This window comes from Chiloscyllium punctatum, chromosome 4, assembly GCF_047496795.1.
Source record: "Chiloscyllium punctatum isolate Juve2018m chromosome 4, sChiPun1.3, whole genome shotgun sequence".
Classification (NCBI taxonomy): Eukaryota; Metazoa; Chordata; class Chondrichthyes; order Orectolobiformes; family Hemiscylliidae; genus Chiloscyllium; species Chiloscyllium punctatum.
The window spans coordinates 109,721,200-109,865,378 of NC_092742.1; positions in this window are offsets into that span (position 1 = coordinate 109,721,200).

Here is a 144,179-nt window from a genome sequence, read left to right on the forward strand (position 1 = left end):
AAACCCAGCCATCATCCAAACCCCGGCCAACACCAGGCCCTCACCTTGTCACCGGCCAACACCGTCCCCTCACCCCAACCCCGGCTAAATCTGCCCCCTTGCCCCATTACTGACAAACACTGCAAACTCGCCCCAAACCCAACCATCACTGCCCCATCACCCGAACCCCAGCCAACACCAGCCCCTCGCCCCGTCACCGGCCAACACCGTCCCCACACCCCAACCTCGGCGAAAACTGTCCACTTGCCCCATTACTGACAAACACCGCAGACTCGCCCCAACCCAAGCCATCACTGCCCCATTGCCCCAACCCTGGTCAACACTGCCCCTTGCCCCATTACCGGCCTACACTGCAAACTCGCCCCAACCCCACGTATCACTGCCCCATCGCCTCAACACCGGCCAACACCACCCCTTCACCCCAACCCTGGCCAACACTGCTACCTCACTGCAACATTATCCATCACCGAACCACGCCCCAACACCGGCCAACACCACCCTCTCCCCCAAAACCGGCCATCACCGACATTCGCCCCATCCCCGGCCAACACCGCACCCTCACCCCAAACCAGACACCACTGCCCCCTCGCCCCAACCCCGCGAAGCACGGCCCCCACGCCCTCAACCCCGCCCAACATTGCCCCTTGCCCCAACCCCAGACATCACCGCATTTTTGAACCAATGCAGGCCAACACCACGCTGTTTCCTCAACCCTAGCCAACACTGCCCCCTTGCCCCAAAACCAGCCAACACCGCCCACTCTCCCCAAACCCGGCTAACACTGCCACATCGCCCCAACCCTGACGGTCTCCACCTCTCACCCCAGTCCCACCCATGACCACGCTTCACCCCAACTCTGGCCAACACCACACCCTCGCCCATCCCAGGCCAATACCGCCCCTCGCCCCAACCCCAGCAATCACCTCCCCAACACACCAATCCCAGCCAACACCATCCCCTCGCCGAAATCCGGCCAACACTGCCCATCGCCCCAACCCCGGCCTAAAATGGCCCCTCGCCCCAACTCCGGCCATCACCACCCCCTCAACCCAATCCCAGCTAACACCGCTCCTCACCCCAACCCCGACCAACACCTCACAGTCGCATCAACCACAGTCATTACTGCACCCTCAAACCAACTCCAGCCATCACCGCCCACTCTCCTCAACCCCGGTTATCACTGCGCACTCGCCCCAACACCGGCCAACACCGCCCTCTTGCCCCAACCCTGCCAACACTGACCCCTTGCCCCAACCCCGGCCATCAGCGCCATCTTCCCCCAACTCCGACAACACTGCACCCTCCCCCCACCCCAGCCAACACCACACCCTTGCCCCCACCTCTTCCATCACTGCCCACTCGCCCCAACCCTGGCCAACACCTCCCCCTCGCCCCAACCCCAGCCATCACTGCCACCTCGTCGCAACACAGACATCAACACAACTTGCCCCAACCCCGGCCAACACCACCCCCTCGCCCCATTACCGGCCAACACCATCTCCTCGTCCCAAACCTTGGCCAAAACTGCCACCTTGTCCCATCACTGACTAACACCGCAACCTCGCCCCAACCCCAGCCAACAACACCCCCTCGCCACAACCCCGTCCGTCACTGCCCTCTCAAACCCAACCCCAGCCATCACTGCCTCTCCCCCAAACATGGCCAACAATGCTACCTCGCACCAAACTCAGCCATCACTGCCCCCTCACCTCAACCTCGGCCAACACTGGCACTGGCCCCAACCCCGGCCAACACTACCCCCCCCGCCCCAATCACGGCCATCTTCACCCCCTCGCCCCACCCACAGCCATCACTGCACCCTCGTCCCAACCCTGGATTTAACTGCCCCCTCACCCCAACCCTGGCCAACACCGCCCCTCACCCCAACCCCGGGCAACCCCGCCCCTCTCCACAACCCCATCCATCACTGCCGACTGTCCCCATCCCCGCCCAACATTGATCCCTCGCCCCCAACTTCAACCAACACCGCCCCCACACCCCATCCCCAGCCATCACCGACCCTCGCCCCAACCCTGGCGAACACCTCCCATTGGCTCCAACCACGGCCAAAACAACCCCCTCGGCCCAATCCCGGCAATCACCGCCCTCACATCGCAACCCTCGCCATCACTGCCCCCTCCCACAACCCTGGCCATCACTGCCCCCTCACCCCATCCCCGGCCAACACCACCCCTCATTCCAAACCTGGCCATCACCGTCACTGCGCCCCAACCCCGGCCAACACCGCCCCCTCTCCCCAAATCCGGCCATCACCACCACCTAGTCCCAACTCCAGCCAACATTCGCCCCTCACCCCAACCCCAGCCAACAGCACCCTTTCGCCGCAACCCCAGCCAACACTGCCCCCTCGCCCCAATGCCGGCCATCACTGTCCCTTTGCCCCATCCCCGGCCATCACCGACCATTGCCCCAACCCCAGCCAACACCTCCCACTAGCCCCAACCCCGGCCAACGCAGCCCCCTCGCCGCAACAATGGCTAACACTGTCCCCTCGCCCCAACCGCAGCAATCACCGTGTTCTCACCCCAGCCCCGGCTATCACTGCCCCCTTGCCCCAACACCGGCCATCACCACTCCCTCACCCCAACCCTGGCCATCACCACCCCCTCAACACAATCCCAGCCAACACCGCTCCTCACCCCAACCCCGGCCAAAACCTCACACTCACATCAACCCCAGTCATTACTGCCCCCTCGCCCCAACTCCGGCCATCACTGCCCACTTGCCCCAAACCCGGTTATCACTGCCCACTCGCCCCAACCCCGGTCAACACCGCCCTCTTGCCCTACCACTGCCAATAGTGACCCCCGCCCCAACCCCGGCCATCAGCGCCATCTTCCCCCCACCCCAGCCAACACCGCTCCCCTCGCCCCCCACCCCTTCCATCACTGCCCCATCGCCCCAACCCCGCACATCACCGACCCTCACCCCAACCCCTGCCAACACCGCCCCTTGCCCCAAAGCAGGCCACCACCGCCCCCTCGCCCCAACCTGGGCCATCACCAGCCCCTCGCCCCAACCTTGCCCAAAACCACCCACACGCCCCAGCCCGGGCCAACAGTGCTCCCTCCCCCTATCCACAGCCATCTCAGCCCCCTCGCCCCAACCCTAGGAAGCACCGCCCCATCGCACCAACCCCTGCCAACACTGCACCCTCTCCCCAGCCCCAGCCATCACTGCCCCCTCACTGCATCCCCGGCCAAAACCAACCACTCGCCCCAAACCTGGCCATCATTGCCCCCTCGACACATCCATAGCCAACACCGCCCAGTTGCCCCTACTCTCACCAACACTGCCCCCTCGCCCCATCCCCGACCATCACCGCCTCCTCGCCCCAACCCCAGCCAACACCACCCCTCGCCCCAACCCCGGCGAATACCGCTCTCTCATCCCAACTCTGGCCATCACAGACCCCTCACCTGACCTCCGGCCATCACAGCCCCTGCCCCCAACCCTGGCCAACACCACCACTCGCCGCAACCCAGCCAATACTGCCCCAACCCCAGCCAACACTGCCCCAAACCCAGCCAACACCACCCCTCACCCCAACCCCGGCGAATACCGCTCTCTCGCCCCAACTCTGGCCATTGCAGACCCCTCACTTGACCTCTGGCCATCACAGCCCTTGCCCCCAATCCTGGCCAACACCACCCCTCGCCGCAACCAAGCCACTACTGCCCCAACCCCAGCCACCACCACACCCTCGTCCCAACACCGGCCAACTCTGACCTCTCACCCCAACCTCGCCATCACCAGCCATCGCCCCAACCTTGGCCAACACCAACCCTCACCTACACCTCGGCAATCACCACCCCTTCAACACAACCCCAGCCAACACTGCCCCTCGTCCCAACCCTGGCCAACACCGCAACCTCGCCCCAATCCCGGCCAACACCCCACCCTCACCACAACCCCGGCCAACACTGCCCCCTCGCTCCAACCTCGGCCATCTCTGCCCCCTCGCCCCAACCTTAGCCAACACCGACCACTCGACCCAGCCCCAGTCATAACTTCCCCCTTGCCCTATCCCCGCCCAACACGGCCCCCTCACCCCGAACCAGACCACCACTGCCCCCTCTCCCCAACCCTGGACATTACCACTCGTCAACCCAACCCCGGCCATCATCTGCCTCTCACCCCAACCCCAACCAACAACAACCCCTTGCCCCAACACCAAACAACACTGCCCTCTCACTCCATCCCTGGCCAACACCCCCCCTCGCCACAACACCAGCAAACACAGCACCCTCTGCACATCCACAGCCATCACCACCCCCTCGCCTCATCCCCGACCATCATCGTCCCTTACCCCAGCACCAGTCAACACAACCCCCTCGCCCTAACCCCAGCCATCACAGCCCCATCGCCCCAACCACGGCCAACACCACACCCTTGCCCAACACTGGCCGTCACTGACCCCTCGCCCGAACCCCGGCCATCACCGCCCCCTCGCTCCAACCCCAGCCAACACTGTGCCCGTCCCCATCCCCAGTTAACACCGTCCCCTCACCCCATCCCCGGACAACACCTCACCCACGCCCCAACCCCGGCCAACACCGCCCCCTGGCCCAACCCCGGCCAACACAGACTGTTGCCCCAACCCCGACCAACACTGCTCCCTCGCCCCAACCCCAGCCAACACCATACCCTCACCCCAAACCCAGCCAACGCTGCGCCCCCTCCCATTCCCAGCTAACACCACACCCTTGCCCCAACACTGGCTAACACTTCCCCCATGCCCCAACCACGGCCAACACTGCCCCTCGCTCAAACCCCAGTCAACACCGCCCCCTGCCAATGCCCGGCCAACTTGGCAGTCGCCGCGCATCTCCATAGACCACCACCCATCCCTGACCTCGTTCTCGCTAGCCCTGGCCTCGCCTTTCTCTCTCTCGCCCTCTCTCTCTCGCTCTCTCGCTGGCTCTCTCTCTCTCTACCCCTCTCGCCGCCTCACTCTCGCCCTCCTCTCTCTCTTGCCCTCTCTCTCTGGCCACTCTCTCTCGCCCCCTCAATTTCACTCGCTCTCTCTCTCTCCCTGTCTCTCTTGCTCTCTCTTTCCTCGCCCTCTCTCTCTCACTATGTCTAACACACTCTCTCTCTCCCACACCCTCTCTCTCACACCCTATCTCTCGCGCCCTCACTTTCGCGCCTTCCCTCTCGCCCCCTCTAGCTCGACCCCACTCTCTCGCAATCTCTCGCCTCTCTCTCTCTCGCACGCCTCTCTCTCCCCGTCTCTCTCTCTCGCCCTCTCTCTCTTTCTCTCGCCCTCTCTCTCTCCCCTCTCTCTCTTGCCCCCTCTCTCTATCTCTCACGCCCTCTCCCTATCTCGCCCTCTCTCTCTCTCTCTCTCTCGCCCTTCTCTCTCTCTCCCTCTCGCCGCCTCTGCTTCACCCTCCTCTCTGTCTCTCGCCCCTCTTTCTCTGTCTCGCCCCCCTCTCGCCCCTCTTTCTCTGTCTCGCCCCACTCTCGCCCCTCTCTCTCTCTCTCTCGCCCCTCTCTCTATTTGTCTCGCCCTCTCTTACTCTCACCCACTCTCTCTCGCTCTTCTCTTTCTCTCGCCAACCCTCTCTCTCTCCCTCTCGCCGCCTCTCTCTCACCCTCCTCTCTCTCACCCACTCTCTCTCTCTCACACCCTCTCTCACCACCTCCATTTCGCCTCTTCTCTCACACCCCTCTCTCTCTTGTCCCCTCTCTCACTCTCCCCGTCTCTCTCGCTCTCTCATCACTTTCTGTCGCGCCCTCCCTCTCGTGCCCTCTCTCGCTCTCTCGCTGTCTCTCGCTCGCCCTCTCTCTCTCTCTCTCTCTCTCTCTTTCTCTCTCTCTCTCACCCTCTCTTTCTCTCTCTAGCGCCCACTCTCTTTCCCCCTCTCTCTTGGTCTCTCTTCATGCCCCCTCTCTCTCTGGCATCCTTTCTCTCTTGTCCCCATCTCTCTCTTGCCCCCTCACTTTCTCTCTTTCTCTCAACCCCTCTCTTTCGCCCACTTCTCTTGCCCCCTCTTCTCTTGCTCTCTCTCTCTCTCTTGCCCCTCTCTTTGTCACGCCTCTCTCTCTCGTGCCCTCTCTCTCTCACCCATTTGCTCTCTCTCGCTCGCCCTCTATATCTCGACCTCTTTTTCTCTCTCTCCCTCACCCTCTCTGTATCTCTCTCACACCACTCTCTCACGCACTCCCCTCTCTCTCGCAACCCTCTCTCTCCACCTCCCTCTTGCCCCCCCTTCATGCCCCCTCTCTCTCTCTCTGGCGCCCTCTGTCTCTCGCCCCCTCTCTCTTTCTATCGTCCATGCTCTCTCTCTCTCTCACCCCCTCTCACTTGACCCTCACTCTCACCCCCTCTATCTCTCTGGCACTCTCTCTATCTGTCGCCCCCTCACTCTCTCTCACTCTCTCTCTCTTGACACCTCTCTCTCGCTATCCCTCTCTCTCGCCCCTCTCTATCTCCCTCGCACCTTCTCTCTCTCGCCCCCTGCTTCTCTCGCCACCGTCTCTCTTTGTCTCACCCTTCTCTCTCTCTATCTCGCCAGCCCTCTCTCTTTCCCTCTCGCCACCTATCTCTCGCCCTTCTCTCTCTCGTGCCCTCTCCCTCTGTCTCTCGCCCTCTCTATCTCGCACTCGCTCACTCTCGCCCCACTCTCTCGCTCGACCCCCTCTCTTTCCCCCCTCTCTCTCTCCCCCTCTCTCTCGCCCCGTCTCTTTCTCTCTCTTGCCCTCTCTCACTCGCGGCCCCCTCTCTCGCCCTCTCTCTCTCGTCCCTCTTTCCCTCTCTCCCCCGTCTGTCTCTCTCTCTCTCGCCCCCTCTCTCTCTCTCTTGCCTCCTCTCTCTCTTGCCCCCTCTCTCTTGCCCCTCTCTCTCTCACCCCCACTATCTCGCCTCTCTCTCTCTCTCTCTCGCCAATCTCTCTTTCTCCCGACCCCTCTCTCTCTCTCTCTCGCCACTTCTCTCTCGGCCCCTCCCTTTTGCTCATTCTCTCTCGTCCCCTCTCTCTGTCGCCCCCTTTATCTCTCTTCCCTGTCTCTCTCGTGATCTCTCTGTCTCGCCCCTCTCTCTCTTTCTCTCGCCCTCTCTCTGTCTCTCTCCCCTCGGTCTCTCGCCCCCTCTCTCTCTCTCTCTCTCTCGCCCTCTCTCCTCTCTCGCCCTCTCTCTCTCTCGCCGCCTGTCTCTCGCCTTTTCTCGCGCCACTCTCTCTTTCTCGCCCCCACTCTCTCACCCCCTGTCTCTCCTTCTCTCGCCCTCCCTCTCTTTTGCCCCCTCTCTCTCTCGCCCCTCTCTGTCTTTCTCTCCCCTCTCTCTATTGCCCCCTCTCTCCATCTCTCGCCCTATCTGTCTCTCACGCCCCCTGTCTCTCTCTAGCCCCACTCTCTCTTTCTCGCCCCCACTCTCTTACCTCCTCACTATCTCGCCCTTCTCTCTCTTTCTCTCGCCCCGTCCCCTGTCACTCTCTCTCGCTATTTTTCTCTCACCCCTCTGTCTATCTCCCGCCCTCTCTCTCTTTCGCCCCTCCCTCTCACACTCGTTCACTCTCGCCCCTCTGTCTGACTCATTCCCCTCTCTCGGCGCCCCTCTCTCCCCTCTCTCTCGCCCCGTCTCTCTCTCTCTCACACACTCTCTCTCTCACGCCCCCCCTCGCCCCTCTCTCTCTTGCCCCTCTCTCCCTCTCGCCCCCTGTCTCTCTTTCTCGACCCCCCCTCTTTCTCTTGCCCTCCCTCTCTCTCTCCCCATCTCTCTGTCTCGCCCCTCTCTCTCTCTTGCCCCCTCTCTCTCGCCCCTCTCTCTCACCTCCCTCTCCCTCTCCCAACTCTCTCTCTCGCCCCTCTCTCTCTTTCTCTCGATCCCTCCCGTCTCTCTCACTCGATCCCTCCCGTCTCTCTATCTCTCTCGCCCCCTCTCTCTCGCCGCTTTTCTCTTGTCCACTCCCTTTCATCCATTCTCTCTCGTCCCCTCTCTCTCTCTCCGGCTCTATCTCTTTCCCCGTCTCTCTCACTCCCTCTTTCACCCCCTCTCTCTTTTTCTCTCATCCTCTCTCTCTTGCCCCCCCTCTCTCTTTTTCTTTCGCCCCCCTCCCTCTCTCTCTTTTTCTCACTCCCTCTCTCTATCTCTCGCCGTCTCTCTCTCTCGCCGCCTCTATCTTGCCCTCTCTTGCGCCACTCTCTCCCCCTATAACCCGACTCTCTTAAATGCCCCCAAACCCTCTCGCCCCCTCTCTCTCTCGCCGGTCCTCTCTCTCTCCCTCTCGCCGCCTCTCTCTTGCCTCCCTCTCTCTCTTGCCCCTCTCTCTATTTCTCTCATCCCCTCCCCCTCTCTCTCTCGCCCGCTCTCTCTCTCCCCCTCTCTCTATCTCGCCCATTCTCTCTCGCCACCTCCGTTTTGCCCCTTCTCTCTCGCCCTCTCTCCCTCTCCCCGGCTCTCTCGTTCTTTCTCTTTCGCCCCCTCTTTCTCTTGCTCCCTCTCTCTCTTTCTCTCTTCCACTCTCTCTCGCGCCCTCTCTCACGCCTCTCTCCCTTCTCCCTCTCCCTCCCTCTGGTCCTCTCTCTAATGTCCCGTCTCTATCCCCCACTCTCTCTCTCGCCCTTCTCTCTCTCTCTCTCTCTCGCCGGCCCGCTCTCGCTCTCTCACGCCCCTTCTCTCTCGCCCTCTCCCTTTCGCCCCTTCTCTCTTGCCCCCTCTCTCCCCCCATCTCTCTCGCTCTCTCTCTAACCCTCTCTCTCTCGCCACCTCGCTCTCTCTTGCCCCTCTCTCCTTCTCTTTCTCTCTAGCACCCCCTCTCTCTCACCCCCTCTCTCTCACCCCTTCTCCCTCGCCCACTCTCTCTCTCTCACCCCGTCCCTTTCGACCCTTCTATCTTGCCCCCTCTCTCTCCCCTGTCTCTCTTGCTCTCTCACTCTATTTCGACCCCTCTCTCTCTCGGCCCCACTCTCTCTCTCGCCCCTCTCTCCCTCTCGCCCCCTGTATCTCTTTCTCGCCCCCCTCTCTTTCTCTCACCCTCCCTCTCTCCGTCCACATCTCTCTCTCTCGCCCCTCTCTCTCTTGCTCTCTCTCTCTCTCTCACCTCTCTCTCTCGCCCACTCTCTCTTTCTCTCGATCCCTCCCATCTCTCTCTCTCTCCCGCCCTCTCTATCTCTCTCGCGCCCTCTCTCTCGCCCCTTTTCTCTCGTCCCCCTCCCTTTCATCCATTCTCTCTCTCTCCCCCTCTATCTCAGCCCCCTCTCTCTTTTTCTCTCATCCTCTCTTTCTTGCCCCCTCTCTCTCTTGACCCCTCTCTCTTTTTCTCTCGCCCCCTCTCCCTCTCTCTCTCTTTCTCGCCCCGACTCTCTTACCCCCTCACTCTCTCGCCCTTCTCTCTCTCTTTCTCTCGCCCCGTCCCCTGTCACTCTCTCTCGCCCTCTTTCTCTCACCCCTCTCTCTGTCTCCCGCCCTCACTCTCTTTCGCCCCTCTCTCTCACACTCGTTCACTCTTGCCCCTCTTCTCTGGCTCGATCCCCTCTCTCGCCCTCCTCTCTCCCCTCTCCCTCGCCCCGTCTCTCTCTCTCTCTCTCTCTCACACTCTCTCTCTCGCGTCCCCCCTCGCCCCTTTCTCTCTTGCCCCTCTCTCCCTCTCGCCCCCTGTCTCTCTTTCTCGCCCCCCTCTCTTTCTCTCGCCCTCCCTCTCTCTCTCCCCATCTCTCTCTCTCGCCCCTCTCTCTCTCTTGCCCCCTCTCTCTCGCCCCTCTCTCTCACCTCCCTCTCCCTCTCCCACCTCTCTCTCTCGCCCCTCTCTCTCTTTCTCTCGATCACTCCCGTCTCTCTCACTCTCGCCCCTCTCTATCTCTCTTGCCCCCTCTCTCTCGCCGCTTTTCTCTTGTCCACTCCCTGTCATCCATTCTCTCTCGTCCCCTCTCTCTCTCCCCCTCTATCTCCTTCCCCGTTTCTCTCACTCCCTCTTTCACACCTCTCTCTCTTTTTCCCTCATCCTCTCTCTCTTGCTCCCTCTCTCTCTTATCCCCCCCTCTCTCTCTTTTTCTCTCGCCCCCTCTCCCTCTCTCTCTCTTTCTCGGTCCCTCTCTCTATCTCTCGCCGTCTCTCTCTCTCACCGCCTCTCTCTTGCCCTCTCTCGCGCCACTCTCTCTCCCTATAGCCCGACTCTCTTAAATGCCCCCCACCCTCTCGCCCCCTCTCTCTCTCGCCGGTCCTCTCTCTCTCCCTCTCGCTGCCTCTCTCTTGCCTCCCTCTCTCTCTTGCCCCTCTCTCTATTTCTCTCATCCCCTCCCCCTCTCTCTCTCGCCCGCTCTCTCTCTCCCCCTCTCTCTATCTCGCCCATTCTCTCTCGCCACCTCCGTTTTGCCCCTTCTCTCTCGCCCTCTCTCCCTCTCCCCGGCTCTCTCGTTCTTTCTCTTTCGCCCCCTCTTTCTCTTGCTCCCTCTCTCTCTTTCTCTCTGCCACTCTCACTCGTGCCCTCTCTCTCTATCGCCCTTCTCCCTCTCCCTCCCTCTGGTCCTCTCTCTAACGTCCCGTCTCTTTCCCCCACTCTCTCTCTCGCCCTTCTCTCTCTCTCTCTCTCTCACTCTCTCTCGCCGGCCCGCTCTCGCTCTCTCACGCCCCTTCTCTCTCGCCCTCTTCCTTTCGCCCCTTCTCTCTTGCCCCCCTCTCTCCCCCATTTCTCTCGCTCTCTCTCTAACCCTCTCTCTCTCGCCACCTCGCTCTCTCTTGCCCCCCTCTCCTTCTCTTTCTCTTTCTCTCTAGCACCCCCCTCTCTCTCACCCCCTCTCTCTCACCCCTTCTCCCTCGCCCACTCTCTCTCTCTCACCCCGTCCCTTTCGACCCTTCTATCTTGCCCCCTCTCTCTCCCCCTGTCTCTCTTGCTATCTCACTCTCTTTCGACCCCTCTCTCGCTCGGCCCCACTCTCTCTCTCGCCCCCTCTTTCTCATTCTCTATAGCCCCTCTCTGTCTATCCCATCTCTCGACCGCGCTCTCTCTCTCTCGCCAATCTCTCTCTCTCCCCTTCTCTCTCGACCCCCCCTTTCGCCCCACTCTCTCGCATCCACTCTCTCTCCCCGTCTCTCTCGCTCTTTCTTTCTCTCACCCCTAACTCTCTCGCTCTCTCTCTCGCCCCCCTCTCTCTCTCCCCCACTCTCTCTCACGCCATCTCTCTTGCCCACTCTTTCTCACCCTCATCCACTCGACCCCTCTCTCTCGCCCTTTTCAATCTCTCTCGCCCCGTCTCTCTCTCTCTCTCTCACCCCCTCTCTCTCTCGCCCCCTCTCTCTCACACTCTCTCTCTCCCTGTCTCTCTCTCTCACCCCATCTCTCTTTCTCTCGCCCTTTCTCTCCCCCCCTCTCTCTCTTGCCCCCTTTCTCTCTCGCCCGCCTTCTCTTTCGCCCTCCTTTCTCTCTATCGTCCTACTCACACTCTCTCTTTCTCTGAGCCCTTCCCCTCTCGCTCTCTCGCCCTCTATCTGTCATTCCCTCTCTCTCGCACTCGCCCTCTCTCTCTCGCCCCTCTCTCTCTCTCGCCCCTCTCTCTCTCTCCCCGTCTCTACCTCCCTCTCTCTTTCTCTCGCCCTCTCTCTCTCTCTCCATTCCTCTCTCTCACCCCTCTCTCTCTATCGCCCATCTCTCTACCTCTCGCCCCCTCTCTTTATCATGTGCGCATTCTCTCTCGCCCTTCTCTCTCTCTCTCGCCGGCCTTCTCTCTATCCCTCTCACTGCCTCTCTCTCTCCCTCGTCTCTCTCTCTCACACCATTCTCTCTCTCTCTTTCTCTTGACCCCTCCACCTCACTCTCTCTCTCGCCAGCCCCTCTGTCTCCCTCTCACCGCCTTTCTTTCACCCTCCTCTCTTTCTAGCTCCTCTCTCTCTCGCCCTTCTCTCTCTCTCTCTTTCTCTCGCCACCTCTCCTCTCTCCTTCTCGCCCCTCTCTCTCACGCCCCCTCACTCTCTCTCTTCCCTTTCTCTCGCTCTCTGTATCGATCTCTCGCTGTCTCACCCCCTCTCTCTTTCTCTCGCCATCTCGCTCTCTCGCCCCCGCTCTCTCTCTCACCCCCACTCTCTCTGGCCCCCTCTCACTCTCGCTCGTCCCCTCCCTCTCTCAACCCTCACCTCTTTCTCTCTCTCTCTCTCGCCTTCTCTCTCTCTCGCCGGCCCTCCCAGTCTCCCTCTCACTGCCTCTCTCTCGCCCCTCTCTCTCACCCCTTCTCTCTGACCCCCTCTCTCTCGCGCCCTCGCTTTCGCGCCTTCCCTCTCGCCCCCTCTAGCTCAACCTGTCTCTCTCGTACCCTCTCTCTCACTCTCTGCCCCTTCTCTCATGTGCCCCTCTCTCTCTCCCCGTCTCTCTCTCGCCCCCCTCTCTCTTTCTCTCGCCCTCTCTCTTTCCCCCTCTCTCTCCCCTCTCTCTCTCACCCCCTCTCTCAATTTAGCCCCCCTCTCTATCTCTCACCCCCTCTCTCTATCTCTTACCCTCTCTCTCTCTCTCTCTCGCCCTTCTCTCACTCTCTCTCTCGCCGGCCCACTCTCTCTCTCTCCCTCTCGCCGCCTATCTCTCACCCTCCTCTCTCTCTCACCCCTTTTTCTCTCTCTCATGCCCATCTCTCTCTCTCTTCCCCTCTCTCTCTCGCACCCTGTTTCTCTCTCGGCCCCTCTCTCTCTCTCGCCCCCCTCTCGCCCCCTCTCTCTCTCTCACCCTTCTCTCTCTCTCTCTCTCTTGCTGGCCCTCTCTCTCACCTTCTCACCGCCTCTCTCTCGCCCTCCTCTCTCTCGCCCCTCTCTCTCTCCTTCTCTCGCACACTCCCCCTCTCTCTCTCATCGTCTCTCTCTGTCTCGACCGTCTCTCTCTCTTGCTCCCTCCCTCTTGCCCCCTCCATTTCGCCCCTTCTCTCTTGTCCCCTCTCTCTCTCGCCCCCCTCTCTCTCTCGCCCCCATTTCTCTTTCTCTCATCCTCTCTCACTCGCCCACCTCTCTCTCTCACGTCTCTCTCTCTTTCTCTCGCCCACCGTTCACTCTCACCCCTCGCTCTCTCACCCACTCTCTCTCTCTCGCCCCCTCTCTATTCCAACCCCATCACTCTTGACACTTGCATTCTCGCCCCCTCTCTCAGTCGGCCCAACTCTCTCGACCCATCTCTCTACCCCTCTCCCCTGTCTCTCTCGCACCCCCTCTAACTCGCGCCCCAATCTCTCTCTTTTACGCCCCTCTCTCTCTCGTGCCCCTCTCTCTTTCACGCCTCTCTCTCTCTCATGCCCTCTCTCTCTGGCTCTCTCTCACCCTCTCTCTCATTCTCTCTTTCTGTCACTGCTCTCTCTCTCGCCCTCTCTCTCTCTCTCTCTCGCTCTCTCTCAGCCTTTCGCTCTCTCGCCCTCTCTCTCTCGCGCCACTCTCTCTCATGCCCCACTCTCTCTCTCTTGCCCCATTTCTCTCTCACGCCACTTTCTCTCTATCACTCCCTTCTCTCTCTCATGCCCCCTCTCTCTCACTTGCCCTCTCTCTCTATCTCGACCTCTCATTCTCTCTCCCTCACCCCCTCTCTCTCTCTCGCGTGCCCTCTCTGTCTCCCTCTCTATTCCCACCCCCTTCACAATTGCCTCTCTCTCGCCTCCTCTCACTCTCGCTGCCACTCTCTCGACGCCTCTCTCTCCCCCTCGCCCCCTCTCTCTCTTTCGCATCCCCTCTAAATCACGCCCCATCATCTCTCTCTTGCACCCCTCTCTCTCTCGCGCCCCTCTCTCCGTTCTGCCTCTTTCTCTGTCGCGCCTCTTTCTCTTTCGCCCATTCTCTCACTTGCTCGCCCTGTCTCTCTCGACCTCTCTTTTTCTCTCTCTCTCGCTCTCTCTCTCTCTCTCTCACTCCCCCCTCTCTCTCTCGCCCCTCTCTCACTCTCGACCCTCATTCTCACTCCCCCTGTCTCTCTCTCTCTCACCCCCTCTCTCTTGACCCCTCTCTCTCGCTTTCCTCGCCCCCTCCCTCTCTCACCGCCTCCCTCTATCTCTCGCCCTCTCTCTCTGTCTCCCTTCTCTCTCTCTCTCTTGCCAGTCCTCTCTCTCTCTCTCTTGCCCTCTCTCTCGCTCGCCCCCTCTCTCTCGTCCCCTCTCTCTTGCACCCTCCCTTTCGCCCCCTCTCTCTCCCCGTCTCTCTCCCCGTCTCTCTCGCTCTCTCTTTCTCTCACCCCTCTCTCTCACACTCTCTCTCGCCCTCTCTCTCTCTCGCCCCTCTCTCTCTCTCTCACCCACTCTCGCTCGTGCCCTCCCTCTCGCGCCTTCCCTCTCGACTCATCTCACTCCCCCTCTCTCTCTCGCCCCCCCTCTCTCTCGCCCCCTCTCTATGTTGCCCCTCTCTATTTCACCCTCTCTCTCTCCCTGTCTCTTTCTCTCACCCTCGCCCTCTCTCTCTACCCCCTCTCTCTCTCAGCCCCTCTTTCTCACCCCCTCTCTCTATCATCTTCTTCCTTCTCTCGCCCGACTCACTCGCTCTTTCGCCCCCTCTCTCTTTCTATCGCTCCCTCTCGCTTTTTCCACCTTCTCTCTCGCCCTCTCTCTCCCTCTCACGCACTCTCTCGCGCCCTCCCTCTCGTGCCCATCCCTGTCGCCCCCTCTTGCTCGACCCTCTCTCTCGACCCCTCTCTCTGTCGCCCCTCTCTCTCTCTTTCGCCCCTCTCTCTCTCCCCGTCTCAATCTCTCGCCCCCTCTATCTCTTTCTCTCGCCCTCTCTCTCTCTCCATCCCTCTCTCTCTCTCAACCCCTGTCTATCTCACCCCCCTCTCTCTCTATCTCCCGTCTCTCTATCTCTCACCCTCTCTCTTTATCTCTCGCTCTCTCTCTCGCCCTTCTCTCTCTCTCGCCAGCCTTCTCTCGATTCCCTCTCACGGCCTCTTTCTCGCCCTCGTCTCTCTCTCTCTCTCTCCCCTTTATCTATCTCTCGCCCTTCTCTCTCTTTTTCTCTCGCCACCTCCCCCCTCTCTCTCTCGCCCCCACTCTCTCTCTCCCCTCTCTCTCTTCCCTGTCTCTCTCGATCTCTCACCCCCCTCTTTCTCTTGCCCTCTCACTCTCTCGCACCCACTCTCTCTCGCCCCCACTCTCTCTGGCCCCCTATCATTCTCGCTCAGCCCCTCTCTCTCTTTCGCCCCCCCACTCCCTCTCTCTCTCTCTCGCCCTTCTCTCTCTCTCTCACCAGCCCTTGCGCTCTCCCTCTCACTGCCTCGCTCTCGCCCCCTCTCTCTCGCCCCTTCTCACTCGCCCCCCCGCTTTCGCCCCTTCACTCTCACACCCTCTCTCTCACCCTCCTTCCTCTCGCGGCCTCTCTCTCGCTCCCTCTCTCCAGCCCTCTCTCTCCGCCTATCTCTTGCCCCGTCTCTCTCTCTCTCCTCTCTCTCTCGTGCCCCTCTCTCTATCGCCCCTCTCTCTCTTCCCCCGTCTCTCTCTCTTGTTCCCTCTCACTCTTTTTCGCTCGCCCTCTCACTGTCCCCTCTCTCTCATCCTGTCTGCTCTCACCCTCTCTCTCTCTCGCCCTACTCTCTCTCTCTCGCCAGCCCTCTCTCTCTCTATATCCCTCTCGCAGCCTCTCTCTCGCCCTCCTCTCTCTCATGCTCTCTCTTTCTCTCGCCCCTACCCCTTCCTCCCTCTCTCGCCCTCTCTCTCTCTCGCCCCCTCTCTCTATCGCCCCCTCTCTCTCGGCCCCTCCCTTTCGCTCTCTCTCTCTTGCTCCTCTCTCTCTCCCCGTCTCTCTCGCTCTCTCTTTCCTCGCCCACTCTCTCTCTCGCTCTGTCTTACCCACTCTCTCTCGCCCACACCCTCTCTCTCACACCCTCTCTCTCGCGCCCTCGCTTTCGCGCCTTCCCTCTCGCCCCCCTCTACCTCGACCCTTCTCTCTCGCACCCTCTCTCTCTCTCTCGCCCCTATCTCTCGCGCCACTCTCTCTCTTCCTGTCTCTCTCTCTCGCGCCTCCTCTCTCCATCTCTCGCCCTATGTTTCTCTCGTCGCCTCTCTCTCGCCCTCTCTCTCTCTGTCACGCCCCTCTCTCTCTGTAGGCCCCCCTCCTTTTCATCCACCACTCTCTAGCCCCTCTCTCTCTCACCCTTCTCTCTCTCTTTCTTTTGCCCTCTCTCTCTCTCTAGCCCCCTCTCCTTTTCTTCCCCACTCTCTCGCCCCTTCTCTCTCACACTTCTCTCTCTCTTTCTTTCGCCCCCCTCTCTCTCTCTCTCGCCCTCTCTCTCTCTCTCTCGCCCCCCTCTCTCTCACCCCCTCTCTCACTTTCTCTCGCCCTCGCTTTCTCTCTTCCCATATATATCTATCTTTCGCCCCCTCTCTTTCTTGCCCCCTTTCTCTCTCTCTCGCTCCTCTCTCTCTCACCCCTCTCTTTCTCGCCCCTCTCTCTTTCTCGCCCCTCTCTCTCTTTCTGTCAAACTCTCCCCCTCTCTCTCACTCTCGCCCTCTCTCTCTCGTCCCCTCTCTCTTGCGCCTCTCTCTATCGCCCCTCTCTCTCCCCCATCTCTCTCTCCCTCTCCCTCTCACTGTTTTTCTCTCGCCCTCTCACTGTCCCCTCTCTCTCTTGTCCTGTCTTCTCTCTCTCTCTCGCCCGACTCTCTCTCTCTCGCCAGCTCTCTCTCTCTCTCTCGCTCCCTCTCGCAGCCTCACTCTCGCCCTCCTCTCTCTCTCGCTCTCTCTCTTTCTCATTCCCTCTCTCTGTCGCCCCCTCTCTCACCCCCTCCCTTTTGCTCCCTCTCTCGCTCCTCTCTCTCCCCGTCTCTCTCGCTCTCTCTTTCCTCGCCCACTCTCTCTCTCGCTCTGTCTTACCCACTCTCACTCGCCCACACCCTCTCTCTCACGCCCTCTCTCTCGCGCCCTCGCTTTCGCGCCTTCCCTCTCGCCCCCCTCTACCTCGACCCTTCTGTCTCGCACCCTCTCTCTCTCGCCCCCTATCTCTCACGCCACTCTCTCTCTTCCTGTCTCTCTCTCTCTCTCTCGCCCCTCTCTCTCTCTCTATCTCTCGCCCTCTCTGTCTCTCTCACCCTTCTCTCTCTCGCCAGCCCACTCTCTCTCTCCGGCTCACTGCCTCGCTCTCACCCTCCTCTCTCTCTCACCATTCTTTCTCTCTCTTGGTCCCTATCTCTCTCTCGCCCAACCCCACTTTCCCCTCCACTCTCTCTCTCTCGCCGGCCCTCTCTCGCTCTCTCTCGCCCCCTCTCTCTCTTGCCCCCTTTCTCTCTCTCGCTCCTCTCTCTCTCTCTCGCCCCGTCTCTCTTGCCCCTTCTCTCTTGCCCCCTCTCTTTTGAACATTCTCTCTCATCCCATCTCTCTTGACCCTCGATCTCTCCCCCCTGAATCTGTCTCTCTAGCCCCCTCTCTCTCTCGCCCCTCTCTCTCTCTTTCTCTCGCCCCATCCCCCCCTCTCTCGAACCTCTCTCCATCTCTCGCCCTCTCTCTCTCTCACTGCCTCTCTCTCGCACTCTCTCTCTCTCGCGCCCCTCTCTCTCTCTAGCCCCACTCTCTGTTTCTCGCCCCCCACTCTCTCATCCCCTCTTTCTCGCCCTTATCTCTCTCGCTCTCGCCGGTCAGCTTTCTCTCCCTCTCACCACCTCTCTCTTGCCCTCTCTCTCTCGCCCCTCTCTCTCTCTTTCTCTCACCCCCTCCCCTGTCTTTCTTGCTCTCTCTCTCTCTCGCGCCCCCTCTCTCTCTTGACCCCCCTCGCCCCCTCTCTCTCACTCTCGCCCTTCTCTCTCTCTCTGTCTCTCTCTCTCTCTCTCGCCCCTCTCTCTCTCTCTCGACCTGCTCTCTCTCTTTCTCTCGCCACCTCTCTGTCTCTCGTCCCTTATCTCTCGCCCCCTGCCTTTCGCCCCTCCTATCTCTCGCCACCTCTCTCTCTCGCCACCCCTCTCTCTCCTCCTGTCTCTCTCGGTCTCTCTCTCGGCCCCTCTCTTTCTCTCGCCCCTTCTCGGTCGCCCACTCCCTTTAACCCCTTCTCTCTAGCCCCCCTCTCTCTCTCTCACCCCCTCTTTCTCGCCCCTTCTATGACGCCCCCTCCCTTTATTTCCTACTCTCTCGCCCCCTCTCGGTCTCCCCCTCTTTCTCTATCCCCCTGTCTCTCACGCTCGGTCTCTCTCGCCTCCTTTCTCTCTTTCTCTCTCGACCCCTCTCTCGCGCCCTCTCTCTGTCTCGCCACCACTCTCTCTCACCCTCTCCCTCTCTCTCTCGCCCCCTCTCTCTAGCTCGCCCTTCTCTCTCTTTCTCTCTCTCTCACGCCGGCCCTTGCACTCTCCCTCTCGCTACCGATCTTTCGCACCCCTCTCTCTCTCACACACCACCGTCTCTCTCTCCCTCTCTCTCTCGCTCCCTCTCACATTCTCTCGCCCCCTCTCTGTCTCTCACCTCTCTCTCTCTCGTACTTCTCTTTCGCACCGTCCCTCTCGCCCCCCTCTCTCGCTGGCTCCCTGTCTCTCCCCTCTCTCTCGCCCCCTCTCTCTCTTTCTCTTGCCCTCTCTCTCTCTCGCACCCCTCTCTCTCTTGGTCCCCGCTCACTCGCACACTCTCTCTCTCACCCCCCTCTCTCCACCCTTTCCCTATCTCTTGACCCCTCTCTCTCTCGCAGCCCCCTCGCCCCTACCTTTCTCACACTTCTCTCTCTCACTCTCGCTGGCCCTCTCTCTCCCTCTCGCCGCCTCTCTCTCGCCCCCTCTCTCTCTTGCCCTCACTCTCTCGCCCCTCTCTCTCGCCCCTCTCTCTCACTCTGTCTCTACACCTCTCTCTTTCACCCACCTCTCTCTCCCCCTCTCTCTCGCCCCCTCTCTCTCGCTCCCATCTCTCTCTCTCGCCCCCTCTCTCTCGCCCACTCTCTCTCTCTCCCCCTCTCTCTCGCCCCTCTCTCCCTTTCACCCCCACTCTTTCACCCCTCTCTCTCGCCCTTTCTCTCTCTCTCGCCCCCTCTGTCTTTCTCAAACCCCCTACCTCTCTCTCTTTTTTTCTCGCCCCCCCTCTCTCTCTCTCCCCCTCTCTCTCCTCTCTCTCACTCTCCCCCTGTCTCTCACACTCTCGCCCCCTCTCTCTCTTGCACCCCCCTCTCTCACCCTCTCTCTCTCTCTCTCTCTCTTGCCCTTCTCTCTCTCTCTCTCTGTCTCTTTCTCTCGCGGGCCCTCTCTTTTTCCCTCTCACCGCCCCTCTCTCATCCGCTCTATCTCACCCTCTCTCGCCCCACTCTCTCTCTCTCTCTCTCTCACCCCCTCTCTCTCTGGCCCATTCTCTCTCACCCCCTCCCTTTCGCCCCTTCTCTCTCGCTCCCTCTTTCTCGACGCCTCTCTCATTCGCCCCTCTGTCTCTGCCCTGTCTCTCTCGCTCTCTGTCTCGCCCCCTCTCTCTCTCTCGCCCTCATCCCTCTCTCTCTCTCTCGCCCTCTCTCTCTCTCTCGCCCCCCTCTCTCTCGCCACCCCTCTCTCTCCCTCTCTCTCTCGTCCCCCTCTCTCTCTCCCCCTGTTTCTCTTGCTCTCTCTCTCACGCCTCTTCTCATTCTCGCCCTATCCCTTTCTCTCTCACCCCCACTCTCTCTCTCACATCATCTCTCTCTCGCCCTCTCTCTCTCTCGCATCCCTTCTCTCTCTCCCTCTCTCTCTCGCTCCCTCATTCTCTCGCCCCATCTCTCTGTCTCTCTGTCGACCCCTCTCTCTCTCCCCTCTCTCTCTGTCTCTCGCCCCCTCTCTCTCACCCCCTCTCTCTCACCCCCCTCTCTCGCCCCTCTCTCTCTCTCTATTTCTCTAACCCCTCTCTCTCCCACTCTTTCTCTCGCCCCGTTACTCTCTCACGCCCCTCTCTCCCCTGTCTCTGTTGCCCTCTCTCTCCTTCGCCCCCTCTCTCTCGCCTCGCTCTCTCTTTCTCTCACCCTCTCTCTCTCGCTCCCTCTCTCTCTCGCCCCGTCTATCTCTCTCTCTCGCCCCCTCTCTGTCGCTCCCTCTCTCTATCTCTCGCCCTCTCTCTCTCTCGCCGCCTCTCTCTCGCCCTCTCTCTCCCGCACGCGCCCCTCTCTCTCTCTCGCTCCCCTCTCTCACCCCTCTATCTCTCGCCCTTCTCTCTTTCTCTGACTCGCCCCCCTCTCTGTCTCGCCCACTCTCTCTCGCCCACTCGCTCTCTCACCCTCTCTCTCTTTTGCACCCCCCACGTCCCCTCTCTCTCTCACCCTGCTCTCTCTTTCTACCGCCCCTCTCTGTCTATCTCTCGCCGTCTCTCTCTATCTCTCGCCCCTCTCTCTCTCTCTTTTGCCCTTCTGCTCGCTCTCTCGTTCCCTCTCTCTCTTTTGCACCGCCTCTCTCGTCCCCCTCTCTCTCTCCCTTCTCTCTCTCTGTCTCGCCCCCTCTCTCTCTAGCCCCCTCTCTCTCTTTCTCTCGCCCCCTCTCTCCATCGCCACCTCTCTCTGTCTCGCCGCCTGTCTCTCGCCCTCTCTCTCTCTCTCTCGCGCCCCCTCTCTCTCTCTAGCCCCTTTCTCTCTGTAACCCCTTTCTCTCAGTCTCTCGCCCCCTCTCTCTTTCTCTCGCCCTCTCTCTCTGTCTCTCGCCCCTTCTCTCTCGGCCCCTCCCTTTCGCCACCTCTCTCTCTCTCTTGCCCCCTCACGCTCTTTCTCGCCTCTTCTCTCTCTTTCTCTCTAGCCCCCCTTTCTCTCGCCGCCTCTGTCTCTCTCGTCCCTTTTCTCTGTCTCACTCCCCTCTGTGTTGGCCTCTCTCTCACTCTCGCCCTTCTCTCTGTTTGTCGCCCCCCTCTTTCTCTCTTTCGCACCCCTCGCTCCCTCTCTCACTCTCTCACCCCCTCTCTCTCATCCCCTCTCTCTCGCCCTTCTTTCTCGCGCCCTCCCTCTCGCCCCCTCTCGCTCGCCCCCTCTCTCTCGCCCCTCTCTCTCTCTCTTTCGCCCAGTCTCTCTCTTGCCCCAGCTTCCCTCGCTTCTCCTCTCATTCACACGCCCTTCTCTGTCTCTCTCTCTCTCGCCGGCCCGCGCTCTCTCTTTGTCCCCCTTTCTCTCTCTCACACACCCCCTCTCTCGCTCTCTCTCACCCTCCCTCTCTCTCTCTCTCAACCCCTCTCTCTCTCTCTCTCTCTGTTTTTCTCTCGCCGGCCCCCTTTCTCTCTCTGTCTCTCACAACCCTATCTCTCCCTCCCTCTCTCGTTCCCTCTCTCACTCTCTCACCCCCACTCTCCCTCGCCCCCTCTTTCTCTCGTCCTTCTCTATCGTACCCTCTCTCACTCTTGCCCCTCATTCGTTCTCTCTCGCCCCTATCTGTCTCTCTCACACACTCTCTCTCGCCACCATATCCCTATCTCGCCCCCTCTCTCTCGCCCCCCTCACTCTCTTGCTCTCAACCCCTCTCTCTCTCTCGCCCACGTTCTCGCTCACCACCTCTCTCTCTCCTGACACCTCCCTCTCTCTCTCGCCGCTCTATCTCTCTATCTCCCTCTCGCTCCCTCTCGCTCGCCCCCCTCCCTGTCTTGCCCCCTCCCTTTCACCCTCCCATCTCTCTCGCTCCTCTCTCTCTCGCCCCCTCTCTGTCTCTCGCCCTCTCTCTATCTCGCCCCTCTCTCTGTCCCGCCCCTCTCTCTTTCTCTCTCTCACCCTTCTCTCTGTCTCGCCCCCTCTCTTCCACTCTGGCCCACCCCCCCTCACCCGTCCCCTCTCTCACTCTCTCTCTCCCTCTCTTGTACCCACTCTCTCTCTCTCGCCCCTCTCTCTCGCCTTCTCTCTCGCCCCCTCTATAGCCCACCCTCTCTCTTGGCCCCCTCTCTCTCTCGCTCACTCTTTCTCTCTCTAGCCCCCTCTATCCCTCTCTGGCTCGCCACCCTTGTCCTCACCACCCTTCTCTGGCCCGCCCCCCGGCCCACCCCCTCCTTCTCCCACCCACCTCGCTCTCTCTCTCCCCCTCTCTTCCCGCCCTCCCTCTCACTCCCTCTCTCTTCCTCCCTCGCCCCCTCTCTAATTCCTCTCTCCCCACCTCCCACTGTTTCTCTTTGATTGAATCTCTCTTCCCCCTCCATCCCTCCCTCTTTGTCTGATGTACTGTCTCTCTGGTTCTTCCCTTTCTCCGAGCTGGTGAGAGACGAAGTGTGTGCAGAAAGAGAGAGGGAGAGAAATGAGGAGAAAGAGTGGGGGAGAGGAAATAGCGAGGCCAGGTTAGAGTGGGGGGTGGTCAGAGGGAGTTAAACCCTGCTCCTGAGCTCAGGGCGCAGTGCCCTCCCCTTCCCTGAGGACCAGGACTTGGGGCTGAGTCTGCCTCTCTCCAGCTCAGCTTCTCCAACACTAAAGACCACACAACAACATTTTTCACTCTGCTGCTCGGCACGCTTTAATGAACATTTTTATTGTTTACAAATGGAAGTGATGGATACATTCAGTGGGATGGTGCCTTTTCTCACTGGCCCCAGAGTTTTGAGAAACATTGAACTGTTTCCCTGTAACTCCCTGTGGGATAAGGATGGACAAACCAGCGCTACCCTCAGTCTGTTACCACAGCGACAGGCTGCTCCATCGCTGAAACACTGAACTCAAATGAGAAAATCCCGGATGGATTGATTAATGAGGGAATTTGGTGGATGGATGGATTTGGGTGAAGGGATATTTCAGCACATTCTTCAGCTGCTGCCTGAACTTAGTCTGAGTCACGGCATAAATCGCGGTGTTTGTGCAGCAACTGAGGAGCTGCAGCATGAAGCCCAATTCCTGCACAAAGGGATGGAGAGTCACAGCGGTATCCACAATCAACCACATCCGCCTCCATATAGAATACAACATTAACGTTGACCATAACAGGATGAAATTGGCCGAGATCATAAACAGTAAAATGATGGATTTTTTTCGGTTTCTCATTTCTGTGTCAGACTGAGTGTCCCCATTGGTGTGAGCGCGGAGTCTCCTGCGGGCTCTGCTGGTCACTAAAATGTGCCTGACGGTGAGAACATTGAGCAGCAGAATCAGGAGAAATGGGACACACGGGGTTAGAATGTGGTGGAGGAACTCGATTGTGACCCAGACACTGGAGAATTGAACAGCGCCTGTTACATCACAAAACCAGGGGACGTTAGCCAGGAAATACCGAGCCGAGAACATAAAATACCAGGAAATGTTCTTTAAACAGCTCAGCACAGTCCCTGCTCCCAGAACCACAGCCGCCGTTTTCTCACTGCAATATTTACTTTTCAGCTTCTGGCAACAAATGGCCACAAACCGATCAAAGGTGAAAGTGACAGTGAACCAGACAGAGCAGTCAGTGGCTGCATAAAGCAGGACGGCGTGGATATTACACACGGGGACGGAGTCACTCAGGAAATAAAACTGTTCCGAATAAACAATGGGAATGTGTCTCAGTATCAAGTCGAGGATAATGACCAGGAGATCTGCCACTGCCATGGCCCCCAGGTAACGTCTGACACATGGAGACAATCCACAATCTTTATAAAGCAGGACGTAGATGGTCACTACGTTAACTGTGAGGAAGGAAAACAAACCCATTATCCATCAGCCTGGAGGCAAAGGTACCCGTTTGATCGGGGACCCAGTGAGATTTTCAAATGTGTGCCTGTATTCAGGGATTTATTAAAATAATTGGAGCTGGAATAACAAATGGAAAGGTCTGAATTACTGACAAAAATGTGACATAAACCAACAAGAAACCCTCCCTCCCCAAACACACAGAGACACATCCATAAGGACAGATGGTTTCTAGAACATTCCCACACACTCAATCACGCGAGTGCAGACACAGGTCACTCCTTCCCAGGTCCTAATACAGAGGCTGGAAACGTTGCTGTCCTGAAGGATTCTCTCCCAGTTTCCTGAAGACAAACGGAGTTTGGGAATTCCTGTATTTTGGTTTAAATTGTGGTCGATCCTGTATCGGGAAGAAATGTAAACGCACGGAAAACGTATTCACCCATTTAGCTGCCTGAGGGGCCTTCGGAAAAGTGTCTCCTTCTCCCTGAAACGGAATCCCTTCCCTCGGGATCTTACCATTTGTTCAATTCACTGATGTCCGGCCGGTCACAAACAATATCAGGTATAGAACTTTCCAGGGAATGTCAGTTACAGAATGTCAGTGATAGATATTCCGGGATTGTCAGTTATAGAATATCAGGGACAGAACGTTCCCGGGAATGTCAGTTATAGAATGTTGGGGATAGAGCGTTCTCGGGATGTACGTTGTAGAATGTTGGGTCAGAAGGTTCTGGGGAATGTACGTTATAGAGTTTTGATGACAGAACGTTCCGGGGAGTGTCAGTTATAGAATAGTGGGGACAGAACGTTTCGGAGAGTGTCAGTTATGGAATGGTGTGGACAGAACGTTCTGGGTAACTCTTTCAGCTGTCCATCACCTTTCCCCTCTATCCACCCCATCAACATGCTGTATACTGTGCACAGAGTACATGTCTGTCCAGCACCGGGAGCAGCACAGACCACATCATTGCATTATCCATAAGCCTCAACCAAATATTCTGACCAGCACAGAGACCTGTCCAGTTTTCACCCGTGAATTAATCTGTAAACCAGCAGCAGTTACCCTCCCAGCATGTCGGACTGTGTACACCACCCCGGTGCATTGATCTATAAACCAGCAGCAGTTACCCTCCCTGCATGTAGAGCTGCGTACACCATTTCAGTGCATTGATCTGTAAACCAGGAGCAGTTACCCTCCCAGCATGTCGGACTGTGTACACCACCCCGGTGCATTGATCTATAAACCAGGAGCAGTTACACTCCAAGCATAGAGAGCGTTGTACACTATCTCAGTGCATTGATCTGTAAACCAGGAGCAGTTACCCTCCCAGTATGTAGGATGTTTACACCACCCCAGTGCGTTGATCGGTAACCCAAGAGCAGTTACCCACCCAGCATGTAGGACTGTGTACATTACTCCAGTGCATTAATGTGTAAACCAGGAGCAGTTACGCTCTCCCACATGAAGGACTGCGTGCACCACGCCAGTGCATTGATTTGTAAAGGAGGAGCAGTTACTCTCCCAGCATGTAGGACTGTGTACATCATTCCAGTGCATTGACCTGTAAACCAGGAGCAGTTACCCTCCCAGCATGTAGGACTGCGTACCCCACCGCAGTGCATTTCTCAGTAACACTGTGTTATATCCCTGCCAGCGTGGGGAAACTTGCAGCCCATGCTGGAAGTGACAGAATGTGCAGATCCTATTCTTTTACACCTCCATATCCCCATTGTGCCCTGACAAGGGGGTGCTATGGGTGTGAACATCACTGCCAGAGAGAGATGTCCGAGCGAATCAGTTTAAATATCACCACAGGGGAGGGGTTTAATGTCTCAACAGAAACTCGGAGACTATGAGGCAGAGACTATGAGGATATTAGATTAGATTAGATTAGATTAGATTAGATTACTTACAGTGTGGAAACAGGCCCTTCGGCCCAACAAGTCCACACCGCCCCACCGAAGCATAACCCACCCATACCCCTACATCTACATCTACCCCTTACCTAACACTACTGGCAATTTAGCATGGCCAATTCACCTGACCTGCACATCTTTGGACTGTGGGAGGAAACCGGAGCACCCGGAGGAAACCCAGGCAGACACGGGGAGAACGTGCAAACTCCACACAGTCAGTCGCCTGAGGCGGGAATTGAACCCGGGTCTCCGGCGCTGTGAGGCAGCAGTGCTAACCACTGTGCCACCGTGCCGCCCACTGCCACCGTGCCGCCCAGGTTTCAGAATGCTGAAATGTAGACACTTCGATAGCATCCTGTAACATGAGCCAGTGTTTCCAGGAAAGATGGGAAAAAGGTATATGGATGTGAGGTCAGGTGAGCATTTGAGCTGCATCTTTGTAACTGGAAGTGGTTTCAACAGGATCTATGACTCATTGGGCAGATTCTAACAATAATTTATCTTTCTTTGATTTTCCTTGAGTGTGACAGAGGGATTATCTGCCCAATGCTGAGCTAGTTTCCTGGTGCCATCTTATCGAACTCACCTCATTAACTACCCACCGAACTCCATGATGTCCTGCTCATTCAATACCAGCCCGATTCTTCTACCCATCATGGCTGGAGTAACTCACCATCGCACGGATGCCCTTGGATATTCTGTGATCCCTGGCACTGGTGCTGTTTTTAAAAGGCCAATGGGCACATATTTGGGGTTTCTCCATTAGGAGCTGCATTCCACAGTTTACCACGAGCATGGCAGACAAAGGGAAATTACACCACGGTTTGTCGACGGGGCACAGAGCTCCTGGTAGATGGGCTAGTACAGAGGGTGGCCATTCTCTTCCCAGAGGGTCCCACACCACCAGACCCACCGAGCATGGTCTGATATTACCACCCAGCTCAGTGCAGTATCTGCGACCTGAGGAAATGCCCAGCAATACAGGACAAGCATCAATAACCTTCCCCGCTCTTTCAGGATAAGGGTCACAGTATTCTCTCTGATCCCTCACACTCACTGTATATCTGTTATAGCACCGACCCCGAACAAGGCTCATGCTCCACCACTCTCACTGCTGCATGCAGCACCTTCTCTCTGTCTCTCTGCCTCTGTCTCTCTCTGTCTCACTCTCTCGCTCTCTCTCAACCTCCATTTTACCCGCCTCCACGAATAACACTGCATGGATACAACACTGTGGACTGACTCCCTCCAGACCCCTCACCATGAACCTGACCCCAACCTATACCAGGTGAAACAGCCTCGAATGGGACAGAAAGGGCCAAGCCGGGTGGTGGAGTGCCCGATATCCGTTCCCTCATCCCCCCTCCCCCCGCCATTTGGGGATGACTCTGGTAGTAGCCGGAGAGGACCGGGATGCTTCGCATGGAGATTCTGAAATATCCACATCCCACCAACCGAGTTAGGAGCAATATTCAGTGAAGGGCAATTCTCACTTTAGGCCCACTGGACGTTCCGTTTCCCCCCAGTGCAACTTAGAAGCCGTGGCCCTGATGCCATCTCCCTTTTGTGCCGAGCTGGTATAAATGGAATCCACAAGGTCTTGGTGTGCAGGAAGGTGGGCTCACAAAACATCATCATCACTAACTCCCAGGAAGGGAGTACGGGGGCTCCCTCCAACACCTCCCCCTGTAAAAAGATCAGATACTGAAACTAATCTGTGATAGTTACTGCTCTCCCCACCTGTCCTGATATCTTCAATAATCTGTGCTCAGATACACCTAGGGCCCTCTGCTCCTACAGTCCCTTTATAATGGCACAGCCTGTTTTAAACTGTCCTTCATTGTCTTTCCAACCAAAGTGCTCTGCATTGATCCCCTTCTGCCATAAACCTGAACACTACACCTACGTGTCACTGTCCTGTTAGAGTTCCACACTGTCCTCCAAAGACTTCAGAGTTCTTCCAGGTTTGGTGCCATCTACAAACATCGTGATTGTTATAGTGTCACGGTCCCCATGAAACAACTGAAATCCTGCCATACCCACGAGTGTGAGCAAGTGAAATACTGCTATATTCCTGCAGACAGAGTTGAATAATGACAAGCTGTCAATGGACCAACAAAAATCCTGACACACATGAGACAGACTAGATGAAATATTGACAAACCACAGAGCAAGAAAAATCCGGATAGGTTTCACTTATCTATATTCCTCAGGGTGTAATGTGATGAAGTTGAAAGCGTGGACTGTACCTTTAAGAGAGAGTGAATGCTGTTCTGAACTGAGAGCTGACAAGCTCCTGTTATATGAGAGGTTGGCAAACCCTGAAACAGTATATTGCGATAGAGCTGAAGTCGGGTAATAAGCAGTTCAGAGAAAGAGTTGTGAATAGTTGATGTCAAAGTTCACTTGCAGAGTGAAAAAAATAAATTGATGCTTTTATTTAAACAGTGGAATTTGACAGATCTGTCACTCACATTTTAACACTTTACGAGGCGAATTGAGCATTTCTTTATGTTTCATTTAAGTTACCAAATGAGCTTCACGTCGTGTCCTAACAATTGCTGTATGTGTATCTGTATGTCTCTGTGTGGGGCAAGTCTGCAGTCTCTGTGGTGCTTAAAGTGATACAATGCCTCCCTCTGCTGGTTCCACACACCGCTGCACAGGCATTGGCAGAGGGTGAAAACCAACAGGGATACGTTCAGAGAGGGGGAGGGAGAGGGCAGCTGCTCACAGCACCATCCAAACTGATGTCTTATCCATGTACTGATCTAAATGTCCTTTAAACGTTGTAACTGTACCTGCTTTCACTACTTCCTCTGGAAGTTCACTCCACACACAAGCCAGAACCTGTCTAAAATATTTACCTCTAATGACTTTTGTAAATCATTTTCTCACACCTTAAAATATCCCTCAGTTTTGAATCCTCAAGTCTAGGGAAAAGACATCAGCCCTTCAGCTTATCTCTACCCCTCATTATTTTATAAACCCCTGTAAAGTTACACGTTAATCTCATCTTCTCCAGTGAAAAATGTCCCAGCCTACCCAGCCTCTCCTTTTCGCTCACTCCCTCATTTCCCAGCAACAACCAGGTAAATCTCTTCTGAACCTTCTCCAGCTTAATAATATCAAGGTCAACAATATCAAAGTGAATAGTCAAGGTATTTTCTAAGGGTACGGGGAGTCCAAAACCAGAGGGCATAGGTTTAAGGTGAGAGGGGAAACATTTAAAAATGACCTAATGGGCAGTTGTTTCACCCAGAGGGTGGTGCGCCTATGGAATGAGCGGGCAGGGTGACCAGACAGGACACAGTTTTCCAGAAGAGGTCTCACCAATATCCTGTACAACCTCAACATGACGTCCCAATTCCGATACTCAAAGGTCTGACCTTTGAAGACAAGTTTCCCAAACACTTTCTTAACTGCACGATCTATATGAGATGTACATTTTAAAGAATTATACCTGACGGCTTTGGTCTCCGTAATAGAGCACTGCCAAAACCTCTACTTTTAGTTGTATAGGTCCTGCTCTTGTTTGATTTACCAAATCCTATACCTCGCATTAATCCAAACTAAACTTCATCTGCCACCCCTCAGTTAAGTGTGTGATATTACTGCCACCTCACGCTTCCACTTCAACTTTAAAATGCCCCTCCCCCTCTCCAGGAGGCCTGCACACTCCGGCCTTGATTTTCACAAAATCCCTGAACTTGGTTTACCTTGTGTGGTTAGGGGCAGGAGGGACTGATTGCTGACACAGTCAATGGGGAGGAGAGGTTGGACATTAATCAGCGTCATGGTATCATTTCATAGTTTTCGGAAGAGGGCAGTCGCATGTTAGAGATGGGTAATACTGATCGGTGGTTTGGGGCAGAAATTATGCTCTTTCTCTGTCTTTGGTGTTCAGTAATAAATATCCATTTGAGACCCTTCATTGGGGCAGAGTGTGTCTGCAGGATTTCTTTCCGTAAATTGCAGACTACAGATAATAGTAATTAAAGATGTTTATAGTTAACTTCGATGGCACAACACGTACACTCAACATCCTGCAGTTGAGACAAATATCTTGCATTTGTTTAACAATACAAAGTGTTTTGTGTAGTTCAGTAATGGTAACCTGATTAGAATAAATCCACACTGAGCTGAAAGTGGGCACTAAAATATGACCCAAAATCTGGGTATGGTAGTGTAGTGGGTAGTGTCCCTGTCTCTGAGCCAGAGCTCTGGATTTGCTTCCAATTCCTGAACTTGTGTGGTAGTGTTCCTAGCTGTGGACTAGAAGGCCTGGATTCAAGTCCTGTCTGTTGCAGAGGTATGTCACAGCATGTCAGAACAGGCTGATGAACAAACACACAGGAGAATACTGTCACAGCTTTATGGGTATTGCCGAGTGGAGCTAGTGTCCCTACCTCAGGGCACAAAGGTCTAGGTGTAAATCCCACAGAAGTGTCTCAGGATAACCTTAACAAACTGAGGAAAATGGATTTAGAATTGTGACTTGGTGGAGAAGAAAGAGGTGTCAGTATTGCAATTCAGAATTTAGGCCCAGGATGACTGAAAGTACAGTCGTTCAGTTTGACTGGAGTCACATTTCGCAGCAGTCGAGGTTTATAAAATCAGAATGGTCATGGATAGGGTGAGTAGTCAGGGTTTTTCCCCGGGTTAGGGGCGTCCAAAACTAGAGGGCACTGGTTAAAAGTGAGAGGGGAAAGGTTTTCTAAGGGGTACCATTTCACACGGACGGTGGTGTGTGTATGGAATGAAATCAGGGGATGTAGTGGAGGCTGGTACAACTACAACATGTAAAAGGCATCGGGATGCTGACGGACCTGACGAGCTTTTCCAGCAATTTCTGTATTTGTTTAAAAAATCATTCATTTTGACACAGGTATTCTGAATACATTAAACATTTTATGTTTTTAATGATGCGGAGACATATAAGCATATCTTCAAATCGAAAAAGAACAATTTCTGCTGAGGGTATGTCTCTGTATATGACAGCAGCAATGATGCACCTACATGGAACAGGGAATATGATGGAGACATAGTTTGGATAATGTACAAGGAGACCTCACATGGCCCAGTTTGGGAGAGGATGACATTATTGTGTGATTCAGCTCAGAGAAGGAGAAAATGTAATATTCCCGAGAAGGAACGGCCTATTGTACTCTCTCTCCTTCATTGCTCTTCATCACAGCAATGTGTGCGAGCTAAAAAAAACCGCAATAGTCATCGTTACCATTCTTATTTTTATAGAATCCCTACAGTGTGGAAACAGACACTTCGGCCCCACAAGTCCATACCAACCTTTCCAAGATTAACCTACCCAGGCCCGTTCCCTTGCATTTACCACTGACTAATGCACCTAACCTAGAAACCCCTGAACACTATGGACAATTTAGCATGACCAATCCACCTAACATGCACAGCTTTGGACTGTGGGCGGAAAGTGGAGCACCCATGAGAAGCTCACCCAGACAAGGGAAGAATGTGCAAACTTCACACAGATAGTGTGGAGGCTCAAATTAAACTCAAGTCCCTGGTACTGTGAGGCAGCACTGCTAACCACTGAGCCACTGTGCTACCCTTTGGGTGATCCCTGACCAGAATTCATTGGAATCTCCTCACTGCCAACTCAAACTGTTCCAGGATGGAATCCCATTGCTAGCATCTTGTGTGAGTACAATATCTTCAGAAGCAGAATCACATTTTGGACAATCTCTCAATTTTTCCTTTTGTCATTAGTTGCACGAATATCCGGACCAAGTTCTTTCAACTTGAATTTGCAGGTATTTTCTTTATTGTGTGTGTGTGTGTGTGTGTGTGTGTGTGTGTGTGTGTGTGTGTGTGTGTGTGTGTGTGTGTGTGTGTGTGTGTGTGTGTGTGTGTGTGTGTGTGTGTGTGATTTAAGAAAGGGAAATATCGATTCAATATTTGCAATATCCAAACAGTTTGCCATTCATGTTTCCAACATTGTTTGAGTAACATTGCTCTGGTTCATAAAGATGACATTTCCTAAAACTGATCCTGACCCAATCTGAGACAGATATCATCGGCCATATCACCAACCTGATTACATTTAACATTTGTTGTGAGCAGTGGAGGAGTGGGACTAGAAAAGGTAACAGTGACCCAAAAAGCCGGGGAACTATAGTCCTGTGAGTCTGATGTCAGTGATGGGTAAGTTGTTAGAGGGTATTCTGAGGGAGGGGATTTACACACATTTGGGAAGGCAAGGGCTGATCGGGCTAGTCAACGTGGTTTTCTGCATGGGAAATCACGTCTCATTAATATGATTGAGTTGTATGAAGAGGTGTAAAAGAAGATTGATGAAGGCAGTTTGGTTGGCATTGTCTATATGGAATTCAGCAAGATGTTCATGACATTCCGACTGGTGCAAGTTTCGGTGACATGGGATACAGAGGAAGCTAGTCACAATTGGCTTGAAGGAAGAGGGGTATTTTTCAGACTGGAGGCGTGTGAGCAGCAGTGTGCTGTAAGGATCAGTACTGAGTTCATTGCAGTTCATCATTTATGTAAAGGATTTAGATGTGAATATCTGGACCATAGTTAGTAAGTTTACAGATTACATCAGAAAGGTGGTGTAGTAGATTATCTCAGAGGACAACGAGACCACAATTAGATGGGACAAAGAGGCAAAGAGTTACATATGAAGTTTAATTTAGATAAATACGAGGTTTTGCACTTTCAGAAGTCAAATAGTGCAGAAATTATACACTTGATTTTAAGGTCCTGGGGAGTGTTGTGGTACAAAGGGACCTGGGGATACAGGTGCATATTTCTTGAAAGTTGATTCGCAGGGAGACAGTGTGGGACAGAACACATTTGGCAAATTTGCCTTATCAGTCGGAGCATTCAGTATAGGAGTTGGGGTGGCATGTTGCATCCGTGCAGGAAATTGGTGAGGCCACTTTAAGAAGACTGTGTACAACTCGGTTGTCTGCAGAAAACATGGACATGGTTGTTCCAGGACTGGAGGTTTGAGCTTCAGGGAGAGGGTGATCAGGTTGTGGTACTTCCCCCCTGGAGTGGTAAGGGCTGAGGTAAGACATTATAGAGGTTTATAAAACCATCAGGGGCATGGATATTCTGAACAGCCACGTTCTGCTCCTCACGATGGCGGGGTCCAGAACAATAGGCCATAGATTGTAGGCGAAAGGGCGAATGATTTAGAAGGGACCTGAAGGTAAATGTTTTGCACACAGAGTGGTGAGTGTACAGAAAGTGCAGTCAGAGGAAGTGCTGAGGGAGGTTAGATTCGCACATTTAAAAAGTATCTGTAAGAGGAGGGATATTGGCCAAATGCTGGCAAATGGGACTGGATCTGATTTGATATCTGATCGGAGTGAGCATATTGGGCTAATGGGTCTTTTTCCGTTCTGCATGACTCTCTAATTCTACTAGAGGGATAAACAAAAAATTCTGAAAGGACCTTTCAATTCGGAATTCTCTTCACTGGAAGTTTATTGTGTCTCTATGCTCACATTGATTGAAAGCTGCATTAGTTAAATATTTGACAGAGAATTGAGTCACGCATAATGGGATGCAGACAGGAAAGTGGGGCTGAGACCACAACCTGATCAGCCACAATCCAAGTGCCAGGTGGAGAAGGCTCAAAGAAGCTAATGACCCACTCCTGTTACTCAGTGCCATGTTCCTGTGCTCCATTCAGCCCCTCAAATCAGCTGGACAGGAACAGTGGGAGGTTACTTATTTCTATAACCAGTTGCACAGAAACAGTGGAGACCATTTGGCCCTTCAAAGCAATCCCACACGCTTTGAAGTGATTTGGGAAACGTAATTGGAAAACCCAGGCTGGGTATGAAAGAGGTCCCTCATCTCTCTTTACAGAGCTTCCCCTCTCTGCAACTTGTGCTTCATTTTTTGGTCATGTTGTAGACCCAAATTCACTGTGAATACAGCCCCCATACCTCACCCAGCGATGGCTCACAAAATCCTCTGCTCTCACTGACTGCAATATACAATAACAGAACATCCATGAAAATAACACCCACTAACTTTCCAATAACAGAATGTGAGAACATCAGATACAGGGGCAGGTCGTTCACTCCCCAAGCCTGCCTTACACTTCACTAAGATAATGACTGATCTGCTCTTGGTCTCAATTCCTTTTTCAATTCTTCATTGCCCTCATCTCTCTGACAGATCAATATCCATCTATCTCCTCTTCAAATGCTTTCAGTCATCTAGCACCCCAAACACTCTTGAGAAGAGAAATCCTGACATTCAATACCACCTGTTGATAAAAAAGAAACACTTGCTGCTCCAATACCATGGCCTATTGATATGAACAAAGGTTCAGTTAAAAAAATGACTGGCCCTGATATCAAGGCAGTGTTTGGCTTCTGTTGGCATCAAGGAGCTTATAAAAACTGGACTTAATGGGAATCAGTAAACGCTGCAGTGTTTGGATTCAAACATGGCACAAAGGAAGATGTTCATCATTTCAGTCCAGGATCACCTCTGTGAGAGATCCTCATGGTAGCTTCCACTTAACAAACATCTTCAGCTGCTTCATCAATGTCTCCCCGCCCCCACCCTCCCCACCATAATATCAGAAGTGTGGATAGTCACTGGAGATTCCACAATGTTCAGAACATTTTGTACCCCCGTCAGCTCCTGTCCATGAGCAGCAAGACCCAGACTCCATTGAGGATTGTGCTGTTAAAGTATCAGTAACATTCATGTAACAGCACTGCACATTGCCACAGTAAAATAAGAGTTCATTCAGCACACTACGCTGGTTTCACAGCAATATGAGGAAGTCATTTAGCCCATTGACTCTATCGGAGAAGAACAGCGACAGCCCATTCAGTGTCTGCAGCCTACTTCTAAGGAAGAGAAGGAGTATAGTGTGATGGGCCACACCAGAGCCCCTCGAAAATATTTGAAGGCAGGACCCTAGATTCTAATGCTTTCTTATTTTAAAGGAAATGTAAAGTGTCTGTTCCAGATGCAATGTGACTGGTCAAACTACTCTGTGTTAAGAAAAATACCATTTATTTAAAAACAAAAGATAAAATGAAACCAAAGAAAGACGAATTTAGAATAACGTAATTGTATTGGCCAAGTTAACAGAATAACAGATGTGGGAACTATTACTAATGAACTGTTCCAGTACAGGAACATCCCATAAACACAGCTTTTGGCAGAAAGGAATATTCAGACACAGATTGTCACAAGCATTTCTCCAATACAGGACATAAAAACAGCACCAAGAGAAAATTCAGAAAGAGTAGCAGCCAGGAGACAGTCACTGAAGCTTTCATCTCTGTGGAGTCCCCAATAGTTTCTCATGTTGCTCAGAAACCAAAACCCAAAGTTCCTAATCTGTGAGAGCTTGGCACACCAATTCAGGGTGCATTAAAATTTACCCAAGGCCTCCCTCACTGTTTACTCAAGTGGTCTTAACTAGCCAGCTTGGGAACGATCATTTAGTCTCTCTCTTAAAAGAAACCAGATCAAAATAACCTCTTAAAGCTGCAGCAGCATCACACTTGTTAGTACATCGACCTGTCAAACAGGAGCAGGGGTAACCAGTCAGGCCCTTGGTCCTGTCCAGTTGGAATGGAAGAAGTCATTCAACCCCGTGAGTCACTTACACAGCAATAGGATGAGGACATTCAGCCCCTTGAGTAAGTTACACAGGGCAAGAGGAGGCCATTCAGCCAGTTAAGCCACTTATACAGCAACAGTAGGAGGCCATTCCCAACTCAATGCAGTTACACAGGGGCAGAATGAGGTAATTGATGCTGATCCTGATGAATGGCTTGTGCCCGAAACGTCGATTCTTCTGCTGTGCTTTTCAGCAAACCACTGTCTACTCTGATCGGCAGTCCTCACTGTCTCTTAATTGATGCTCTAACATGATGACCAAGTGGAGCAGAGGCTGCACAGACAGACTGCTCCACGTTGTGCCTCGTGGCTCCGTCACTCATGATGCAGAAGTGGGACTTTAACATAGTTTTCTAGTGGTGAGCAGGGAAGCCATATGTCTTGTGTGATGTCTCAAGAAGGCATCTTTCATTTCCGATAAGCCAGCCTGGTGTTCTCTATGTAGGGCGGAAGCTGGTGGAAATGGCTACCTGTTTCAGATGGAAGGTATAGTGGCTGCTGTTGGGGACTGTGAACAACATAACATTAAGTATGGGTTCACACGGCGACTTCACATCAATGTGGGGACAGTTAATTAAGACATATAAACTATTAGGAAAGTCACGTTAGACTGGTGAATGGACTCTCTAAGTTCAAATAATGATGATATTATTCATGTTGACCTTGTCTAGTGCACGTCCTGTGCATTGTAACCTGTATGCCTTACTCTGTCCAAGCCTATTTCCACTCTTTGATCTGCATGACCATCCTTACTATGGTCTACCTCGACTGCACATAAATAAAGTGGTTCCCTGTACTGAGGTACACGTGACAATAAATCAAACCAATCAATCTTGAGTAAAGCATGGAATTTCTCTCCCTGTCAATGTCTCTTTTGGAAATAAGAGATCGCTGCCACTCCTCGTGTTTCAGCATCGCTATTTCTTCGTCTCACATAGCTCTATCGATTAAACACTCAGGTTCTTTACTCTACCCTTATGTTGCCCTCACCGGTGTCTGTGGTAAGGAGATAATTCCTTACAAATGAGATCAAACTGTAGAGAGTGCCCCAAATGCTCTCTCAGCAAGGATCTACAACAGCAGGAAGATGGCTTTCCTTATGTACTCGAATCATCATACAATGAAGGACAGCATACCCTTGTCTGCACCCGTTCCTTACACAGTGTTTGATTCGGAGCAGTCAGCATAGACTTGTGAGTGGGAGATCATGCTTCCCAAATTTCTTAGAGTCCTTTGAAGATGTGACCAGGAAGTTTGATGAGGGCAGAGTGATAGACGTAGTCTCTATGGATTTCAGTAAGACCTTTGATAAGGTTCCACACGTCAGGCTGCTTGGAAAGTTATATCGCGTGGAATGCTGGGGGAACTGGTTAATAGGATACACAGTAGGCTTGATGGGAGAAAACAAAGGGTATAGTGGAAGGGTGCTTGTCAGACTGGAGGCTTGGTCCATTGCTGTATGTTATCTATGATTTGGTTGAGAATGAACAATGTATGATTAGTGAGTTTGCAGATGACACTAAAGTAATTGGGAGCATGATCAGTGTGGAAGATTATCAGAAATTGCAGTACGACCTTAAGCAGGTGGGGCAGTGGGCCGAGAAATGGCAAATGAAATTTATAATAGAAGCGTGACGTCTTGCATTTTGGAACTCAAATCAAGGTAAGAGTTTCTCGTGAATGGGAGGGTCTTAAGGGGTGCAGTGGGCAGAGACACCTTGGTGTTCAGGTGTCACGGTTCTCTGAGAGTGGAGTCACAGGTAGACAGGGCAGTGAAGAAGGCTTTTGGCACATTGGCCTTCATCAGGCAGGATGTTGAGTATAGAAGTTGGGAACTTATGTTGCAATTACACGGGACTTTGGTAAGGCCGCACTTGGAGTATTGTTCTCAATTTTGTGACCTTGTTATAGGGTGGATGATATTAAATTAGAAAGAGTGCAGAAGACATTTACAAAGACGTTGCCAGGACCCAATGGTCTGAGTAATAGGGAGAGTTTGGACAACCTACGACCTTTCCTTTAGTGTGTAGGAGACTGAGGGGGTCCTTATAGAGCTGTATAAGATCATGAGAGGTATGGATATGGTGAATGCTCTCAGTGTTTATCAAGGTGTAGAGAACCGAGGATTAGATGGGATCAGTTTAAGGTTAAAGGGGAAGGAATAAAACGGAACCTGAGGGGCCACTTCTTTACACAGAGGCTGGTAAGCGGATTAGCTGCCAGCCGATGTGTTTGAGGGGGTACATTAACGATATACCAAAAGCGTTTGGATAAATATGTGGATAGGAAAGGACTGGAAGAATATGGGCCAATTGCTGGGAAATGGGGTTAATGTGGATCGACATTTACAAGGTAGAGTTGAACCCTACTGTTAATTAAAACCTAACACCCAGAGAAGCTAGCCTCACCTTGTCATCTGTTAAAATATGAGTGACACAGATCTTCTACAATCCACTATTTAAACAAAAATTAACAATTTAGTTTCTTAACTTTAATAGTGAATATTAAACAACAACTATTCACAAATACAAGCTCCTCTTTCCTTAGCTGCTTACAATCTGACTCCAACTCTGTAAACATATGCTGTTCCAACAATCCACATATTAAACATTACAATCTCAAGACCACACAGCCTCTATCTTCCCCGCTGATTTCACTCTTTCAGCTGCTGATCTCCCTGGGTCTTTTTTTATTGCAAGTAGGTTTACATGAACATGTGTCTTTGATAGAGAGTGTTTGAGATGGTCATTTAGCACTCCTACTCTGCAGCAGTTGCTCTGCTGTTGGATGGCAGTAACTCTCCCGACAGTGTACAAACTGCTGTTTTTTTTATACACCCCATGATAAAATAATTCTCATAATTTGAATGCTTTCCAGGTGTCCAAACAACAATATTGAAATTCTGTTGGCGTCTGGTATCCTGAGCGTTATTTAAACTCTTTGGTTGCATTTGAATGGCTGTTAAAACAGCAACCAAAATTCAGGTATCCATTTCCCAGCTCATGGCGACATGTGGAACAGCCTGACCTTTAGCTGGCATCTGTGGCTTTAATTTCTATTCAGCAAAACCCGTTCTGTCTTAAAGTGCCCATACATGTTTTTGGCTTCATAACATCTCCCCGCTTCAGAAAATAAAATGAACCAGCAGAATGAAAAGATGCCTACATTTCTTTTCCTCTAATTCTTAACCGTAATTCTCGGTTATATCATTCATATTAATTCTGCACACCAATACGACACTGGAATAAGTCAAATTAAGGCTTGCACCTTAATAGATCAGGGATCAGCATTCTGGCAGGCAGGTTTTCTGCTGCAACACCGCTACATTTAAACTAAGTAGCGGAGGGGACGCGACAAGCTGGATGTTTAAAAAGGAAATCGAAGGGGTAGTTAGAACAAGAGAAGTCAAGAAAGACAACTGTATCAAGGAGGCAGAAAACTGGAAAAGGCATCATGCTGTAAAGTTGAGTGAAGTAAGGGTTGAGGGGATGGGTGAGAGCAGTAACAAATTAAAAATTCTATATATGAATGCACGAAGCATTAGACACAAGGTGGATGAGCTTGAGGCTCTTTTGGAAATTGGCAGATTCGATATTGTGGGGATAACTGAGACGTGGCTTCATGGGGACAGGGCCTGGGAAATGAATATTCAAGGCTACACGTGCTATCGTAAGGACAGACTGACGGGCAGAGGGGGTGGGGTGGCCTTGTTGGTAAGGGAGGATATTCAGTCCCTTGCGCGGGGGGACCTAGAGTCAGGGGATGTAGAGTCAGTGTGGATAGAGCTTCGAAACACTCAGGGTAAAAAGACCCTCATGGGAGTCATCTACAGGCCCCCAAACAGTAGTCTGGATGTCGGATGTAAGTTAAATCAGGAGCTGAAATTGGCTTGTCACAAAGATGTTACTACAGTTGTTATGGGGGATTTTAACCTGCAGGTAGACTGGGAGAATCAGGATGGTATCGGGCCTTAAGAAAGAGACTTTGTGGAGTGCCTCAGAGATGGATTTTTAGAGCAGCTGGTGCTGGAGCCGACCAGGGATAAGGCGATTCTGGATCTGGTATTGTGTAACGAGCCAGAATTGGTCAGTGACCTCGAAGTGAAGGAGCCATTGGGAAGTAGTGACCATAATACAATAAGCTTCAATCTGCAATTTGAGAGGGAATGGGTACAATCGGAAGTGACAATATTTCAGTTGAATAAAGGGAAATATGGAGCTATGAGGGAGCAACTGGCCAAAGTTCAATGGTGCAATGGAGGAACAATGGCGGATATTTCTGTGTATAATGCAGAAGTTGCAGGATCAGTTCATTCCTAAAAGGAGGAAAGATCCCAGGAGGAGACATGGGCGGCCGTGGCTGACGAGGGAAGTAAAGAAACATTTAAAGTTAAATGAGAAAAAGTATAACTTAGCGAAGATAAGTGGGAAAACTGAGGACTGGGAAGCTTTTAAAGAACAACAGAGGATTAGTAAGAAGGAAATACGCAGAGAAAAAATGAGGTACGAAGGTAAACTGCCCAAGAATATAAAGGAGGATAGTAAAAGCTTTTTTAGGTATGTCCAAGGCAAAAAAATGGTTAGGACAAAAATTGGGCCCTTGAAGACAGAAACAGGGGAATATATTACTGGGAACAAAGAAATGGCAGAGGAATTAAATGGGTACTTGAGATCTGTGTTCACTGGGGAAGACACAAGCAATCTCCCTGAGGTAACAGTGGCTGAAGGACCTGAACTTAAGGGAATTTATATTTGCGAGGATTTGGTGTTCGAGAGACTGTTAGGTCTGAAGGTTGATAAGTCTCCGGGACCTGATGGCCTGCATCCCAGGGTACTAAAGGAGGTGGCTCGGGAAATCGTGGATGCGCTGGTGATTATTTTCCAGACTTCAATAGAATCGGGGTCGGTTCCTGAGGATTGGAGGGAGGCTAATGTTGTGCCACTTTTTAAGAAGGGTGGGCGGGAGAAAGCAGGAAATTATAGACCAGTTAGTCTGACCTCAGTGGTGGGAAAGATGCTGGAGTCTATTATAAAGGATGAAATTACGGCACATCTGGATAATAGTAACAGGATAGGACAGAGTCAGCATGGATTTATGAAGGGGAAATCATGCTTGACTAATCTTCTTGAATTTTTTGAGGATGTAACTCGGAAGATGGACGAGGGAGATCCAGTGGATGTAGTGTACCTGGACTTTCAGAAAGCTTTTGATAAAGTCCCACACAAGAGGTTAGTGAGTAAAATTAGGGCGCACGGTATTGGGGGCAAAGTACTAGATTGGATCGAAAATTGGTTGGCTAATAGGAAACAAAGGGTAGTGATTAACGGCTCCATTTCGGAATAGCAGGCAGTGACCAGTGGGGTACCGCAGGGATCCGTGCTGGGACCGCAGCTTTTTACAATATATGTAAATGATATAGAAGATGGTATTAGCAATAACATTAGCAAATTTGCTGATGATACAAAGCTGAGTGGTAGGGTGAAATGTGATGAGGATGTTAGGAGATTACAGGGTGACCTGGACAAGTTGGGTGAGTGGGCAGATGCATGGCAGATGCAGTTTAATGTGGATAAATGTATGGTTATCCACTTTGGTGGCAAGAACAGGAAGGCAGATTACTACCTCAATGGTATCAAATTAGGTAAAGGGGTTGTTCAGAGAGATCTGGGTGTTCTTGTCCACCAGTCAATGAAGGCAAGCATGCAGGTACAGCAGGTCGTGAAGAAGGCTAATAGTATGCTGGCCTTCATAACAAGAGGGATTGAGTATAGAAGCAAAGAGGTGCTTCTGCAGCTGTACAGGGCCCTGGTGAGACCACACCTGGAGTACTGTGTACAGTTCTGGTCTCCAAATTTGAGGAAAGACATTCTGGCTATTGAGGGAGTGCAGCGTAGGTTCACGAGGTCAATTCCTGGAATGGCAGGATTGCCTTACACGGAAAGACTGACGCGACTGGGCTTGTATACCCTTGAGTTTCGAAGACTGAGAGGGGATCTGATTGAAACGTATACGATTATGAAAGGATTGGACACTCTGGCAGGAGGAAACATATTTCCGCTGATGGGGGAGTGCCGAACCAGAGGACACAACTTAAAAATACGGGGTAGACCATTTAGGACAGAGATGAGGAGAAACTACTTCACCCAGAGAGTGGTGGCTGTGTGGAATGCTCTGCCCCAGAGGGCAGTGGAGGCCCAGTCTCTGGATTCATTTAAGAAAGAATTGGATAGAGCTCTTAAAGATAGTGGAGTCAAGGGTTATGGAGATAAGGCTGGAACAGGATACTGATTGGGAATGATCAGCCATGATCATATTGAATGGCGGTGCAGGCTCGAAGGGCTGAATCGCCTACTCCTGCATCTATTGTCTATTGTCTATTGTCTCTTGTCTAAATCTTTTCTCCAGTTTTTCCTTTAAATCCTCGAAAAAAACATCTGCTTTCACATTGTAGGAGCCACAACATGTACATTTTGTGAGTTTAAAGTCGGTAAGGTAAGACTCCAATGAAATAGTCTCATATTCTGGTCTTTAAATATTCGAAAAATGCGAGAGATTTGTCGTTGTCAACAACCATCTCCGACAATTTGTTTGTCGTTTAAACATTAAAATATTGTCAGGCCAGTACGAAACTTAATCATTCTTTTCAATAATGAAGATTTTGTATTTTCTTCTGGTGGATATTGAGATTTTTCGACAAGTAGCTAATTGTCTATTCAATTCCACCATTATCTTTCTGCATCAATACATCTCTGATCCCTATATTCCGAGAATCAAACACAGTTTTCAAAGTGTTTCAAAATATTTGGTGTAGCTAAAACTGGTGCGGCGATTAATCCTGCTTTAAAATTCTCAAAAGCCTCCTGGAATTCTTCCGTCCACCATAATTCTGTGTTCTTCATTAATAAGTCCAACAGTGTTGTCAATACGCTGCTGAAGTATGCAACAAAATTCCGATAGAATCCACTCACTTCCAAAAACCGAAGCTCCTCTTTCTTCGAGGATGGTCGTAGAAGTTACTCAAAGCCATTCGTTTGTGTTCCATGGGGTCAATCATCCTTGTCCAATGTAATGTCCCAAGAACATCATCTCTGCCTTCGCAAATTTTGTTTTCTTTAAGTTTACTACCAAGTTTGCTTCTTGTAATCGTTCAACGTGCTCTGCCAACTGCAACATGTGAGCTTTCAATCACTTGCTAAAGATCACTACGTCATACAGATAAGCTGCACAATTTGTTCAACTTGCCACAACTCCATTCCTGAGTCTTAAATGTGCCTGGTGCATCATTCATCCATATGAAATACTCGATAAACCTTTTTTTGTCATCTCCAGTATCTTTACTAGATAGTGTAACTGACTCCACGTTTTTTTTAATTTGAAAGGGGCCACTAAACCAGGCTTTGAACGGATTTCCTACCATTGGTGCCAATACTAATACGTCATCCCCACGGGAAATCTTCAAAGTTTCAGACTTTTTAACTGCCACCTGCTTCACTCTATGTTGTGCTCTTCAGACACTGTTCAGATACTCACCTACTCCATCTACTCTCTCCTTTACCTCACACACATAATCTACGTGTGAGATTTCCGACTTTGGTCCTGTCAAGTTGGATTTAATTAATTTCAAAGGACCTCTCACTTTATGTAGGAATATTAACTCAAAGGAAGTAAAGTGAGTAGAATTATTTGGGGCATCTCTAATGGCAAACAATTGAATGGGACACCTTTATCCCAATCTTTCGTGTAATCCTAACAGTACGCTGTTAACATGGTCTTCATTGGCTGATGCTAACATTTCAAGGCTCCCACGGATTCAGGATGGGACGCACTTGATTTGAAGTGCTGTATATCTTAGAATCCATGACTTCCTTAAACAGCTGAGCAGTAAAATGTAACTCTTGGTCTGACTGAAACTCACTGGGCAGTCCACAGCGAGTAAAGAAAGCTGCCAATCCCTCCACCTCCCTTGTTGCCTTAACATTCCGTAATGGAATTGCCTCTTGAAATCTGGTAGACACATCCATTATGGTCAGCAAATATTGGTTTCAACTTTTATTTTAGAAAGGGGAGCTACACAATTAATCATAACCCACGTGAAAAGTTCTTCGAATGCAGGAGTTGGCAACAAAGGTGCTGGTTTTATTACTGCCTGTGACTTAACTACCATTTGGCTTGTATGTCTCGTACAACAAAACTTAACCACGTCCTTGTGTATTCCAGGCCACGAGAAATGCTTCTCTATCTTAGCCTGAGCCTTCTGTACACCTAGGTGACCGCGTGAAGTTAGTTTATGAGCTACCGGTAGCACCCTTGCACGCTACGTCTAACACAATCTGGTGCACTTTTCCTTCTGCAGTAACCTATCAGGGTCTCTATTTTAATATTATGATTCTATCTTTCAGTTAATAACGTTCGACAATATATTCTGATTCCTTTTCTGTGTGTGTGCATGTGTATGAATGTGTGTGTATGTGTGTGTATATATCCGTTGTAAATCCATTAGCCTTTTTGGACTAAACACCTCTCCCTGATCCTCTGCTTGTTCATGTTTTTTTCTGCACCGTTATATCAAACAGGATGTCAGTTCACTGAGCATCAATTCATTTGTCTTTTTCATTCGTTTTTCCTTCCTGCTGTAACTTATGACAGTGGGATCTTGTTACTATGCAGTCTGGAAAAATTCCTGGGTAATTATCTTTTAACTCACCAATTCCCTAGTCTTCCTTTGGCTTCTTCACCACAAGGCGTGCCTCTCCCACCTCACCTCCTGTTAAATCGTTCCCAAGAACAAACTGTATTCCTGTAACTGACACTCTGTTACTCACTGTCACTGTTACTTCCCTAATCTTGATTTGGCACTGCATCCTGATGCTACACAAGGGAATGCTTAATTTCTGTCTCCATTCCACAAATTATCATTCTTGAGTAACATGCCAGAAAGAGTGAAAATACTTTCACCTCTTACTATTAGAGGGTGAGAGAAAGTGAGGGCTGCAGATGCTGTAGATGAGAGTTGAAAAGTGTGGGGCTGGAAAAGCACAGCACGTCGGCAGCATCCGAGGGGCAGAAGCGTTGACGTTTCCGGCATAAATCCTTCATTAGGAAAGTTGGGGGTAAGGGAGGGGGAAGGGGGTTGAGAAATAAATGAGATGGTTGGGTGGAGCTGGGTTGAAGGTAGCTTGAAAGGCGATAGGTAGATGCAGGTGGTTAGTAATGGTGATAATTCGGACAAGAAGGTGATAGGACACCTATTGGTGGTAGGACAGCTGGAACCCTCACACTGTACAGCATCAACGTTGACTTCACCAAATTCCGAATCTCCCGTCCACCAACCTCTCCCAAACTGCCCTCACTGGTCATCTTCCTTCCCACCTATCGACTCCACCCTCCCCTCTGATATGTCACTATCACTCCCACCTACATCTTCTTATTACCTTCCCAGTGACCTTCCCACCAGCCCAGCTACTACCCTTGTATTTATCTTTCAGTCCCCTTGTACCCCCACCACATTCCTGGCGATGGGTTTATGCCTGATATTCGATTGTCCTGCTGTTCAGATGCTGCCTGATCTGGTGTGCTATTCCGGCGCCTCAACTATTAGCGACTAACCAGATCCCGTATCTAGTAAAATTATAACTTATTGACCTTCTCCCCCTGTTCTTTCTGAGTATACTTGATATACAGAGGCGAATTCTTTAGAGAGACAGGCACTGATCTCCTTCCCCTGCCTCGGCTGTGCACTCTCCTGCAGCTCCTCGGCTCCACTTGGGGTCTCCTTTACCAGTTTCACTAATGCCACTGGACTTAGCCTCTTCTTCCACATCTTTCCCCAAAGTACCTTCATTCTATGCCCAGCACTGTGTGTCCCAGGTTACTGGAGTAAAACCACAATTTTTACAGTGCCCTTCTTAAACCATCGGCACTGTAATTTTTTTTGTTCCACTCCCTTATAGTGAGAACACCTGAGGCCTTTCACCACCTTTCAACCCCCATGGACTTCCTTTTTCAACTGTGGTTAACTATTGTGCGCTACTGTTCGCTTTGTAGTGTGTGATCTTCCCTTCTCCCAATTTCTATCCATCACAGCATGAAAATCCTGCCAGAAGCTAAATATCATCTCATACCCCAATGCATATTTACCTGTCATTTCTGCTGCGCTTCTAACTTCTTAAATTTTCTGTACATTCACATGAATTCTTAGCATCTCTTGAAGTGAGTCTTTTAACTTCTCCATCAGATTAATCTCCCTTCAAGCCTCACTGGTTTTATCCATTTTTAAGGCCAGCACCCACCTATCAAAATGACTTTGGTTAATTCTTTCAAACTCAGTATAAGTCTGACCTGGTTCCGTCTCTATTTTTCTGAACTTCTGTCTATATGCTTCTAGTACCAATTCATAACCAATCAAAATAGCCAATTTGACATTTTGATAATCTCTTGACCTCTCATCTGATAGCGCTGCACATGCCTCACCAGCTGTGCCCAACAGCGTAGTTTGAACTAGCATTACCCGCAAGGTCACTGGACACGTCATCTGCCGAACCACTTTTTCAAATGAAATAAAAAAGGTTTTGACATTTTTCTCAACGAAATATGGCAACATATTAACATAGCTGTATACATCCCTACATTCTCCCTTTATCTCCATCCTGTTAATTTAACTTTTTGTCTAATTCCTAACTTCTGGATTTGTTTTTCCTCTCTTTCTCTTTCCCCTCTCTCTCTGTTTCCATCCCTGTATTTATCTTCTAACTCCAGTTGCCACATTTGCAATTTAATTTTTTTCTAACTCTACTGCAGTTGCCTATTTCTCTGATACATCAAAGTGCTTGACCAACTCATTACAACTTCAGCTTTCCTTTATTCCCTGGTTAAACCAAATTCCAACCTATTTGCTAATTCTAAAAATTGTCCTCCTTCTGCCTTTCTAAACTTCCTTGGAAAATTTGGATATCTCTTTAGTAATGTTAAAAGCCATTTCACTCACTTTTAATATAACCAACTACAAGTAAACAAAATTAAACGAGTTTTCCCACTGGTTTTATTTGAAGTTCAAAATCACTAATTGCAATGAGTTGGAATTTGCTAAGACCGTTTGTACCCCAAATCTGTTCAAATCTGTCCAAATCCCATACAGCAAGGCCCCAAAATGTTATGACATCAATTTCGAATCCCTCTGTTAATTAAAACTACACACCCAGAAAAAATCACCACACATCATAATCTGTTAAAACGTGAGCGACAGAGAACTGCTAAATTCCACTAATAAACGAAAAATAACAATTTATATGTCTGCAGGTTAGCTTGCTGAGCTTGAAGGTTTGTTTTCAGAAGTTTCGTTACCATGACTAGGTAATATCATCAATGAGAGTCTCCGCTGAAGCTCTGGTGGTATATTCTGCCTCTCTATTTACAGGTCTTAGTTTCTGAAGGTGGGTGATGTCATTTCCGGTTATTTGAACAAGAGAATGTGGACAGGGTCTAAATTACTGCGTTTATTGATGGACCTCTGGTTAGAATGCCATTCCTCTGAGAAGGTCCTTGCGTGTCTGAGCATGTGTGTGTGCTTTGTCCCAGTCAAAGTGGTGCTCTTCTTTGTCTGCATGTATGCAATATAGTGATAGTGGGTTATGTCTTTTGTGGCCAATTGGCGTTCGTGTATCCCCGTAACACGACAACAGGATTATTTCAATGGTGGAAAAATGATTTTATATACACTGTTTAATCAATGTATGTGTGCAGATAAATAGCATTTTTCACATGGGCATAACACATTGTAAAGGAACAACAGAGGCACAGTTAACGAAACATGATGGATATGATGTATAAAATTTATGAAACATTATAACATGATTTGATACTCTCAACGTTCCCTCCTTTTCTGGAATTCTCTACTCTAATCTCTCATTCTTACCAGAATGTGATCTCCAAATTCTTGATTCCAATGTCCCAACTTATTTCAGTTAATCCCCTTTCTACCGGGAATTACATAAATTGGCCTGTTAAGTTCTTTCCAAGCTAGTGTCTGTCATATTATTGGAGATAAATATTCTGGCTTTAGACACAGCAGTTGAACGTGTTACTCTGTTGTACATGCATTGTACAAAGGACCACAGCACACAGGAATTGCCAAAACATTGGGGATGTTCATCTACTTCTTTCGATGATCTGCATTTTTTATTTTGCACATTTCCTCATCTATATCCTCTCTCTTTCTGTCTTTGTTGCTAATAAAGAAATCTACGCGTTATTCTTCACGTCCCTTCGCTCAAAACTCCTTTCGCTTTATATCTATTTCTATCTTCTTGATGTAATGTGATTATAACTGCGTAATGTAACTACAAATACTTGCGGGAGGATCTGACCAGTGTTAATCGGAAGGGGAGCCGAGCAAGGAAGACCATGGAGCAGCAAAGACAGGAATTTCTGGGATAATTCGGTGGATATCAGAAATTCATCCCAAAGAAGATGAAATATAGTCATGGGAGGAGAAAGCGGCCATGAGTGATAAGGTATCAAACCAAAAGAGGAAACATTCAATGTGATGAAGATGATTTGAAATCCAGACAATTCATTGGCTCTGAAACTACATATGGCTGGCATCACTGACACTACAGAGCTCTTAATCAGGGTCAGGGAGAGAAACAGAGGGAAACACATCCACTTTAAACACAGAAGATGGCATTACTCAAGGAAGAAAAAGATTCAGATGAATTAAACAATTGAATTAAAATCTGTTAATCGGTTTTGCAGGATGTGTCAGATTGGAAGCATGACCCAGGGAGAGACCTTCAGCAGAGTGAGAGTATGAAAATGGAAGTGTTTCCACATTAGAAACCTGAGTAGGTCACTGAGTACATGGCTGATGGGTGACTGGGTCTCGATGTGAACTAAGGGACAGACAGCAGAATTGCATTTCAGATAGTGCAGCTCAAAACTGCGTATTTATGTACTGCTGTAGACCACAACAGCAGGTGAAGCAGAACAGCATTCAACCACAATCTGTAACATTTTGCCTAGGATAATCTCCTCAGTCCGCCATTACCATCAACACGATCAATGGCTGTGACGAGTGTGGGTGAACATGTCAGCGTCAGAACCACGTAAACCTAAACCTGATGCTAATACATTAAAGTTACCACACTTGACCAACAGATCTGATCGAAGCTCCGCACTCCTGCCACATTCAGTTATAAATGGTGATGGACGATTAAACAAATGACTGGAGGAAAGGGATGCACAAATATCCCCATCCTAAGTAATCGAACAGTCTGCACATCAGTGTAAAAGACCAGGATGATGTATCTGCACCATCCTCAGCCAGAAGTGTGGATGATCCACCTCAACTGCGCCATAATGCCCATAAAGTCAGTTTTGCCAGTCTTCAACCAATTCGATTTACTGCTCGTGACGTGAAGAAACAGCTGAACACAGTAGATACGACAAAAGCAATGGGCCCTGACCCCATTCCTGCAATAGGACTGAAGACTTGTGCTGCATAACAAGCCCTGGGGAAGCTGTTTCATTCAAGCTCCAAATCTGACATCTCCCTCGTAATGTGGAAATTTACTCAGCTCTGTCCAATCCCCTCAGAGGAGAATAATTACAATCTGACCAATTACCACTTTTTCAGTCCCATCACGACAGTCAAATTGGTGGGAGATATTTTTGACGGAGCTGTGAAGCAGCACAGAAATAACCTGCTCAGTGAGATTTCCGAAATGTCCCCATGTTGAGATGGTGCTGTTGTGGAAATGTCACTGGATTACTAATCCAGACAAGACTAATACTTTGGAAAGGGCGTCAGTAATAGTGCCCTTGAAGCCAATGTCGTTTGTACACACCAATTTCTTTGCCCAATGCACTTTCAGGAAGTGAATCTTCATGCTTTCCTGTCTGGCCTAAACGTGACTGCAGACACACAGACATGTGATAAACGTTTCAATGGTCCCTAAATCGGCCAAGCAAGAAAATCTATTGCACAGAAACACCAGGAATGAGTAGGCCATACAACACATTGAGCCTTCCTCATTGTGGTTCATGTTCAAACATCTCCACAATGCACTTGTCCCACACAATGAATATATCCGTTTATGTTATGAACCTTGGGAAGCTATAAAATAGGAACTGCAGTCATCCCTTTTGTCCATCGAGTTTGCTACCAAGTTCAATATAATATTGGTTGGCCCATTGTTTTCACACCGTTCTCCTGCTGTCCCACCATCCCTTTACAGTCTCTAAATCCATATTTATATTCATTGTGTTGACATCCAGGTTCCAGTATATTTCCCCAGGTTCACCAGTCTCTGAGTGCGACATTTATTGTCATCTAAATGCAGATGGCCTGTCTGTACCTAACACTGTGGCCCCTTGTTTTAGATGCCACAGCCTGAGGAATTATTATCCCTGCTTCCAATCTGTCTCACATTCTCAGAGTTCTATATATCTCACTGAGGTCTCCACCTATTTTCCTAAACCCAATGGAATACAGGCCCAGTCACCCCCAAACACTGCTCCCACAACAAGTCTGTCATCCTAGACATTGGTCTGGTCATCTTTCACTGCTCTCCCTCAATGTCAGGTTTGTCCTTTGGTAGGTACAGAGAGCAAAACTGCCCACAATACTGCACAATGTTCGAGATGGGGTCTCACCAGGCCCTGTACAGCTGCAGTAAGACACCCTTACTCCTGGACTCAATCCCCCTGAAATGAAGGTCAACACACCATTTATCTTCCCAACTGCTTTCTTTCCTTCAATATTCCTTTCAGTGACTGGTGTACAAGGAGATCCAGATCATGTGCAATGTTCGAGCTCCCAACTTGGTGGGTCTATGTACACTGGTCAGCGTGCTAATTCCATTCCCAGTATTGACTTCTGTGTTCAGACCTCACTGCACTGTAGGAACCTCGGAGCGCTGCACAGTAGGAAACAACAAAAAGGAGCATACATCCCTTTGTAGATCAACATGTCTCAAACAATCCTTTTTCAAATGATAGGCTTCCAGTCTATTGTTCCCACAAAAGGGCACACCGTCACCTCTACCCACTTTGCTCTCCGTCTGCCACGTATTTGCCCATTCACTACACTTGTCTTAGTCAACTTCAAGCTTTTTTGCAACCTCCTCAGCCACTCACAATCCAACATCCTTTAGTGCTGTCAGCAGGTTGGGATATATTGTATTGGATTCCTGCAACCAAATGTTTAATGGAAACTGTGAACAGCTGAGGCCTGAGCACCGATCCCTATGATAACTAGGCAACCTTCCTCTGTTAAGTTTAAAAATATATATTTATTTCCTGAATCTGGGTGTGACTGGCTGGGCCAGCATTTATTGCCGGTCCCTAGTTGCCTTTGAGACGGTGGCAGTGAACTACCTTGTTTAACCGTTGCAGTCCACTGTGGATTCAGTGATAGTAACGCCATTGAATGCCAAGGGACAGTGTTTAGATTGTATTTTAGTGATGATGGTCAGGGTCTGGCATTTGTGTGGCCTGAATATTACTTGCCACTTGTCAGCCTGGATACTGTCTAGATCTTGTCGCATTTGGATATGGACTGCTTCAGTATCTGAGGAGCCACAAATGTCGCTGAGCATTGTGCAATCATTGATGAACATCCCCAGTTCTGACCATAAAATGGAGGGAAGATCATTGATAAAGCAACGCTGAAGATGCTTGGGCCTAGGCCCCTGCCTGAGGGACTCCTACAGATTTGTCCTGGAGCTTAGGTGACTGACATTAATCAACCATTACTATCTTCCTACGTGTCAGGCATGATTCTAGCCAGCGGGGTGTTTGCCCCTGATACCAATTGGTTCCAGTTTTACTAAGGTGTCTTAATGCCACACTTGGTCGAAGGCAGCCTTTTTTTAAAGGGCTGTCACTCTCACCCCACCTCTGGAATTCAGCTCTTTTGTTCATTTTTGAACCAAGGTAATGTGATCAGGAGCTGAATGACCCTGGTGGAGCCCAAACTGAGCCTCATTGACCAGGTTCTTGCTGAGCAGATGCTGCTTAAAAGCACTGACACCTTCCACCACTTTACTGATGGGTTGATAATTGGCCGGATTGGATTTGTTCTGCATTTTATTGATAGGAGATACTTGGGTAATTTTCCACGTAATCGGGGAAATGTCTTTGTAACGATATTGGAAAAACTTAGTTCGGGCAGTGGCAAGTTGGACAGCACAAGTTTTCAGTACTATAGCCAGAATTTTGCCAGCATGTGTACCCTTTGGAGTATCCAGTGTCTCCAACACAATCTGTATATCGCGTTGACTTATTCAAATTGGCTGATGACTGGTAACTGAATCGCTGCGGACCACTCGAGGAGGCCGAGACGGATCATCCAATCAGCACTTCTTACTGAAGAGTTTTGCGAATGCATCAGCTTTATCTTTTGCACTGAAGTGCTGGCCTCTTCCATCTTTAAGGATGGGGATATTTATGGAATCTCTTCCTCCAATGATTTGTTTAATTGTCCATAACTATTCTCAACTAGAAGTGGAAGGACTGTAGAGTTTAGATCTGAACTGTTGCTTGTGGGAATCACTTAGCTCTGTCTATCACTTACTGCTTATGATGTTTGGCACACACGTTGTCTTGGTTGGTGGCTTCACCAGGCTGACACCTCATTTTCAGGTATGCCTGGTGCTGTTCCTGCCCTCCTACACACTCCATTGAAACAAGGTTGATCCTCTTGCTTGATGGTAGTTGTTGTGAGGGAGATCTACCAGGCCATGAGGGTGTGCTGGAGCGCAATTCTGCTGCTATTGCTGACCCACAGCACCTTATGGAAACCTAGACTTCAGAAGCTAGATGGGTTTGAAGGCTTTCTTATTTAGCACGGTGATAGTGCCACTCAAAATGTTGGATGTTACTCTCAATGTGAAGGTGGGACTTTGTCTCCACAATGATTATGTGGTGGCAACTCTTACCGATACCGTCATGGATAGATACTTCTGCAACTAGCAGATTAGTAAGGATGTGGTCATATATGTATTTTCCTCTTGTTGGCTCCTTCATCACCTGCCTTAGACTCATTCTAGCAGTTATATCCTTTAGGACCCGGCCAGCTCAATCAATAATGCTGCAGGTGAGCTACTCTTGGTGGTGGACATTAAAACCCCGACCCAGAATACATTTTGCGCCCTTGCCACCCTCAGTGCTTCCTCCAACTGTTGATCAGCATGGAGGAGTACTGATTCATCAGTTGGGAGTGGCTAGTACATGGTAATTAGCAGGAGGTTTCCTTTCCCATATGTAAACTAACGCCATGAGACATTATGGAATACAGAATCACTGTGAGGATTCGCAGAGCAATTGCCTTTCAATGGTATCCCACTGTGCCACCACTTCTGCTGTGTCTGTCCTGCTGGTGAGACAGGAGATAGCTGGGGAAGTTGATGGGGTGTCTGGGACATGGTCATACTCACAGAATCGTACCTTTCATACAATGTCAGGCTGATGCTTGACGAGTCTGTTTATACATTCTGGCCATATATTCGCCCCAATCCACTAAGATTTAATTTTGTAAACTGGGCTTGGAGCTTTACGAATATTTTTCTGAAAATGCAAATGTTTTACATCCATTGCTTCTGTTTCATTTGTCTCTCAGTCTGCTTCTCAAACATAATTCCCATTTCATAAATCTTTGTTAGTTTTGTCTATGACCATTACTTTCACTCCCAATATTTTCTCCAAAACCATGTACTTACTATGTTCTATGTTCCACGGACTAAGACCATAAGAGATAAAACATAAGACCATAAGACATAGGAGTTTAAGTAAGGCCATTTGGCCCATCGATTCCACTCCGTCATTCGATCATGGCTGCTGGGCACTTCAACTCCACCTACATCATTTTCCACATCAGACTGCGTTTTGCTAGTATTGTTAGAAAGTTCTGTGAAGACAGAACTGAGGTAGTGGCTTCATAGTTCTGCCATTTCCCTGTTCCCCATTCTCCATTCTCTGATTTCAGATTGTAAGGAAGCTGCAATTGTTTTCTCATACTTCTGACATTGGCATAATTTGACAAGCTATTACAGTTTACTCTCATAACCCTTTTGAATATACTCTTCAGAAACTCATCAATTCCTGCCATAGGCTGCTCAATGAATGACCTTGCACAGCCATACACTCACAGGAGTATATATTCTGTACCGTCAGAATTACAGCACGATCTACAGTAGTCCAAATTTCCTACACCAGGCCCATAGCCTGGAATGTTATGACACTTCCAATTGCTCGTCCAAGCACTTTGTAATGGCTGTGAGGATACCCATGATAACTCCTATCAGGAATTAAATTTCTGACCCCAACACCCTCTGGGTGAAAGAAAACTATCTTTTAGTCCTCACTAAACCTCAAACCCTTCACTTCAAAAGTGTGCTCCCTTGTTCTTGGCCCTCGGACTAAAATGAACAGCTGCTGTATATCCACCCTCTCCATTTCCCTCATCATCCTGCCTTCTGAATCACATCCCCCCTCATGCTCCTCTGCTCCAACCTGAACAACCCGAGCTTATCCAGCCTCTCTCCATAGTTGATATGCTCCATCCCAGAGAACATCCTGGTGAATCTCCTCAGCACACCCTCCAGTATTATCACGTCCTTGCTGTAATGTGGCTTCCAGAATTACACACAGTACTCCATATTGACCTCATCAAAGCCTTGTGCAACCCTTATAATCTACGCCCCAATTAATAGTTGCTTCACCCAAGGTCCACTTCTTAACTAACGTATTACCCTGTTCAGTCACATTCAGGGATGTGTGGAGAAGTACCCTCTGAGCTTCCTAGCATGCTGCCATTCACTGAGTCCTCCCCGTGTGGTTCCTTCTTCCAAAGTGGAGCACCTCATATTTATTAGGTTTGCATTTCATCTGCCATTGATCTGCCCATCTGACCAATCTAGGTGTATCTTTCTATAACATAAGACTTTCCTCCACACATCCAACCAACCAGGCAAACACAAAGTTACTTATCACAAACCCCACCCCCTTCACCCACCACCCTATATTCACATCTGCACCATTTATGAATACCACAAACAATAAGGGAAACAACATTGATCCCTGTGGTACACCAGGGGACACTGGTCTCCAATCACACAAACAGCCTTCTCCCACCACCCTCTGTCTCCTGTCACTGAGATAATGTTCGTTGTAACTTATCAAATTATCCTCCATATTGTGAGATTTTACTTTACTTTTCAATTTCCCATGTGGAGCTTTGTCAAAGGCTTTATTGCAAAACTAATTAAGCGACCTCTTCAAACTAATTCACATTCGGTAGGAGTGACGTCCCTCTGATAAAGTTATGATTATTATCCCTGATCAGGTCTTGCCTTTCTGATTGTGGTTCAATTTTCTTCTTCCCTATTTTCTCTAGTAGATTCCCTAACAGTGATCTAATACTTGCTTATCTATACTTCCCGGTCTATCTCTTCTATCCTTACTATAAAGTGGAATCGCATTAGCTGTTGTCCAATCCTCTGGCAATTCCCCTATGATCAGATTCTAATTAAATGTTTCAGTCCGAACCTTTCCTCCCTTGTCTCCCACAACAGCCTTTGATACAATTCATTCAGACCTGGCAATCATTCCAATTTTCTACCAGCCAAAGCCTCAAATTCCTGTTCGCATTTTACATCAATCTGTTCAAGAGCTTCCCCGTCCAAATCGAATTCTGTACCTGCCTCCTCCTTCTCCCAAGTACAACAGATGTGAAGCTCTCATGTCACAATCTCTCAATGTTCTCCAGCTTCACACACATATTGCCCTCGAGGTTTCTAATTGACACGAACTGTTCACTGATTATTCTGTGCTACTTGTTTTCCATGTAGAATATCATGGGATTCTCCCTAATCTCGCCGGCTTGCAGTTCTCCATGCCCCTGTCTTATTCAGTCCCCTCTATGTTTCTAAGTTTCTAAGATTAACTACGATTAGGTCTCATTATTTGAAATTCGAGATCACAGGCTGAGTTTCCCAATCAGACAATCTTGCCATTTTAGGTATTAATCTGGAGAATGCCTTTTGCATTTCCACTGTACTCAGTATATTCTTTCTTAGATGGAGACTGCACAACATTACACAATACTCTCAGTTTTTTCTTGGCAAACGACATCTTATATATTCCAATTAAATTCACATTACTGTAAACCTAATTTTTACTTTCCGTTCGCACAATACTTTCTGCTTTAACTTTTCTCATGATATTAGTGTGTGAGTTCTTTAAAAAACGCTCCTGAATATCCAACTATACGTTATCCATTGGTTCCTCATTGCTAATGTCGACAAGAATTATCTTCAAACCATTCCAAAAAAATGTTTGCGACTTATGCTTTTCCTTTCATCGATGCATTATCATGCTCCCCAGTTTTTCCATTACCTTCTATATATCTAGTCGCATGTTCTTTGTAATCGAGTCCAACAGACACCCGACTGCGGATGACAAGTTACTGGTCTGTAGTTCATCACTCTCCATCTTCATCCTTACTTCAACAGGCGGATCATATTTATAACCGTCCCTTATCCCGATTGGCTACCTCCCTTTCGGGAATGTGTCGGAAAATAATGTGAAAATCCGAAATGCAGCCAATATGACTATTGCTGCTTCCACTGAAATGTTTGTATGAAGTAAATCTGATCTGTCAGATTTATCAACACTCAATCCAGCTGTCTTTTCCAATATTACCTCATCACAGATATGAATGATCATAGACTTTACTTACACAAGTCCATTGGTCACTTTGTATTTCTGGGAGAATTTCTGGATATAATTCTTCCATGAAGACAGGCACAAAAAGACTTTTTTTTCCCCCTGTAACGTCTCTGTTCTCTACAATAAATTATCCTGTCTGCACACTCACTGTTCCACATTTGATCTTGTTTTTATTGTTGTTTCATGCATTGGTAGAAGCTTTTTAGCAGGTTTACGTTTTTTTTTGTTGGCATGCTTTTTCTCTTTTTGAATTTTATTCTGTTACTTTGTCCTCCTTTGCTGGGTCCTACATTACTCTGAATCCACTGGCTTACTACAATACTTGGCATTTTTCTAAGCGACTTCATTTGATCTAATAGGTAAATGGGAGGGAGAGGGGATTGTGGAAGTGGTAGTTCGGAGAGGAGGGTCGAGTGGATAGTTGGAAAGGAAGATGGACATACAGGAAGATTCAAGAGGGCAGTGCCGAGTTGGAAGATTGGACTGGGATAAGGTGGGAGGAGGGGAAATGGGGAAACCGTTGAAATCCACATTGATCTGCTATGGTTGGAGGGTCCTATGGCAGATGATGAAGCGTACTTCCTCCTTGCGTCAGGTGGTTAGGGTTTGGCGATGGAGGAGGCCCAGTACCTGCATGTCTTTGGTGGAGTGGTAGGGGAAGTTAAATTGTTCAGCCACAAGGTGAAGTTGGTCTGTGTGACTGTCCAAGAGTGTGTCTCTGAAACGATCCACAAATTGATATCCTGTCTCGGCGATGTTGAGGAGACCACATCGGTTTGGATGGATGCAGAAGATGAAGCGTTCTGTCTCCCTTCATCACCTATTACTTCCAACCCCTCCTTCATCGACCTATCACATTCCTGGCTACGTTCCCCCGCCACACCCCCCTCCCTTTTATCTCACAGCCCCCTTGGCCTATAAACCTCATTCCTGATGAAGGGTTTCTGCCCAAAACGTCGATTCCTATGCTACTAATATGCTGGCTGACCGGCTGTGCTTTTCCAGCACCACATTCTTCATCGCTGTTCTCCAACATCTGCAGTCCCCACTTTCTCCTCACACCTTCATGGCTTGCCTGACTCAGATTCATGACCGTGACTTCAAATAAAACTAAAACTGTCGTGTACACAAACAGCATAAAATAAATCCAATTGAGGCAGCACCGTGGCTCATTGTCTAGCACTGCTGCCCTGACAGCAACAGACATCCCTGTTTGATTCCAGCCTCGGGGGACTGTCTGTGTGGAGTTTGCACATTCTCCCCGTGTCTGCGTGGCTTTCCTCCGGGTGCTCTGGTTTCCTCCCACAGTCCAAAGATGTGCAGGCCAGGTGAATTGGCAATATTAAACTGCTCACAGTGGTAGGTGCATTAATCAGAGGGAAACCGATCTGGGTGGATTACTCTTTGGAGGGTTGATGTCGACTTGCTTGTCCGCAGGGCCTGTTTCTGTACTGTGGAAATCGAATCTCAAATAAAAAGTTACGGTCACTGCTCCCAAAAGGTCATTTACTGCAAAGTTTTCAATTCGCTCTTCTGATCATCCAACACGAATTGCTAAATAACCTGATCTCGACCTCGGTGCTTTAAATAATGTTAATGCAAGCCACCTCACACGTGCTCATGAAATCCATTCTTCCCAGCATTAGCATTCAGTTGGGTTAGCACAGCTTAGATATAATTTAAACAGCACATTATTACTGCAGTACACAGATACGTATGTATCCGATTTCCTGTTTTATTACATGCCCAATATATGTATTGCAGCTTTCACGTTGGTATATAACTCCTATCAATGTTTGCTCTTCCTTCTGTTTCTGAGCTCCACCTTATATGATTCAGTGAAATCTCAGTGAAGTTGGTTCTGGGGATTAATGGTAGAAATCATCTCACCACATCACTTATGCTCTTCTCAAGCTTTATTGTGAGAGTTTCTCCAGATCTCCCGTAATGCTGATGGAGTAGAGGGCAATAATCTTTCAACAATGCTGTCTGTTCCCTGCATTTTGATCAGAGTGATGCTTGAAAATCACAGCAGGTCAGGCAGCATCCGAGGAGCAGGAAAATCGATGTTTCAGGCAAAAGCCATTCATTATCAATTGCATAATCCCCCAACACTCTAACACATCAACAGGAAAGGTCATTCTGGCCTTGGAGACAACGACATGGGAACACCAGAAAGATGTCAGCACATCGATTTTGTACACCAGCAGGATGATGAGTCCATTTAGCCACACATGGCTCTTACACAACAATTGGAGCAGATCTCTTAAAAACGTGTGCCCATTAAACAGGAATTCACAGAAAACGTAAAGGTTTTCGAAAGGGAAGAACTTAGAATAATGGTATACATTAGGGACTAAAGTGTAACAATAGACAATTTAATTTAAGGCAAATTGTTAGAGTCCATTTTTCATGACATTGGCAAAGTTAAACCACAATTCGTCAGAGTCAACATGGTTTTACGAAGGCGAAATCATGTGTGAATTGTTTACTTGAGTCATTTAAAGACGTCACAAACAAGGTGGTTCGTGGGAATCCTGGAGATGGACTACATCTCCTCTTCCAGAAGGGAATGTGTATGTTGCTTCTCCAAAGAGTAAGTGTTAAGAGCAGACAACATGGTTTTAGGAGTAATTTATTAGCTTGGATGGAGGATTGGTGAACCAACTAAATGCAGTCAGATGGAATAAATGTGTCATTTTCCTCTTGGAAAATGTACCTTCTGGGGTGCCACAGATTTCAGTATTAATGCATTGACTATTTTTCATCAATATTATTACTCGGTTGACAGGATAGCAAATGCTATAACCAATTATTCAGATGACAATAAAATCAGCGGGAAATTACTTCGGTATGGAGATGCAAGAAGTTTAAAAATGACTATGAATAGTTTGGGTCAATGGGCTAACATTTGACAATAAAAATTAAAGTGGATAATTATGAGATTATTCAATTTGGCCAGCGAAATAGAAAGGCAAATTATTACCTAAATGGAGAGACACTTCAAAGTGCTCAGGTGCCGAGGGGTCTATGTGTTCACGTGCATTTCACAGCAAACCTGCATGCAGCGACAGCAAGTAATGGGCAAGGCAAGCGTAGGTTCAGTTTTTATTTATACAAGGATAGAGTAGAAAGGTAGGGAATGTTGATATAGCTACGCAAGACTTTAGCGATGCTGCAACTGGAGTAGAGATTGGGTGCCCTGACTTGCGGAAGGATGCATTTGCATTGGAGGTAATTCAGAAGAGATTCATTCGATTGATTCCAGAGATGAGGGGTTTGTCTTATAAAGAGAAATTGAGCCGTTCAGGTCTATCGTCTCATGTTTATAATAATGAAATCTCATTGAGGCCTGTAAAATCCCAAAAGGACTTGACAGTGTAGATGTGGAATGGATATTTTTCGATGTGCAGCAATCTACAACAACAGACCAGAGTTTCAAGATGGAGATTGGCAGGAAAGGTGAAGAGAGGCCGAGATGACATCAGACATGATTGTATTCAGTGGTGGAGCAGATGGAGTGGCTGAATTACTGACTGACGTTTCTTGTTTTTATTCTGCCCTTCGAATGTGTTACACAGCAATGGGGGAGGACTGGTTATCAAACAGAAAGCAGGCACTCCGGATAAATCCTTCTAAATCAGTTGGACAGAACGTCACCAGTGGAGTCACGCAATGACCAATGCAGGGTCCTCAACTATTTACAATCTATATCAATGATCAGGAGGATGGAACAGATGTATTACTACTAAGTTTGGTGATGACTCTGTTATAAGCAAAACATTAAATTATCAAGGGAGGCAGTGGAATATAACAAGATATGAACTGTCATTTCACATACAGGAAGAATGGAGGGGAGTATGTTCCTGAAATGGAGAGAGATTACCAGACTTAGTAATACTGTGTGTTGGGGAGTTCACTCAGACTAGTTCAGACATCTCCCTGATGGTCTGCTCCGTGACATTCCCAGGGGCCCAGTTGCTCTCAGTACATACTGGATATTTTGATGTTGTTGGTTGGCAGTGAGGACAGTGTTTTGAAACGTGTAACAAGGGAATGGCCTTTAAGATACATTCATTTCTTTCTACATGGAGACCAATGATGAAGGAATTGTCTGACTGCTTCTGAATGAAGAGGCTGTGGCTCCTGCGAGAACAGTGGGTATTCACCAACATGATGTACTGCGCATGGGCGTATTGTAACATTAATGGAGTGAGATGTCCTTAAGTTCCCCTCCATCTCCTCAATGACATGGGGACCCGCAGAGCCATGTACGTCATTGGGAAAATTACTGGGAAAGCAAGGATACACTCGGCAACACCTTGCTGAGGGGGAAAACATTGTGTCACCTCATCCACCATATATATCCTCCGTCTCTGAATGGTGACATTGATGTCGACATACTGGGATATGATGGATATGTCACCAGTCTTGCTTGGAAAGTTCCAGATCATAGAAGTCACAACTCCCCCTTTGAAAGGAAATGAATAATCAATATGCAAAGGTGACTTCATTTAAAAATCCCTATTCTTACTGTTTCAGTAGACTACATTACATATATGTGTATTGACACTAAGCATGCATACATTCACAACTCCCTTTTATTTCAGTCAGTTTACATCGGCCACAGAACGCCTCTGTCCCTCTTCATCCATGTCTCGACAACTTGGCAGCAAGTACGGTTTCTCGTCCTGTCACTTGTACAACTTCCAAATTGAATGGCAACAATAACAACCTCTATCTGAATAGCCCGGAAGTTCTCTCACTAAATTTCTCCAAAAACGTTTAGGAGTTATGATCGTTTGTAGATTTGTCTCGGGCACGTTATTTGCAAGTTAAATGCTGAAATGTTGTAACACCAACGACAAGCTCAAGGCCCAATTGTGAAATATTTCTGTTGATAGTTTAACCGGACAATCCAATCACACATTACATAATGGAGCAAATCCCATCTCTCCAATAGTCCTTCTCAACGACATGTCTCCTCATGTCTCAGCTTACAAGATTTACATGCTTCTGTACCGCTCAATGCTGAAACCTCTTTACCTGATACTCTTGGCCTACGCCAGTAAACCATACTCTCACAAGTATATATTTTAAGATCTCGCACATTCTTCTCCATCCCTCACAGAAGTCAAACTTTGATTTACGGACGAACTGTTAATGATTAGCCATCTCAGTTTCTCGGCTTGCCATTTTAACTCGCTGCTCTTCCAAACGAGTTCTCACGACAGCAGAAACTGAATTTTTGTACTCCTCCCAGGTAAGAATCTCTCTAAGAGTTTCATAGATTGCCTTGTTTTTAATACCCTTATAAACCTTTCAAAATTACTTTGTTTTATTCTTTCAAACCCAACGTACATTTAACCAGGGACGCTTTTTTCGCCCTCTCATCCTGAGCATATACCTCCTCCGATAGGGGTGCAAATACTTCACTCCTTTTACCGACCCGCTCTGTTTGAATCAACTAAATCCACAGGGTCAATGGCCATGGCAGCTGTTTAGCCACTTTCTCAAATGAAATTAAAAAGGCGTCTGCATCCTTCCAGACAATGCCTGGATGTATTTAAACAAATCCCCATCAAACCTTTTCTACTTTAGAGTTGCTCATGTTCACTCTCCACCTCATCCAGCCTACCGTCTGCCTTCATCTCCAACCTGCTAAGTCGACTTTCATCTCAAATTGCTAACTTTTGAAGTTGACACTCTCTCGCTTTCTGCTTTTCTTTTCTTTTTCTGTCTTTCTTCTTCTCTCCTTTTCTTTTAATTCTAATTTTAATAGTATTTCAAACTGTTTCAACTCATTTTTGTGTTCAATCTGCCTCTTCTGCAGTTGAATTCCAGACTTTTCCAAAGATTCTGATAGTGTTTCCACCAAAATGTAAATGCAAAGCTATAACTATAGTTATCTCTCCTTTTCTCACAGATAAACCCAAACCCAACTACAGCTTGCTGCCAATTCTAAAAACTTTGCATTGCTCACCTTTTTTAAAATCGCTGACTTCACTTCTTCCACACCCAGAGAACTCTTAGAGACAGAAAGAACCAATACTACATAAAGCGCTGTTCAAACCAACTGAATTCAACACGCAGAACAAAAGACACAACAGCTATCAAACGCCGCCTTTGAGCCCAACAATGTCCCCGTGCACATTCTCCACCTCCCCACGTAGGTTTCTTCTAGGTGCTCAGTTTTCCTCCCACATCCCAAAGATATTCAGTTTAGGTGAATTGGCCATGTTAAATTGCCCATACTATTCACGGATGTGCAGGTTAGGTGCATTAGTCAGGGGTAAATATGGAATATTAGGATAGGGGAATGGGTTTTGGTGGGTTTCTCTTCGATGGATTGGTGTGGACTTGTTGGGCCAAATGGCCTGTTTCCACACTTTAGGGATTCTGAACCTGAACCCAATTTGGAATTATCGATTTCGAAACGGACAAGAGTCCCCACTTTGCTATGGACCAGACCAGACTGCCTTAAAGTGTTTTAAGATGGCAGCCGGAACGCCAACTTTGCTTTACAGTAATGGTAAATGTGCAATGGGTGTTCCAGATGTGATGCAGCTGTTCAAACCACTCAACGTAAAGCAAAACTCAATTTATTTAAACACTCTAATAAAAATACATGCAAAAAGAAGACGAATGTAGACTAATTTAACTACTGGAAATCTTAACAGAACAATAGACATAGTACCTTCCACTAATTAACTATTCCAATGTACGATCATCCCATAACTGCTGGAAGAGCACAGCAGTTCAGGCAGCATCCGAGGAGCAGTAAAATCGACATTTCGGGCAAAAGCCTTTTTTACCTAATCTTCCCATAATCTCATCCCTTTGCAAAGAGACACATCCAAGGGCCAGTCAGTCATGCATGCAGTTCTCCAATCCAGGAGGAAACAGCAGCAGGACAAATCTCATAGAGAATAACAGCTAGGGATCCTTTACTCAAGCATCCAACCCTTCTCCCATCCCAAGCACTTGGTGACACATAAAGCTCAGAAAAAACTATAAAGCCTTGTCTGTGCGTGCTGACCATTTTTATCACTATTTATATAAAAAAAACTAAACGCCTCCTAAGTTATTTACTTCAGCTGTTTTCAGTAGGCAGTTCGGCCTTTAAGATCTCTCTTTAAAGAAAAGCAGCAAATAACCTTTATTTATAGTGAGAGCATTGTCAGAGATGTTAGGTACCTGGTCCTTTATAATAATACTCAAGGGGCTTCCTCGTGTTACTGACCACACGATCAGCTCAAAGAGACAAACACAGAAGTCAGACGTTCAGTGGACAGGCACATGACAAGTTTCAAAGACGTGAGTCAAAGCTGCTGAAACCCCATCCAACATGGAGCAGCACATGACACACACCGGGAAGTGAACAACAGCTCGACACACGCCCCTTCCCACCCACCATTCCAACTTGGGGCACCACATAGGACACGCCAGGAAGGGAACAAAAACCCATCACACCCACCCACTCCCGAACGTGGAGCACCAATTGGGACACACCGGGAATTGAAAACGGCCCGACACACATTCCCCTGAACTGGGAAGTGGACAGAAGCCTGACACACACCGTTTTATTGTTTCTGATCTTCACAATGCCAGCACTCAATACACTAGGGAGCCAAAAACCAAGGCCAGAGAAAGATACAGAGGGACTGAGAAATTCATATTAAAGACAGAAACAGACAGTTAATTAACTGAGAAGATGTTGTAAAAATATATAGAAAAAGATTGGGTAGTGGGAGTAACTAGAGGATTGAACCCTTAGCGAGCAAAATTACAAGAATGTGTACATTAAATAAAGGTACTTTCAGATCAGCTGAAATACTTTGTTTCATCGAATTTTGAATCGGCTTCACAGAACATTTCAAGCAATATAAGCTGGGACAAGATGACAGACCAACATGAAGAGTTGCACAGACTATGCTAGTGAGACTCAGTAAACTGGATTATCTGCCCAGCATGGGAAGCATTGCTAACGTTTACTACCATATGGGAACGATACACACATTAAATACACACAGCAGGAGAAGGTTTCTATCTCCATTGGACCAGTATAAGGTGTGTGTGTGTGTGTGTGTGTGTGTGGTGGGAGACATGCATTTGGGGTGGTTGAATATGAAAGTCATTGCTTGAGAGAAAATGCACTTGAAAGAAACCAGGTTAAATATGATCAACTGGCAGGGATTTGGATAATCGAAACAGAGAGATTGAGGGAAGTTTCATGGACAGATGAGTTATAGTGCTTAAGAATATTAAAAATAAAGGCATTGCCAAACACAATAGCGATATAGATCAGCATGGTCAGGAATGTCAGATGGATGGGAGTTTGGGATAAATTCGAATCAGATTTGTTTCTGCAGGTTTCAACCCGAGAGTGGCAGCAGAAGATTGTTGTCATCATTAAGTCTGTATTTCACAGCTCAGGTTCAAACAGTAGAAGGGTTAAGCCAGTGGAGTACATTCTGGAGCAGTGAGTAGTTAAAGTTAATAATGGTCAGGGCATGGTGTCAGGAATCAACTCATGGCCGAAGGGATCACCAAGGTTGTGATTCATCTGTGTCAAATACACCTGCAAGTTTCACCTCCCACCCCAAGCCACTCACCACGCTGCTTTGGAAATATACTGCTGTTCCTTCACAGTCGTTGGTCCAAAATAATGTAATTCCCTCCCTATTGGCATTGTGGGTCAACCAACAGCAAGTGGACTGCAGCGATTCAAGAAGGCAGCTCACCCTCAACTTCTCAAAGGCAAATACAGATGGGCTATCAACGCTGGCCAGCCAGCAACACCCAAGTCCCACAAATTAATGAAAAAAAAGATGTTGGCCAGGGATGGGATGGAATTCCTGTGAGGAAATGGAGTTTGTAAACATAATTGATGACAATGACCTCCACAATATCAATATTTAACAAGGGCGGAGAGACGATGGTTCACATCTGAAAGTGAGTAAGTCAACATACAGACCCATAAGTAATACAGCCAGATGCAAGGAGGGAGACAGGAATTGAACTGGATTCAAAGTATCACCAGGAACTCTATTGGTGGCAAGAAGTGTAGACTATATGAAGGAACAGAAATGCAGTCGTAACTGGTTTATAGAAAATCTATCTGGACAGTGAGACTTACCAGGGCCACCAACGATAGACAGGACAGGATAATAAACACATTGAATAATGCGAAGAGCAAAATAGATCCGCAATGATAACGATATCTGATCATAATATGTAGAAAGATACCAAACAGAATTGGATAAACCCCTGTCCATTGTTAGAACATTCCAATCTGACGTTCTCAGATTCTGATCCATTGTTGGAACATTCCAGTCTAATGTTCTCAGATCCTGATCTCTCTTGCCCCTATCTCTGGAGCCACTGATCCCTGTTAATGCCGTCGGTGATGCTCCCACTGATACTCTTTATCATTAAAAGATGGAAAACCTCCACTGGGATAATTACAATCCATGGAGACTGACATTAACCACAGTCACTGAACAATCAGATTCAGCTAACCCCTTCCTTACATCACATTTTATATCATAATAAAAGGGAATCTTTACTCAGTCTGGATGGAATGGATGAGGGTTACTGACGGACCGACTATAAATATTTCAATCTTTCTTTTTACCATTTCTTTGCATCTGGGAGAATTTCAAGAGGTGTGCAAGGCTGTATAAGTTTCACTCTGTTTATAATAGGAGACTGGGAAAAAATAACTGACCAGCTGCATAAAATGTCTGGTGGGGAAATTTCTGGATACACTAACTCAAGGGAGAAAGTGAGGATGGCAGATATTGGAGGTCAGAGTCGGGAATGTGGTGCTGGAAAAGCACAGTCCTTCAGGCAGCATCCGAAGGGCAGACGAATCCATATTTCATGTGTCAGCCATTGATCAGGAATGAGGCTTGTCGCCCTAAGGTGCTGAGAGATAAATGGGAAGATGATGAGAATGGGGGAAGGTAGCTGAGAATGTCATAGGTAGATGAAGTTGGGGTTGGAGGTGTCATGTCGGAGAGGAGATTGGAGCAGAAAGGTGGGAAGGAAGATGGGCAGGTAGGACAGGTCATGGGGCTATGCTGAGTTGGAAGGTTAACGTGTGGGAAAGGAAAATGAACAAACTAGTAAAATCCATATTGATCCCGTGTGGTTGCAGGGTCCCAATGTAGAAGATGAAACTTTCTCCCTCCAAGCATCAGCTGGTTAAGGGGTGGTGGTGGAGGAGTCCCAGGACCTTGGCAGAGTGGGAGGGCGTGCTGAAATGTTTGGCCTTGGGGCAGTGGTGTTGGTTGGTGCGGGTGTCCTGGAGATGTACTCTGAATTATGCCGCATGTTAGCATCCTGTCTCCCCAGATTGGACGAGACAACATCGGGAGCAACGGATACATTACGTGCTGTGTCTGGAAGTGCAGGTAAAAATTCCGATGGATATGGAAATAATCTGTGGTGACTTGGATGGAGGTGAGGGTGGGGGATGGGGGTGAGGTGAGGACGCTGGTTTTGCAACTCGTGCGTGGCAGGGGAAGGAGCTGCGACGGGAGAGTGTTTTTGTGTGGGGTGTTGACCTGATGAGGTAGTCACGGAGGGAACGGCCTTTATTAAATGCAGATAGGGGTAGGGAAGGAACTATATCTCTGATAGTGGGATTTGTTTGTAGGTGACGCAAATGGGGGAGGAAAATACATTGTATATGGAGGTTTGGTGGGGTGAAAGGTGAGGAATAGGGATGTTATTTTCCTGTTGAATTAGGATGGGTGGGATTCGAAGGCAGGGGTGTGGGAAGTGGATACGATTTGCTGTAGGGCATCGTCGACCATGTGGGATGGGAAATTGCGATTTTTGAAGAAGAGAACCATCTGAGATATACACTGGGTTCAGAGTGTGGTGATGAAAAAGCAGGCTAGATCAGACAGCATCTGAGGAGCAGGAAAATCATTGCTTTGAGCAAAGTTCCTTCAGCAGGAATCAGACTTTTGCCCGTAACATTGACTTTCCTGCTCATCGGTTGCTGCCTGACATGCTGTGTTTTCCAGACCACACTCTTGACTCTAATCTCCAGCACCTGCAGTACTCAGTTTCGCCTACTCACTGGGTTCATGCACTGCTGTAATACTGCCTTGAATTTTGTTCTCCCTGCTATAGAAAAGATGTTGTTAAACTTGAAAGGGTGCAGTAAAGATTTACAAGTATGTTGCTGATGTTGAGATAGCGCGTGATATTGAGCTACAAGAAGAGTTTGAATGGGCTGGGGCTATGTTCCCTGGAGCGTTGAGTCTGAGGAGTGACCTGACTGAGGTTTATCGCAGTGAATCCCGATGCTCCAAGCTGAGCAACGTCAATAACCAGAACAGTTATTCACATTATAACTAGATAATTACTCATGGAACAAGTTGCCAAAATATGCAAGTAGACTGAAGAATGGGACTGGCTAGAGGATTCAGAATTTGGAGGGTCCAATCACAAGAACAGAGCAAAAATAAAGTCATTGCCATATCGACTGGAATGATTAGTTATGTCACATTCTCAAAGAACCAGCCCTGAGGAGATATCTGTTCAGCATGACGCACTGTGCAGACCAGGCTCGTATACTGCTGAAAACAACACTGCAATCGTTCCAACGTGGAGCACTGTGCGGACCATAGCAGTGCATTGGTCTATAAACCCAGATCAGAAATGTTTTCAGCATGGAGCACTGTGCAGATCGGGCTGATGTACTGTACGATAAAAGCCACAATCTACCCAGAGTGGAAAGGTATGCAGACCACAGCAGTGGATTGATCTATTAACCCAGGTAAGACATGTGAACAGGGAGTGGAACTGTGTCCACCACCACAGTACATTGCTCAGCAACACTGTTTTAAATCACTGTCCAGCGTGTGCAAACTTGCAGCCCGTGCTGAGTGTGACAGAATGTGCAGCTCTCATCCATTTACAACTCCATATCTACACTGTGTCATTATAAGGGGTACTGTGGGTGTTAACATGACAGCCAGAGAGCGATCGCCTTGGAATCAGTTTAAATACCAACAAATGGGAGGCTTTTGGCTTATAGACAGAAAAGGCAAAATTGAGAGACAATGCCATGGATGGATGTGTTCACAGGTTCCGGAATGTTGAAATGTAAAATTTTCAGCAGTATCCTGCAACATAAGCCAGTTTCCAGGAATGATGGGTGAACGGGATATTGGTGTGAGTTCAGATAATGGAGACTAATGGATGAGCAATTGTTCTGCAGCTTTGTAACTTAGAGAAGGAACAGCACAGACTTCGATTCGTTGGGCTGAATCTAAAAATGACTTGTCTCAGTGACATTTTCATTGAGTGTGATAGATGCAGTGTCTGCACAGGGCCGTGTTAGTTTCCTGGTACTATCTTATTGAACTCAACTCATTAACTACCACCCCACCCCATGGTGTCCCTCTCATTCGATGCCAGCCCGATTCTCCCACCCATCATGGCTGGAGGTACTCACCATCACCCGGATATCCCTGGATAATGCATGATCCCTGGCACTGGTGCCACCTTTAAAAGGCCAATGGGCGCATGGTTCAGCTTTCTCAGTTCAGAGCTGTCCTGCACAGTTTACCCCGAGTATGGCAGATAAAGGGCAAATATACGATGGTTTGTCGACAGGGGCAAGGAGGTTCTGGTTTATCAGCCAATACTGAGGAGGACCATTCTCTTCCCAGAGGAGGCCACGCCACCAGTTCCACCGGGCATGGTCTAAGCTCACCATCCAGCTCAGTGCAGTATCTGCGGTTTGAAGAAATGTCCAGCAATACAGGACTAGCATCAATAACCTTCCCCGTTCTGTCAGGATAAAGGTCACTGTATTCTCACCGTCCCCTCAGAGTCACTGTATGTCTGTTATAGCACCAACACCCCGAACAAGGCTCATGCGCCACCACTCTCACTTTATCGCCTTCTCTATTTCTACCCACCTCCCCTCTCCCTCTCCCTCCACTACACCCCCTACACTAACAACATTGCATGGATACATTACTGTGGACTGACTCCCTCCGGACACATCACCATGTATACCCTCCCCACCTGCACCAGCACTAACCGCAAGGCCACCCACTCCCACCAACACTCCCGCCTCCCTTCCTCCCATTCCAGGAGTAACAGCCTGGAATAGGACAGAAAGCTCCAAGCCGGGTGGTAGAGTGGACGATATCTGTTCCCTATCCCCCTCCACCCGCCATGTGGAAAGGACCCTGGTAGGAGCCGGAGAGGACAAGGACGCCTCGTGTGGAGATTCTGAAACATCCACGTCCCACCAACCGAGTAAGGAGCAATGCTCACTGAAGGGCAATTCTCACTTTACACCCACTGGCAGCTCCGTTCCCCCTGGCACAACTTAGAAGCCATCGCACTGATGCCATCTCCCTTTTTGTGCCGAGCTGGTACAAATGGAATCCCCACGGTCTCGGTGGGCAGGATTGTTGGCTCACAACACATCATCACCACCACTCCAAGGAAGGGAGCACGGAGACGCCCTCCTACACCTCTTCCTGTAAACCATTCAGATACTGAAACTAATCTGTGATAGTTAATGCTCTCCCCACTTGTCCTGACATCTTCAATAATATGTGCTCATATACACCCAGGGCCTTCTCTTCCTGCACCCCATTTATAACCGTACAGCCTATTTTATATTGTATTTCAATGTTATTCCTACGGAAGTGCATCACCTCACACTGCTCTGCATTGAACCTCATCTGCCATAAACCTGAAAACTACACTAACATGTGATTGTCCTGTTGGAGTTCCACAGTGTCCATCACAAACTTTATAATTCTTCCAGGTATGGTATCTGCAAACATTGAAATTGTCCTACAGTCTCACGCCACACAGAAATACTGACTCACTCACTATTGTGATCAAGTGCAATACTAACAAACTCCCTGAAGATAGAATTAAATACTGACACACACCTGACAGAGTAAGTGAAATATTGACAAGAAAAACATGGAGCAAGAGAAATACTGACTGACACTTTATGTCTGTATTAGTTCCCGCGTATTAGTGAGTGTCTCTATGTCTCTGTATTAGTGTTGCGTGTATCTGTGTGTATCAGTGTGGGGTGAGTCTGTTAGTCTCTGTGGTGCTTAAAGTGATGTAATATCTCCCTGACACGAGTTCTGAGGAAGTGTCGCCCGACCTGAAACTTTAACTTTCGTTTCTGTCCACAGATACTGTCGGACTTGCTGAGCTTTCTGTTGCTGTCAGTCTCTGCTTCCCTCTCCACACCACTGTATAGATGGGACTGGAGGGTGAAAATCATCAGGGATTCTGTTTGAATGGGACCGAGGCAGGGAAGCAGCTCGCAGCACAATCAACACACACAGACGTATACACACACACAAACACACACACACGTTCAGATAAACACACACATAGAAACAGCCACATAACGTACACAGAGAGATAGATACACTCAGGGGCACACAGAGACACATATAGACACACATAAATAGACAAGCGCGGAAAGAAATATGCAGATACATGCTTGGGCATACAAACACACATGGAGTCATAGAGTTACACTGGGTGTTTGGAAACAGACCTATCGGCTAATACAGTCCATGCTGATGATACTCTGAAACTAAACCAGTCCCATCTGAATGCGCTTGGACCATATTTTCCCAAACGTTCTCTTGTATTTGTACTTAATCAACTGTCTTTTAACCTTTGGAACTTTACCCACATCCATCACTTCTCAGGAGCTCATTCCATACATGAACCAAATGATGTGTAATCAAAATGCACTTCATGGGTCCTGGTCAGGTATACATGAGAGCTCTGTGGAAAGTTCGGAAAGTGAGTGCTGGGAATCTTAATGACATGTTATTATCATCAATAGCCAAAGGTGAGGTGCTGGAAGACATGAGGCTGACTAACGTGGTGCCATCATTAAACAATCTGGGAAGGAAAAGACAGAGAACTATAGACCAATGATCCTGACATCCGTGGTGGGCAAGTTATTGGAGAGAATCCTGAGGGACAGGACGTACATGTATTTGGAAAGGCAAAGACCAGTTAGGGATAGTCAACATGGATTTGTGCATGGGAAATCATATCTCACAAACACGATTATTTTTGCTAGGAGAAGTAATGAAAAGGATTGATGCGGGCAGAGCAGTGCACGTGATCTATATGGACTTCAGTAAGGTGTTCAACATTGTTCCTCATGGTAGACTGGTTAGCAAGGTTAGAGCTCATGGAATACAGGGAGAACTAGCTATTTGGATACAGAACCTGCTCAAAGGTATAATGCAGAGGATTTTGCTGGTGGGTTGCTTTTCATACTGGAGGCCTGTGACCAGTGGAGTGCCACAACGTTTGGTACTGGGTCCATTGCTATTTGTCATTTATAAAAATGATTTGGATATGAACATAGGAGGCATGATTAGTACGTTTATAGATGACACCAAAGTTAGAGGTGCAGTGGACAGAGAAAAAATGTTAACTTAGAGTATAACGGGATCTAAATCAGATGAATCAATGAGCTGAGGAGTAACAGATAAAGTTCAATTTAGATAAATGTGAAATACTGCATTTTTGAAAAGAAAATCAAGGCTTGGCTTATAAATTTAAAGTTAAGTTCCTGGGAAGTGTTGCTCAACAAAGAGATCTTGGGGTGCAGGTTTATCGTATTTGGAAAGTCGAATCGCAGGTATATAGGATAGTGAAGAAGGTGTTTGATACGCTTGGCGTAGTTGGTCAGTGCATTGAATATAAGAGTTGGGAGGTCATATTGTGGCTGTACAGAAGATTGGTTAGGCCACTTTTGAATACTTCATGCAATTACGGTTGCGATCATAGAGGAAGAATGAGTGAAACCTGAAAGGATTCAGAAAAGATTTACAAAGATACTGCCAGGGTTGCGGGTTCTGAGATTTATGGAGAGGCTGAGTAGGCTGGGGTTATTTTACCTGGAGCACCAGCGATTGAGATGTGATCTTAGAGGTTCCAAAGTCACAAGTGGAATGGATAGCATGAATAGCCAAGATCTTTTCCCCAAGGTAGCACGTTCCAAAGCTAGAGGGCATAGGTTGATGGTAAGAAGTGAAAGACTTAAAACGTATCTCAGGAGCAACTGTCTGACTTAGAGGGTACTGTGTATGTAACGAGCTGCCAGAGGAAGTTTGTGGAGGCTGGTACAATTACAACATTTAAAAGGCATCTGCATGGGCACATGAAAATGAAGCGTTTTGTGGTTATGGGTCAAATGCTAGCAAATGGAACTACATTAATTAAGGACATCTGGTCAGTAGGGACAAGTTCGATAGAAAGGTCTGTTTCCATGCTGGACAGCTCTATGACACTATGTCTTCTGTTAAACTTTCTCCTGTCATCTTAAAATTACCCCCAGTCTTCAAATCCACCACCCTAAGGAAAGGACACCTGCCATTCAACATTGTCTATGTCCCTCATTGTTTTATAAACCTCTATAAGTTTGATAAGGTCTCAACCTTCTATGCTGCAGTGGAAAAGGTCCCAGTCTATCGAGGCGTTCCTCATTACTTAAACACTCCATTCCCAGCAATATCCTGGTGAATCTTTTCTGAACTGTCTTCAATTTAATAATATCCTCAATGTGACTGGGTGAGCAGAACTGCACACAGTACTTCAGGAGAGACCTCACGAATGTCCAGCACAACCTGAAGATAATGTTCCAGCTCCTGTACTCAAAGGCCTGAGCAATGAATGCCAGCAAGTCAAACGCCTTCATACCCACCCTGCCCACACATGATGCAAACTTCAAAAAAAATACCAGAACCCCGAGATCTCTCTGTTCTACAACACTACCAATGACCTGACATTGAATTGTATATGTCCTCTCGTTGTTTGTTTTACCAAATTCTGATAGCTTGTAATTATCGAAACTAAACTCCATCCACCTCAGCCCAGTGAGTGATACTACCGGGGTAGAAAGGCTGGCAAGTAGTTGGCTGCCTTGGATATTTTCGTGGTTTTAAGAAGAGGGCAGTCCCACGTTACAGGCGGAAAAGAGTGATTGATGTTTTTAATCCAGAAAGTATGCTCTTTCTACATCGCTTGTGTTCAGTGATGAGTATCTATTCCAGATCCTTTATAGTGCAGAGTGTGTCTGCAGGATGTCTTTCCCTCATATTGCAGATGTCAGAAAATAGTCAGTTAAGGTGGAAATCATAGCCAAATAATTAAAGATCTTCATAGTTTACCACGAAGGCAGAGCACCTAAACTCAACATCCTATATTTGAGGTGAGTATCTTTCATCTGTTAAACAATGTAATTCTTTGAACTGTGTAATTCATTAAAAGTGAACCAAATTTTAATGAAATCACAACGAGCTGAAAGCTGACATTTGAAATGTGACCCAAAATCTGGGCATGTTTTAAGTCTTGTGTAGTGGATAACGCCCATGCGTCTGAGCCAGTGCTCTGGGTTAGATTCCAATACCTGAACTTGCGTGGTAGCGCCTCTCACTCTGGACCAGAAGGTCTAGGTTAAAGTCCTGCCTGTCAAGGAGGTATGTCACAGTATTTAAAAACAGTCTGATGAAAAAACACACAGTAGAATAATGTTGCAGTTTTAGTGATTGTTGCCAAGTAGTTGTGGTGTCCCTACCTCTGACCCAAATTTCTACATTCAAATCCCACAGAGGTGGATGAACAAGTTGATTAAAATGGTTTTAGAACAGTGACTTGATGAAGAAGGAAGAAGTGTCAAAAATTGATTTCAATATTTAGGCCCGGGATGACTGAAAACACAGCCATTCGTGTTGATTGGTGTCACATTTACACATTCTAGTGCTCTATAAAATCATGAAGACCATGGATAGTGTGAATAGCCAGGGTCTTTATCCCAGGGTAGCGAACTCCAAAACTAGAGGACGTAGATTTAAGGTGAGATGGTCAGAGGGAGGTGCAGCTATGCAATGAGATGTCAGAAGAATTGGTGGATGCTGGTGCAATTACAATATTTAAAAGGCCATCTGGAAAAGGGACATGAATTAGAAGGGTTAAGAGGGATATGGAACGACTGCTGGAAAATGAAACAAAGTTAATTTGCGACATCTGGTTGGCATGAATGAGTTGGAACAAACGGTGTGCTGTACAACTCTTTGATTCATTGATGCAATTAATTATGATCTCTTTATAATCTTTTGTGAATTTCGTCACCTTCCACGATATAACTAATCTTGGTGCCATCCATAAATGTGTTCACGATACCTTCTATTATTTACATCTAAATTACTGATATAAATGACAGCCAAAAGTGGATCCAGCACCAATCCCTGTGGAGCGCCGCTGGTCACAAGCCTCCAGTCCAAATGACAACCCTCCTCCACTACCCTCTGTCTCCCACCAATAAGCAGAAACACACACACAGATATATAGAGACACAGACACAGTTCTGTCTTTAAGGCAGAGATAGATATGATTTTATAGATAAGTGGATCAAGCGGGAGAATTTTGTTGCGAAACATGTCGGCCATGATCGAACAGCTGATTAGACTCAATGGACCAAACACTCTAGTTCTGCACCAATTTCGTACGCTCTATGGTTTACGCTATCGGAAATGTCGACCCAACAGAGCAGTGGAGGTTAAGTTTGATAAATACTTCCCTGAACTGAGTCAATGGGAATGTGGGATAGGTTTGAGGGGCTGAATGGTCCATTAATTTCCTATTCGTTGTGCCCTCATGTCCAAAAAAAGGAACCTAACTTGCCGTTAAGATCATACACTTTTTAATTTAGAGGTCCCCCCATTTAAGATTGAGATAAGGATGTTTCTATCGCCTTCGGGTTGTGCTATCTGTGATATACTCATCCCCAGGGTGTAGTGAAGACTGGGCTATTGAAGATATTCAAGGCTGATCTTGACTGACCTTTGTTGGACAGGGGAGTCAGTGTTTATTGGAAATGGACAGGAAAAGAGTTTTCAGCCGCAAACAGACCAGCCATAATCTTTATAAACTGATAGGCCCGCTGGAGTTCCTAACTCATATGTTGTTCTCTCACTGCACCCCTTGAGCCTGTTACAGAGGGAGAGGAAGACCACATTCAGACAGTCAGTATCGCTGCAATGAGGCAGGAGGAGCCCAATCTGCCTTAGGAGATACACAGGAATAGAATTAAAGATTCAGTCATAGTGTAATATAGATGTACATCAGGGAAACAGACTCTTTGTTCCAATTCATCTGTGCCAACCAGATGTCCTACAGTAATTTAGTCTCATTTGCCAGCATTTTTCCCACATCCCTCCGAATAATTCCTTTCCATATAACCATCTGATTTTGTTAAATATTGTAATCATACCAGCCTCCAACACTTCTTCTGGCAGCGCATTCCATACACACACCATACGCTGTGTGAACAAGTTGCCCCTTTGGTCCCTTTGATATCTTTCCCATCTCACACTAAACCTATGCCCTCTAGATATGGACTCCCTTACCCATGGAAAAAGACATTGCCTATTTACCCTATCCATGCCACTCATAATTTTCTAAATATTTATGCGGTCACCTCTCAAAGACAAGAACTTATTTTAATGTGCAGTGACTGTGACAATTTTTCAACACAACACCAACAGCCAAAAATGAAATTAATGATTAAGATTATTGGTTGCCTTGTTAAGGGGACGCATGTTAATCAGGCTAATAGGAAATCTCCCCTCTTCCTCAGTGTCTGTAGGGTGCAAATTGAGCACAGGACTGATATTGCAGAATGGTTCTATTGCTGCATCTGAAAGACAGCATTTTTGACAGGCTAGCGATGCCCCCATATCTTAGTCTATATTCTGTGGTTATTTTTAAACTCTCAGGGATCAGGATCATTGACAGTACGAACTCCACCTGATCATCTGACAGCAAATGGCCTGAAAGAGGATCACTGAGATTAGCAACACATCAACAACCAGCTACACAGCAGCAGGAGGCCATGCAACCTTTCTGGGCATGTACACAGGAACAGGGAAGCTCTGGTTAGCTACCAGGAAATACAGAATAGAGATTATTATTTATTTTCAGGTTGGAAAGCAGTCACTAGCGGAATTCCTCAGAGATCAGTGTGGGGTAATCAACAGATTGCAATCTAGATTATTGGTTTGGATAAAGGGGCTGAATGGACTGGAGCTCAATTTACTCAGACACCAGAATAGTCACTCAATAAGATGTCAAGTGGTGACATGGTGTCTGCAATGGGATACAGACAGGGGAGGGTCGTGAGCAAACCTTCAGCAAAACAAAATGCACAAAGTCGGTGATGGGAAGTTTTTGTTTTGGAGGAAGCATAAACCCACCAACACTCTCAAACAAAAACTAACAAACTTAAAAGACTTAGTACATCTCATGGACAAAACCAACTTCGTCTACAAAATTCCATGCAAGGACTGCCAGAAACACTTCGTAGGACAAACAGGAAGAAAGTTAGCCATCAGGATACACGAACACCAGCGAACCACAAAAAGACACGACCCTCTCTCCCTCGTAGCCCGACACACGGAGAAAAAAAACACCATTTCGACTGGGACAACACATCTATCCTGGGACAGGCTAAGCAAAGATATGCCAGAGAACTCCTAGAGGCCTGGCACTCCAACCACAACGCCATAAACAAGCACATAGATCTAGATACCATCTCCCAACCCCTCAGAAAACGAACAGGAAATGACATCACCACAAATACAAGGAACCCCATCCAGGAGGAAGATATAAATAGAAAGCAGGAGACAACAGCTTCGCTTCACTTGGAGGTCGCCACTGATGATATTACCTAGCCAGGTAATGAAACGTCTGGATATCAAACCTACAGCTCAGCGAGAAAACCTACACTCCATAAAACAACAATAAACTATGTAACTGGAGGCAGAATGCAGAACTCGGTGGTACAAAGGGATTCCTGTGTCCTGGTACGTACATCACATTATGTTAGTCTGTAGATGCAGCATGTGATTTGTAAAATAAATGCAGTGAAACTTTTTTCTTGCAAAGAGTATTGGGTCTGATGTTAAGGATGATTTACTGCATCTGTACAGGCTTTTGCTGAGACGACATCTGATGTACTGTGTGTGGTTGTAATTCCACCGAAGTGAGAAACAAAGTGTTTTTGAAACTTTTCAAAGATGTGTCTCTTTACTCATTCTTGGGATGAAGGCATTATGTTGTGTACGATTAGATGTTTAGGCCTGAGAATGAGAAATGTTCTTATTGACCATATACGATTTTCAGTTAGTGAAAACCTGTTGAATACTTCATCTGATAAGAGAAAATAGACTGGGGAAGTAATTTAAGATGAAGATATATTCATTTAAATGCAGATATTATGAAGATATTAAAAGTTTATTTTTAAAAGTATATCGGAACATGTGAACACATCTTCAAATCTAATGGGGCTATTTGTTACGGAAGTATTGGCTATGCATACGACAGCAGCAATGATGTACTAAATGGAGAAGGGAATGCAATGGAGTCGTACAATTCAAAGACTGTCCAAAGAGACCTCATTTGGTCCATTTCGGAGCTTGATAATGTTATTGTGTGATTCAACTCAGTGAGGCAGGAAATGTTTTCTTCCTGAAAAGGAACAATCTGTTGCTGCCTCCTTCTCCTTGTTCCTCTTCACAGCAATGTATGTGAGCTGAAAACTCCTCAGTCATCTTTGCCACTCATGGAGGATTCCTGTTGAGGATTCACTAGAATCGCCCCACTGCCTTCAATAAAGGGAATTCAGCAACATCACCTATTCCAGGAAATGATCCCATTTCCAGTAGCTTGTAAGAACAGAATAGCTCCATAAGCTGAATGATATTTTGAACAATCACTAATGTTTCCTTTCATCATGAGTTCAATTAATATTTGGGCACAGTTCTTCCAAATAAACGCTGTGCCGACATTGTGTTGTTCTACTCATAGACACCAACACCTACCAACAGGTGGCGCTAGACCCGACTCCACAACGAGGAAACAAAATTACACATCTACTAAGAAAATTACACAATTCTAGACAATTAAACAAGACGGAATTCTAGAAAATGAAACCCGACGGGACCAGCACCCCACGATTGTACAGACTACCAATAATCCATAAACCAGGGACCCCCCCCCCTCCCCCACCCCTCAGACCTATAGTCTCACTACCCGGAACATCCACTTACAGACTGGCCAAAGAACTAAACACAAGACTGAAAAGCCTAGTAGAAGAGTCACAGCACTCCATCCACTCCACCCAGGAATTCCAAAAAATCATCAAAAACATCAAAATAGAGGAAGACAAAGGAATGATCTCATTCGACGTAATAGCACCTTTCACCTCCATCAACATCGACCTGGCAAAGAAAACACTTACCACACATTTAGAAGAGACCATCACACACACACACACACACACACACACACACACACACACACACACACACACACCACCATCAATTACATTACCAATGAAAACATCATGAAGTTAGTGCACCTGTGCCTCACAACCCACTTCATTTTCAACATCATAGTTGACAAACAAACCAACAGCACACCCATGGGATCTCCGCTATCAGGATTCATTGCAGAAGCGGTAATGCAAAGACTAGAACAAACAGCCCTACCTACCAAAAAACCAAAAATTCTTGGTACGCTATGTAGATGACACCTTTGTCATTACAAAACGGAACAAGATAGAAGAGACATTTAACATCATCAACAACACCCTCACAGTCATAACGTTCACCAAGGAGGAAGAAACCGACAACAAACTCGCATTCCTGGATGTCACTGTCGAAACAAAAGCCAACGGAGAATTACAAACCTGCGTATAGAGAAAACCGACAAACACTGACCAAATACTTAACTACACTAGCATCCATCCCAACACACACAAACGAAGCTGCATCAGAACACTGTTCCACCAAGTCACCACACACTGTAGCACAGACGAACTTCGGAAAACACAGGAGAACCACCTATACAACGTATTCAAGAAGAACAAATACTCAAATACTACAGTGCCCAGATTCCTCAAGAACAAACCACGACAAGCAGACCAAACACAGCCAGAAACCCTAACCACCTAACCATACATCAAAGAAGTTTCAGAAATGACAGCCAATGTACTAAGTCCCCTCGGAATCTTAGTAGCACACAAACCAACCATCACTCTCAAACAAAAACTAACAAACTTAAAAGACCCAGTACAACCCATGGGGGGGAAAAAAAGCCATCTACAAAACTCCATGCAAGGACTGACACAAGTACTACGTAGGACAAACAGGAAGAAAGTTAGCCACCAGGATACACGTACACCAGCTATCCATAAAAAGACACGACCCCCTCTCCCTCGTAGCCCCACACACGGATGAAAAAAAACCCCACAATTTCCATTGATACAACACATCTATCCTGGGACAGGCTAAGCAAAGACATGTCAGAGAATTCCTAAAGGCCTGGCACTCCAACCACAACGCCATAAACAAACACATATGTCTCGATGCCATCTCTCAACACCTCAGAAAACGAACAGGAAATGACATCACCACAAACCCCAGGAACCACGACCAGGAGAAAGATATAAATAGAAAGCAGGAGACAAAAGCTTTGCTTCACTTCAGGTCGCCATTGATGATATTACCTAGCCAGGTAATGAAACGTCTGGATATCAAATCTACAGCTCAGCGAGCAAACCTATGTAGATGCAACAACTGATTAGGAATAGTTAACTTGGTGTCTTGCACGGGAAATAATTTCTAACAAAATTGATTGCGTTTTTTGAAGAGATGACAAACAAGTTTAATGAAGGCAGTGTGGTAGACGCTGTCCATGCAATCTTCAGCAAGGCATTCGACAGGATTCCACATGACTGACAAGTTAGTGAGTTTGGATCATTAATGGATCCGAGATAAGCTCGTCACTCCACGACAAAATTAGACGGAATGTAGGAGGCAGAGCGTGGTAGAGGACTGCTTTTCAGACTGGAATCCTGTGGCCAATGGTGTAACACAAGGTGCTGAGTCCACTGCTTTTGTTATTTATACAAATGAATTGGATGTGAATATTTGCCTGTTTATTATATTTACCGATGACATCAAAATTGGAGGTGCAGTGGCCAGGAAGGTTTGCTTTGGAGTAGAATGGGACCTTGATCAGAGGGGGAATGGGCCAAGGAGTGACAGATGGAGTTAAACTTAGATAAATGTGAAGTACTGCATTTTGCAAAGTTAAAATACGGCAGACACATACAAATAATGGTAAGGTCATGGCGATAATAGTGGGAAGTTGTGTGTGGAGTCAGAGGAGATAGGGAAGCACTAGAATAATATTTTTCGACAGTATTGGGTGGCACAGTGGTTAGCACTGCTGCATCACAGTGCCAGAGACCTGGGTTCAATTCCCACCTCAGGCAACTGACTGTGTGGAGCTTGCACATTCGCTCCTTGTCTGCGTGGGTTTCCTCCGGGTGCTCCGGTTTCCTCCCACAATCCAAAAACGTGTAGGTTAAATGAATTGGCCATACTAAATTGCCCATAGTGTTAGGTGAAGGGGTAAATGTAGGGGACTGGGTCTGGGTGGGTTGTGCTTTGGTGTGTCGGTGTGGACTTGTTGGGCCGAAGGGCCTGTTTCCACACTGTAAGTAATCTAATCTAATCAGTTAACTATAGAAAATGAAAATGTTGGCGAGGAAGATACAGAGATACTTGCATCCAGATGAGAAGAGATTGAGGTTCACGAGGAAGAGGTATTAGAAATAATGCAGTGTGAAAATAGACAATTCCCCTGGGTGGGATGGGATCGATCCTAGGATACTTTGGGAAGCAAGTGAAGAGATTGCCGAGCCTTTTGCATTGATCTTCAACTCATCATTGTCTACTGGAATAGTGCCTGAGTATTGGAGGATAGCAAATGTGGTTCCTTTGTTCAAAAAGGGTAGTAGAGACACCCCTGGTAATTACAGAACAATGAGTCTCACTTCACTCGTTGTTAAAGTGTTGGTAAAGGTTTTAAAAGATAGGATTTATAACCATCTAGAAAAGAATAATCTGATCAGGGACAGTCAGCACGGTTTTGTAAAAGGTAGGTCGTGCCTGACGAATCTTGTTGAGCTTTTTGAGAAAGCAACCAACCAGGTAGATGAGAGTAAACCGGTTGATGTGGTGTATATGGATTTCAGCAAGGCGTTTAATAAGGTTCCGCACAGTAGGCTATTATACAAAATGTGGAGGAATGGGATTAAGGGATTCATAGCAGCTTGGATCAGTAATTTGTTTGATGAAAGAAAACAGAAGTTTGTAGTTGATGGAACATGCACATCTTGGTCTCTAGTTACTAGCGGCGTACCGCAAGGATCATTGTTGTGTCCACTGCTGTTTGTCATTTTTATAAATGACCTGGATGAGGGCTTAGAAGGGTGCATTAGTAAATTTGCGGACGACACTAAGGTCAGTGGAGTTGTGGATAGTGACGAAAGATGTAGTTGGCTGCAGAGAGACATAGATAAGATGAAGAACCAGACTGAGAGGTGGCAAATGGAGTTTCAAGTGGACAAGTGTGAGGTGATACACTTTGGATGGAGTAATCAGAATGCAAAGTACTGGGCTAATGGTAAGATTCTTGGAAGTTCAGATGAGCAGAGAGATCTCGGTGTTCATGTACACAGATCCCTGAAAGTTGCGACACAGATTGACAGGGTTGTTCAGAAGGCATACAGTATTTTGGCCTTTATTAATGGAGGGATTCAGTTCTGGAACCAGGAGGTTATGCTGCAGCTGTACAAAGCCCTGGTACGGCCACACTTGGAGTATTGGGTACAATTCTGGTCACTGCATTACAATAAAGATGTGGAAGCTTTGGAAAGGGTGCAGAGGAGATTTACTAGGATGTTGCTTGGTATGGAACGAATGTCTTACGAGGAAAGGCTGAAGGCCTTGAGGCTGTTCTCGTTAGAGAGAAGAAGGTTCAGAGGTGACTTAATGGAGACATAGAGATAATCAGAGGGTTAGATAGGGTGGACAGGGAGAGCCGTTTTCCAAATATGGGGAGGGCAATCACGAGGGGACACAACTTTAAAGTGAGTGGAGATAGGTATAAGACAGAGGTAGTGTCTTTACTCAGAGAGTAGTAAGGGTATGGAATGCTTTGCCTGCAACAGTAGTAGATTCGCCAAGTTTAAGTGCATTTAAGTCGTCATTGGAAAGGCATATGGACGTACATGGAATTGTGTAGATTAGATGGGCTTCAGATTAGTATGACAGGGCGGCGCAACATCGAGGGCCGAAGATGCAGCACCTTACCAACCTTTAATTCGAATGTATTTTCAAAAACATACTCTTCATTAATCCGAGTTTCGTGCAGTTCTGCATGTTCACCAGACGACCTGTTCCCTAGTACATCTGAAAGTTTGCTTCTGTACCTTCCTCACGGTGATGGACTCAATGTCTTCCTCTTCGCTGGCAGATGGTTTCTGACAGCCAGTGAATATTTCGGAGGAGATAATGAAAATATTAACAACTCCTGCCTGTAATGTTCCCGAATTAACCCAGTTCCCCTCATGGAGAGTGTCAGCACAGTCCTGTCTCTGGTGTGAGTTTATAGGTTAATCTGATGGAGTGGACACAAATCAGTGACCACATTCATTTTTGAAAGGTTCACAGATTACGTTTGGAATTGGATCAGCTTACAAGAATATTCCTGGAAATCCCAGGGATAATAGTACAATGCCCAGCCCTTCCCTGTGTATAGAGCTTACCATCTTTTTAGGCTCAGCTCCATTTGTTTCCCATGGACCTAAACACGCGAGAAATGGAGTGTTCATAATGGGGTCACCAGACCCTCGGGTCTCTCTGAATGGCTGTAGCAGCTGATAATACACAAACCCGAGGAAAGCATCCACTGAACCTCCCCTTACTGTCTAATGACAGGCGCAAATCAAAACCTCACACACACACAGTGCACCCATTTTGTGTTGAAAATGTTTCTCTTCCTGGCTGAGAAAGCCGTTACATCTCTGCACAGTCCCACAACAAGAGTCCCTTTCTCTGAAGAAGCAGTTGACAATGTAATATTACGTTTTTCTGTACCTCAGCAATTATAAGGACAACATCAGGATTAACAATGGAGTTAATCATCACACTCCGAGAAGAGACATAGAGGTAATATAATTCATTTTAAATAGGGGCATATCAAGATTGACGTGATATTCAGGAATAAGGGGAAAAGGGGTTATGTTAGAAGAAGCTACCTTTTTATTCACCTTCTACTTCATCATCAACTGTCCCTTTGTTTGCTTTTCAGTTTCATTCCCTGTATCTCTCTCTCTCTTTCTCCCTCTTGTGGGACATTTCTCCATCCATTCAACTAACCTCCCCTTCACTCATCCAGCCATCCCTGGTAGAAACAGTATTATTTCTCAGTTGTTTTAGTGTTGATGTAGAGTCACTAAACTTGCAACTTTATCTGTTTTGCTCCTGACAGGAAGGATGTTCAGTAACTTGAAAGGGCTCCGAAAAAAATACAACATGATTAAAAGGGATCGAAGGGACAGCTTTTTCAGTCACACAGTGATGTGTGTATCGAACGGGCTGAGAGAGAAAGTAATGGAGACCGATATTATGACAACATTTAAAAGGTATCTAGATGGGTATATGGAAAGTAAGGGGTAAGAGATATATGGGCCAAATGCTGGTAAATGGGATGCATCTATTTAGATCTTCGAGTCAGCATGGATGGATTGGACTGAAAGGTCTGTTTCCATGCTGTACATCTCTATGACTTGAAAACTGTGCCTGTTATAGAAGAGGTCGTGCTGGAGGTTTTAAAGCACAAAGGTATGGAAAGCCCCAAGACCTTATTAAATGTAACACAGGATATTGTGGGATGCTAGGCAAGAAATTGTAGAAACCCAAGCAAATGTACGTGTACCATTGACAGCCATGTGTGATGGGCTGGAAGGGTGGAGGGTGGAATAGTGGACAGTGAAGGAGGTTTGCTAAGATTACAAAGGGATTTTGATGAAATTGGAAAATGGGCTGAAAAACTGTGGATCGAATTCAATCTGAATGAATGCATTTGGTAAAACGAACAAGGTAGAGATTATACAATTAATTCTTGGGCCTTGGTTATTGTTGTAGAGCAGAGGGACCTCCGGGTTCAGGTGCATAATTCTTGAAGCTTGCATCACAGATCCTTGTTCTTTCAAGAAGGATATCTGCCCATCCTCACGTGGTCTCCATGACATACACACAGCAAAGTGTTTGTCTCTCAATTACCCTCTGAAATGGCTGAAAAAGCTGTTCAGTTCATGGGCAGCTAGGGCTGAGCAAGACAACCTACTCAGCCAGAGACACCCACATCCCATACCTGATTTAAATCATCCATTAGGATGGTTCCACTGGAACAGTGCTTGGACCAGGGGCCTGGCCAATCATATGGACAGGACTTTAAACGTGCAGAGAGGATGCAGGGATAGTGTTCAGGTCAAAGGAGCTTCACAAAGAGAAGCATGGGAACACCATGGGAATGTGGCTGAAGACCAGCAGAAAGGGACAGGAAGGAATAGAGTTTAACTAAAACTGCATATTGGCGAAAAGGGTTGTGACAGGAAATTGTGGGAAAGAGTAAATTATGTATTTTTTGGAATGCACAACGTCTCATCAAGAAGGCAGATGGATTTGTGACACAGAGATAAAAGAGATTTAGACACCAGGGAGACATGGTTACAGGGCGAACAAATGGTTTACCGCCTTGTGGATAGTCAGGGAAAATGGACAACGCTAACAATAATAAATAACAAAGACATTATAGAGAAAGTATTTGACCTTAGATCATGAAGTCGAGTCAGTCTGACTGTCCGTTCTGGCTGCTACTTGCCAAGGACACAAGCAGCAGAACAGTTTCAGGCACTGAACAACATTTCATTGCTCATCACTGCATTAAACAGGAACTCACTGGAATTTTTAAAAAAGGCAGTGCAATAATATTGGAAAATTTCAATATTTGCATAATCTGGAACAATCACACTGACAACTGTGATATTGGAAGAAGAGTTTGGAGAATTTTTTTCAGCGTCTCTATGAATAATACATTGTGCAACTGGCTAGGGACGTAACTATCTCAGATCGACAGTTGTGTCATGAAACTTAGTAAATGAGAAGTGTCACCTGGAGAGATCCTCCGGGAAAGTCTGATAAAGTGCAGTTCAAAGGAATATAAAGTTTTAAAGTGAATGACAGAAAGGACAAGCTGCAACTCGAAACAAAAATAGCCAAGTACATGAGCTTGAGGGAAGAACTGACCAAGGTAAAGAGACAAAGCAGACTGAAACATGTGTCTATAAATGAACAGTGGAAAACATTTGAAAGAACAGTGTAAAACACTCATTGAAACAGACAAAGCCTCAGCAAGAAATTCACATCCGTTCCTCACTCAGTACAAAATGTATCGTATTAGGTTATGAGGCTGAGAAAATCACCAAATGTACTCAAAATCCTGAAAAGAGAGAGTGTTTTTGGAGTACTTTTTAAAGAGATTGCAAAGGATCTGCCAGCAGGAGGATGGCAGTGGGAAGGGGAGTCATTGTCAGGGTTTATTGACACAACAGGAGTAGGGAGAGTTGAAGGTACTGGAGGTGGTGAGAGTGTTAAAGATAATGGTCAGGGCCTGAACAGTGTTACAAAGCCAGTACGATTACAACAGCTGGAGGGATTTGCAGAAGTAGGGACGGACATATGTATTTTTATTTATTCATTCATGGGATGGATCAGCAATCTTTGCCCCATTGCTAATTGCCCAGAGGGTTGCTCAGAGACAGGCATATTGCTATAGGCGTAGAATCACATGTCAGCCAGACCAGTTTTAAATATTTGATGTTCTTTCCGAAAGGAGGGAAGTGAACCAGATGATTTCTTCCGACTGATCAACAATGTTTTTATGGCGGTCCCACCGATGCCTTGTACAGCCACAACATGACGACCCAACTCCGACTCTCAACGCTCTGCTGAATGAAGGTAACCGTCCCAAACGCCTGTTTTACCAGCCTGTCTACCTGTGACACCATTTTCAAATAACTGCATACCTGCATCCCTGGGTCACTGATAGACAATGCCCAGGGCCCGAACATTATCTGTACAAGTCCTACCCTGGATTGTTTCACCAAAATCGAACACTTCACATTTATCTAGTTAAACTCCATCTACTTTTCTTCAGCCAATTATCCCAGCAGTACTGTTAATCCTGTTGTATCATAGATAACCTTCCTCACTGTCCACTTTACCACCAATTTTACTTATCAGGAAAGCTTACTTATCAGGAAACCAATATTCCTACACAAAACATTTATCCAAATGACAACCAACAGTGGACCCACTGCACCGCTGGTCACATGCCTCTAGTCTGAAAAAAAAAACAACTGTCTCCCATCACCCTCTGTCTACGACCATCAAGGCAATTTTGTAACCAGTTCACTAGCTCCTCCTAAATGACATATCCTTTTCACACTGATCTGAGCTTATTACCCAGTTTACCATACGGAATGTAGAACACACAACAGTTCAGCACAAAACCCTTCGGCCAAGATGCCATGCTAACCATTTACCCGACTGTACGATCAAACTAACCTACATTCCCTTCATTTTACTATCATCCATATGCCTATCCAAGAGTCTATTAAATATCCCTAATGTATCTAATTTTACTACCACCATTGTCAGAGCAATCCAACCACCTACCATTCTCTATCCTCTTATCCATCCTTCATTCACCTTAAAATTATGACGCCTTGTAATAGCTATTTGTGCCATAGGAGAAAAAGTTTCTCACTATTCACTCTCTCTGTGCCTCTCATCAACTTGTTCACATCTATCAAATCGCCCTGTCCCCTTCTTCACTCCAGTAGGAAAGCCTTGGCTCCCTGAACCCTTCTTCAAAAGACATGCGCTTCATTCCAGGCAGTATCCAGGTAAATCTCCTGTGTACGCTCACTAAAACTTGCACATCCTTCCTGTAAAGAGGGGACCAGAACTGGACACAATATTCCAAGTGTGATCTCACCAGGATGCTATAAAGATGCAGTAAAACATCATGGCTATTAAAATCGATCCCCTTGCTAAGGGAAGCCAATACAACATATGCCTTTTTAAGAACCCAATCAACATATGTGGCAACTTGAGGGATCTATGGACATGGACTCCATGATCTTTCTGTTCGTCCACACTGTCAAGTATTCCGCCTTTCACCCTGTACTCTGTATTCAAATTCGACCTTCCAGAATGAGTCACTTCACACTTTTCCAGATTGAACTCCATCTGCCACTTCCAGCCCAGCTCTGCGTCTTGTCAATGTTCCATTGCAACCTATCGAAGCCCTCCATATTACCCAGCACTCCACCAAACTTCGTGTGATCAGCAAACTTACGAACCCACTCTACAACATCCACATCCGAGTCATTTATAAAAATCAGAAAGAGCAGAGTCCCAGAACTGATTGTTACACAACACTACTGGTCACTGAGCTCCAGGCTCAATATTGTCCATCTGCTGCCATACTCTGTCTTCTCTGGGCCATCCAATCCTGTATCCAGACTGATAGATTTCCCTGTTTCACATGCCTCCTCATTTTCTCAATGAGCCACCACGTATTCTGGCATATCCTCAAAGAATTCGATAAGGTTTGTGTGGCATGGACTATCCCTCACAAACCCATGCTGACTATCTAATTTAACTATGGTTTTCCAAGGAGTCACAAATCCTGTCTCTACACCACAGACATAAGACGAAATCTGTAATTCCCAGGATTCTACCTCCTTAACATGGCCCGGACTCGGCCAATATTCCCTCCAATGCAATGCCCCAGAATGGCACTGGAAGGTGGTGGGCGTTACAGAGATAGGGAGGGATATAAGGGCTGGATGACTTTGCAGATATTAGGAGGGGTTCTGTGCCAAAAGGAGGCTTCAGTAATTGTAAGGTTTCATGGTGATGAAGGCATTTGAGGAGGGAGGGAGGATTGTAAGGAAATTAGGTGTTTTACAGTTTAGGTGTTATGTTAGGATTGCAGGAGGTTAATATGTTGGAATGTGTTTAAGCACTGGAGGATTTTACATAAGCATGGAAGGGTTGCAATGACAGGAAGAGGATTCAGAAGCTGGAGAGTTTGGGGTCTGAACGAGGTTACACAAATGGCAAGAGTTGTCAGAGGTGAAGGTGTTTACAGAGACAACAATGGTCTGATCTGGAGTAGAGGACCCAGATTGGGAGGGGTGTGGGGACTGGAGGTGGTTCCACAGGGAGAGAGGACCATAGACCCACAGGAGGTGACAGAAATGTAGAGAGCTATAAGGCTGAAAGGGGTTCATGGAGTTGGGAATGTTGGGAGGGATGGAGAAGTTTACAGAGATAAGGATGTTTGTAGAACAGGGCTAGATTACACAGACAGGGAGTGTTTTAGGGAGCTGAGCAGATTGCAGAGATAAAAATGTTTGTCTCGGCTGGAGGAACAAACAGAAGTATGGAGGGAAGTCGTGCCTGAATATGTTTATTGATATCGGAAGGCTTAGGTTCTGGGGTTTATTTAGACATGGAGGCTGTGGAATCTGGATCTTTCTTCAGAGATTGGGGTAGCAAGTTAGGTTGGAGACAGTTCCACAGATAAGGGAGCAGTGCACAAACTAGAGGAAGTTCCTGCGGTAGGGAGTGTTGTGGGGTAATGTTTGCACAGATATGGGGGTAAAGGCTGGAGAAGGTTATGGAGATGAGTAAATGTTTGGAGATACAGGAGGAGCTTACACTGACAGGGTGGGTGATAGTGACGGGAGGATGTTACATAGTTAATGAGTCTTGTAGGAACAGGACCGGGAGAGGCACAGACATTGGAATGGGTTCTACAGATCTGGAGTGCTGCAGGGACCTGAGAGGATAACACAGATAGGGATGGTGGTAGGGTCTCCACAGACCGATGGCGTTTTAGGGACTGGAACAGTTTATGTGGATAGGGAGGGCTGTAAGAGCTGCAGGAGTTTATGGAGAGTTCAGAAGTTCGAGCAGTTTACGGAGGGATGTTTCTTGGTCAGGAGTACTTTACAGTTCGTGACGGTTGTGTGGCCTGAGTAAGTTAAAGAGAGGGAGAGTTTTCAGATCTGGAAAATATGCCACTAATAGAGACGGTTCAAGAGACTGAAGCAAAAATGCATGGAGAAGGTTACACAGATAGTGATTGATGTTGGGATTGAAGGTGAATACACAAATGTGGAAGCTTGTATTGTTAGAGCTTACAGGCATAGGGACCGGTGTAGAGATTTACACAGATACGGAAGGTTATGTTTTTGCAAAAGCTTACACTGATACAGACAGTATTAGGGAGTTTTTAATAGAATACAGAGGAGCTCAGAGAGAATGTTTTATGGTGAGTGGAGGAGATTACAGACACAGATATGGCGGTCGGGTTGAAAAAAGCTTCTACAGATCCTCAATGCTGTAAGACTGGAGGGAGATTATAACAGTGAGTGTTAGCAAGACTTAATTACTTCACTGATATAGAGCAGGTCTCAGCACGTAACTGTCAATGGGAAGTTGAGATAGTCTAGATGATTTTTCAGAGATACAAATGTTTATGGGAGTTTCAAGAGGGAACAGAGATTGGGAGTGCTGTACCAAATGGCAATAGTTATAGCGAGGGTTCTAAAAGTAGGAAGATGTGACAGTCATATCGATCTTTGTAAGGACTGGTGAAGCTTATAAGGCAAAGGTGTTTTAGAGTCTGGAGGAGATTACAGTGTGAAGGAGAATATTGTGGATGAGGCAAGGTTTAAGAGACCGGGATGGTTGACAGGGCTGGACAAAGATCTGAATAGAATCTCCACAGTGTGGAACCAGTGTATTCGGCCCAACCAGTCCATTCCAAACCTCTGAGGAGCATCTGACCCAGACCCACCCCTCTACCTATCCATTAAAGCCTTAATTTCTCATGGTGAACTTACTTAAACAACACATTCCTGAATATTTTCTCAATTTATGATCGCCAATCCACTGATCGTGCAAATATTGGACAGTGGGAGGAAACCAAAGCACCCGGAAGAAACCCACACAGTCGGGGGGAGAACATGCAAAGATCACGCAGACAGTTATCCAAGGCTAGAATTGAGACCAGGTCTCTGACGCTGTGAGGTTGCAGTGCTAACCACTGAGTCACCCCTGTGTCTGATTATACAGAGCACTGCAGACATTAGACCTGTCCCAAAGTTCGCAAGTGTTTATTGGAACAGGAGGAGAATGTAGTTAGGAACTGGAGAAGGTTTCTTAGATGGTGATCATGAGAGGGACTGGAGGAGGTTAACGCAATAGGGAGGGTTGTGGATTCTCGAGACAATTAGAGGTAGGAACGGGTGGGGAGACTGGATGAAGTTAGTCTTACTCAGAGTTGTATATACTGGGTGAGGTTGCCGAGTTAGCAAGGATTCTATGGGCTGGTTGAGGTTCTGGACAGAGGCAGTTGTGGTTTGAAAGTTGTTCCAACAATTGAGAAGATATTTCAGACAAATGGATGGTTTTAGTGGTTGCAGGATTTTCGAGAGCTAGGAAGGCTAATACTGACTGAAAGTAAGGAACATTGTAGTGATGGGAGTTAGTCACAGAGACAGAGAAGATTGAAGAGAGAGCGAGAGGGAAAGGTTACAGATATCGGCAACGTTCAGGTGGCTTCAGAACGTTACACAAAGGGAGGGTGGGCAGGAAATGCTGTAGGAACTGGAGGACTCTGTACAGACAGTGAGGTGAAATGGATGGTGGAAGTTTAGAGGTAATGAGGTGTCATGGACAGGATGGGGGAGTGCTGTGGTGACTGGAGAAGGCTACAGTGACATCAGGTGCTAGTGAGGCTGGAGGAAGGATCACTAAGGGCTGGATGTTACAGACAGAGATCAGTAAGGGCTGGATGTTACAGACAGAGTGGGCAGTAGGTGCTGGACAATAAGACAGACACAAGGATATGTGGCGTTTTGGCGATAGTGGGCATAACACTAGGTTTCGAAGTCATTTTGGAAAAAGGATAATGCAGAAATGAAGAGGCCAAACCCCCTAATCATAAAAATATCACTGTCACTGCGCATTATCACTATTACGAGATAGGATCTGGCAAACACAGATTGGGAGAAACTATTTGCAGTTGGGTTAATATTCGGAAAAGGAAGAATGTTAAAGTGATACAGTGATAATTCAGGGCCAGTGTATTCCCTGAAGAGTGAATGACAAAGGCAGTAACCGCAGCGAATACTGGTCAAGCGATACTTTCAGCTGGATAAAGGAAGTACAGTGCGATGGAAACAGGTGAAGCACTTCAAAAGTATCAAAAGTGCAAGGGCATCCTTAAAATGAGGTTCAAAGAATGGGGATGAAATATCCTCGTTAAAATATTGTTATGGAAAGGTCACAAGGTATGTTATGAGTATAGTTAGAGGAAGAGGATTCCCAGCTAAAGAGTGGGTCCTGTTAGAAACCAAAGTGACAATCTATGCATGGAGGCAGAAGAAGCTGGTGATGCCTTCAATGAATACTTTCCGTCTGTATTCACACAGAAGAAAAAAACATTGTAGTCAGTGATTTCAGTTGGGATTGTGAGACTCTAAAGTATGGCAAGATCAATCAGGAAGATGTATTAAATTGCTTTCACGGGTATAAAGGTGGAAAAATCCCCAGTGTCCAATGAAATGTATCCCAGGCTGCTATGGAGGTAAAGGAGGAGATTGCTGGGGCCCTGTCGGATATATTTAATACTTTGCTGGCCATAGCTAAAGTCCTGAATGACTGAAGGATCGCTAATATGGTTCCTTTGTTCAAGAAGGGCAGCAGGGATAGGCCAGCTAATTACAGAGCAGATAGTCTGACAGCAGGGAGATTGACATTGCGAACAATTCTGAGGTTGAATCAACACTTGCAAAAGCAGGGATCAACTCGGCTCAGTCATCAGATTTGGTAGAGGAGGAAATTGTCTGAGGAATTCAGTGGAGTGTTTTCAAATAGTGTCTAAGTAAATTGATGAGGACAGTGCAGATGATGTGGGTTACATGGACCTGAATAAGGCCTTTGACAAGGTCCCACATGGAAGGCTGGTCCAAAAGGAAACAGCCCCAGGGATTCAATGCAATTTAGCAAATTGGAAACAAAATTCGTGGAGAGACTTCTTCGTGTTTGAAATACTTTCACCAGCGGGTGTACCGCAGGGATCTGGGCAGGAACCATTGCTGGTTATTCTGTGGAATAATAACTCCGATGTGAAAGCAGAAGATATCATTAGTCGGTTTGCAGATGACATGAAAGGTGAGGATGTCGTTTACAATGAGGAGGATGGTCTCCAGCTACAGTCTAATATCGATCAGATGATAATCTGAGCAGAAATTATTGGTGATCGAAGTGAGGTAATACCCAGTGGGAGGTATGATAATCAAATGAAATACACAATGAATGGTCGGTCCTTGTGGAGTACCAATGAAAACCGGGACCTTGGAGGATAAGTGCATAGATCCTTGCAGGTGTCAGCACAGGTTGAGAGGATGGGGAAGACAACTGAACAGGGAGCGGGCAGAGACATATCCTGCTGGGGATAATTGCTAGAGCTGCTCGAGAGAATACAAACTAGTCTGACAGGGTGTTGGACATTAAACAATCGGAAGGCGGAAAGAAGATTGAGGCTGGTACACAAGTTAAAGAGAGGAATTTCAATAGACAAGCCAGGCAAGAACATTGGAGGGAATAGGTAAAAACATATTATTAAACTGCATTTAATAGTTTAAAATGAGCCTGACAGCTAACGAAGATGAATTCAGGGCATGGATTGGAACATGGAACGAGGATATCATAGTTATTACAGAAACACAGCTGAAGGAAGGGCAGCACTGGCAGCTCATTGCTTCAAGGTGGAGATGTTACAGGACGCATAGAAGGGGAGACAAGAGAGGACGCGTAGTGATGGGTTTTGATTGCATGAATCATCACAGCAATACTTAGAGAGGATATTCCTGTGGGATCACCCAGTGAAGCTATGTTAGTGGAACTGTGAAATAAGTATGGATCATCACCTTGATACGATTGTCCTACTGACCCCGAATAACCAGGAGCAGACTGAGGACAAATATGTCAGCAGATCTGAAATATCAATCATAATAATGGGGCTGTTACGATAGGGGTTCTCAAAATTTCAAAATTTAGCTGGCACTGCCAGTGTTCAGCATTCGCAAGGGAGGAGTTTGGTAATTGCGTTCCAGAAACTTCCAATCAATATGTAAATGGCTTGAAAAGAGAAAGTGGCAAAACCCGACGTTCACAAGTGAAACAAGGTCGGGAAAGGGACTGAGGTGTTAATGGGAAATTAATAGGATTCAATGCAATGTTGCCAACGTGCTTACAGTTCTATTAGTTTGTAAACAGCGTTGGAAAAGGACACGCCTGTTCCACAAGTTCAAGTTATAAAATGGGGCCAGACCAGTCTTGATCCTATCAGCAAGGAACTTTCAACAGGTGACTGGGAATTCTATTTGCAGGGAAAGGGAAGTGTGGCAAATGAGAATATTTGAAAATTGGATAAATTAAGTGTTCAGTGCCAGCATGTTCTTGTTTGTGTTCAGTCAATGCTGACAGCATTTGGAATCACTGGCTGTCTATTGAGGATCTGGTCAAGGGAAAGAGGGCACATGCCTGTTATAGCCAGCTGGATCAAGGGAATCCGAGGGGCACAGGGGCTGTAGAAATACACTTTGTATGGAAATCAGGAATGCAGAAAGGGTACTAAAATAGCCTTTGCAGAGAAGGATCAGGAGAATCCCAAACTCATTGTATAAATATATTATGATTAAACGAGTAACTCGAGACAAAACAGGGGTCCTTTACGGTCACTGAGGCCATCGATGTGTGGAACTGGAAGAGATGGCTAAGACCCAAATTTGTGGAGGAAGACTGGGGCACTCAGTGAACAAGAGTAATACATTAGTCCACAACTGGCGTACTCTGCAATTCCAGTCTCCTTGCTATTGGAAGGATGTTGTGAAATTTGAAAGTGCTCAGAAAAGGTTTACAAGATGTTGCCAGGGTTGTTGCTGAATACGCTGGGGTTATTTTCCCTGGAGTATAGGAGACTGAGTGGTGACCTGACCGAGGTTGATATAAACATGAGAGGTATGGCTTGGATAAACATTCAAGGTTGTTCCCAGGAATTGGGGAGTCCAAACGAGACGGCATAGGTTTAAGGTTTAAGGGACTGAAGAGACAGCTTTTTCACGCACACGGTGATGTGTTTATGGAATGAGCTAAGAGTGAAAGTAACAGAGATTGATACTATGACAACATTTAAAAGTTATCTGTATGGGAATATGAATAGTAAGGGTTTAGAGGTACATGGGCCAAATGATGGTAAGCGGGATGGAGTTATTTTGATTTTCTGGTCAGCATGGATTAGTTGTACCGAAGGGTCTGTTTCCAAGCTGTACATCTCTATGACTTGAAAAAAAGAGCATATTACAGAAGGGATGGTGCTGGAGGTTTTAAAACACAAAGGTATGGAAAGCCCCAGTACCGTGATTAAGTGCGAGGACACTATCGGATGCTGAGGAAGAAATTGTGGAGCCCCTAGCAACGGTGTTCGTACCATTGACAGTCATGGAGGGTGATATCGTGGACAGTGAATGTTGTTTGCTAAGATTACAAAGGGATCTTGATAATATGGGGAATGGGCTGAAAAATTGTTGAGGGAATTCAATCTGATTAAATGAGAGTTAATGCATTTTGCAAAACGAATAAGGGAGTAGACCTTTAACAATTAATGTTAGGGCCTCGGTTAGTGTTTTAGAGCAAAGGGACCTCCGGGTTCAGTTACATAACTCTTGAAGTTTGCATCACAGGATGGATAAGACAGTGCTTGGCATGCTTAACTATTGCTCATTCCTTGGAGTGTAGGATTTGGGACGTCATGTTGAGATTGTACAGACATTTGTGTGACCTCTTCTGCAATACTCAGTCCAGTTCTTGTCGCCCAGTTATACGAAGGATGTTATTAAGCTGCAGGGGGTTCAGAAGAGATTTACCAGGACGTTGCTGGATATGGAGGGCTTACGTTATTAAAAATGGCTGAATAGGATGAATCGTTTTTCACTGGAGCCTGGAGGTTAAGACATGACCTTAAGGAATCTTAAATTAAAAATGAGAGATATAGATACAGTAAATGGCAGTTGCCTTTTCCTCAGGATGGGTAAGTCTCAAGAGAATGGGCAACATTTTTAAGGTTAGAGAAGAGAGATTTTAAAAATAATGACATGCGGGGCAAATTGCTACAGAGAGGGTGGTTTGAGTGTGGAATGAACTTCCTGAGGAAGGAGTGGATGTGGGTACAATTAATTCGTTTAAACAACATTTGGATAAGTACGTGAGTAGGAAAGGTTTGGAGGGATATGGACCAACAACGGGTAGCTGGGACGAGTTTAATTAGAAGTTATGGTTGTTACCAACTGAAGGGTCTGTTTCCATGCTGTACGACTATGACAAGAATATGTTTTTTTTTCCCCATTATTTAAGAAAGGCTGCGATGGAAAGCCAGGGAACTAAAGACAAATTAGCCGGTCATCAGGGGTGGATAAGTTGTGGAAGTGATTCTGTGGAACAGGAGTTACATGAATTTGAAAAGTCCAGGATTGATGGAAGATAGTCAGCACAGCTTTCTGTGTACAAAGTCAGATCTCACAAACTTGATTGCTTTTGCTGAAGTGGTGACCATACATTGTCGATACCCACGTCAGCAGGACCTTTGACAGGATTTAGCATGATATACTGGTTCATAAGATTAGATCACATGGGATCGGGGGAGCGAGCCAACTGGTTATAAAATTGGTTTGACAGTAGGAGACACAGGGTGGTGGGAGAGAGTTGTTGTTCAGACTGGAGTCATGTGACCAACGGTGGGCGATAAGGATGGATCCACTGATGTGCATCATCGACTTAAACGATTTGGTTGAGAATACAGGAGTCATTGTTCGTAGGTTTGTGGATGATCAAATTAATAGTGTAGTGATAAGTGAATACAATAATCAAAGGGGCTCTTGACCAACTGGGCCAGTGGACCAATGAATGAAAAATGGAGTTTAATTAAGGTGTTGTGTTTTGTTAAGACAAACCAAGGAGAACTAACACGATTAATGGTTGGACCCTGGGCAGTGTTGTCGAACAGAGATAGACCAAGGTGGACAGTTACGTTATTCCTTGTAAGTGGCATTACGGGGGACAGGGTGGGGAAAGCGGCATTTGGCACACTTGCCCTTATTGGTCAGAGCATTGAGGACATGAATTGGAGGTATTTGTAACATTGTCTTCAATATTTCCCCTGGGCATGGGAGGCTAAATGGTGACCTTACAAAGGTTTACAAAAACAGGTGGGGCCTTAGTAAGGTGAATAGACAAGGATAGCTGAGTCCAAATCTTAAGGGTACAAACGGGAGGTGAGAGAACAAACATTTAAAGAGGGAGCTGAGGATTGTGCACAGACAGAACGGACTGCCAAGTGCACATGGGAGTAACGCGACAATGACAATATATAAAAGTCATTTGAGCAGGTACATGGAGAGTTACATGGAAAGGAGAAGATTTGAAGAGATAAGCACCAAACGCAGGCAAAAGAGACTTGTTCAGTTTGTGAAATCTGGTCAGCATGGATTGGTAGGATCGAAGGAACCGTTTCCGTGTTGCATGACTCTGTCTCCAGTTATTGGAGGAGGAGACTACCGAGATAAGGCATGCTGTAGACACTGAAGCCAGTTACAGAAATAGGGATAGTCTGGAATGCAGTACATTTCAAATAAGTGGAGGGACTGCAGGGAAGGGAGGAAGTTACAGGGATGGGAACTGATGTAGGAGCTACAAATAAATGAAGACATTGGTCTATGAGACATGCCATAGGTAGTATTGGGGAGGGAATGCAGAACAGAAAGATCGGAAGCAGCATTCCCATCCTCACGTGGGAGACCTGCTTTCCCCTCTGTTGTACTGATGCTCACTAACAGAGAACAGGCCTGGATTATAACTTTGATTAGATTACATTACAGTGTGGAAACGGGTCCTTCGGCCCAACAAGTCCACACAGAGCCACCGAAGCGCAACCCACCCATATCCCTACATTTACCGCTTGCCTAACACTTCGGGCAATTTAGCATGGCCAATTTACTTAACCTGCACATCTTTGGACTGTGGGAGGAAACCGGAGCACCCGGAGGAAACCCACGCAGACACGGGGAGAACGTGCAAACTCCATACAGTCAGTTGCCTGAGGTGGGAATTGAACCAGGGTCTCTGGCACTGTGAGGCAGCAGTGCTAACCACTGTGCCACCGTGCCGCCACTGTGGCACGCCTGATACTGTCTTAGTACAACTAAACTTTTAGTACGGGTGAGTATTGAGCCTGGGGTGTGGCTGTGCTGTGCTCCCCTCCAGCACTTTATCTATGTCATGTCTTGTTACCTGATATTTCGAGCCCTCTCACTGCTCTGTGCTCTGTGCACTGTGAGTGATCTTACCTCACTTCAGGATTTATTGAAGGCTCCAGATAACACTGCCCTTTTTCTCTCTGGCTGACCAACCATCTTGAATGTGCTGATGGACGAGATACCCAGCAGCTGGGAAGTCTATTGAGTCAGGCCCTTCCTGAGTACCTGCAGGAGACAGAGAAATAGACTGAATGGGAAGTTAGACCGATGCAGTGAGGGTTACAAATATAGAATGGCACTGAATACCACAGATATCTGGAAAGCCTCAGTTTCCTTCCCTGGCCTGTTCGGCCTCGTCTCTCTGGAGTGGAGAATTTGGTTGGCTCAGGATCTGGAGTAGCTGCAAGAGCGAGAGACACTGACAGAGGGAGCAATTAGACCTCACAGTGAGGGATAACACATGGAAAGATACTGAGTGATATCACCGGATTGCTGGAAGATTTCAGGATCAACCAATTGTGTGGGAAGAACGGGTTTAGCTTCATGATGCACTGGTGTCAGTGTTCAGGGATGAGCAATGAGTGAGCAGGCGAAGTGATCACCGAGTGGTATTATTGCTAGAGCATTTATCCAAAATCTTACCTAATGTTCAAGGGAGGCAGGTTTGAATCCAACCAGCAGAAATGATGGAAGTTGAAATCAATAATTAAAGAAAATAATAATAATAATTAGCAATCCATTTTCCATATGACACCGAAATTCTTGTCCTTTTGAGAAGGATATCTGCCCATCCTGCACGACATACCCACAACAAAATGTTTGCCTCTCAATTACCGTCTGAAATGGCAGAGCAAGCTACTCAGCTGAAGGGTAGCTAGGGCTGGGCAGGAAATACTGGTCAGCTAGAGACACCCACATCCTATACCTGATTTAAAAAATAATAAATTCAGATGGTCCCACTGGAACGGTGCTGGAATCAGTGTCTTGGCCAATCATATCGTTAGATTTATGGATAGGGCTTTAAACTGAGAGAGGATGCAGGGATAGGGTTCAGGTGAAAGGACGTTTACAAATCCAATGAGAAAAGTTGACACATTGGGACAGCATGGGAATGTGGCTGAAGACAAGCAGAACGGAACAGGAAGGGACAGAGTTTATCTAAAACTGTAAACCAGCGAATCGGTTTGTGACAGGAAATTGAGGGGAAGAGTAAATTATGTTTTTGTTTGAAATGGGCAAAGTCTTTGCAATAAGGTAGATGGGTTTGTGACACAGACATCAAAGAGATCTATACACCAGGGAGACGTGGTTAAAGGGCGAACAAAAGGTGAGACATAAATATTCAATGGTTCACAACCTTGTACAAACTCAGGCAAAATGGGCAACGCTAACAATAATGGATAACAAAGGCAATACAGAGAAAGCATTTGGCCTCAGATCATGAGATAGAATCAGTCTGAATGAACATTCTGGCTACTACTTGCCAAGGAGACAAGCAGCAGAACGGTTTTAGCCACCGAACAGCATTTCATTGCTCATTCCTGCATTACACAGGAACTCATTGGAATTTTTTAACAAAGGCATTGTGATAATTTTGGAAAACTGCCATATTGGTAGAATTTGGAAGATATTGGAAGAGGAGTGCAGCACAAGACATTTCGGCCATGATGCCATGCCAACCTTTTATCCGACTATGAGATCAAACTAACCTACATACCTTTTATTTTACTGCCATCCATGTGTCTATCCAAGAGTCTTTTAAATATCCCTAATGTATCCGACTCTCCTACCACCGCTAGCAGTGCACTCCACCCACCCACCACTCTGTGTGTAAAGAAACTATTTCTGAAATCTCTCATTAACCAGCCGCCAATCACCTTAATATTATGCACGCTCAGAATAGTGGATTTTGCCATGGGATAAAGAGGTCTCTCACAATTCACTCTATCTGTGCCTCACATCATAGTATTCACCTCTACCAAGTCGGCCCTCAGCTATCTTCACTCCAACGAGAAAGGCCTTAGCTTCCTCAATCTTACTTCATAATACATACCCTCCAATACAGGCAGCATCTTGGTAAATCTCCTCTTTACTTTCTCTAAAGCTTCCACATACGTCCTGTAATGAGGGGACCAGAACTGAACACAACATTCCAAGTGTGGTCTAACCAGGGCTCTAAAGAGCAGCAGCATAGCCTCACCGGTCTAAAACTCAATCCCCCAGCTAAAATATTCCTTCTTACCAACCCTATCAGCTTGTGTGGCAACTTTATGGTATCGATGGATATGGAACCCAAGATCCCTCTGTTCCAGAAAACTACCAAGTATTCTGCCTTTAATCCTGTATTCTGCCTTCAAGTTCGACCTTCCAGAATGGATCACTTCATAATTTTCCAGATTGAACTCCATCTGCTACTTCTCAGCACAGTCTGCATCCTGTCAATATCCTGCTGCAACCGCCAATAGACTTCCACACCATCAAACACTCCAGCAAACTCCACGTCATCTTCAAACTTACTAACCCATTCTTCCACACCCACATCCAATTATTTTTTAAAAAAAAATCACAAAGAACAGAGGTCCTGGAACCGATTTCTGCAGAACACCACTGGTCACCGAGCTCCAGACTGAATCCTTCCCATCTAACATCACCCTTTGTATTCTATGAGCCAGGAATTCTGTATTCAGACAGACAGGTTACCCTGTATCCCATGCCTCTGTACTTTCTGAATGAGCCATAAACATGATTTATCATTTTCTCAAAGTATTCAATAAGATTTGTGAGGCACGACCTGCCCCTAACAAAACCATGCTGACTATCTCGAATCAAACTATGGTTTTCCAAGGAATCATAAATCCTGTCTCTCAGAGTCCTCTCCAATAATCTGCACAGCACGGACATAAGAATGTGAGGGCTGTAATTCCCAGGATTATCCCAATTCACTTTCTGGAACAAGGGAGTAACATTTTTCACCCTCCAATCATCTGGTATGACTCCAGTGGACAATGAGGGTGCAAAGGTCATCACCAAAGGCGAAGCAATCCACTCTCTTGCTTCATGCAGTAACTTTGGGCACATCCCGTCTGGTCTAATAGATTTATCTATCCTTATGTTTTATAAAATACTCAGCACATTCTCCTTCTTAACATCAATCTGTTCACATATATCAGCCCTTTTCACGCTGTCTTAACAAATTACAAGGTCTCCCTCAGTAGTAAATACTGAATCATAGTATGCATTAAAAACCTCCCCTAGCTCCTTTGCCTTCAAGCTCAAGCTGCCTCTACTATCCCTGACTGACCCTACCTAACAGTTTTCCTTAATCCATTCCAACAAAGCTTTTTCATGCACCCTTCTCGCTATCTTAAGTCCATTACTCAGTTCCTTCCTGACGACCTTCAGAGAATCCCCAGAGTGTGGAAACAGGCTATTTGGCTTAACAACTCTATGCTGACCCTCTGAATGGCATCCAACCCCAAACCATTCCCCAGCCTATTACTCTCCATGATGTGTCAATCCTGCACATCCCTGAACATTATCGATAAATTTAGCATGGCTGATTCACCTAACCAGCACATCTTTAGATGGTGGGGAGTAACTGGACCACCTGGAGGAACCCCTCGCATCAATGGGGAGAATGTACAAAATCCACACAGACATTCGCCCGGCACTGGAATCGAAATCGGGTCCCTGGTGCTATATGGCAGCCGTGCTAACTTTTAAACCACTGTGCTGCCCCCATATAGCCCTATAGAGATCTCACGATGCTTGTATCCTCAACCTTATGTAACTGTTCTTCTTCCTCTTAACTAGATATTATACATCCCTTGGAAACTGGTCAAATGCTTTTCTGAAATCCATGTAGACAACGTTGACTGCTCTGCCTTAATCTATCTCTGAGTCACTTCGTCAAATAATCAATCCAATTTAAGAAACAGGGTTTTCCATTCACAAACCCATGCTGACCTATCTGAATAAATGCAAGGTAATGTATTTTGCAAAACAAAGAAGGTAGAGCTTATACAATTAATGTTAGGGCCTCGGTTAGTGTTTTATAGCTGAGGAACCTCTGGGTGGAGGTACATAATCCTTGAAGTTTGCATCACAGGATGGATACGACAGTGCTTGGCATGCCTGACTATTGCTAAGTTTATTGAGTGCAGGATTTGGGACGTCATGTTGAGATTGTACAGACATTGCTGAGGCCTCTTCTGCAATACTCTGCCCAGTTCTCCCCGCCACCGTTAGACGGAGGGTATTATTAAACAGCAGGGGGTTCAGAAGAGATTTATCAGGATGTTGCTGGGCACAGAAGGCTTGAATTCTGAAAATGGCTGGATAGTCCTTTTTCACTGGAGCCTGGAAGTTGCGAGGTGACCTTATTGAGATTTATGAAAAATAATGAGGGATATGGATAGAATTAATTGCATTTGCCTTTTCCCCAGGTTAGTGGAGAGAGATGTTCGAAAAGAAGACATGCGGGCAAATTGTTGTACAGGGGGTGGTTTGAGTGTGGAATGAACGTCCTGAGGAAGGGGTGGATGTGAGTACAGTTTCAACGTTTAAATGACATTTGGATATCTCCGGGAATAGGGTAGGGTTAGAGGGATATGGGCCAGCAACAGGCAGCTGGGAAGAGTTTAGTTTGATACAAAAAGAACGTTTCCATGATGTACAACTATGACAAGAATGTGGTTTTATTCCATTATTTAAGAAAGGCTGCAATGGAATGCCAGAGACATAAAGACCAATTAGCAAGATGCCACTGGTGGGTAAATTGTGAAAATGATTCTGCCAGACAGGAGTCACATTCATTTTGAAAGGCATGGATTGCTGAAAGATAGTCAGCATGGCTTTGTGCGTACAAAGTCAAGTCTCACTAACTTGATGGTTTTTGTTGAAGTGGTGAACCTACATTGCCTGCACGACCATCATCAGGGCCTTTGGCGGGATTTAGCATGATATACTGGTTCGTAAGGTTCGAACACAAGTGATCAGGGGAAGCTAGCCAACTGGATACAAAATTGGCTTGACAGAAGGAGACAGAGGGTGGTGGGAGAGGGTTGCTGTTCAGAATGGAAGCCTGTGACCAGCGGTGTGCTATCAGGATCGGTGCTGGTTCTACTGATGTGCATCATCTACACAAACGATTTAGTTGAGAATATAGGAGTCATTGTTAGTAAGTTTGTTTTTTTTTCCTTCATGCAGCTTTATTAGTAATTTATGAATTTCTTTGGGCATCATTGGGCCTGTGCTTCAAAACATTCAACATATTGTTTCAAGTAGAATTACAAGTCCATTAGAAACATGGACTAAAAACATTAACATATGTCAATATATGTGAAGGTAATGTATCACTCCTGCACAGAATCAGTTAAGTTTTTTTTTTCAATTTAATTGGCACAAAGTACCTTTACACACATTACACCCCTCCAAACTTTCACAGAAAATTTGGTAGTGGTCATGCAATTATTAGTAAGTTTGTAGATGATCAAATTCATTTTTTAGTGGGCAGTTAACACGGTTATTGAAGGAGATTTTGACGAACTGGGCCAATAGACCAAGGAATGAAAGATGGAGTTGAAGTATGGTGTTGGATTTTGTTAAGACAAACCATGAAGTACTAACACATTTAATGGGAGGGCCCTGGGCAGTTTTGTTGACCAGAGAGACAGCAAGGGGTGCAGCTACATTGTTCATTGGAAGTAGTATTACAGGTGGACAGGGTGGGGAAAGTAGCATTTTGCACGTTGGCCCTCACTGGCCAGCGCTTAGTTACATAAGTTGGAGATAGTTGTAACATTGTCCTAAATATTTGCCTTGGGCAGAGAATGCTACGGAGTGACCTTTTAAAGTTTTACAAATCCATGCGAGGGCTCAGAATGGTGAATTGCCAAGGGTAGGTGAGTCCAAAACGAGAAGGTATAAACGAGAGGTGAGAGAGCAAAGGTTTAAAGAGGGAGCTGAGTGGCAACATTATCCACAGAGGATGGTGCAGAGATGGAACGGACTGCCACGGTCACATGGGCAAAACAAGAACAACTACAACATGGAAAAGACATTTAGTCAGTTACATGGAGAGGTACATGAAGAGGAGAAGGTTTGAAGAGATAAGGGACAAACGCAAGTAAATGAGACTCGTTCAGTATAGGAAAAATGCGTAGCATTTATGGTTGGAACAGAAGTTCTGTTTCATGCTGTATGACTCTGTATCCAGATAAAGAGGATTAGAGTACCGAAACAAAGCATGTTTTAGACACTGAAGCAATTTACAGCAACAGGGATGAAAATCGGGAATGCAGTACGTTTCAAATATTTGGATGGAGTATCGGGCAGGGAGGAGGTTACAGGGACAGGAACAGTTATAGGTGTTAAAATTATTGAAGACACTGGTGCACAAGCAATGCCATGGACACATTGTTGAAGAGTAATGAGTCTTAGTACAGTTTTGGACGGAGAACACAAAACAGAAAGATCCCAGGCAGCATTCCCAACCTCTCGTCGGAGGCCTGCTTTAACCTCTGTTGTACTGATGCTCACTAAGACAGCACAGGTCTGGATTGATAACTCTGAACTCCCGATGCTGTCTCAGTACAAAGTAAGTTAAAGTAGACGTGGTGATTGAGCCAGGGGTGTGTCTGTGCAGTGCTCCCCCTCCAGCACTGTATCTGTGTCGATTCTTGTTCTCCGATGTTTGGAGCCCTCTCATTGCTCTCTGCTCTGTGCACTGTGAGTGATCTTACCTCACTGCAGGATTAATTGAAGGTTCCCGATCTCCCTGCCCTTTGTGTCTCTGGCTGATCAATCATCTTCAGTGAGGTGATGGACGAGATACCCAGTCGCTGGCAGGTTTATTAAGTCAGGAACTTCCTGAGTACCTGCAGGAGACAGAAATAGACAGAAACAGAAATTAGACTGATGCAGTGAGGGTTGCACAGGGAGAATTGCAATCAGTCCCACAGATATCTGGAAAATCCCAAACTCCTTCCCTGGCCTCTGCTGCCTCGTCTCTCTGGAGTTGAGAATTATGTTGGCTCAGCATCTTGAGTAGCTGTAAGAGCGTGAGGCGCTGACAGAGGCAGCAATTAGACATACACGGTGAGGGATACCACATTGAGAGTTACTGAGTGATATCACCGGAATACAGAAAGGTGTCAGGATCACACAATCATGTTGGAAAAATGGGTTTAGTTTCATGGTGCACTGATTTCAGTGTTCAGGGATGAGCAACCAGTGAGGAGGTGAAATGAAGCCCTAGTGGTATTATTGCTAGAGCATGTATCCCAAACCTTAGGTAATGTTCAGGGGAGACAGGTGTGAACACCACCATCGGAAATGGTGGAATTTGAAATCAATGTTTTTTTAAAAATTAGTAATTAACAATCCATAAATAATTATAAGACCATTGCTGATATTCAAAAAACCTAAACACATGTCCTTTAGATAAAGACATCTACCCATCCTCACGTGGTCTGCACGACATCCCCACAGCGAACCAGAGGACACAGTTGAAAAATAAGGCGTCGGCCATTTTGGACAGATATGAGGAGAAACGTCTTCACCCAGACAGTGGTGGCTCTGTGGAATGTTCAACCCAGAAGGCAATGGAGGCACAGTCTCTGGATTCATTTAAGAAAGAGTTGGATAGAGCTCTGAAGGATAGTGGAATCAATGGTTATGGAGGTGAGGCAGAACAGGATATTGCTTAAGGATGATCAGCCATGATCATATTGCATGGTGGTGCATGCTCAAAGGGCAGAATGGCCCACTCCTGCACCTATTGTCTATTGTCTATTGAAATGTTTGCCTCTCAATTACTCTCTGAAATGGCCGAGCAAGTTACTCAGCTCAAGGGCAGCGAAGGCTGGGAAAGAAAGGCTGGTCAGTCAAAGACACCCACATACAATACCTGATTTAAAATATAATCCATTAGGATGGTACCACTGGAACACTGCTGGGACCAATGACCTGGCCAATCATGTCGTCATGTTTATGGACAGGGCTTTAAACTGACAGAGAGGATGCAGGGACAGGGTTCAGGTCAAAGCAGCTTTCCAAAGAGAAAAGGTGAAGCATCAGGACACCATGGGAATGTGGCTGAAGACCAGCAGAAAGGAACAGGAAGGGACAGAGTTTAACTAAAACAGCATATCAGCGAATAGGTTTGTGGCAGGAAAATGTGGGAAAGAGTAAATTATGTTTTTTTGTGGAATGGACGAAGTCTCTGTAATAATGTAGGTGGATTTGTGACACAAACTTAAAAGAGTTTTCGACACCAGGGAGACATGGTTCCAGGGAAAACAAAAGTTGGGACATAAATATTCAATGGTTCACAAACTTGTGCAAACTCAGGCAAAATGGGTAACGCTAAAAATATTGGATAACAAAGGCATTACAGGGAAAGCATTTGGCCTCAGATCATGAAGTAGAGTCAGTTCTTAATGTAAATTCTGGCTACTACTTGCCAAGGACACAAGCAGGAGAACAGTTTTAGCACTGAACACCATTTCATAGCTCATCACTCATTAAAAATGAATTAATTGGAATTTTTAAACAAAGGTATTGTGATAATTTTGGGAAACTTCAATATTCTCATAATCTGGAACAGTCACACTGACAACACTGATATGGGAAGAGGACTTCCGGAATTTTTTTTCTGTGTTTCTTTGAATAACACATTGTGCACCTGGCTAGGCATGTAACTATCTCAGATCGACCGTTGTGTGATGAACATTAGTGAATCGGTAATGTCACCTGGAGAGATCCTCTGGGAAGTTTTGATAAAGTGCAGTTTAAAGAAATATAAAGCTTTCAAGCGAATCACTGAAAGGACAAGTTACAACCAGAAACGAAAATAGCCAATTACATGAGTTTGAGAGGAGAACTGACCAAAGTAAACATGCTCAACAAACTGAAATATGCGTTTGTAAGTGAACAGTGGAAAACATTTGAAGGAACAGTGTAAATCACTTAACAAAATGATATTCCATTGAAGCAGACAAAACCTCAGCAAGGAATTCCTACCCGTCCCTCACTTGGGACGAACTGGATCATATTAAATTATCAGGCTGAGAAGGTCACCAAAAATTACTTAAATACCTGAAGTGGTAGTGTGTTTTAGGAATAAGTTTTAAAGGGATTGCAATTTGTCTGCAAGCAGGGGGAGAGCAGTGGGAAGGGGAATCATTATCAGGGTTTAATGTCACAAAAGGAACAGGGAGAGGTGAAGGTGCTGTAGGTGGTGAGAGTGTTATAGAGAGTGGTCAGGACCTGAACGGTGTTACAGAGCCAGTACGGATTGCTGCTGTTGGAGGAGTTTGCAGAGGTAGGGAGATATATGTATTTTTATTTGTTCATTCATGGGATGTAGGTGTCACTGCCTGGACCAGCATTCTTTGCCCCCACTGCTAATTACTCAGAAGGCAGCTCAGAGTCAGCCATATTGCTGTGGGTCTCTCGTCACATGTTAGCCAGACGAGGTTAGAATATTTGATATCCTTCCCGAAAGGAGGTGAGTGAACCAGATGAGTTCTTCTGACTGATCAACAATGGTTTTATCGTGGCCTCACCAATGCCTGACATCCCAATATGACATCCCAGCTCCTACTCTCGATGCTCTGCCCCATGAATATAACCATCTCAAATGCCTGCTTCACCAACCTGCCCACCTCTGACACCACTTTCAAATATTTGTGGACCTGCACCCCTGGGTCACAGACTGACAACACTACGCATGGCCCGAACATTAAGTGCACAAGTCCCATCCTGTTTTGTTTCACCGAAATGGAACACTTCACAGTTATCAAAATAAACTCCATCTGCTATTCTTCAGCCTACTATCCAAGCAGTACTTTTAATCCTGTTGTATCATAGATAACCTTCTGCACTGTCTACTTTACCACCAATTTCAGTGTCACCCAAAAATCATACTTACAAGGAAACCAATATTCCCATCCAAACCATTTGGCAAATGACAAACAACAGTAGACCCACTATACCACTGTTCACATTCATCCATTCAGAAAAACAACATGTCTTCCATCACCCTCTATCTCCGACCATTATGCAAGGTTTGTATCCAGTTGACTAGCTCCTCCTGAATGCTATGTCCTTTTACTCTGATCTGAGTTTACTACCCAGTTTACCATACGGAATGTAGAACACAAGACCCCACAACCATGATGCCATGCCAATCTTTTATCCGACTGTAAGATCAAACTAGCCAACATACCCTTTATTTTACTGCCATCCATGTGTCTATCCAAGAGTCTATCACATATCCCTAATGTATCTGACTCTCCTACCACTGCTGGCAGTGCATTCCACCCACCAACCAATCTCTGTGTAAAGAACCTATCTCTGAAATCTCTCGTTAACCATCCACCAAATCACCTAAAAATTATTTATGCTCGCTCATAATAGCCATTTATGCCATTGTATGAAGTCTCTCACTATTCACTCTATGCCTCACATCATCTTGTTCACCGTTACCAAGTCGCCCCTCACCCTTCTTCACTCCAATGAAAAAAGCCTTACCTCCCTCAAACTTTCTTCAGAAGGCATTTTCTCCAGCACAGGCAGCATCCTGGTAAATCTCCCTAAACCTTCCACTGCCTTCCTGTAATGAGGGGACCAGAACTGAACACAATATTCCAAGTGGGACCTAACCAGGGCTCTATAGAGCTGCAGCATAACCTCGCAGCTTTAAAACTCAATTTCCCCGTTCATGAAAGCCAACACAACATATTCCTTCTGAACAACTCGAGAAGCTTGGGTGGCAACTTTGATGAATCTGTGGAGGTGGGAACCAAAGTTCTTCGATTCCACAACACTACCCATTATTCTGCCTTTAACCCATTCAAGTTCGACCTTCGAAAATGAATCACTTCACACTTTTCCAGATTGAACTCCATCTGCCACTTCACAGCCCAGCTCCACATCCTGTCAATATCCTGCTTCAACCTACAACAGACCTCCACACTATCAACCACTCCAGCAACTTTCATGTCATCGTCAAAATTACGAACCATTTTTCCACACCTACATCCAAGTCTTTTATAAAAAAAAAACACAAAGAGCAGAGGTCCTGAAACCGATTCCTGCAGAACACCACTGGTCACCGAGCTCCCGGCTGAATGCTTCCCATCTATCATCACCCTCTGTCTTCTATGAGACAGGAATTCTGTATCCAGACAGACAGGTTTCCCAGTATCCCATGCCTCTATCCTGTCTGAATGAGACATAAAGGTGCTTTATAACATTCTCAAAAGATTCAATAAGATTTGTGAGGGAGAGACCTGCCCCTTACAAAGCCATGTTGACCATATCTAATCAAACTATGCTCTTCCATAAATCTTGTCTCTCAGAGTCCTCTCCAATAATCTGCACAGCACAAACATAAGAATGTGAGATCTGTAATTCCCAGGATTATCCCTATTCTCTTTCTTGAACAAGGGAGTAACATTTCCACACTCCAATCATCTGGTACGATTCCCGTGAAAAGCGAAGGTGCAAAGGTCATCACTAAAGGCGCAGCAATCCCTTCCCTCGCTTTGTGCAGTAACTTTGGGTCTGCTCCAATAGACTTTTCTACCCTTATGTTTTACAAAATACTCAGCACCTCCTGCTTCTTAACATCAACCTGTGCACATATATCAGTCCTTTTCACGCTGTCCTCACAAATGACAAGTTCCCTTTCAGTCGTGAATACAGAAGCACAGTATGCATTAAGGACCTCCCCTACCTACTGTGAATCTAGACACAAGTTCTTTCCAGTATCCCTGACCGGCCCTACCCTCACTCTGGCCATGCTCTTGTTCCTCATGTCAGTGGAGAATGCTTTACAGTTTACCTTAATCCTTCCCAACAAAGCTTTTTCATGCCCCCTTCTAGCTGTCCTACGTCCATCCTTCAGTTCCTTCCTGGCTACCTTCAGAGAGGCCCCAGAGTGAGGAGACAAGCTATTTGGCCCAACAACTCCATACCGACCCCCTGATGAGCATTCCAAGCAAAACCCTTGCCCCACCCTATTATTCTCCACTTACCCTAACTAATGTGTCAATCCGACTCATCCCAAAACACAATGGGTAGTTTAGCATGGCTGATTCACCTTATCTGCACATCTTTGGTTAGTGGGTAGATACTGGAGCACCTGGTGGAACCCCACGCAGACATGGGGAGAATATGCAAACTCCACACAGACAGTCGCCCGGGACTGGAATTGAAATCGGGTCCCTGGTGTTTTAGGCCACAGTGCTAACCAACGAGACATACTGTGCCACCCCCATATTACCCTATAGAGGTCGAACGATCCTTGCATCCTCAACCTTATGTGAGCGTCCTTCTTCCTCTTGACCAGATGTTCTACACCCCTTGGAACCTTGTCAAATGGTTTGTTGAAGTCCATGTAGTCAACGTTAACTGCTGTGCCTTCATCTATCTCTTGGTCACTTACTCAAAGGATCAATCCAGTTTGTAAAACATGGTTTTCCACTCACAAATCCATGCTGACTATCTCCAATCAGCCCTTGCCTTTCCAAACATATGTAGCTCCTTTATATCAGAATCTCCTCCAACAGCTTACCCAACACTGAGCTCACTGGGCTGTAATTTCCTGGCTTTTCACTGCAGCCCATAAGTGATGGAAGAGTATTATCCCCTCTCCAGTCTTCCGGTACCTCACTGTGTCTGTCGATAATATAAATATCTCTGTTAGATACTGCAATCTCTTCCCTAGCTTGCCACAATATTCTCGGATAAACCTAATGAGCTACTGAGGATTGATCTACCTTTATTTAGTTGTTTTGAGATTCCAGCGCTTTCTCTTATCTGTTGAGGATCCCTTCCTAAATATCACTATTTATTTCCCCAAGTTCCCGAGCTTACATCTCTTTCTACATAGTAAATTCTGACAAGACTATTTTGTTTAATACCTCACCCATCTATTCTTGTTCCACACATAGGCGACCTTATTGATAGTTAAGGAGCCCTATTCTCTACCTAGTTACTCCTTAGCCCTTATTGAAACTTGCATAAAGACTTCTAAAAACTCAATTAAACCATATCCCCCGTAACACCACCTCCTCCTACATCCTTATCTATTTTGTCATTCATATTCACGTCGACAAATAAAGTCCAGCAAGCTCAAAAACAAATTCTCTTGTACAAGATATGTAGACAGCAGTTAGAAACATCCTGATTACCTGCATGAGACAGAAATAGACAGAATGGGAAATTAGACTGATGCAGTGAGGATAACTCATGTAGAGTAGCACTGAGTTCAGCAGAGATCACGAAAATCCCAGTCTCTATCCCTAATCTGTGCTGTTTCTGATCGGAGGATTCTTTTGGCTCAGAAACTGGAATAGCTGTAAGAGCGAGAGGCGCTGACAGAGGCAGCAATTAGACCCACACATTGGTGGATACCACATGGAGAGAGACTGAGTGGTATCACCAGAGTACAGGAAGATTTCAGGATGAAACCATGATGTCAGAAGAAGTGGGTCTGATGCAGTGGCACCGCTACCAGTACTAATGAAGAAGTCAGCTATTGTAATGGGATGGTACAGTTCTGTGACTATTGCCCTGGTTAATCACATGCCCAGGATTATGTAGAGTGCTTTAAACTGACAGAGACGAGGTGGGACAGGGCTATGCTGAAAGAAAATTCCCAATTCCATACAGAAAGGTTTACATATCGAAATATGGGGCTGTGGCTGAGGAGAAACAGAAAGAAACAGGAAGAGACTGAGTTTAACTAAAATATACATTAGCAACTAGGTTTGTGACAGGAAATTGTGATTTAAAAAGTAAATTACTGTATCTTAATTTGAATGCACGAAGCATTTGCACTAAGGGATATGCACGTGTGACTTGTGATGTTTATTTAATCACCATCAGGAAGACGTGGTCACAGTGTGAACAAAGGTGGGGCATTCATATTCACGACTTCACAACAGTGTGGAATTCAGGTAGAATGGGAAACTCTCATTGTTAGCGATAACAATGGGACGCTCAAGAAAATTTGTGGCCTCAGATTATCAATCATTCAGAGACCATATTCTGGGTAATAAGAGTCAGAACACATAAGTGGAAAATCAGTGTTAAGGCACCTTTACAGCATTACATCGTGAGACATGTCATTGGACGGGGAATTATTGGAATTTGTAACAAAGACAGTAGGACAATTGAAAGGGGACTCAATCTTCCGATCTCATCATCTCATTGTTGATGGGTCACAGACGAGGCTGACACTCTCCCACTCTCGTGGGGAGTCTGCAGTTCGCTGTACAGACCATGTGGCCTTCCACGGATTCTATTACACTTGAGGCAGGAGGTGGCCGGGTGAAGGGGATGGGTGGGGCGTTGGTGTGGCAGCGTACTCCTTGTGCTGTTGTCTCCTGGATTCCCCGTTTTCCCCCACAGCAAGTCTCGAGGTGCTCGACCCCTTCCCAATTTTTGTCCCCCACTTTGGATGGTCTTGGCTCAGTAATTCTCAGGATTTACCAGATTTGACTAAGAGATGCTTAGAAGACAAAAAAAAGACCTAACAATTCTGAGGAAGTCAATTCTTTAGAAATATGGAAGTATTTGTTCAAGGGACCATTCGGGGTTTACTAGCAGATGTACAGTAGGAAAAGGAAACATGGTCAGGATTTAATGAGATGATAGGAACAGGGAGAATTGAAGGTGCTGGAGTGGTGAGAGTGTTACAGATTGGGGCAAGAGTTTCGAACAATGTTACAAAGCCAGTACGATTTGCTGCAGCTGGAGGTGTTTGCAGCGGTAGCGATGGAAATATGTATTTTTATTTATTCATTCATGGGCTGAGGATGTCACCAGTTGGACCAGCATACATTACCCACTGCTAATTGCCCAGAGGGCAGCTCAAAGGCAGCCATATTGTTGTGGGTCTGAATCACATGTGAGCCAGACCAGCTGGAATGTCAGATATCCTTCCCTCAAGAACATACGTGAACCAGTTGAAGTTTTCCACATAATCAACCATGCTTTATGGTGGCTTCACTAATGTCCTGTACAGACACAACATGACATCCCAACTCCTCCTCTCAATGCTCTGCCCAATGAAGCTATGCATCCCAAACACCTGCTTCACCAGCCTGTCCACATGCGACACAACTTAAAAAAAAAACTGTGTACCTGTATCTCTGGTTATCTGATTGACAACACTACCCAGGGCCCGAACAGTAACTGTACAATTCCAGCCTGGTTTGCCTTAGCAAAATGTAACATTTGCATTCGTCCACGTTATTCCTAAATCACTGGCCCAGCAGCACTGTTGAGCTCATTGTACTGTCAGATAATGCTCTTCGCTGTCCACTTTCCCAACAATTTCAGTCTCACTCACGAACTTGCTAACGATGACTCTGTATTATCTTCCAAACCGTTTATATAACTGATGCACAGCAGTGACCCAGCACCGAACCCCAAAGCACACCGTTGGTCACAGGCCTGCAGTTTGAGCAACAAACTTCTCTGAACATGCTCTGTCTCCTTCCGTCAATCCTATTTTGTATCCAGTTGGTGAGCGCTCCATGATTATGTGTGATCTAAACTTACTCCCTTGTCAATGGCCTTGCTAAGGTCCATGGCGACATCATCCACTGCTGTGTCTTGATCTATTCTTTGTCTACCTCCACAAACACTCAGTCAACATTTTCCACACACAAAGTCATGCTGATAATTACAAATGTGTTCTTGCCTTTCCAAATGCACAATGATCTTTTCTCTCAGAATCTAGTCCAACAATTTACCCTTCCATTGGTCTCACTGGCCTGTAGTGCCCTTCGATGACACAAATACCACTGCAAGGGGCCTTGAAATTTCATCCCTAGCCTCTCACAAGGCGCTCAGATACATCTGATCGTGTCCCAAGGTTTTATCAACGTTTTGGCATTTTACGTCATCCAGCACCTCCTGTTCTCAAATGTAAACTCTGTTCAAGACATAACTATGTATTTGCCTAAGAGTCCGAGCTTCAATGTCTTTTTCCAAAATAAATCCTCATTGACCTTTCACTGACTACTCTTTAGCCCAAGTTGAAACTTGTCAAAATGCCTCATAAGTTTCAAAAATCCCTCAACAGCCACTAGCGTCCCACACCCTTATCTTTAGATTAGATTCTATACAGCGTGGAAACAGGCCCTTCGGCCCAACAGGTATACACCTACTCTCCGAAGAGTAACCCAACCAGACCCATTTCCCTCTGACTATGGGCAATTTAGCATGGTCAGTTCACCTGACCTGTACATCTTCGGACTGTGGCAGGAAACCGGAGCACCGGGAGGAACCCACGCAGACACGGGGAACATATGCAAACTCCACACAGACAGTTGCCCGAGGCTGGGATCAAACCTGTGACCCTGGTGATGTGAGGCAGCAGTACTAACCACTGAGCCAGCATGCCACCGCTAGCTATTCTGTCATTTATAGTCACAAGAAAATATAGAATCTAACAGATTTTAAAATATTCTCCTTTTACAATATTATGCATTTCCAATTGTTTCTAAGTGTCCAGTTATGATTAATTGCATCCTTTATAATATACTCTAGCACGTTCCTGACTTACTATCAGGCTAACACCGTTTGTTTTCAGACTGACTGCACAAAGGGTTTTGGGAATCGTTGTGTATCAATCTGAAAAAGGTAGCTTACAGGGTCAGCAGGTCATAGAGAAGGTAAATCAAATGCTGCCATTTATTGCAAAAGGAATGGAGTCAAAATATATGAAAGTCTTTTTAAACTATACAAGGTCCCAGTTAGACCACCCCTAGAATACTATGAACAGTATGAGTTCCCAAAGGAACGATATTCTTGTCTTGGAGGCAGGTCAGACGAGGTTCACTCAGCTGATTCTGGAGATGGTGGGATTTTCTAATTGGTAGAGGTGGAATGGATTGAGGTTGAACCACTGACAGTTCAAAACATCACAAAGAAATTGAACGGAACATTTATGATTCTGAGAGGCTCTGCCATGGCAGATCCCAGGAAATTAGAAACTCCAACTGAAGCACAGCACTACGCCGTTCGGTTCTGGACCCACTACCTCAGGGAGAAGATCTTGTCTTTTAAACCTATCCATGTCTCTCATGATTGTATAAATCTCTATATGGTCACCCAGCAGCCTCAAATAGCCCCAGTCCATTCAACCTCTCCCCTCAGCTCAAATCCTCCAATCCTGGCAACATGCTTGTAATTTTTTTTCTGAACCCTTTCAATTTATAAAACATTCTTCCGATAGGGAGGAGACAAGAGTTGCACGCAATATTCCAAAAGAGGCTTATCCAATGTACTGCATAGCCAGATCATGACCTTCCAACTCCTCTACTCACTGTTCTGATCAGGAAGCGCAAGCACACCAAACACCTTCTTCACTATCCTATCTATCTGGGATTCTACTTTCAAGGAACTATGAACTTGTACTCTTTGTTCAACAACACTCCCTACGAACATATCATTAATTGTGCAAGTCCTACTAAGATCTGTTTTCCCAAAGTGCAGAACCACCTCAAATTTATCTAAATTAAACTCCAACTGCCACAACTCAGCCCATTGGCCCATCTGATCCTGATCCCGTTGCAATCTGATGTAACATTCTTCGCTTTCAACAACACTTCCAATTTTTGTGTCTTCTTCAAACTTAGTAACTACACCTCCTATGTTCACATTCAAACCATTTCTCGAAATATCGAAAATAGTGGATCCATCACCGATCCTTATGGCCCGCCATTGGTCACAGGTCTCCAGTCTGTAAAACAACCCTCCACCACCAGACTCTGTCTTCTACCTTCGAGTCGGTTCTGTATCCAAATGGCTGGTTTTCCCTGTATTCCATGAGATTGAACCTTGCTCACTAATCTCTCATGTGGAAACTTTTCGAAAACCTTATTGAAGTCCAAATCGCTCATATTGACAGTTCTACGTTCATGAATCCTTTTTGTTACTTCTTCAAAAACCTCAATTTCTTGAGACATGATTTCTCCCATACAAGGCAATGCTGACTATCCCTGATTACACATTGCCTTTACAAACACATGCAAATCCTGTCCCTCATGATTCCCTCCTTCAATTTGCCCACCACTGATGTCAGGTGAACCGGTCTGTAGTTCCCTGGTTTCCTTAGCATCTTGTTTAAATAATGGCACCATGTGAGCCAATCTCCAGTCTTCCGGGGCCTCACCTATGACTTTGTATAATACAAATATTGCAGCCCAGCAATCACTTCCCAAGCTTCCCACAGATTTCGAGGGTACACCTGATCAGGTCGTGGTAATGTCCGAGGAAGTGTTGCTGAACAAAGAGACCTTGGAGTGCAGGTTCATAGCTCCTTGAAAGTGGAGTCACAGGTAGATCGGATAGTGAAGAAGGCGTTTGGTATGTTTTATTTTATTGGTCAGAGTATTGAGTACAGGAGTTGGGAGGTCATGTTGCGGCTGTACAGGACATTGGTTAGGCCACTGTTGGAATACTGCGTGCAATTGTGGTCTCCTTCCTGTCGGAAATGTGTTGTGAATCCTGAATGCTTTTTTTATAAAAAAAAGTACAAGCACGTTGCCAGGATTGGAGGATTTGAGCTATAGGGAGAGGCTGTTTTACCTGGAGCATCGAAGGCTGAGGGTCGACCTTATAGAGGTTTACAAAATTATGAGGGGCATGCATCAGATAAATAGACAAAGTCGTTTCCCTGGGGTCGAGGAGTCCTGAACTATAGGGCATAGGTTTAGGGTGAGAGGGGAACGATATGAAACCGTACTATGTGGCAACTTTTTCACACAGAAGTTGTACATGTATGGAATGAGCTAACAGACTAAGTGGTGGAGGCTGGTACAATTGCAACATCTAAGAGGCATTTGGATGGGTAAATGACTAGGAAAGGTTTGGATGGATATGGGCCTGGTGCTGGCAGGTGGGACTAGATTGTGTTGGGATATCTGGTCGGCATGGATGGTTTGGACCAAAGGTTCTGTTTCCATGCAGTACATGTCTATGACCCGAAAAGGCCCTGGGGATTATCCACCTTTATGCATTTCAAGACATCCAGCACCTCTTTCGCATAATATGGACAATTTGCAAGTTGACACCATCTATTTCCCTACATTCTATATCTTCCATGTCCTCCCCACAGTAAATACTGTTGTAAAACACTTGTTTAGTATCTCTCCCATCTCCTGCAGCTTCAGGTACAGGCTGCCTTGCTGATCTTCAAGGGGCCCTATTCTCTCCCTCGTTACTATTTTGTCCTTTATGTATTTATAAAAACTCTTTGGATTCTCCTCAATCCTATTTGCCAAAGCTATCTAATCTCCCCCTTTCGCCTGCCTGATTTTCAACTTTCGAATACTGCTACTGCCTTTACACTCTTCTAAGGATTCACACTCTCTTCTGAGATATGTTTACTTCTTTTTCTTAAATAAAACCTCAATTTCTCTCCTCATTCATCATTCCCGACACCTGCCAACCTTTCCTTTCACCCTAACAGGAATATGTCTCCTGTTTTCAGACTGCCATTCTCATTTTGGAAGGCTTCCCAATTCCCAATGATAAAGGTTTCATTCTCTCAAAATGAAAACTCCCCAGGTCCTGCATCTCACGAAACCGCCGGTTGAAAATAATGACAAAATAAAGAACTTTCTAAATGAAGGCTTCGCTGTGGTGAACTCTGCCCAATAACATAGATCTGGACTTTACCAGATGCATGGAGAGTGCTTTCTACCAGAGCAGCACCAGGTCAGTATCAGGCACACAGACAGAATGGGCAAATAGATTCACATCTGAACTTCCATCTCCCAACCTGGGAACCTGAAGCGTGCCCAGCCATTCTGGAGAGTTATGCAGATATCAGGAGTATTGCTGTGGTCAAAAGAGGTTTCAGTAATTTTAAGGGAAGATACTACTAAAGGATGTTACAGAGGCAAGGAGGATTGTCGGGACTTGAAGCATTTTCCCAATTTACGAGCGTTGGAAGAATTGGAGGATGTTTATCAAGATAGGGATGGTATAAGATTGGAGGATTCTGCAGACAACCGTTACAGAGTTAAAGGCAGGATTCTTGACAGTGTGCAGGAACAGAAAAATCTTGGGGTCCACGTCCATTGATCCCTCAAAGCTGCTACTCAGATTGATAGCCGTGTTCAGAAGGTGTATGATGCGTTAGCAGGGGAATTGAGTTTAAGTGCCATGAAGTTATGCTGGAGATCTACCGAGCCCTGGTTAGACAACACTTGGTATATTGTGTTCAATTCTGGTTGCCTCATTACCAGAAAGATGTAGAAGCTGTAGAGAGGGTGTAGAGGAGATTTATCAGGATGCTGCCCAGACTGGAGGGGAGATCTTATGAAGAAAGGTTGAGGGAGTTCGGGCGTTTCTCACTGGAATGGAAAAGGATGAGGTTATTTGATAGAGATGATTTGAGACTTAGATAGAGACGATAACCAGTGACTTTTCCCATTGCAAAAGTGGAAGTAATGAGGGGGCATAAATAGATTGATTGGGGGAAGGTTTGCAGGAGATGTCAGAGTTCGGTTCTTTCCACATAGTGTAGCAGTTGCGTGGAATGCACTGTCAACAGTACTAGTAGAGTCCAATACATTAGGGACATTTAAGCAACACTTAGATCGGCAAATGGTTGATAGCAAAATGTAGTGTCTGTTGGATAAAAGGTCAGCACAACATTGAGGGCCGAAGGGCCTGTGCTGTACTATACTCTTCTACGTTCTAAATAGGGAGTGTCACAATGGCACAAAGTGGCCTTAGAAAGCTGGAGAGCATGGGATCTGACTGAAGAGACACAAATAGGAAGGTTAGCTAGGATTGTCGCAGGTAACAGAGACAGCGATGGTCTGATCTGGAGCAGACGACCCAGGTTCCGAGGCTTCAGGGGATTGGACATGGTTTCACCAGGAAGGAGAACCTCAGAACCACAGGGTGTTACAGAAATGTGGAGAGCTATAGGGCATACAGCTGTTCATGGAGATGGGGAGTTTGGGAAGGATGGAGCAGTTTACAGGCTTAAGGGTGTTTGTAGGATGGGGTGGTTTACACAGACAGGAGTGTTTTAGGTGAATGGAGCAGATTGTGGAAATCAAGACGGTTTTATACATGAGAAGAACACAGATATGTGGAGGGCAGTCGTGACTGAAGATGTTTATAGTTATAGAAAGGCTAAGGTTCTGCAGGTTATTTAAATATAGAGGGTGTGGAGTCGGACATTTTTACCAGAAGATAAGGGCAGTAATTTTGTTGGAGATAGTTTCACAGTTAAGGGAGCATGAGTAACCTCCTGCGCTTCAGTCAAAATGGGAAGGGTGTAGCAGAAGGTGAAGTTTACACAGATAGGGGTGTAAGAGCTGGAGAAGGTAATGGAGATGAGGAGATGGGAGGAGAGACTGGAGGAGCTTACATTGAAAGGGTGGGAGATAGCGACAAGAGGATGTTACACAGATAGTGAGTCTTCTAAGAACTGGATCAGGGGATTCACAGGCATTGGATTCAGTTCTACAGATCCTGACTGCATCAAGGATCTGAGAGGATTGTAGGGTCTCCACAGATTGCTCGTGTCTTTTGGACTGGAAAAAAAAGATACGAACAGCTTAAACCCAATGTATGCTGTTGTCCTTTTCCTGAAGAGAGCCTCAATATCCCCCATCAGCCAGGGATCCCTAAACCTACCAGCGTTTAACTTCACTCTAACAGGGACATACTGGCCCTGGATTCGGGAGATCAAACTTCTAAAAGCCTCCCGTTTGCCAGTCATTCCTTTTCCTTCAAACAGACTCACCAAATCGATGTTAGACATAATGTTGAGGGGTCGGTGTTGGATTGGGCTCGACAAAGTTAAAAATCACGCAACACCAGCTTACAGTCCAGCAGGTTTAGTTGGAGACACTACAGCGCTGCTTCTTCATCAGTTAGTTGTACAGCACAATCATAAGACACAGAATTTATAGCAACAGGGTAGCAGTGTCATAGAACGGAATATCAAACGAATTTAGTTTAAGCCATTCATATTTTAGGATGATCACCTGCGCTTCGAAAGCTGGTGCTTTGAAATAAACCTGTTGGACTATAACCTGGTGTCTTGAGACTTTTAATTCACCCAATCCTGCCGAATGGCCCCGAATCTGGCCCTACTCAAGTTTAAGACCTTCATCTGTGGACCTGTCTGATCTTTTTCCATAACTAGGTTAAAAAAAAGACATTTGTGGTCACTGGACCCAAAGTGCTCTCCGACTGACACTTCAGTCATTTGCCCGACTCCGTTTTCTGAGGGGAGGTCTAATGTTGCACCTGTCTGAGTAGAAAAGGCCCTTTATATCTTGATTCCGGAAACTTTCTTGGACCCCTTTGACAAATTCCACCCCATACGGGCCTTTTACACTCTGGTTGGCCAAGTCAATTCAGGGGAAGTAAAAATCTCCAAACAATGCTCCACTGTTATTTCTTTTCATACCTGCAATCTCTCTACACATCTGCTCCTCTCGTATCGACTGACTATTTGGGAATCTCGAACAATGTCACAATAAAGTGCCCATCCGCTTTTTGTTTCTAACTTAGAACATAGAACATAGAACATAGAACATAGAAGAATACAGGGCAGTACAGGCCCTTCAGCCCTCGATGTTGCGCCGATCAAAGCCCACCTAACCTACACTAACCCACTATCCTCCATATACCTATCCAATGCCCGCTTAAATACCCATAAAGAGGGAGAGTCCACTACTGCTACTGGCAGGGCATTCCATGAACTTACGACTCGCTGAGTGAAGAACCTACCCCTAACATCAGTCCTATATCTACCCCCCCTTAATTTAAAGCTATGCCCCCTTGTAATAGCTGACTCCATACGTGGAAAAAGGTTCTCACTGTCAACCCGATCTAACCCCCTAATCATCTTGTACACCTCTATCAAATCACCCCTAAACCTTCTTTTCTCCAATGAAAACAACCCCAAGTGCCTCAGCCTTTCCTCATAGGATTTTCCTACCATACCAGGCAACATCCTGGTAAACTTCCTCTGCACCCGTTCCAGTGCCTCCACATCCTTCCTATAGTATGGTGACCAAAACTGCACACAATATTCCAGATGCGGCCGCACCAGAGTCTTATACAACTGCAGCTTGACCTCAGGACTCCGGAACTCAATTCCTCTACCAATAAAAGCCAGTACGCCATATGCCTTCTTCACTGCACTATTTACCTGGGTGGCAACTTTCAGAGATCTGTGTACATGGACACCAAGTTCCCTCTGCTCTTCCACACTACCAAGTAGTCTACCATTAGCCCAGTAATCCATCTTTTTATTACTCTTACCAAAGTGAATCACTTCACACTTAGCTACATTGAACTCCATTTGCCACCTTTCTGCCCAGCTCTGCAGCTTCTCTTTCTCCCGCTGTAACCTGCCATATCCTTCCTCACTGTCTACAACTCCTCCGACTTTCGTATCATCCGCAAACTTGCTCACCCAACCTTCTAACCCTTCCTCCAGGTAATTTATAAAAATGACAAACAGCAATGGTCCCAAAACAGATCCTTGCGGAACACCGCTAGTGACGGCACTCCAAGATGAACCTTTGCCATCAACTACTACCCTCTGTCTTCTTCCAGAGAGCCAATTCCTAATCCAAACCTCCAACTCACCTTCAATGCCATATCTCTGTATTTTCTGCAGTAGCCTACCATGGGGGACCTTATCAAACGCCTTACTAAAATCCATATATACCACATCTACCGCTTTCCCCTCATCTACCTCCTTAGTCACCTTCTCAAAGAATTCAATAAGGTTTGTGAGGCACGACCTGCCCTTCACAAAACCATGCTGACTATCCTTGATCACATCACTCTTATCCAGATGTGCATAAATCCTATCCCTTACAATTCTCTCTAAGACTTTGCCCACAACAGAAGTCAGACTCACTGGCCTATAGTTACTAGGATTATCCCTACTCCCCTTCTTGAACAAGGGAACCACGTTTGCTAGCCTCCAGTCCTCTGGCACTACTCCTGTCGACAAAGAGGACACAAAAATCAAGGCCAATGGCTCTGCAATCTCCTCCCTTGCTTCCCAGAGAATCCTAGGATAAATACCATCAGGCCCAGGGGACTTATCTATTTTCACCCTTGCCAGAATTTCCAACACCTCTTCTCTACATATCTCAAAGCCATCCATTCTACTTATTCGTGCCTCAGTATTTATATCGACAACAATGTCCTGTTCCTGAGTGAATACTGACGAAAAGTATTCATTCAGTGCCTCCCCAATCTCTTCAGCCTCCACACGCAACTTCCCATTACTATCCTTGATTGGACCTATTCCTTCCCTAGTCATTCTTTTATTCCTAACATACCTATAGAAAGCCTTAGGTTTTTCCCTAATCCTACCAACTAAGGACCTTTCATGTCCCCTCCTTGCTGCTCTTAGCTCTCTCTTCAGGTCCTTCCGGGCTACCTTATAACTCTCAATTGCCCCTATTGAACCTTCACGCCTCATCTTTACAAAGGCCGCCCTCTTCCATTTAACAAGGGATTCCAACTCCTTATTAAACCACGGCTCCCTCACACGACCCTTTCCTCCCTGCCTGATAGGTACGTACTTATCAAGGACACTCACTAGTTGCTCCTTGAACAAGTTCCACATATCAATTACGCTCTTGCCTTGGAATCTACTTTTCCAATCCACACATCCTAAGTCATGCCTCAACGCATCATAATTTCCCTGCCCCCAGCTATATACTCTTGCCTTGTAGTACACACTTATCCTTCTCCATCACGAGAGTAAAAATCACCGAATTGTGGTCACTATCCCCAAAGTGCTCACCTACCTCTAGTTCTAATACCTGGCCTGGTTCGTTACCCAGAACCAAATCCAGTATGGCCTCACCTCTTGTTGGCTTATCTACATATTGTGTCAGGAAACTCTCCTGCACACATTGCACAAACACTGACCCATCTAACGAACTTGAGCTATAGCTTTCCCAATCAATATCAGGAAAGTTAAAGTCTCCCATAACAATCACCCTATTACTGTCGCTCTTCTCCTGAATCATCTTCACAATCCTTTCTTCTAACCATATGGCCTCATTTGATGATTCTTTAAGAGTACCCTCTCCAAGCACTGTTGTTTTTCTCTCCCTTATCAAAAGGACAACTCCCCCTCCTCACTTACTTGGCATTCTGTCACGCCTGTGGCTTCTGTATCCTGGAACACTGAGCTGCCAGTTCTGTCCTTCTCTCAGCCATGTTTCTGTTGTGGCTATAATATCCCTGTCCCCAGAGCCAATCCATGCGCTGAGCTCGTCTGCCTTACTAGTCATGTCTTGTGTGTTGAAATAAATGCTCTTTAAACAAAAAGTATTTTCCTTCCCTTGACTGTGCCCCCGGATATCCTGAATACTAAACTGACTCTCGATAGCTGATGCACTTTTCCCCTGACTGGTCGATGGGCCCTCTCTTACTCAGAGTCCCTGCCAAACTAGTTTAAACACTCCCCGGGTAACACAAACAAATCTTCCCACAGGGATACTGTCATTCTTGTAAAGGTCACCTCTACCCCAGAAGAGATCTCAATGATCCAAACCTTACCCCCTCCCCCAGCTCCTCAGCCACACATCTAACTATTACTATCCTCAATGGGGCAGGTGGCACTGGGAATAACCTGGAGATCACTTCCCTTGAGGTCATCCTTTTTAATTTCTTACATAACACCCGATACTCATTTCACAGGAACCAATCCTTTTGTCTACCTCTGTCATGAAGGTCGATGTGCACAATGACCTCTGGCTGTCACTCTCCCCTTCAGAATATTCTATAACAGCTCAGAGACATCCTTGACCCTGGTACCCCGGGAGGCAGCACACCGTCCTGAGGTTTCTTCTGCAGCCACACAGCCTCCTGTCTGTCCCCTCACAACTGAGTCTCCTATCAGTATTGCTATCATTAGAGACGATCTGGCAAACAGAGACTGGGAGTATTATCTGCAGTTTGGTCAATGTTTGGAAAGAAAGAGTATGTTAAAGTCATACAGTGAGAATTCAAGGCCAGTGTGTTCTTGACGAGGGATTGGTAAAGGCAGCAATTCCAGCAAATTCTGATCAAACGATATCGTGAGATTAATAACGTAAATACAGTGCAATAAAACCAGGCAAAGCCATTCGCAAGTACAGGTAGTGCAACGGGGTTCTTAGATATGAGGGACAAATAATGGCCACAAAATATCCTTCTCAAATACTATTAAGGAAATGTCACACGGTATTTTATCAGTACAGTTAGATTAAGAGAATAACTGAGGAAAGAGTGAGGCCTATTAGAAAACAGAGGAACAATCTGTGCATGGAGCCAGAGGAAGCAGGTGAGGCCTTCAATGAATACTTCACATCTGTATTCACAAGGAAGAAAGATATTGTAGCCATGGATCTCAGTTGGGATGGTGAAGTCTGAGAACATGTTAAGATCAATCAGGAGGAGGAATTAAATTTCGCAGGTGTAATGGTGGAGAAATCCGCAGTGCCCAATGAAATGTATCCCAGGCTATTATGGGAGGTAAGGGACGAGATTGTTGGGGCCATGGTGGATATATTTAATACTTTGCTGGCCACAGGTGAAGTGCCAAATGACTGGAGGATCGCTAATGTGGTTCCTTTGGTCAAGAAGGGCAGCAGGGATCGGTTAGGCAATTAGAGCAGATAGTTTGATAGCAGGGGGAGGGAAACTATTTCAAACAATCCTGAGTTCAAATCAACACTTGCAAAGGTAAGGATAACCACGGATTTTGTAGAGGAAGATACTGTCTGAGACATTCAGTATGATTTTGAAATGGTGTCTAAAAATATTGAGGAGGGCAGTGCAGATGACGTGGTTTACATGGAGTTGAGTAAAACCTTTGACAAGGTCCCAAATAGAAGGCCGATCCAAAAGGGAAGAGCCCATGGAATCCAAGGCAAGTTGGTAAATTGGATATACAAATGGTGGATAGACTTCTTCGTGTTTGAAATTCTTTCACCAGTGGGTGTACCACTGGGATCTGTGCAGGAACCATTGCTGGTTATTATGTACATTAACAACTGATTTGTGAAAGCAGAAGGAATCATTAGCCGGTTTGCAGATGACATGAAAGATAACGACATTGTTCACAGTGAAACGGATGTTCTTAGGCTATCATCTGATGTCGATAAGATGATAATCTCAGCTGGGTTTAGTAGTGATCGAAGTAAGGTAACACCCTGCCGTAGGAATGATAAACGAAGGACAGACATAATGAACGGTATTTCCTTGCGGAGTACAGAGGAGCAGAGGGACCTTGGTGGACAACTCCATAGATCCCTGAAGGGGTCAGCACAGGGAGACAGGGTGGGAATAGACCTGAGCTGGGGTTGGGATGGGGACCGACATCCTGGTGCGGCAAATTGCTGGAGTGGCATGAGAGGATATGAACTAGTCTGGCAGGGTGTTGGACCTTAAACTGTCATAAAGCCAGATAGAAGTTTGAGGCTGGTACACTAGTTAAAGAGAGCAATTTCAACAGGCAAAACAGGAAAGAACATAGCGGGGAATGGGTTTAAAAAACTGATGATTAAGCTTCATTTACTTCAATACAAAGGGCCTGACAGCTAAGGAAGATGAACTCACGGGATGGATGGGAACATGGGACTGTAATAACGATAGTTATTACAGAAACACGGCGGAGAGAGGGACAGAACTGGCAGCTCACTGTTTCACGTTAGAGAGACCACAGGAAGAATCGAAGGGGTGGTAAGAGAGGAAGTGGTGGTGGGTATTGATTGCATGAAACATCACAGCAATACTTAGAGAGGATATACCTGCGGGATGTGGAACTGTGTTAGTGGAACTGTGAAATAAGAATGGGTCATCACTTCGATACGAGTGTATTGACTCTGAATAATCAGTGGCAGACTGAGGAACAAATATGTCGGGAGACCTCAAATAGCAATCATAATAGCAGGGGTTTATGGAAGGGGTTTTTAAACTTTCCAAACTTAGATTGACACTGTCACTGTTCAACGTCGGGGAGGGAGGAATTTGGTAATTGCATACCAGAAAACTCCCAAACAGTATTTAAATGGCCAACGGAAGAAAGGTGCAAAACCTGACCTCCCTTTGGGAAACAAGGTAGGGAAAGTGACTGAGGTGTTAGTGTGAAAGCATTTTGCCACAGTGACTACAATTGTATTAGTTTAAAAATATAGATGGAAAAGGACAGGCCTGGTCCACAAGTGTAAGTTTTAAAAGGGGTCCAGACGAATCTTGATAGCATTAGCCAGAAACATTCAAAAGGTTGCTTGGGGAGTCTATTTGCAGGGAAAGGGAAGTCTGGCAAGTGAGAATATTTTAGACATGAGCTAAATTGAGTGTTCAGTGCCAACATGTTCCTGTTTGTTGACAGCATTTAGAAATGCTGGTTGACTGTTCAGGCTCCGGTCAAGAAAAGGAGGAACATGTCAGGTTTCGCCAGCTGGAACAAATGAACTCCTGAGGATCATAGGGGCTGTAGGAATACATTTTGGATGGAAATCAGGAATGCAGAAAGGTTAGATGAAATAGCTTTGGCAGATAAGGATAAGGGAAATCCAAAAGTGATTGTATAAATGTATTAAGAGTAAACGAGTATCTCGGGAAAAAAACAGGGGCCCTTAAAGATCAATGAGGTCATCGATGTGTGGAACTGAAGGATATGGCTAAGACCCTAAACAAATTTTTCGCTCTAGAACTTACTGTGGACAAACACTGAGGAACTCAGGGAACAAGAGTAATACGTTCGACCACCATTGGAGTTCTCTACAATTCTAATCTCCCTCCTTTCGGACGGATGTTGTGAAACTTGAAAGGGGTCAGAAAGGATTTACAAGATATTTCCTGGGTTGTTGCTGAATCAGCTGGAGTTACTGTCACTGGAGCATCAGAGACTGAGGGGTGACCTTACAGAGGTTTATATAAACAGGAGGGGCATGAATTGGGTAAACATTCAAGGTCTTTTCCCAGGGGTTGGGGAATACAAAACTAGAGGGCATAGGTTTAAGATTAGAGGGGAAAGGTTTATAAAGGGAGTGAAGGGATAAATTATTCACGCACATAGTGATGTGTGTATGGAATGAACTGAGAGAGAAAGTAAAGGAGACGGATACAATTACAACATTTAAAAGCTATCTGGATGGGTATGTGAATAAGGATGTAGAGTTACATGGGCCAAATGCTGGAAAAGATAATGGATTTATTTAGATCTTCTGGTCAGTCTGGAAAAGTTGGGGACCAAAGTGTTTGTTTCTAAGCGGTGCATCTCTCTGATTTGAAAAGAGTGCATGTTATAGAAGAGGAAATGCTGGAGGTTTTGAAACACAAAATTATGGAAAGCCCCCGGACCTGATTAAGTGTATCACAGGACATGCTAGGGAAGAAATTGTGGAGCCCATAGCAAAGGTATTTGTACCATTGACACCCATGTGTGATGTGCCAGAAGGCTGGAGGTTGTCATAGTGAACAGTGAAGGAGGTTCGCTAAGATTACAAAGGGGTCTTGATAATATGGGTGAATGGGCTGAAAAACTCTAGATAGAATTCAATCTGAATAAATGTGAGGTAATGCATTTTGTAAAACGAACAAGGGTAGAGGATATACAATTAATGTTCGCGCCTTGGTTAGTGTTTTAGAGCAGAGGGACCTCCAGGTTAAGGTACATAATTCTTGAAGCTTGCGTCAAAGGATGGATAAGGCAGTGCTCAGCATGCTTGACTATTGCTCAGTCCACTGAGTGTAGCATTTAGGACGTCATGTTGAAATTGTACGGATATTAGTGAGGCCTCTTCTGCAATACTCTGTCCAGTTCTGGTTGCCCAGTTATAGGAAGTGTACTATTAAGCTGCAGGGGGTTCAGAAGAGATTTGCTAGGATGTTGCTTGATATAGAAGGCTTGAGTTCTGAAAAATGACTGGATAGGTTGAGTCTTTTTTCACTGAAGCCTGGAGGTTGAGACGTGATGTTGTAAACGTTTATGAAAAATTGAGATATATCGATCGATTTAACGGTAGCTACCTTTGCCCCAGGGTGGGGGAGTCTCAAGAGGAGGGACCACATTTTTATGATTAGAAGAGACATGGGGGCAAATTGTTATACAGAGGGTGGTTTGAGTGTGGAATGAACTTCCGGACGAAGCGGTGGATGTGGGTAGTTACAACGTTTAAAAGACATTTGGTTAAGTACATGAACAGGAAAGGTTTGGAGGGACATGGGCCAGCAACAGACAGGTGGAATGAGTTTAGTTTTAGATTATGATTGGTATCAACTGAAGAGTCAGTTTCCATGCTGTACGACTATGACAAGAATATGGTTTTATTCCATTATTAAAGAAAGGTTGTGATGGAAAGGCAGGGAACTAAAGACCAATTAGCCCAATGCCAGTGGTGGGTAAGTTGTGAAAGTTGTGCAGGAGGGAAGCCACATTCATATAGAAAGGCAACGATTGATGAAAGACAGTCAGCACGGCTTTGTGCATACAAAATAAGGTCTTACTAACATGATTGCTTTTGTTGAAGTGGTGACCACCTCTTGCCAACACTAAGGTCAGCAGGGCCTTTGACACGATTTAGCATGATATACAGGTTCGTAATCAAAGTTTATGCGAAGATTTGTAGCTCGGGTTCTCGTTGTTGTGGTTCTGTTCGCCGAGCAGGGAATTTCTGCTGCAGACGTTTTGTCCCGTGTCTGGGACGTTTCATCCAAAGTTCGTAATGTTAGATCACATGGGATTATCGGGAGCTAGCCAACTGGATACAAAATTGGCTTGACAGTAGGAGACAGAGGGTGGGGCGAGAGTGTTGTTGCTCAGAATGAAAGCCTGTGACCAGCGGTGTGACATAAGTTTTGGGGCTGGGTCCACTGATGTGCATTATCTATGGAAACGAGTTGGTTGAGAATATAGGAGTCATTGTTAGAAATTTTATAGATGATCAATTTAATTTTGTAGTGGACAGTTCTTAAAGGGAATCTTGACCTACTGGGCCAGTGGACAAAGGAATGAAAGATGGAGTTGAATTCTGGTGGTGGATATTGTAAAGACAAACCAGGGAGGACTAACACAGTTAATGGTAAGCTCTTGCTCAGTGTTGTCGAACAGAGAGAGAGAGAGACAGAGACCAAGTAGTTCTGTAATATTGTTCCTTGGAAGTGGCATCTAAGATGGACAGGGTTGGGAAAGTGGCATTTGGCACATTTGCCATCATTGGCCAGTGCAGCGTTACATACGTTGTCCTAAATATTTCCCTTGGGCAGAGGAGGTCACGGGGTGACCTCATCAAATTTTATAAAACCATACGGGGCCTACGAATGGTGAATAGCCAAGGGTAGGTGAGTCCAAATCTAGAGGGTATAAACGGGAGGTGAGAGAGCAAATATTTAACGCGGGAGCTGAGGGCCAACATTATCCACCGAGGATGGTGCAAAGATGGAACAGACTGCTAGGAGTACATGGGAGAAACAAGAACGATTACAACATGGAAAAGACATTTGGTCAGGTAGATGGAGAGGTATATGGAGAGGAGAAGCTTTGAAGAGATAAGGACCTAACACAGGCAAATGAGACTCGTTCAGTATAGGAAACATTGGCAGCATTGATGAGTTGGGACATAGGTTCTGTTTTCATGCTGTATGTCTCTGTATCCAGTAAAAGAGGATTAGAAATAAAGCATGCTGCAGACACTGAACCAATTTACAGCAATCTGGATGGTAATCTGGAATGCAGTACATTTCAAATATTTGGGGAGACTATCGGGAAGCGAGGAAGTTACAGGTATAGGAACTGTTACAGGAGTTAAAAATTTTGGAAGACACTGGTGCACAAGCCATGCCATAGATATATTGTTGCAGAGTAGAGAGTCTTGGTAAGTGTTGGAGGGAGAACACAGAACAGAAAGATCCCAGGTAGCATTCCCAACGTCTCGTCAGAGGCCTGTTTTAACCTCTGTTGTACTGATGTTCACTAAGACAGCACAGGCCTGTATTGATAACTCTGATCTCCCGATGCTGTCTCAGTACAACTTAAGTTAAAATGGACGTGGTGATTAAGCCTGGGGTGTGTCTGTACTATGCTCCACCTCCAGCACTGTCCTTGTATCATGTCTTGTTAGCTGATATTTGGAGCCCTTTCATTGCTGTCTGCTCTGTGCACTGTGAGTGAACTTACCTCGCTGTGGGATTTATTGATGCACCCAGATCTCCATACCCTTTGTCTCTCTGGCTGACCAATCACCTTCAATGTGGTGATGGACGAGACACCCAGCAGCTGGGAAGTCTATAGGGTCAGGAACTTACTAAATACCTACAGGAGACAGAGAAATCGACAGAATGGGAAATTAGATTGATGCAGTGAGGGTTACACGTGGACAATGGTCCCGGGTTTCACAGACTTCTGGAAAATCCCAAACTCCAACCCCTGGCCTGTGTTGCTGCATCTCTGTGGAGTGGTGAATCCTGTTCGTTCAGGATCTAGAGTAACTACAAGAGCACGAGTCGCTGACAGAGACTGCAATTAGACCTACACAATGAGGAATACCACATGGAGATTTACTGAATGATATCACCACAGTGCTGGAAGGTGTCAGGATCACACAGTCATGTTGGAGGAATGGGTTTAGCTTCATGATATACTGATATCAACGTTCAGGGATGAGCAACCAGCGAGCAGGCGAAGTGATGGCCGAGTGGCATTATTGCTACAGAATGTATCCAAAACCCCAGCTAATGTTCATGGGAGGCAGGTTTGGTGGAATGGTGGAATTTGAAATCAATAATTTTAAAAGTAGGAATTAAAAATCTATAAATAAGTATGAAACCATTGCTGATGTACAAAAAAACCCAAACCCTTTCCTTTAGAGTAGGACATCTGCCCTTCATCACGTGGTTTGCACGACATAGCCACAGCAAAGCGTTTGCCTCTCAATTGCCCTCTGAAATGGCCGAGCAAATTACTCAACTCAAGTGCAGCTAGTGCTGTGCTAGAAATGATGGTCAACCAGAGACACCAACATCCCTTACCTGATTACAAAATAATCCATTAGGATGGTCACACTGGAATCGAGCTGGGACCAGGGTCCTGGCCAATCATGTCGGTCGGTTTATGAGCAGGGCTTTAAACTGACAGAGAGGATGCAGGGACAGGGTTCAGGTGAAAGGAGCTTTCCAAATCCAAATACAAAAAGTGAAGCATCGGAACAGCTGGGAATGCTGCCGAAGACAAGCAGAAAGGAAAAGGATGGGACAAAGCGAATCGATTTGCCACAGGAAATTGTGGGAGTCTTTTTTTGGAATGGACAACGTCTCTGCAATAAGGTAATTGGATTTGTGACACAGAGATAAAAGACATTTAGACACCAGGGAAACGTGGTTACAGCGCAAACAAAAATATTCAATGGTTCACAACCTTGCGGAAGGTCAGGCAAAATGGACAACGCTCACAATCATGAATAATAAAGCATTACAGAGAAAGAATGTGGCTGCAGATCATGAAGTAGAGTCAGTCTGAATGTAAATTCTGTATACTACTTGCCAAGGACACAAACAGCAGAACAGTTTTATCCACTGAACAGCATTTCATTGCGCATCACTGCATTGAAAAGGAACTCAGTGGAATTTTTTAACAAAGGCATTGTGATAATTTGGGGAAACTTCAATATTCGTATAATCTGGGACAATTACACTGTCAAGGGTTATATTCGAAGAGGAATTTGGAGAATGTTTTTCAGTGTTTCATGGAATAACACATTGTGCAACTGCATAGGGATGGAACTATCTCACTTACTTAGTGAATGAGTAATGTCACCTGGGGAGATCTTCTGGATTATTGTGATAAAGTGTAAGTTAAAGGAAAATAAAGTTTTAAAGTGACTCACAGAAAGAACAAGCTACAAGTAGAAACAAGAAGGGCCAATTACATGAGTTTGAGAGGAGAACTGACCAAGGTAAAAAGGCTAAACAGACTGAAATATGTGTCTGCAAACGAACAGTGGAAAACATTTCATGGGACAGTGTAAAATATTCAACAAAAGGACATTCCATTGAAACAGGCAAAACCTCAACAAGAAACTCACACCTGTCACTCATTCAGGACAAAATGGATCATATTAGATTATAAGGCTTGGAAGATCACCAAAACGTACTAAAAATTCGAAAAAGAGTGCTTATACAATAAGTGTTAGAGGGATTGTAAAGGGTCTGCGAGCAGGAGGAGGGCAGTGGGAAGGGGATTCATTGTCAGGATTTAATGACATGATAGGCACAGGGAGAGGTGAGGGTGCTGGAGGTGGTGAGAGTGTTACAGAGAGTGGTCAGGGCCTGAACAGTGTTACAAAGCCAGTATGGATTGCGGCAGCTGGAGGGATGGATATATGTATTTTGCTTATTCCTTCATGCAATGTAGATATTACTGATTGAACAAGTATTCTTTGCTCCACAGCTAATTGCCCAGAGGGTAGCTCAAGGTCAGTCATATTGCTGCGGATCTGGAGTCAGATGTAGGCCAGACTAGGTAGTACCGAGTTGAAAAATGTGTTGCTGGAAAGGCGCAGCAGGTCAGTCAGCATCCAAGGAGCAGGAGAATCGACGTTCGGGCATAGGCCCTTCTTCAGGACCAGGTTAGTATGTCCGATATCCTTCCCTAAAGGAGGTAAGTGAACTAGATGAGTTCTTCCTGCTGATCAACAATGCTCTCATGGTAGTCCCACCAATGTCTTGGACAGACACAACATGACATCCCAACTCCAACTCTCAATGCTCTGATCAATGAAAGTAACCAGTCCAAACGCCTGCTTCACCAGCCTGTCTACCTGGGACACTACTTTCAAAGAAGAACTGTATACCTGCATCCCTAGGTCTCTGACTGACAATACTACCCAGGGCCCGAACATGAATTGTACAAGTCCCGCCCTGATGTGTTTCACCTTCACATTTAACTAATTAAACTCCATCTGCTATTTTTTAGCCCACTATTCCAACAATACTGTTAATCCTGTTGTTTCATAGATAACAGTCTTCATCAATTTCAGTGTCACCACAAAAGTTACTTAGCAGGAAAGTAATATTCTCATCCAAACAATTCATCAAAATGACAAACAAGAGTGAGCTCACCACACCGCTGGTCCCATGCCTCCAGTCAGAAAAACAACATGTCTCGCGTCACTCTCTGTCTCCTAACAATAAGCCATTTTTGTATCCAGTTGACTTGCTCCTCCTGAATGCCATATCCTTTTACATTGTTCTAAGCTTATTACACAGCTTATCATATGGAACGTAGAAAACAGAACACTGCAGATCAAACTGACCCAGGAAATTATAGACCAGTGAGCCTTACTTCTGTTGTAGAAAAAGTTTTGGAAAAGATCATAAGACAGTAGATTTATAATCATCTAGCTAGCAACAATTTGATTTCAGATAGTCAACATGGTTTCGTCAAGGGCAGGTCGTGCCTCATAAACCTCACTGAGTTTTTTGAGAAGGTGACTGAGCATGTAGACGAGGGTACGGCAGTTGACGTGGTATACATGGACTTCAGTAAAACCTTTGATAAGGCTCCACATGGTTGGCTCTTGGACAAAATGCAGAGGCATGGAATTGAGGGTTATTAAGAAGTTGGATTAGAAACTAGTTTTCTGAAAGAAGGCAGCGAGTTGTGGTTGATGGCTAATACTCGGCCTGGAGTCTGGTTACTAGTGATGTGCCACAAGGATCTCTTTTGGTGCAGTGCTGTTTGTCACTTTTATAAATGACTTAGACGCAGGCATAGGTGGGTGGATTAGTAAATTTGAAGATGACACTAAAGTCGGTGGGGTAGTGGACAGTTTGGAGGAATATTACGGGGGAATTGGATAAACTGCAGAATTGGGCTCAGAGGCGTCAAATGGTGTTCAATGCAGCTAAATGTCAGGTGATCCACTTTGGGAAGAATAACAGGAAGGCAGAGTACCAGGCCAATGGAAAGATTCTTGATAGTGTGGAAAGCAGAGGGATCTTGGAGTTCATGTACATAGCTCCCTGAAAGTTGCCACCCAGGTGGATATTACTGTTAAGGCGGCACATGGTCTGTTAGGTTTCATTAGTAGAGGGATTAAGTTCCGGAGCCGCAATATCATGCTGCAAATGTACAAAACACTGGTGCGGTCATACTTGGAATATTGTATACAGTTCTGGTGCCCATATTTTGGGAAGGATGTGGAAGCATTGGAAATGGTGTAGAGAAGATTTACCAGGATATTGCCTGGTGTGGAGGGATGGTCTTATGCGGAAAGGCTGAGAGATTCGGGACTGTTCACATTGGAAAGAAGAAGGGTAAGAAAGAATTTGGTAGAGACATACAAGATGATCAGAGGATTAGACACGGTAGACAGTGAACGTCTTTTTCCTAGGATGATGACGTCAGCTTGTTCGAGTGGGCAGAACTACAAATTGAGGGGTGATAGATTTAAGACTGATGTCAGAGGCAAGTTCTTTACGTAGCGAGTGGCAAGGGTGTGGAATACCCTATCTGCTAATGTGGTCAACTCAACCACATTAGGCAGAATTAAACAATCCTAGGATAAGCATATGGATGATTTTGGGGTACCGTAGGTCGACAAGCCTACCACTCCCTATTTCGACTGAAACAGAGAGAGAAAGAGAGGAGAGAGAGAGAGATAGAGAGAGAGAGAGATAGAGAGAGATAGAGAGATATAATCTCAGGCTTGTGAATTAACTCTCCCAACATTAATACAGTTCAATTGTTGTGTGATCCTGCAATGAACGTCATATTATCCATAATCCCAATAGCAGCAACAATACCTTCATTATAAAAGAGTTAACTATTTTCAGCAGTGTCGAGAGAAGGAATTTTTTTTTTACGCCACAGGAAAGAAACGGAGATGTCTAAGAGGAAAAAGAGTTATTGCGATTATCACTGAGAATGGTATTGAGGCAGTATTTGGGATACTGTGTGCAGACTTTCTCTCCTCTATAAGGAATGATCGCCTTGCTACAGAGAGAGTGCATTGAATTTCACCAGTCTAATCCCTGGGATGATGGTAACATGAGGAGAGAGTGAAGATTAATCTCTGGCGTTGTGAGAGAATGAGAGGCGATTGCATTGAGGGGGAGGGACAGTCACTCACGATATTCTAAATAGACAGTGATACTGTGTAAGATTCCATGGCTTCTTTTTTACTCGGGTTACATGATTGTCAATAGTTTAGGAGCCTCTGAGAAAATTCCCCTCAATCCACACCCAATCCCCATGTCGCATGAGAGAGACAGAGGGCCAAGTCTTTGAATAAACTCTCCCCACATTAATACAGTGCATTTGTTGTGTGGTCCTGCACTGAAAGTCTCGTTATCCCGCAATGCCTACAGCAGCCACAATACGTTCATGCTAAAACAGTTAAACATTCCCACCAAATTCTGACCTCCATGGAGAACATGGGTGTGACTTATCGGAGATGGAAGATGCCTCCTTGAGACTTGGCACAAATCATTTGGCTTCCCTCCTCACTGCCAGCAAAACATATTAAAGCAGCACAGGTTCTACAAACAATGGAACAATGATAGACATCGTGGAGCTCTGTATCAGTGCAGTCTCGGTTTCATTGAAATGTCATGTTGGAATATCAATAAACTCCTCTTGTTCCTGAATAACTGTCTCGTGGGGATGAATAGCCTCCTCCTGGTCTCATGGAACAGGGTTAAGGGTCTGATTGGACTCTGCCTGTTCCTGTTTAACAGCTCGATGCACTGAACAGGCCACTCTTCTTCCTGTGTAACAGGCAGGAGTATTGAACGTGCTGTCACTCTTCCTGTTCCTGAATGCTATCTCATACACGTGTGCAACCAGCTTGAGATGCTGAATGAGCTCCCCTTTTAACTGTGGATATGTACAGTGTCCGGGCCGTGCTGTTACATAACTGTTACCGACAATTTAACAGCCCAAACCGGAATGCTGCCCGGGTCTTGCTGCACATGGACACAGAATGGTTCAAGAGCAGATGGGGGACAAAATGTTCTGAACATTGTGTGATCTTCAGACATCATACCTACTTCAGAACTTATGATAGGAAAAGACATTGATGGAGCAGCTGAACATGTTTGTGCTGAGGAGTCTAACCTGAGGATCTCCTGCAGAGATGTCCTGGGACTGAGAGGATTGTTGGTGACTGACGCTAAACCTCTTTATTTGTGTTCGGAAAGACCCCGTCCAGTGGGAAGGTTACGCCTGATTCCCATTCAGCTCAAATAAATAGGTGGTCCCGATGCCATCCTCAGTCAAATACTGCCTTAGTATTAAGGCCATTCACTCTTTCCTGAGCCCCTGTGTTCGCCTCTTGCTCAAATCAATAGGTGACATTATATGTGTAGGGAGTGTTTTCCTCTCATAGAAGGTAATCACTGTTAGAAATTATCAGGGCAAGAGAATTAGCGGAGCTATATCACTGAAAGCATTTTAGGAGGAAAAAGATGGATTTTTGCCCTATCAGAGAGCTAAGGGGTGAAGAAGTGGGCATTCAAGGGGAGTTAATGTCAACAGTAGATCAGCCATGACGGTATACAATAACTTGATCATCCGAATTATCCGATCCTGTTCCTTGTGTCCTCATATTCAATAATTGCAAAGTTAATGGTTGTAATTTTCGTCAACGTTCTTTTATTGAACGTTGCAATCAGACAGAGTAAAGTATTTTGTGAGTCATCGCTGGTTGAGGTATGGGGACTGTATTCACGGTGAATCTGGGTCTATAATATGGCCAACAAATGAACCACAAGTTGCAGAGAGGAAACACTCTGTAAAGAGACCAGAGGCATCTTTCATAGCAAATAACATTTTCCAACCGACACCAAACCATGTGTGATAGTCTTGAGGGACTGAATGAGATCCTGTATTACTGCTGACCAGGTATCTGGAGCAAATGCCTCATCTGCTCCTTGCAGGAGCTGTGAGGAGTTGCATAGAACATAGCAACACAGGACTGAGCAGCAGGAGTGGGCCATTAAATACTTTGTCACCGCTCCATTTGCTTTTGGTCTCAGCCGCAAGTTTCTGTCTGTATATCGTTTTACTACATACAAAAACAACTTTGAATAAATGCAAATATCTAGGCACCACAATCCTCTGGGGAAGGGAATTTCCACTTGAACAGCCCTTTGAGAATTTCTCATTTGTGTTCCAACAAATGTTGGAGGGGCATTATGTCCTTTTGCAGTCCCACTCCTCCACTGGTTACACCAATCTTAAATGCAACCAATTTTGTGATGTGACCAATGATATAGATCTCAGAGTATGTCATGTTCGTGAAAAATGTGAGACACAGAAAGTTGAACTCATAACAAATGGTAAAATGACAGAGTGCCCCAAACGTTACTCTGCCTTTGAAATTATTCTGCTCACAAAAGCTACTGGTAATGGAATTTATTTCTGGAACAGTTGGATGAGGCTGAATTCCCTTCGTTTCAGACAGTGGAGAGATTCCAATGAATCCTCATCAGGAATTTTTCACAAGTGGTAAAACTGACTCAGGGATTTCATGGTCTCACACTTTGATATCGGGCAGAACAAAGTAAGAGAGAGGGATCTTCTAAGGCAGGGAACATATTTCTCCATCTCTGTGTTGGAACATACAATTATGACAACTGAACACCAAACTGGATAATGTGCGATCTCCTGGAACATTCTCTGGAAAACCAGATGATTGATTAAATGCAGGTGCGTTATTGCTCTTGTTGCACACAATTCCTTCCAATCTCAAAGAATGTCCCCACTTTATAATTTGATGGCATGCTTACATGTGACTGTGTCATTTGTAAATATTGGTAGGTGTCTTCATAGTATGTGTGTTAATATCAATGCATCTTTTTCTTAAAATTTATTCTCTAGCTTTAGTCTCCCTGACAGGAGATAATTTGCATCCAATTGATAGACTTTTCAAAAGGTCATGGATGGTTCAATATTATTTCTCAGCTAAGATCGAAGCTGATAATACCCCAAATCAAAACGTCGGCATTCCAGGAATGAGTAAAGGGAAACTTCTTTAAAAATATTCGAAAAGAAGCATTTCTTTTTATTTTAGTCTAGGGGATCAAACTTGAACACAGTGCATCAGGTGTGGTCTCAGCAATGTCCTGTACAGATGCAGTAAAACATTCCTGCGATTAAACCTGATAACTTTTGCCAAAAACAGCATCATTCCACTTACCTTCCAAATCACTTGCTGCATCTGCAGACTGATTTCATATGATTCATGGAGGGGACATGAAAGGTCCTTAGTTGGTAGGATTAGGGAAAACCCTAAGGCTTTCTATAGGTATGTTAGGAATAAAAGAATGACTAGGGAAGGAATAGGTCCATCAAGGATAGTAATGGGAAGTTGCGTGTGGAGGCTGAAGAGATTGGGGAGGCGCTGAATGAATACTTTTCGTCAGTATTCACTCAGGAACAGGACATTGTTGTCGATATAAATACTGAGGCACGAATAAGTAGAATGGATGGCTTTGAGATATGTAGAGAAGAGGTGTTGGAAATTCTGGCAAGGGTGAAAATAGATAAGTCCCCTGGGCCTGATGGTACTTATCCTAGGATTCTCTGGGAAGCAAGGGAGGAGATTGCAGAGCCATTGGCCATGATTTTTGTGTCCTCTTTGTCGACAGGAGTAGTGCCAGAGGACTGGAGGCTAGCAAACGTGGTTCCCTTGTTCAAGAAGGGGAGTAGGGATAATCCTAGTAACTATAGGCCAGTGAGTCTGACTTCTGTTGTGGGCAAAGTCTTAGAGAGAATTGTAAGGGATAGGATTTATGCACATCTGGATAAGAGTGATGTGATCAAGGATAGTCAGCATGGTTTTGTGAAGGGCAGGTCGTGCCTCACAAACCTTATTGAATTCTTTGAGAAGGTGACTAAGGAGGTAGATGAGGGGAAAGCGGTAGATGTGTTATATATGGATTTTAGTAAGGCGTTCGATAAGGTCCCCCATGGTAGGCTACTGCAGAAAATACAGAGATATGGCATTGAGGGTGAGTTGGAGGTTTGGATTAGGAATTGGCTCTCTGGAAGAAGACAGAGGGTGGTAGTTGATGGCAAAGGTTCATCTTGGAGTGCCGTCACTAGCGGTGTTCCGCAAGGATCTGTTTTGGGACCATTGCTGTTTGTCATTTTTATAAATTACCTGGAGGAAGGGTTAGAAGGTTGGGTGAGCAAGTTTGCGGATGATACGAAAGTCGGAGGAGTTGTAGACAGTGAGGACGGATATGGCAGGTTACAGCGGGATATAGAGAAGCTGCAGAGCTGGGCAGAAAGGTGGCAAATGGAGTTCAATGTAGCTAAGTGTGAAGTGATTCACTTTGGTAAGAGTAATAAAAAGATGGATTACTGGGCTAATGGTAGTCTACTTGGTAGTGTGGAAGAGCAGAGGGATCTTGGTGTCCATGTACACAGATCTCTGAAAGTTGCCACCCAGGTAAATAGTGCAGTGAAGAAGGCATATGGCGTACTGGCTTTTATTGGTAGAGGAATTGAGTTCCGGAGTCCTGAGGTCATGCTGCAGTTGTATAAGACTCTGGTGCGGCCGCATCTGGAATATTGTGTGCAGTTTTGGTCGCCATACTATAGGAAGGATGTGGAGGCACTGGAACGGGTGCAGAGGAAGTTTACCAGGATGTTGCCTGATATGGTAGGAAAATCCTATGAGGAAAGGCTGAGGCACTTGGGGTTGTTTTCATTGGAGAAAAGAAGGTTTAGGGGTGATTTGATAGAGGTGTACAAGATGATTAGGGGGTTAGATCGGGTTGACAGTGAGAACCTTTTTCCACGTATGGAGTCAGCTATTACAAGGGGGCATAGCTTTAAATTAAGGGGGGGTAGATATTGGACTGATGTTAGGGGTAGGTTCTTCACTCAGCGAGTCGTAAGTTCATGGAATGCCCTGCCAGTAGCAGTAGTGGACTCTCCCTCTTTATGGGTATTTAAGCGGGCATTGGATAGATATATGCAGGATAGTGGCTTAGTGTAGGTTAGGGGTGCTTTGATCGGCGCAACATCGAGGGCCGAAGGGCCTGTACTGCGCTGTAATGTTCTATGTTCTATGTTCTATGTTCTATGTCCCAGGAACATGGAAACCGCCTGTATCACAGAGTTCTGCAATCTCTCTCCATTTAAATTGTTTACCATTGTTGCATCCTTCATGCCAAAATAGACAAATTACCTTATGCTATTTCTGCTGAAGGTTTGCTCACTAACCATCCCTGCCTTCATCACATTGCAGACTCAGTAAGTCCATTTGACGACACATTGAATGACCATCTTGATGTACGAGCTAATTGAGCTCCAAGCTATTCCCTTCCCTTCCTCCAGATCTTTGATGCAGATTGTTGATCATTGATTACCCCACAGCGATCTTTCAGGCATTTCATCAGTTACAGCTTTGCAGCCTGAAAATAAACATTTGTCTCTATTCTCTATTTCCTATCAGCAACAGCTTCACTGTTCATGTGTAGCCATTCAGGAAGGTTTAATGGCCTCCTCCTGAGCTGTGTAATGTACTCCACGAGCTGGATTACTTCATTCTATATTCTTGTGTAATTACTTAGAATGGCATAAAGGTCTCCTCCTGTCTCTTTGTAATGATTTTGTCTGACTGAATGGGGTGGTCCCCTACCATGTAACTGCTTCGAGGGGTGGATTGAGCAACAACACATGGGTTAGGGACAGCAGTATACCTCTGTAACAGCCTCGAGGGTGGATTGAGAGCACAACACATGGTGTATGGGCAGCAGTATATTTCTGTAACAGCATCGAAAGCTGGATTGAGGAACAACACATGGCGTAGGGGTAGCAGTTGTCCATTTGACTGCACCATTCAGAACGCGCATGGCTGATCCGAGTGTGTCTGGCCATCCGTCTCCTGCCTGATCCTAATAACCATTGACTCTCCTGTCCAACAAAGATCAGTCAAGCTCAGCCTTGATTATCTTTAATAACCGAGTATTCACGGCTCCCTGAGGAGGAGGATACCAGAGATAGCACAACACTAAAGTGCAAGGGACGTCCTTTTTTCATTGCGGGACCAATTATTTTAAAACTGTGTTAACTGAACATCAAATCACCACCTCTTTTCAGACATAAGACAGAATAATTAGGAATAAATATAAACCATTCCGGACTCCAAACCTGTCCCACATTGCCACCGACCCTCTCCAATCAAATATGTATTAAACCCAACCTCTGCTACTGTCTCAGGAAGAGAATACCTGATAGCATACCAACACATGAGCATGAATAAAGGAGCAGAATGAGGCTATTCAATAATTTCTTATATGTTCCTCAACCTCATTCTCCTGCCTTAACCCGAGAATCCTTGATGCTCTTATACATCAAAAACGTATCTATTTGTGTGTTAATGACACAGTATTTGTGTCTCTGCGTTCGTATGTGTGTGTCCATCTGCTTGTTTTCTGTGTATTTGTGTGTGTACGTCTGTCTTTCAGTTTATCTGTATGTGCATTTCTATCTGTGTTTGTGTCTATTTGTGTGTGACTCTGTATGTCTATGTGTGTTTCTACGTATGTGTAGGCATATCGCCTTGTATGTATTGTGTTTCTTCGCATATTGTTGTGTTTACCAATAATTCTGTGTATTCCTGTGTCTGCATCTCTGTTCAATGAGGTATCCGTGGATTTTTGGGGGACTGAAAGGTCGTGAAAGGCCTCAGGTGTTCTCACTATAATTGAGTGGAATAAATAAAATTATAATGCTGATGGTTTAAGAGGGGCACTGGGGAAAAGGCGTTTTCATTGCAGTAAGCTCGGGCACAGATGTGGTAAAAGGTTGACAAGCTTAACCGTTGGAACTGCCAATGGTTTAAAGTGAGAACTGTCGTTCACTGAGTGCAGCTCCTTAATCGGTCAGTGGGGCATGGATGTTTAAGAACCTCCACGCGAAGCATCCCAGTCCACTCAATCTTGTACTAGGGTCCTCTCTACATGGCAGGGGTAGGCGGGTGAGGGAATGGATATTGAGCACCCCACCACCCGGCTTGGCCCTTTCTGTCCTATTACACACTGTTTCTCTTGGAATGGGATAAAGGAAGGGAGGTTGGGAGTGAGGGCAGGGGTGGGTGGCCCTCCTTTTATTGCTGGTGGAGTTGGGCTAGGGGGAATTGTGAGGTGTCTGGAATGAGTCTTTCGATAGTTTTGAATCCATATAATGTTATTAGTGTTGGGGGTATTGCATGGGTGACAGAGAAAGTGCGGGAAGGAATTTGCTAAATTCAATAATGAGAGTGGCAGTGCCTGAGACTTATTTGGAGAAGGAGCAATAGAGCATGAGGATTGTCTGGGGGTAAGTGATATAACAGATATATAGTGAGTGTGAGGGCCCAGAGAGAATATGGTGACCATTATCCTGACAGAGCGGGGGGGATATTGATGCTTGTCCTGTATTGATGAACATTTCTTCAGATCATCTCAGCGTCGAGGTGAGTCTCCCCGAATATCTTGTCCAAGTCTAGCAGTAATAATGACAAAGACCTGTCCCTCAGCTTCCACGGAATCAGTTTAGGTAGAGCTTACAAATGGCAAGGAGAAGCAAATATTGGTGTGTTAAATATCGAAAGCAAAACAGCTGCAGAAAATCTGAGCATCATATGCTCTCGAAATTAGATATGCAAGTATTATGATAGTGCAGTTTTATTGGATGGTCTCAAGTTGCATCTAAACTGCATTAACTAAGTAACTGCTCATGCTGTGAAAAATAAATTTTATGTGTATATGAGGTGGGTTGAAGAGTATGTTGTGAAGCCAACTGGAGCGCAGGTTATTTATCATTTGGTGTTGTGTGGTCAGAAAGACGAATTACTAACCTTGCTCTGAAGCAGTTTTAAAGAATAGTGACGTTAATAATGTGGATTTGCACGGTGTCTGCATACAATATAGAATGCTTGATCATTCTGGTTAAACATCATGGTAGCCTGGAGGCTAGAGGGTCAAGTTCGCTCCAGTGAATTGGGAAAGTACAATATAGCATTCAGTGGGAGGCAAGCAATGGTTGTTAGTGTCATAGAATCCCACAGCATGAAGATAGACACTTTGGTCCAAAATAGTCCATTCCGACAAAATGTCCATCTACTCTAACCCCACTTCCCAGCCGTTGTCCCGTATCCTTGTAATATTTCCTTTCCGTGTATTTTGCCAAATGCATTTTAAAGGCTGTGAATGTAGCCAACTCCACTCTTTCCCTGGCAGCTCATTCCATATGCGGACCAGCCCCTGTGTAAAAAGTTCTTCCTCAGGTTCCCTTTTATTCGTTTCCCTCTGGCCTTAAACTGATGCCGAGGTAAAAATAATGACTGCAGATGCTGGAAACCAGATTCTGGATTAGTGGTGCTGGAAGAGCACAGCAGTTCAGGCAGCATCCAAGGAGCAGCGAAATCGACGTTTCGGGCAAAAGCCCTTCATCAGATTGTGCTCTTCCAATACCACTAATCCAGAATCCTTAAATTGATGCCCTCTAGTCTGTGATTGCCCAACCCTAGGAAAAAAGACAGAGTGCATTCACTCTGTCCCTGCCTGTCTTGATCTTATTCACTCATGTCAGATTCCCCCTCAGTCCCATACACGCTAAATTAAAAAGACCTAGCTTATGCAACCACTCTCTGTAACTCACAGAATTTAGACGGCAACATCGTTGTAAATTTCTCTTGCACTCTATCCAGCTTAATAACATCTATGACTCGAACAACTATTGCTTGCCTCCAGTGAACAAAACTGAACATAACGCTACCAGTATGGCCTCACCATCATCCTGTATAACTGCAACGTAACTCTCTAATTTCGATACACAGTGATATGCACTGATGAAGGCCAGTGTGCCAAAAGCTTTCTTCACTGCTATGTCTACCTCTGAATCATCTTTCAGAGAACCATGCACCTGAATTCCAATGTCACTCTGGTCCACAACTCACCTTAGGAACCAACCATTCACCATGAAACTCCAACCTTGATTTGACTTTCGAAAATTCAAGAACTTACACTGATCTATATTAAATTACATTTGTCATTTCTCAGCCCACTTCCCCAGCAGATCAAGATACTGCTGTAATTTCTAAATTTCTGATAATCTTCCTCACTCTGCATGATGCCGCCTACTTACAAATCATGCCTGTACATTCTCATCAAAATCATAGATATATGTAATATGTAGAGGTCCCAGCACCAGCCCCTGAGTCATTCCACTTGACACAGGCCTCCAACCAGTATTCTTCCAGTATTACCTTCTGCTTCCTACTACCAAGCCAATTTTGTATCGAATTTGGCAGTTCCCCCTCCGTTCCATGCGATCTAACCTTCTAGAGCAGCGTACCTGGTGTAAGCTTATTGAAGGCCTTACTGGAATACATATAGATGATGTATACCACCCTGCCCTCCTCAACGTTGCTGGTCACTTCATCAAAGAACTCGAAAAATATGTGAGTCATGATCTTCCATGCACAATTCCGTACTGACTTTGCTGAGGGGTTTTGCCCGAAACATTGATTTTCCTGTTCCTCAGATGCTGCATGACCTACTGTGCTTTTCCAGCACCATTCTATTCTTACTCCAAATCATACCCTGTCGTTCCACATGCATATCCAATCTCTCCGAATCTTCTCAAGTAACCTACTTACTGGCCTTTAGTTCCCAGGTTTATCTTTGTGGCCTTTCTTGAATAAGGACTCAGCATTTGCTAACTTCCAGTCGTCCAGGACCTCAGTCCTTGGCCAGCAATGTTAGAAAAGAACCAACCAGGGCATCCGCAATTTCTTCTCTATCCATCTGTAGTGTTCCTGAATATATCTGGTTAGGACCAGGAGATTTTTAGAAATACTGCAAAGTCTGAAAAATATGTCCAACTATTTCAGGTACAAACACCAAAGAAAGGAAAAGTTATTCAATGATGGTTAACATAACAAATTGGAAAATATATTAATCCTAGGAAGTGAATTCAGAAGAATTCCAGATATTGTG